This window comes from Leptosomus discolor, chromosome 2, assembly GCF_034619465.1.
Source record: "Leptosomus discolor isolate bLepDis1 chromosome 2, bLepDis1.hap2, whole genome shotgun sequence".
Lineage (NCBI taxonomy): Eukaryota > Metazoa > Chordata > Aves > Leptosomiformes > Leptosomidae > Leptosomus > Leptosomus discolor.
Window position 1 is genome coordinate 46,887,793 of NC_141392.1, and position 144,179 is coordinate 47,031,971.

General features: G+C 42.2%; 2 protein-coding genes across 3 annotated transcripts; one reads left to right on the forward strand and one right to left on the reverse strand.

Annotated features, from left to right (window-relative positions):
* Window positions 1-60,468: 60,468 nt before the first annotated feature.
* FAM120B (family with sequence similarity 120 member B) lies at window positions 60,469-108,777 on the reverse strand. Of its 2 annotated transcripts, none has more exons than XM_086461029.1 (9): window positions 107,758-108,777; window positions 104,338-104,518; window positions 98,553-98,648; window positions 92,283-92,455; window positions 88,090-88,182; window positions 70,287-70,493; window positions 66,118-66,226; window positions 64,722-64,835; window positions 60,469-60,524 (listed from the first exon to the last, which is right to left on the reverse strand). In XM_086461029.1, exons 1-9 carry the CDS (start codon window positions 108,775-108,777, stop codon window positions 60,469-60,471), a joined length of 2,049 nt encoding a protein of 682 aa, XP_086317155.1. The 2 variants fall into 2 exon arrangements, with proteins under 2 accessions (XP_086317155.1, XP_009947207.1); XM_009948905.1 differs by having other exon boundaries at window positions 60,469-60,530.
* An 11,827-nt stretch (window positions 108,778-120,604) lies between these two features.
* DLL1 (delta like canonical Notch ligand 1) lies at window positions 120,605-127,987 on the forward strand. The gene is made up of 11 exons (XM_086460405.1): window positions 120,605-120,664; window positions 120,900-121,211; window positions 121,455-121,515; window positions 121,778-122,035; window positions 124,510-124,570; window positions 125,051-125,181; window positions 125,323-125,492; window positions 125,635-125,851; window positions 126,566-127,358; window positions 127,461-127,575; window positions 127,982-127,987. The coding sequence occupies exons 1-11, from the start codon at window positions 120,605-120,607 to the stop codon at window positions 127,985-127,987; spliced, it is 2,184 nt and encodes a 727-aa protein (XP_086316531.1).
* The last annotated feature ends 16,192 nt before the right edge of the window (window positions 127,988-144,179 follow it).

Below are 144,179 nucleotides of genomic sequence, written 5' to 3' on the forward strand. Positions count from 1 at the left end.
GCGGATGGGTTTGGAACCAGTGACATGGGAAGATTTGTTTCCTGATTTAACTTCCAGGTTATGCCCTGCCCTGATGTCATCACCGCTCCTGCTCAGAGTTGGGAGAAGCGGGAGTGACAGAAGATGTGCGAGTACAAAAATGTTCACAGGCCACTCAGCTAGAAGTTACCTGCTTGTTCATTAGTGTTCTAACAGGTTTGAAAATTACAGATGTCAGATGTGTCTTACAGATAAAAGGCACCAAGACGGGTTTGTTTTTTTTTTTTTTAATCCACCAAGTTACTTTGCTTTGTTTGCAAAGGTCGTCATCACCTAGGGCTGCAAGGTAGGAATGCCCTGACGGTCTGCAGCTCTCCTTCGCTCTGTGCCTGTGCTTCCTAGGGATAAATCAGGTCAGCAGTCATCTCGCACCATGCCTACAATGTAAATTAATAGTTTATGAAGCACGTTGAGCGCTATCTGGTTACAGCACTGTCTAGGCAGGTAGGCTGCAGAGGTACAGCTAGGCAAGACAGGTGCGGCAATACCATTTAGTGTTGCTAGAAGCAGAGGTCTGGGTTTGGCAGATCTACTTTGCGAGGGATTAGATGTCTTTAATACAATTTTATGTGAGAGAAAGGAGGGGGAGGGAAAATGTTTATCTTGCAATGCATTTTCTTAAACACGTTACGCCAAAGAGGGCTGTACTGCAGGATTTGGCTGCTCTTGGAGCGAGCACGTCTCACGACCTTGTTCAAGAGCTTGCAAGTGACAGGCTGTATAACAAGGGCAGTGCGCAGCAGCAGCAACAGCCACGGCTAGCTCGACTTCGTCTGCAGCGATACTAAGGGCCACCTGAAGATGGCAATAGTTAGTTGCTGTCACAGGGTTCACCACAATTACACACCGTGTGGGTAAAAATAGTCGTACGCACTTTAACGGTTTCCCACTATAATGTGCTTTGCGGTACTGTTTATTGAGGAGATGAGAGGCTTTATTTTGGCCTCGGCCAAATAGCAGCATACTGTTGCTTATATAAGGGACTGTAGAAGGCCAGAATCGGCCTTAAAAACTAGCTTTGTCATAAAATAGACCTTGCTTTAATTTTTGACGTGTTTTCAGCAATATTGTTTACACATCAAATCCATTTTGTGTACAGGGGATGGGGATTGTTGCTATGGAAGGTGAAAGTGCTTGACAGGACATAAATATTGAATATATGCTTCTCAAAGTTTAGTTCACTATATGAGTCAAGGAGAAGTTTCATTTTCCTTTAAAAGCAAGACTTTCTTAAGGCTGAATCATAAAATGTTGTTTTATAAACCAAATACTGAACTTTCTCACTCTAGGATGACAGTTTTCCTTTTACAGTGGTATGTGTGTGTCACTACATGTGCCTCAGTGTGATGGGAGTCAGGAGCAGGTTGCTTCTATTTTATTGCCGTTTCCTAGAGAAAACCATTTAAATGGAAATTATAGAGCACTATTTGAAGTTACAGCAGTTCGGAGTGGTCCTACTGCAACTTCCTCCTTTACGTTAGTTATTTACTTAAGGGACAAAGTTGTAATTTCCCACACTTGAAAAACTTTTCTTTGATACCTCGGAATCATCCATCCTGGAAAGCAAGAGAAAGCCACCTTGGTGAGTGATCTCAATTTACTGATTCAGAATTTTACAAACCTAAGCTAGGGGACAAGTGGTGGGAGCAAGCGGGGAATGCTTAAAGCAGCATTCATGTGAATTTGAGCAAAATAAAGTAGTCCTGTTTCTGTCCAGTCCAGTAGAAGATAGTTTTAGGAGCGTAAAGTAATTGCTGCCTTGTTCAGGTTTCCCTATTCAGAGTCAGGAATCAACTTTTGAGTAGAAGGGATTTGGAAATGACAGCTTTCAAATTCCTCTTTCTTTCAGCCGTTGCTTTTGTTTAGTCTGAATGTCCTTTGCTTTTAGTCCATTTGGGGCAGTCGTAAACCAGACAATATGGCACATGGGCCTGAAGTTAACTTAAGATTTGTCTCCAGATCTGCATTCTCAAGCCAAATTCCTTTTGAGAAGGGGTTTTATCTGTGTGAGTGCAACAGAGTGAGTCCAGCCTTATAGTCTTTCAACTCTTAATATGTAGTTAGTTTAATTCTATGGACCATTTTATGAGCACTTCCTTTTCTAAGTAATTTCAACAAAGTATTCATAATTACAAAAACATGGTTTAGCAGAAACACAAACAAAAAAATCCTCAGTATCTTTCCTGTTAGGCTGTTCTTGGCCCTTTTCCTAACAGTTGCTGGCAAAGTTCAACTTCGCTGTTCATTTCAGAGGCTCAAGTGGGGGTAGGGATGGGCTTCACTGTAGCCTACAATAATTAATATTCTTTGGCACAAGACTGACATTAAGGGGTTACGGGCAAGAGAGTAGTCATGGTACCAAAAAGTCAAGCAGTCCTTTGCACTTTAGATCAAAGAACCGTAAAAGGAAAGTTAAGAAACAGGATTCCCATTTTTGCTGAGGAAGAGGAACAAGATGTGGAAGATTGCAAGTTGTACTGCAGTGTTACAGATGCTTCACGGTTGAGGTAAAGTGCTTCTGGCTTACCTGAGATCTGACTTCTCTGAATTTTAGATTATTTCTGTTGCATAGCTTGCTCCAGCCACAGAAGCTTGATGATGTCTGTGGTAGTTCTACAAGAAGTCACTGATGTGCTGATTCACCTAGGTGCCCACCCAGGTGTGGGTAGGTGACATCTGCAGTGCCTGGCCCACAGAGGTGGCTTGGCTGAACAGGATTACAACCCCTCTGGACCAATCCTCTGCTTAACCAGGCTTGGTGAAAACCAGCTGTAATCAGCTCGGCAGCCTGGCCTGGTGGATGATCAAGCTGTTTGTTGGTCTTTCAGCACTAGGCTCTCACACTGAAGACACTGGGTGGCTCAGCTCTTCTCCACAACCAACCTCGGCTGCTGATGGAGCCGTAGCCAGCTGGGGGTACCTGGGAGGTGAGAGATGCTGTAGAGTGCCTTGGGAGTCTGTCCCCTACCAGCAGCCCATCTTCAAATGTCCTGGTAGAAAACATACTTTGTAGCTTGCTTATGCAGCCTTTGCAAAGAAGCTCGTGCACTGAGATACCAGAAAGTTAAGAGGCCTGATGGGAGACAAAAAAAAAAAGAGAAGGGGGAGGCTTTTTCTCAGGTTTTATATAAGTGACCGTTTTGGAGAAAGCTGCATTCCAGTGTCACTGCCTTGTGCTTGATCTGAACTTTTCTTGACATGTACCCTTGAATGCAGAATGGTTAGCACAATCTCCATTAAGTCCCATGGCAAACAAACATTTTGGTGCGGCTGGTATTTGTTTGCTAGTTGCAGACAAGTCGATGTCATTAGAACTGCATTTACAACTTTTGCCAAGCGTTTTGAAACTGGTTGACACGCGCAACAGCTGCCTGAGCTGGAATGACATTCCATTCCCCGCCTCCATCTTATTAGCACAGGGGATGGCTTGATTAATGACAATTAGATGGGATTTTTAAAAATGAAAGATAATTTGTCTTTGGAAGAGCTGCGCAGTGTGTTTTCATTCTCTGATTTAAAATAACCACAAAGTCTGGGGTTTTATGGCTTTTCACAAAAGCCAAGAGAAGCGCTCACCCTGAGCTAACCCACAAAATTTGAAGTAAAAACATTTTAAAGGGTGATGCAAAGTGTTTTCAGCTGGTACTTAGCAGAGCTCTTACATTAAACTGCTCTTTAAAAAGCACAACCAAGGAAGAAGATTTCACTGGTGACACTTAGATTTTTCTCATACAACTCCAAAATGATGGATCGCTGTGTGAGGTGGGGGAAGGAAAACCTTGCTGTCCACACCCTATGGCACCTTGAGTGATGCTGAACAGAGTTCACACAAGCTCACGTGAAGACCAGTGTGAGTAGTGGCTCAGCTTGAGCTACGCATTTGTTAGACCGGTGCGTTACAGAGTTTATCTGTACTCCTTAACTCTCTGGAAGCATCGCTTGGGCAGCCAGTGTCTCCTGGCCAGCTGTCCTGTTTCAGCCAGAGGATGTGCTTGGTCACAGCCGAAAGCATTTCCGCAGGAACGTGAGGACATGTTTTCCCCCTCGTTTCTCCAGGCCCTCAGTGCAGAGCTGTTGAGTTTACAGCCTTGAATAGACAGGCTCTTGGTTCAGTGCAGGCTATTCCATCTAAACCATCAAATGTATTTTGTTTGGCTCTACAGCCTTTAAAGTCAGGGGCTGCAGTGCCCTTCACCTCTGTTAAAATGGTTCTCTATCAAAGGGACGCTCTCCATCAAACTCTGTGGAGCGCCAAACAGCCAAGATGCTCTTCTCTGAGCAGCTGCGGACTCACAGTGGCCAAGGCAGCATCTATATGCAGGCTTTCACATGCCTAATTTAACCCATAAAATGCCTGCACAAACATGTAAGAGAGGTTTCTGACAGTTTAGTTTAAACCCCATGTTTCGTTTAAGCATGGTGTTGGCAGAAAAGCTGCACCCATTTTCACTCTCTGCACAAACTCGGAGCTCTGAGCTCCAGTTTGGGCTCACAGATAAATTTGACTATGGTGCTAGAAGTCATCATTGCATTTAAAATAAAAAAGGTCAGTGAATCAGACTCCTGAAATAAGTGAGGTCCTTTTGCCTAGTTGGCTCGGATCAGAACAAAATAAAAAATGGACTTCTTATAAGAGAATGCACTTGCAGTGGTTTAACTAATATTTTGACCTGCACAGGTAGAGGGTTTTTTCATTAACTGTTTCCATTCAAAGCCAAAATGCATTTTGGAGCTACTCCAAGAATTTGATTTCTCTTAGAGACTACACAACTCTGCTCTTTTCTTGCACCACTTCCTTCTCACACTCTTGATAACAAAAAGAACAAGGTCAAGCCATCCAACAGAGACTAGTGGATGGTCCTTGAGCGTCCAGTTTGAGATCCCAGAAGTAGTCTTGGCTCTGAACTGAAGACTAAAAGCCACCTATTTGTTTATTTTAACTGAGTTGCTCCAGTTGGTCTCATTACAGAGGAGGTAAAGTTGGAGGTCGTCTGATACGTTCAAGCTTCATCTTAGAAGCTGCGGAATGAGTTCCCAGGAGACGCAGTTTCGCATTGACCTCTGCATCCACATCCCAACCCACGTGCAGGCGCTTGGTCAGCCACTGTGGCTCTAGCCTCAATGTTGGACTACAGGACTGCTGCCTTGTAAGCGCTGATTGTAAGTTTTAATGAGACAACCCAATTAGGTGGCTTGACAGACCATCACAACAGTGACGCAACCGCGCTCAAACCCCATTACAGAAGCAGCAGAATTTCAAAGAACTGCTTTAAAAGAAAAGTCACAGAATAGCTCGCACACAGCCCTGCAAACAACAACATCACCCACAGGCTGTGTGGAGCAAGGGGAAGGGCTGTGAGAGTAAAGGCAGAAACAAGACAAGTCAAAGGAATTAATCCAAATACTGATTTTCCCTTTCTAATGCTCAGCATGGGTGCAGCTTGGGTTTCAGGTTCCATCTATGGAATATAACTGCTTTACATAACTCCCAACATGTTGGTCTGACAGTGCCTGCAGAGAGTTATAACATGGTCTTTGCAAACATACGTGTGTACAAATATGCTTACGCCATGCGGTGCATTACGCTGTCCTGCAGACTGATGCGCAGGGCTGTATTCACTGATCCTCACACACACACAAGGCATCTCCTACCCAAGAGCCAGAGGAAGTTTTTATCACCCCCACTCCCTGACATCAGAGGATCAATGGATCTGGATTTTGGAGTTGTATCTCCTTTTCATCCTCCAGTCGGAAATCGTTCATACATCACCTCCTGCCCCCCCTGGTTTGAACTAGGAACCTGGCCATCCCCACAGCTTGCTATAGGCAAGATCTGTGAATGCTTAGCCCCAAACCGCTTGTTTTTAGCAGGTTGACCCCAGCACCTTAAATGTCACCAAGCCATAAGCCAGTTAATGGAGTGTTTGGGTGACACTCCCAGGACAAAATTCCCTTTGCAGAGTGTGCATTAAGCAATTCTCAGCAGTTACAGTCCACTTCTGTTGACCAAAAGGCAGGCCAAATAAATGGTCCAACAGGCTTGACAAGGCCCCACTTGTCAAACTAGAGAGCATTTTACAAAGATTCTCTCCTTTCCAAACAAGCCCCTTGTCCTCATTTTTACATATGTGTCAAGGAGGATCCAAGACTAACAGAGTAATGAAAGTTGCTGGCTACTGATACTGCTGTGGCTTGTCAGTGTAATTTTCCCTAAATTAAAGACCCATACGCACACCCCGCTTGAATTGCATGACGCGCGCATCAGAGAACGAAATCTCAAGACCTGAACTGGTGCTGAGAGGAACATTTGTTCATCTTACCCACGAGAGTGAAGGAGACCCCTACGGTGCTGCTGTAGTACACTGAGAGATGCAGGCAGCAGGGGCTCATGTGGCTGTGTGGAACATCTGCTCTGCCCTACAGATGCTGTCCAAGTCTCTCTTCCCAGGCTACTGCTAGTCATTATTCAAAGAAGTATTACACAGAGACACCTCCTTTGCCATCAGCTTTGACTGAGCCCTGTCCCAGTAAGCTGTTGGTGGGAAGCATCCACTGAGGACTGGGAGGCACCGTACTGTGGTTTCAGTTTCAGATCCAGCAACCATAACACAGCTGGAGCTGCAATGCAGGCCACCACAGGCTGCAAACTCCCTTCCTGCTTTTCATGTTAGTATGAATTACTTGACACCGTGTGAAGTATCGCTGCCAGCTCTGACAGCCTCTTGGGAAGATCCAACAGAGCACGACATGTCAGTGGGAGTTTTGCCTTAACAAGTCCAAACTGAGCTACCCCAACCCTTGCAATCAAAGAGCAACACTTCAGGGGGAGAACAGATGAACTCTGTAGCACTACAAACATGCCAGTATTTGTTTCTGCAGGGTAAAATATCCTGTCAAGCAACAGGTCATTAACACATAGCTAGCTAGTTTTCAACAAACTGGTACCCAGCTACTGTGGTATTGCATGACAACCTAGTGCCTAGTAGCATCAGTGAAATCAAAGGACATCCCACCCCTAGCCACCATGCAGTCATAGCTCTCGAGGCTCTGACATGCACAGCGATATATGATATGCTTTAGGGAGAGGAGAGATAAGGCAGGGCAACGTCATACAGAGCAGAAAAACTGGTCTGCAGACAGTGAGCTCGCTGTAGGTGCAAGGCATGTAACGGGTTGGCAGGGTGGAAGATGATACACACCCTGGAGCTGCCCTTCTAGCCCTTATCCCTATCCCAGCCCCAGAAAAAGGGCTGCACCTTGAGACTCTGTCTGCTTTGCACGTGCATTACAGACACGAGGGAAGAGCTGCCATCACAGGGGCAGTGGGCAACTACTGCTTTCTAGGGGCGTAGGCTTATGGAGGGTCGACAGCTGGGTGCGGTGAAACAACCGCCTCATTTTGCGCACTCCATCCAGAGTACTAGAGCCAGTGGTGGGTCAGACCTCTGCAGACATATGTCAGGGGTTAAATTAAAGCCGAACTGCTGTCAACAGCAAGGCGATCCTACAACTGTATACTAAAACATGGATGCAGGTCTGCAGCGTGCCTCCCTCACAGAGCACCCTGACACCTTTCTGCTGACAGTCTTTGCGCTGCTACCCAGGAGGCAGAAAATCAAGCCAAAACAAAAAACCAAGCGAGATGGAAGAAAAGCCTTACAAGTGGCTTACAAGGCCATTTAATTGCGAAATGAAAGTCTCCGATGCAGTGACTGTGTGGTTAGGGCAGTCGGTGAAACTCAGAGCAGTGGGCAGCAATGCCATGGAGGAGGAGCGGGGCAATAGCAAGTCCTGTGGTTTAAAAGGCTTTCACTGGCGACAGTGTTGATCCCTACGTCCATCAGTCAAGTGAGATATGAACTTGAGATAACACACAGGCACAGCATGAGGCTCTGAGGCCTTTCTGCCCACAGTGTCTCCCTTCCCGTTCACTCAGGCACCTGCATGACAGCGCGTCACGACATGTCCAAACTCAGCATTGCAGCTCGGCACTTGATGCGCATCTCCCCTCTGCCCCCCAAAACACGCCTGAATTTGTCACAACGGCTCAAGAGGGAGTGAGGCCGGCTCTCCTCCGCCGGCCCCCTCACAATAGAGGATCACCCTATTTGTGTGCAAAGGAGAAGGGCTGCCGCCCGGGCCGCAGCCCTCGCATCTGTAAGGGCTGGAGACAAGCCGCACAGATAGGCAGAAATCAATAAGCTGGCGGATCAGAGGGCCCGGCGGAGGAGCCGCTCCGTGCACACGCACAGGGGCTGAACATCTGTCAGGCAAACAAAAAGCAACCCAAGCGGAACAAAAGAGAGGATTATTTTCACTCAAGTTCTTCTTCAGTCTCAGCAGGCAACGTTCAAGCCGTCTTCGTATTCAGACACTGAGGCCTTATGGAGTACGGGCTGTCCGGGAAATGCCAAACGCTGTTACCAGAAGACAAAAGAGGGGGGAAAAGAAAAAAAAAGTAGATATGGAAAATTCAGACTGTCTTGTTGAGTGCGATCGAGCAGGGGGAAGGTGGAGGGGGCACCAATAAGGGGGTGGAGGGCAGGGAGGGGAGGACAGCGTGTCGACGTGACGAAGAAGTTGATGACAAATCTCCACAGCAGTACTTGAAAACGAAGCTGATCATATCAGATGTGCCACAGAAACACGAAATACTGCCACAGAGCTATGGATTCACAAGCACCGAGGCTGTGTCCCCAGCTCCCTCCCTTGTGTGGAAGGGCAGAGTCACTGCAGACCTTTTGCTCGTGCAGGCAAACACTGGGGAGTCAGCAGGGCTGGCCACACACCCCGACACCCTCCTCACCTGGGGGGAACCCAGCTTCACCCATGAGCCCCTGGCACTTCTCAGGGAGCAAAGCGTTGAGGATAAGCTCAGAAACAAGCTGCCATGCCTCTTGCTTGTGCTTGGTGTTAGACAGTGGACACGGTTACTTTGCAGCTTGGTTTCTCCAGCACAGCTGTCTTTTCTAATTGGCATGCCATACACATGCTAGAAATAGGTGCAAAAAAGTGAATTTGTGATGAAACTGATTAAGTAAATCAGATTTGGGCTTAAAATGTCAGAAAACTTCATCCTTTCTGAAAAAGAAGACTTGTCCCCCGAATCATTTCACAGTTGAGATCTCCCCGTATTGCATTGATGTGCTACAGCTCTATGCCCTTATGCCGCTGTTGGCTTGGTGTATTTTCAAACTTAAGTGTTATTAGGGAAAAAAACCCTCTAGCCTTCCCCATCCCTGGGAAGGGTCTGGGCTATCAGTCTCAGCTGGCCACATATGGCTTGCTGGACCTCTTGAACTCAGGCTCTACACGTCAGGGAGGAGTAAGCAAGGCTTCAAGGGACTTACGCCACCTGTGTATTTTGCTTACATGTACCACTCACCTGAGAGGACCCAGAGGCAGCAGATGAGAGGCTCTGTCAGCAGCCAGCGGCAGGCACAGCAGCCTGGTACCAGCAGCATTTTCCTCCGTCACTGGCAAATAAGGGCATCTGCCATAGACACAGCACCTCTTTTTCCCAGGAGCTTTGCTCAGGTGGACCATGAGCATTTCATAGCTCATAGGCAGGACAGTAACCTCCACCAGCCACTGTAGATGCTGCAGACCCAGATACCTTCACCACACATACCCCTGTAGACTCTCCAGTGTTTGCAGAGAAGACAAACAGAGGTTCAAGCAGCACAGACACAGCCTGTGTGCTACACTGCACATCTGTGCCTAGAGAGGATATCCAGCCCCCTGCCCATGTCCTACACAGATCACACACATGTACCCAGACTATCTCTTTGAATACTGAAAGGGCTCACGAGGCCAGAAACATCAAACTCCCTTCCAAAAACAAAGTAACTCGTATGCCAGCCTTTGGTGTCTCTTATCCAAGCTTCACCAGTCTTGATTTGCCACCTCTTCTGCAGGGCTACAGGGAGTCTAGCCCAGCTTCCCCTTGGGAAGAGACCCAAACCCAGGAGTAGAGACTGCTTCCCTCTGCTCTCTTGACCTACCTGAGTTGTTGTTGACTTTCCTTGGTCAGCAGTTACTCAACTCGCCTGCAGCCTTTCCTGGACATCTCAGCTCTGCCTGGGCTGGAGTGTTTTGCAAGAAGTATTTCTAACTAACTGCTTGGTCATCTCAGGAATTTCAGGGGTCCCCTATTTGCCTTTTGCAACCCAGTCTCATATAGACTATCAATAGCAAGTCAATGCCTTATTATTTCATGGTTAGGATATTACTAATATTTGTCCATAGTCAATATTTTTCCTTAAAGCCAAAGCACTTGAGTTTCTTTTGCTCTTTGTCATTATTTTTTGCGAGCCTCGAACCACATGCAAGTACTATCCTAAGACATACAATCAAATACTTCTCTAAAGCTGGGCTTTAAAGGGAGGGTGTTAAAACAAGGGGTTTGATGTTATTTTGATAAATAATTAAAAAATAATACAAAGCTGATCATTTATAAGAGAGACAACTGTTTCATATGAGGAACACATCCTCATAAAAAGTTATATGGTAAGGGAATAGTATAGTACCTTGTGGAATAAAACAGGGAAGATTTTGTCCTTTACCATCTACCACAGAAACCTGCTTTTGATTCTCCCTGCACAATGGCTCCTTCAGAAGCTGGATAAGGATCAAAGGAAAAGACAAGAAAGGAAGGTAGTAAGAGTAATGGACATATGTATATCTTTTGTGCGACATTTTGCAACTTTGCCTTTGGAAACTAGGCACATTTGATGTGTTTAATTTTGTCCTTTTCTGCCAGTAATGAAGGAGAAGCTGTCTCATCAGCAGGATCATTTTTGGAGGGACTGGTTTTGAGTCAATCTGGCCATGAGAGGCTCTTGGATTAGGAGTCTTTGGAGGAGTCTTTTTTGCGCACAAAGTCTGACACGGCCCGTTCCTCAGAAAAACAGGTTTCAGTGTTGCTTTGATCCTGTGAAGTTACTCCATAGGAAAAGGATGGATCTGGAAGATGCAAGCCAGGGACAGGGAGCCTGGCCAGCAGAAGGCACCGGTCACCTGAGAGTGGAGACTGGCAGAGACGTTCTGAGAGCAAACCTGACCTGTCATTTTGGTGGTCCCCATTTCCTCTGGGGCCAAGAATCACCCTTGTGTTTCCTGCAGCCTGTTATACTCCTCCACAGAGCGCTTTTAAGCAAGATATTAGAGGGACAATGCCAATGTGCGATGTTAGTACAGCTTTGCAGACTACTTGACGTGGTCCATTAGACTGTGCAGCTTGGGAACTCCTGCTCCAAGTGCTTAAAGGAAAGACAGGACTAACCAGTGACTCTCAGACAAGCAGCTGTGACACGTGCCACCACAGTAAATTAACGGTGGCCACAGTTTTGACAGCTTAAGTCAAAACACAAATGAAAAATCAGAGCAAGTTTTTGTCTTGTGTCTGCAATGAATTCCCTGGTGGCTGCACGTGGCCACTATTACTTTAAGAGTCACTGCCCTGAGAGATGAGTTCTTTAACAAGTGAACAAATAACTCAACTAGAAATGAAGACATTCCTGAGAGGAGCTCAGCAGCCTCTGCTCCCATGAGCAACAGTGGGACTTGCCATGTGCTGCACCTCACCAAGTGATACCTATTCTCCCTCCCTTCAGCAGATGACTCTGCTGTAACTGATTGTCTTTCCAGTTTGCCTCTTTTGGGTACCATTTGTTGATATGTGGGAATGTGCTGATTTTTGGTCAAGTTTCAGCCTAGAAAAAAATCCAATTACACAAAACAAAATGGAAAGTGCAGGGAAGAGGAGACCAGATTTATGAGTTGATGAGTGAACTTTTTGTTGAAAAGTGATTATTGAGTATCACTTGGTGGATTACTTTGCTCTGTCAAGGAGAGAGGAAGATCAGGCACCCTAGGACCTAAAAACAGTCAAGAAATCAAACTATGGTGATTTGAGGACGACAGATTGGCCCATCTGAATTATGTGAGGAGACAGATATAATAATTTTCCTCCAAGGTAGGAAAGAGAAAGAAAAGTATTTTATTAAAGGTATTGAGCGGGTATGGGAAAGAACAAAATGTCCTTTGAGTCTATGTCGGGGTAGTGTGGTACTGAAAAACAGAAGGGGTGAAGGAATTGTGAACAGCTGGTGAATGGCAGCCCTATGCCAAAAGAATGAAGTGTGGAGGAGGGGAGAAAGCGGTTTAAAAAAAAACCACCAACAAAAAAGATAAAATCCTAACTTCAACAGTAAGATACAAATCCAAACAGAAAAGCAAAACAGAAGTGTTGGGAGTGTACTGTCCAACACCAGCTTCCCATGGACAGTAAGAGCAACAGAAGCCATTGTCCTGTGTTGGGGATGGGAACCATAAAACATAACAAGCTGGGCTGGGAACAAATCTGCTGTGCGCTCTCACTCTCATTTCTCAACTGAACCCAACACAACTCCCTCTCTTTCTTGAATACGAGGAGTGCTCCACAGAGGATGAGTGCACCCCTGCCTAGCTGGGGAGATGATCTGTGAGCACTCACCTTCCTCAAAAAAAAAATCCCAACAGTTAGAACGTAATCAATTCATTAGGGCACTGGGGTGAGGAATACAGAATGGCCCCATAGCGGGGTGGTGGGCATGTGGGACAGGCACCTGAAGTCAAACACACAGTGCAGCCCGCTGGCTGCAGCTGGCTCCGGGGCAGAGGTTTGGGCCGGGGTGGTTGCAGGCAGGAGCACGCCTTGCTCCCAGGCACACAGCTGGCACAGAGCTCTGTGCTGGGTCTCCTGCCCTCTCACAGCTGTGCTCCTGCCAGGAGGAAGAGAGAGGTCTATACTCAGCCTCAGGCGAAGCACGCTGACTGTCCTGGCAAGCTGGCCCCACGGCACACCATTATACCAAATTTGTTCCTGCTCGCGTTCCCCTGGCATGGCAGTATTTCAGAGGTTTGGGCACTTCTGCAGTAGGGGCTGGAAGGAGCTGCCTGCTCCCTTCCAGATGCCAGGGACCTGCTCACAGCGGAGGCAAGCTCAGCACATGCTGGAGGCAAGCACAGTGCTTGCTCCACACTTGATTCCCTGGCTGTGCGGGAAATTGGGTGAAATACTGCACAAAGATACTTAAAAGCAGGATATTATTTTTGAGGAAGGAGACATTAAGCAGACGAAGTGTCTAACTGAGCAATAACAGTGATATATAACATTGTGACGGATATGGAGAGGCAACAGGGAACAGTTATTCACCATTTCTCACAATACATATATTAATGGGCTTCACCTGAAATGACGTGATGGCAAGGTCAAAACAAACAGAGGAAGTACGTCTTCCTATAAAGTATCAGTTATGAAACTTTGGATTGATCTACAGCAACAAAAAAAGACAAATCTAGATAAGACTAGTCCATAAATGCAATTCAACACAAAGACATGGCTACAACCTCAACTCAAAAGTCCTTAAATCACAGACTGCCAGATACCAGGAGGATACACAAACAGAATTGTCTGTCTTTGATAGCCCTGTTCTTACACAGCACTGTTGACCACCGTTGGGGGCTGGAAGGATCTTTACCAAACCCAAGAGTATAGTCTGGTTTTCGTCTATTATTCATTTGTCCTTTGAAACTTGGCATACTCAGTGATTAAAAATGAACCTGTCTTTGAAATTAATACATCCAAATCACAGGTATCCAAAGCTCTGTGTTAACCTGACTGCCACATGTTTTGACATTCAGAATATTTAAACTTTTAAAAAAGGATTTTTGCTCATGGATGGGCTCCTCTTTTTTCAGGGCATGATTGACAGGGATCTATTTCAAAATACCTCCCATTAAGAGGGGAAAAAAAAAAAAAAAAGGAAAATAAAACTACCTTAATGGTGAAGCAGGGAATGACAGCAGCAGACAAAAGGTCATTGCTTCTTTGTTCTTCAAATCTGAAGAAAATACACAGAACTCCATTGTATGACTTTTTCATGCACAACATTGTCTCCCTTGACCCCAAGCACATCTGCAGCCTGAAGTCTTCTGTTATCTCTGGATAACAGCTGTTCCGTCACTGATTATTCATCAGCTCCACTTTAGTCTGCCTAAGGTGCTGTGAAAAGCCCCCAGGTTGCTGAGTTTGTGAATATAAATTCAAGATAAAGCCTACCATTGCTGAAAAAATTGGATAAATAATGGATAACTCTTACTGGACATTTTGTGTGGTCATCTGTAGTACATAGGCCTATACTTTAACATATTGGAGTTGCAGGATCTTTTAAAAATCTCATAGAATCCCCTAGTTCTCTCATCTAACTCCATTATACTTTTTATTTGGCTTTGGACCGCAAAATGCAAGGGCAAGGAACACATGTTGTCAGCAACGGGGAAACAAGCAAGCCCTTCAGACGTATGATGTACAAGAGCAGAATTTGCAGATCAATTAATTAGTGAGGATTTCCAGTTAAAAGAAAGTGATTGAAGACATGAGATATGTGCAAAACCCAACCCTTTGAATGCAAATACTCCTTGATCTTTATTTGGGGCAGAGGAAGTAATTTCTCTTCTGTCTTCTCACACTTGCTATGAAGGCCACAATTCAGTATGCACCTCCTCCCCAGGTAATTAATCTTCTAGGCTCTTCCATGCTCCCCCCTGCCCCCCCCGCCATCATTTTCCACCTCTACCACTCCCCAATTACCAATGCTCATATTCCCACATGAGTGCTAAATCCCATCAGTCTCTGTCAGAAGGATAAGGATGGAAGAGGATTTCTTTGATCTCCAAGACTCTTTCATGGGTCATTTGAGAGGTGAGGATGGAAGAAGGTGAAGATTTCCAGTTTATCAGCAAGGTGTTGATGGCCACCAGATTGCTGGGAACATAATAGACCACATTCCTGGAAAAAAAAAAAAAAAAAAGGTGCTTTGCTGCCCAGCACTAAGTTTTTAATGAGCTCCTGGTGTAAATTCATAGGGTGCAGGGGCTATACCTAAGCAGGTGGCTCTGCTGTGACAAGCAGCCCCCAGTTATCTATTTACAAGTTGTACAGCTCCTGTCCCTGAAAGATCTGCATGCTTAGTATGTGAGTTTAGATTAGTGTTACAGAGTCCACAATGTGCTGGGCATATTTCCAGAAATACGAGTCCACCTTACAGACGGTAAATCAGAGAAAACAGTTTCTGTAGGAGCCCCAGAGGAGACACAAGGTATTTCATGGAGGGGCCCTGAGTCCTGGTACCAGTGGCTTGTTTGCCTTGTGGCCATCTGCAAAATGGGCTGCTCAGAAGTCACCACACTTTGATCTCTCCAAATGTGAAGGTGCTACACACGCACAAGTGTTGCAGGTAGCTGCAGTTTGCCTGTCATAGTTATTATTGCTCAGGTACAGGGTCCCAACACGTAAGTCTACTGAAATGATATAGAGGGACACAGTTAAAGGTACATATTCAAATTTTGTTCTAAATTTCGCAATTTGATTGCAAAACTGACTTTTTTTCATGCTCCCAAATTGCCTTTTGTCTCTTCCAGTCTATATACATCACATCCCTTGCAATTATATCACACTCCCTTTGTCTGTATGCCAAGAATTTGCCGAGGACTTGCAAAATCCTCATTCCCGATTGTTTACCTGTTTTGTACAGCATTTCTGCCTTTCTTCAGAAAGCAATTCTGCTATAGCCTCCTTCTGTTAGACAAAATTATGCAAATTGCATAGATTAAATTGCTGTATAATGGTTGATCAGCTTTTCCTTATTGTTTGCCATTTGTTACACAGGATTTGCGTGCATTTAAGAGTTTTATGTGTTTAATAGTTATTTAAGAGGCTTAGCATAGCTAATACCTTCAAGCAGTTCTGCCCCTGCAGACTACAGAGAAGTAAAGGCTACCTCTGCCATCAGTGGCTTTGACTCTAGGAGTTTTAAAAATTGTTTTAAAAATTGTTTTAAAAGCCTGAGAGGCAAAGTTGCCAGGGAGAAGATGCAGCGACTGTTGATGTTTGGAGTGTGCTGCTGTTTACCCAAACAGCCCCTGTCCCTCTGCTGATAAAAGAAGCTACAAAGCAGACCCAGCTCCCACTGGTGCAACAGGCCTGGCAGGATGCGGGTCTCCAAATTCCACATTGTTCTATTACAGCCTGTTTCCACTCATGTACATGCAAAAGCTTGGATTCACTTTGGCACGAGTGTAGGCTCCTATTCCAGCTCAAGGCTGGTTGCAAGCGAACACATTTCCTCTCAGCTGCCAGAACCCGTTCTCGTTAACGTGTTGCCAAAGCATTAATCATATCTCGAATCCCGCATGCCCCTGAGCAGGCTTTCCCTCCCAGCTGCCTCATACCCATTCCTTGATAGACAGACTTTCATCTCTCTCCCAGTCCTTACACATCCTTGATCTTTTCCAAGAGCTGCAGCCCCGCCAGAGTAAGGAGGCCAGGAACAATGAGCGATTTGCTGCCATCGAGCTGGCTTTTCCGCTTCCTTGCTGGTTGCATAGCGGAAACCACTCCAGTGCACTCAGCAAAGCACACAGAATCCATGCAATACCTACAGCTTTTCTGTAAGCAATTAACTGAAGAAGTCAGGTTTGGTTTTCTTAAACAAATTAGCCTTTTAGTATTGATTTATACACACCGTTGAGAAAACAGAGAGTAAAGTAAATACGTTCTTGAAAAGCAACCCTTCTCCCATGCAGCCCCAGAGAGTAGTACTCACACATTTGCCCACTGCAAACAGATGGGCCATTTTCTTCTGTCTCTATTAGGTAATAGGCTCAAGCTGTGAACAAATAAAGCAGAAAACACCCAATATGCCAATGTGTTAATTTTGTCTTCCTGTAGGTGTCCCTGTCGATTGCAAAAACGAGTCAGGCCCAACTTTTCAATTTTTTACTTTTTTGCTAACAGAGGAAAAGACAAGTTATAACTTTTTTCCTGGGCGGAATAAACTCTAACCGTTTTTCACAGTAACAGATATAGAAAAGGTGTTGATTAAGCCACATGTGAGAAACAAGAAAACTAACCCTAACAGCTTGATAGTCTGTTTGTATACGTGTTATCTTTTTAGACAGCTGGATTCTCCTTTAAAGTGTACATCATTATACATGTTTCTTATCAACCCTAAGTTTTAATTATATGCCCAGAACCATTCTCCCTTATTGATATGAATACACACAGTATATAAAATTATTTGCCATTTGCATGACCTTTCTTGCATGTGGTACTTGATATACTTCACTGGGATATAGCTCAGGACAGAATCTGGCTCAGGCTGCACAGACTCTATAAACTACTAACATGTATGAATGGTTCATCATCGCTTTTATAGACAAGACAGTTTCCATGCTTGCATTGGAACTGCCAGGAGGTTTCCATAGGGAATGAAATGGAAGATAACAACCTCTAACGAGGTCTAGATATTGGATAAACCCAACAAAGATTCAGTATTATTTTTCCAAGGTACTTGGTCCAAATCTGCTGTTTTACTTATTTTGCCTAGAAAGTCTTTATCTTTGCATGGATGTATGCATCAGCCCATGAAGGAGCAAGTGCTGAGGGCCACAGGGTTTTGTGTACTTCCCAACACAAAACCAACAGTTCTTAATGCACTCAGGCCTATACCCAAGGGATATAAAGGTGCTTCTCTTTCTTTAAAGTCTAACCTGATTAGAGTCACTCCTATGGCTCTTAATTTACCACTATCAAACTACCTCTCCTATTGTTATAACCTTTCTTTCTTTCATGAAGGCTCTTTGGAAGCTTTTCACATACTTGTTAAATGCTCTTGGTCACAAAGCCTGCTCAAAGTTCCCTTGATCATGTCATTGCTATGGTGTAAAATTGAATTACTTTTACAATGCATGCTGTACCCTGGCAAAGCGAAGCCTTTTCCCACAGTTAACAGAGATGGAAGGCCTCAACAATAAATGAATAAGGAGACAAAAAAAAGTGAATTTTCATTAAAAGGAGGAAAAAACCTTTTTCTTGAAATATGGGGAAGGCAAGCTCAAATGGCTGTCTAGTAAGTAGTATCCAGGCACACTATCTCACTGTTTCAGAAGAGAAATGGATTGACTTGCTGGGGAGGAGTTAATAATAGTGAAAAATAAAGCATTTTTTACAGTTTGCTTGATTTTTTTTTGTTGGTGGTTGTAGACAACATCTTGTCTCCTAAAAAGAATCAAGAACATGAACAGCTTCCTCATTGCTGAAAATGAAAAGGGTTGCAGATCACAAAGTTAGTTCTCATCCTTATTTGTGGCTTTTTTATAGGATTGGACAGCAAATGAATGAGGTTATCCAAACCAGAAATAAGTATTAAATGTGGAGAAGCATATACTCAAAGCATACTCCTCTTACTCCACAAAGAAACCCTCCTACACATCCCTTCCTGGAAAACAAGCGAGGCTTTGTTACTTGTATTGTGTCATCTAAATAAAGGACTTTGATTAGCCCTACTTATTCCAGATTCTTGTTAGACATTTGTGACACAGTACAATAATAAGGCTGCACTGGCAATCCACTGCTTCATGCTGGAGGTAGCAGAGTGCCTCTTGGAAGCCCAAGCCTCTGCTCAGGAGAGCTTTGTGGTGCTACACTGTCTACAAGGTATGATACACATGCAGCAAAGCACGTGGTCATGCCTAACATCTTTCTTGACTTCAGCATGGTCCTCCAGTGACCCTGTTGATCAACTATTTTATCTGGTGTCAAAAACTTGGCTTAATTTTCCTTTCCCCTCGGTTTCGGGTGCATGACCTGTTCATTGCTATTATACTTGTCTGTGAAGCTCCTGCTCCTTCTTGTCACAGCTACAGTGGCTTTCTTCAGCTTTGGGTCTTCATGTACTTGACAGCACATTCAGTCTGCAAGCCAGTGGGCTGGGATCAGCAGGAGCACACGGGCAGCGGTGCAACAGTCATCCCCAAGGTCCTAGATGGTGAGGGTTTAGGTGCACCCATTCTTAACTTTGGTAACTCAGACTCATCAGGTGCCCATAAAGTCCTTGTTCGGTTTTAAGATAGTCCCGTGTGGTTCTAGTCCTGTCTATTCTGTAAAAGGGACTGTGCTGCCATGTCACAGGGTAATCATCTTCCACTGGTAGTTGGGCTCACAGGTATACATTCTGCTAAAACCAGCTTGTGTCCTGCTTAGCAGGGTGATTTCATTGTACTATTACCACGAAAGGTGTTTGTGGGGACCTGCTTCCATTTGGCAGTGCTGCCCTGCCCTGGGACATGGGCAGAGCACAGCTGGGGAGATGGGACCCCTCTGTTGCTCAAAGGGATTCCCAGTAACCAAGAAGCAAGAAGAACAATGGGAGCAGCACCCTTTTGACTTGCATGGTTTTCATCTTTCTTTCGCTCCCCTTGGATTTTCTAAGGCAGGCTGTGAATACTGAAGTGTCACCACTTGCGCTTAAAGACTTTGCAGGTGATAGTGCGATGCTTGTTCACACCAATATGAGAGGAACCCCACAGCAGGAAGTCAGCTCTTTCAGACCTCTTTAGAAATGTGTGATAATCTTATAGTGCATCAACACTTTCTCCCTCCCCTCTCTCCCACCCTCTAATTTCTCTTAAACAAGGCTATGTTAGTCTCTACATTTTGATGCTGCTGCTGGCGTAGCTCTCCTTTCTCTAAATTTGCTCTGTTTCACACTTCACTATCCCATGTCATTGCACTATTCAGTGCTTTGGGGACAGGTTTATGTATTCAGTCTACACCTAGCCTGCTGTGCTGTGGTCTTCATCATGCTTTTTTCCACATGCTTTGGAAAAGACACGTTTGGTGATAGATATGCAGGTCTTTTTATATTCTCTTTCTTTTTTCTTCCCTCTCCCCCCTCATGCCTTGCCTTCTCTATAAGGATTGGTCCGTATTTAAATTTTTCACTTATGCATCACATTCCTCCTCTTCTTACTATGTTCAGAGCCAGTAAGATTCACTTTTTTTTTTTTTAAACACAAACAGCTTTTTCTTTTTTAAACCAAGCACTCCAATTCTGAACAGTTTTTCAGGAAAGAAAAGCACCAGGTTCAAGTCCTTCCATGAAACGAATTAATGGCAATTTGAATATGAGTCAACATCCCATAGGAGCATGCTTACCACCAAAATTACATTTTTTCTATGTATGTATTTGTTTCAATTATAAATCCACCAAACAACCTTTGAAAGATTGTTTTATCTTGAAGTACAATAAAGTTGAAGGATTTGAGAAGGGTTTCCTGGCCAGCTCTATTTAGATCACTGCAGTATCTGAGTATCTTTTAGAGACAGATTAATTTGCTCATGCAGTCCTGCAAAGAAGGCAGTAACTTATCAACCTGGGTTTAGAGTTGGTCAACAAAGACACAGAGGATCGGTTAAGCAATTTTCCCAAGATCACACTCAAAATGTGCTCCCCTACAAGACTCCCTCTCATACCAGACTAATACTTTTATCTCCAAACTCATAATTTTTAGTTAAGTACCTAGCAATATTTATGCCATCACCTGATATCAGAGCACTGAGAGTTACTGAATCTTTCATTACCAGAGTGTACAAACAGTAAATTCTCACAGTGTCTGTCTGGAGTTGTGGTCACTACTTTGTCTCCTCTGCAGATTGTGACACCGGAGGACATATGGGAAAGACAACATGACCAAAACTGCTGAGAATCAGAAGGGAAAGTCCTGTCATCATCCCCGTCTGCCCACATGCACACACTGGTTTCCCTGTAGAGGACACCAGGTTCCCAGGCTGCTTTTCATTTGGTTTAAACACTGGATGCTAATACTTTTGTGTATCTTATTAATCCTGGTGAAGATCAGCATTTCTCTTTTTAGTGCACCTGAGGTGTGTTAAAACCCACCAGGATTTACACACCACATGGGCCTCTCTTAAGAAGCTCAGCTGTAAAAATAATTCTCATCACACATTACAAATTTGACTGTGGTGTTAAACACAGCAGACATTTGGTGAAGTGTACTCCTGGACAGAACCAAGTAGTTTTTAAGCACACTAAGAAATGGTTCTCTCATTCAAACAGAAGCCAACAAAACGTTTTTTGAATAAGAGCTCGCTGGGTTTTCTTCACCCTTTCATCTTGTCAGGAAATCTCTGAGAACTTCCCTCCTCTCCATTTGCTTTCCTTCCCCTTTCTTTGCTGTCATTTACCAGCCGGGCTATTTTCTTCAAAGCACCCTCTAAATGTCACAACCACCAAACAACCACAGCAAATAATGGAAATGCCCTAGTAACCCTTCTCAAAGCACTTCTAGACCAACGCTGAATAATTTGACCTGCGCTCATTCTTGGGAGCATATTTCGTGGTACTAGCAGAGGAAAGAGAACGGTTTTAAGATTTTGTTCCCTTTTCTCTTGGTTCTCTTTTGATGTAAGATAGCTCTATGAACCAGAACTAGAAAAACCCTACAGCCCAAACCAGATACCCTCAGAAGGAGTATACCGGCTAATACAGAATGAGGAACATTCCCATTTCTAGTGCTATTGCACATGCTTCACCATGTACCCCTGATAATAAGAAAATTACTTAAAAGTCCTCAGGGACCTCTAAAACAAATAATTTGTAACAATAAAGTTCTCGGGTATAGTGAAGATTTGCATGCGTTTGAACACAAGGTTTCACCTAGGAGAGACAGTCTGTAATACAGGATTCCAGGCAGAAATCCAACCCTTTCTTCAGTTTTTAAAACCAGGAGTTTTTCAAAGAGCCATGAGAACTGTTCTTTTGCTGTTTCTTTTTAGTGTACTTAAAGACACTTGCTCGAAAGGCCCACACTAATAAGCATTTAACCATGTTAAAATACGTTAATATACCCTACTTGACTGTTCTTTGGATTTCTGTATAATTTCATTCAGCGTTGGTTAAAGTTCTGATCTTCCAAATGACTCATTTCTATCTGTTTCTTTGATCACTGATAAATATGAATTTAATGGTATTTTGTCTTCAAGATGTGCCCAAAGCAATATCCTCAAAACAGCTCCTACCCAAGATCAGAAAAAAAATATTTAAGTCAGTGCTTAAGCTTTGAAGATGATCTTATTGCAGTCCCAACAAGACCTCTGGATCTAATCTAGATCAGGGCTTTGGTTGCTGCCCCCTTTCTCTTTTACAAGGACAGAACAATACTGAATGTATTGTCTTTCTCACAATAGTTTTCCCTCCTTCCCTTCAGGCCTTTCACTGTACCTAATTTACCTTACCCTAAACAAGCAATCTTCTGACCTTATCTTCAGTCACTAGCGAGGCACTTCATACCTAACCCAAGTTACTCACTCTGGCTTACAGGTCAGGAGTGGACAGAAGTGTTCAATTCAGCTCTCAGAAGTGTGGGTTTAGTGACACACTTATCTGTTCACACATAAGCTGCTTCTGAACTGCTTCACATCTACAGAAAACAAAACAGTGGCACTGTCAGTGCAATTAAATCAAAGTCTATGTGCTTCCCTGGACATGGATGGAGTACACAAGTGAAGGAAATTCAAAAGAAAGATCCCCTCCACAAATTAAGCTACCTATGCAATTTAGTAATGAAGAGAAGAATTGTTTCTGGATCCCAGCTGTGAAACTTGAGGACTGACATAAACCTCCTGCCTGCAGATGCATTTTGAGGTCTGCACTGCACTGGGAACTCCTCTCAGACCAGCTATGGCAGCCAGGAGTTGGAGAATATTTCTTCTCTTACCACCATAATTTTGCCAGGAAAAGCCCCTGTCTAGGTACACCTAAACGAGCAGAAGGATTCATCACTAATTCTGCTCAGAAAATGAGCAGGATCAATACCAGACAGAGAGTGTGACAGCCAGTAGCTGGAGGGCTTGCCAATGTGGTTTGGGGAATAACTACTCCAAGATCCCCTCTAAAGCACAGATAAAGCCTTGTTTTCCTCACTGTGGAGCTATCTGCCTCCCTGACACCATGTGGTGGTATATTGCTCTGTTTAATTCAGGAGAGGTTTGTACACCTAGTCAGCCCCCTCTGTGTGTTACACAACTACCAAGGAGACAAATCGGTCTTGTGGTTGATGGTACTGGCCCATCTTGCCAGAACTGTGTTGCTGCAATACTCGTGCTACTGGTGAGCTGTAGCCCTTCGTCTCTTGTCTGTCAAGTTTGTGGCAAGGATGATCTGGGCATGTGTGGTGCCCAGTACGACATGGTTCTCCTATCAGCTGTTTTTTTCTGAACCCTTACACAAACAGTTGCTAATGATGTGAGATCCTTTGTCCTCAGTGTATAAAAATAAGCAGACCGATAAAAGTTTTGAATGCTCAGCTCTGGCTTTTGCTGAAACAATGGCAAAATGGTCAGTGAAGTTTGAAGTAAGGAGGCCCAAGCCCTTCGGCAGTGCCCTCACCCACCTACCAACCCTGCCTCCTCCATTTTCATTGCAGCCTCTTTGGCTGCACAGAGCTCTTCACTCAACCATTAATATACTGAAGGTCATGATTTCCTAACCTGCCCTGTTGGCTTCCCATAGGATTTACAAGCTCTTTCCTTCTGGTGATCTGATTTCCATGTGTATGAGATGAGGTGAGAGCATGGTCATTTCAAAGCCTCGGAAATGGACCTCCAGCACTGGGATGCTGAAGGAGGGCAGGGGAATCAGCATGAGAATGTTATCCTAACACCTTGGCCAGAATGGGAGCCCTCACACAAATGTTTATTCAGAGGCAGAGGGATGGACTAGCTGGGCAGCATTTTACTTTTCACTCCTAGGAGTGTGAAAGGAGAACACGTAAAGAAATTTACAACTTGTAATTCCCCTCCTGAGACCTAAAAGATGCTACAAAGTTGTGGAAAAACAAAAGGCTTTTAAGATGAGGGAGGGAACTTGTTGCCCATATTGGGCTTAAACCTGCAGATTGTTCTTGGGACTGTATTTGGACAAAATTCAGACAAAAAGTTGATGTCAGTAGAAGATGGATCAGAAAAGAGCAATGGGATTTCACCCAGGCTGTGGCTTTCAAAATCAAACAGGATCCTTCTTGTTTGTGGCTGGGAACGCTCAGCAGACTGATACGATACGGCCAAAGAGTTGTGCAAGGGGTGAGATATCTAACAGGAGATCACCAAATCTGGTCAAGTAATGAAAGTTACCATCTGCCTAGCAAAAGCTGTGAGTACTTATCTGGTGCTCTTGAAAGAGCACATGGCATATTAATTAGTGTCAGACACTAATGAAAGGCTAGCCCACTGATTACTGCTGAAGGAAAGCAGTGACTGCTCCTGCTGCTGCTCAGCATGCAGTGCAGGAGAATGCAGAGAAGGGTCTTGTGTCCGGGTCCAGCCTGACTTGGCCTGAGCTGTGCCCTAGGAGCTGCCTTCAGCTTCCAATAGCCCCTCTCATGTTTTACCTCTATAAGAAGAGCAGGGCATGTGGCTTTTCACCTTAACATATCACACATTTCTCCTGGGTGAGTACACACATGGAATATTTCCAAACATTTTGTCCAACTTCAGGAGAATTTGGAAAAAACCAAGTTTCTTCTGCCCCCACAACATCCCTTAGGAGACCATCCTGTAAGTATATTTGACATATGTAGAACAATGGCCAAATATAATAGAAATGAACTGTATCTAGACCAGCATATTTCAAACCCAGAAAGCCCATTAGATTTTTCTGACCTGAACACTTGTGTGTCCTAAGGGTCCTCAGCCATGGAACATCAGCCCATTCTTCTGTACTGAGCAGGGCTTTCACTCTGGAAAGATGATAAATTGCTGTGCCCTGGTGGAGATTAAAAGCAGGTAAACAGACAGCATGGCCTTGACCTCTCTCTCACACATTTCACACAGGTGAGTTCACCCAGTTTCTAAAGTTTACTAACCTGTCAGTGATAAGCAGTTTACATTAATTTCCTGTTTTAACCACCAGCCTCTGGCTACCTTGTGTTACAGGGTCACGCTTCTCTACTCAAGATCAGTGAGCCCATCCCACAAGCAGGCTTCTGACCAAAGCCGGACCAGCTGAGGAGGAACTGAAGTAACAGCCTAGCACAGCAGCTTAATCTTATTGCCCAGCCCTTTAGAACAATTGAATGAGATTAACACAATCATCTGTACATCAGAAGATGGTGGCACATACTTCTAACTCGTGTTAATGTGACTAGGACTAACACAAGCAAGGCCACTTTTAAGGAGCAATGTGTTGACAAATGACAATTTATTATTATAGTGCGTTTTCAAAATAAAAGAAGCCCACTTTATTAAGTCCACAAGCATAAGAGTCTGTGTCCTGATGTCAAAGCAGACTATTTTCTAATAAATATAGCATACATTTTCACTTTGTGAAGAAAACCAGCTTGGTAAATCAAAAGATTTGGGTAAGGCATTTGTGTCCCATAGACAGCAACACTTGCAGACTTCCTTATTTGGAAGAGCAACAGGTCCCAGAGAGAGATTTCCAGTGAACTAGCAGAGCTCCGGGTCTCTGCAACAAGTCCTTTCTCCCCCTCCTCCAGAATAAGACTGCAGGAAGACAGCCTGGTTTCATCCTAACACTATCTCTCTGAGCTGCCCATTTCTGACAGTCAAAGGAAAAACAGCACTTCCCAAGGGCAGATTTGAGATGTCTTTCCTCTATCTTGAGCAGAAGTGAAGAGAACAATGAGGCTAACAGGGGTATCACTCACTTCAGGTAACCAAGCCACCAAAAATCAGGCTTCTAGCTTCTGTTAGCACTTTAGGCTCCCTTTATGGTCAGACAGAAAACAGGCACCTGCAGGAGACAATTTTCCCACCTATTTCAGGAGGGGCTGAACTGCCCTCTGAAAATAACCTGTTGTGTCCTGACTGGCAAGCAAAGGAAGGCAGGTAATCAGTGTGGATCTGCAGCAGCCCAGCTTTCAGACAGCTAATGCTGGGTGAGCACCCTTAGGCATCATAGGTTAGATGCCTCCAGTTAGTTGATGGGAATCTGGGCCAAATACCTTTGTCAGCTTCAGAGAGGAGTTTCACATTTTCAACATTGAAACCCTTATAAAAAGAATTAGAAAAAAATAGCAGAAGATATTAGATCATATTGCGGGCTATTTATTGCATACTTAAATTTTAAAATTTAATCATCTTCGGTTATGTTACAGCACAACAAGAGCAATCAGAAACAGCTGCAACGATTTCAGTCGATGGACTAAATCTTCCAGCCTGGGCTAAGATCTTGCATACATGCTGGTCACTCTGGCTAGTGCTATACTCACCAGCATCTTGGAAGATCAGATGATAAGCTTGCACATCCACATGGAATTTTCCGCAACAGCTACAGGCAAAACTTATTTCAGTGATCCAACCTCAAACTTCCTATCAAGGCATTTCAACTCCTACTGAAGACAGAGCACAGCTGGCTACTGCTTTTGGGGGCAGTGAAACTGCATGGAAAACTCAGGCTGTAGATTTAAAATACTCAAATAATTACAATTAGAAGCACCAAGACATTCTGAGTTCCATGCCTGACTAGTGAGAATCATGTGCAAACAACTGATAGTGAATCTAAGAAGCATTATACTTTCTTCGCAATGTTATAAAGAAGCTTTCCTGATTTCTTTATAAATTAGCAAGCCTCAGCCCGTATTTGAAGATAGTGTCAGGCAACCTGAACTAATAGTCTGATCTGGTGCAGCAAATCCCACTTTGTTTTGATTTCAGCCTTTTTTTTTCCACCCCCAATAGTTAATGTTTGATATGCAGGGCACTGGGATAATTATCACTGCATCTGTTTTCTCTATTACAGAGTGCATTTTTAGCCATATAATCACTTACAATTGGATGGAGGATTCTCAGAGTGTGTTTACCAAAGAAGTGTATTGACAGGCATCTGTTTTATTTAGTCTGGAATGAAAAAAAAAAAATCAAAATTAAATATTTGCCCTGGAGCAATGATGAGATTATGCTACATGCTAAAGTCCAGGCTACTGCTCTATAAAATAAATTTTTGATACCTCCATGTTAAATTTACTAATATTTCTTGCACCAGACATACTCAGATTTCATGAGCATCCTTGCCAATACTATGAAGCAACTGATGCTAACCAAGAATAGAATGCAGCAAAATTTAATTCCCAAAGTAAAACCAGCTTGTATTTTGCACTGTTATAATAAGCAAACTCTAATTAAGTGTACCAAGCAAAGCCCTGGCTTGCAGAAGCTCTGCACAGACTGCAAAAGCTCTGAAGGGCAGAAGATGCTTTATTTGACAGCTTCTGCTAAAGAAAATAAAAATAAATACTCATACGGAACATTCACATAACCCCTTGCTCATTTCAGAGTCTGTGGTTTGCAGCTCACTGCAGACGAAATAAAACTGCAATACTTGGCTAAGTGAATTCCCACATATCTATCTCAAAGTCTTGTTGTTCTTTGAAGACAGAGGAAGTTTCAAGTATTAAAACCATCTTTAAAATCTTTATGAGACAGTGTGACAAGGTACTTTGTGCTTGTGGGGGGATGGAAAACCAAAGATCTGTAATTTTTTCCAGCTTTTGTTATGCTACTAGTAAAACACCCCTGTACATGGAGATACTCTTCTCTCACCCATGTATTCTCCTCTCACCTCTCATCTCCCTCCCAGTTCCTGGCAGAATAGGTAGTAGAGAAGGACCTTGGGCTGCAGAGCAGAGACATCCATTATTCGAGAGATGACACTTCACAGGTCTTGGGCATGTCTCAGCTGTGCCCCATGCTACACTGTTTAGCCTGCTTGTAGAGGTCTAGAGGTCTCTAGATCCAAAACCCAAAGGATCAGGTGGACTACATTAAAAACATCTCTTCCACTAGGGACATTCAGCCCTTACACACCTCTGTATGTCTTGTTACACTTCTTTGACGCTGTGGTAAATTACTTCTTTCCAAAGCTGCATTCCAGAAGCAAACTACCAAACAGGTTTCTGATTCCTAATGTTTAATTATCCAGTCCAGAGGTTGCTTTGCGTGGGTTTTGCATTTGCAGCAAAGCTCTGGCGTGTATGGTGACTTCCAACAGGATCTGGAACGATCGATCAATCGACCCAGAGCTACCAGTGTTAATTGCTGTTAATAAAACACTGTGTAATATTTCAATATTTAGAAAACCCAACAGCATGAGGTGAGATTTAAATATAAGCATGTGTTTCAAAGTCATAAAAATGACAATCAAAGATTGACTTCTCCTTACTCTCTCAGCTGGCCGCTTCAGCGTGAAGAACTAAGCAATTCCATTTTTTAATGCCATGTAAATTATACTGCTGTGTTGTGATACATCAATTAAGTTCTTTGAATAAATTAATCAGAAAATTCTGTAAGGATGCTTCTTTGCTTTCTAAGGGGAAAAAATAATAAACCCAAACACAAACCCAGGCTTTGTGTTTATCTGGTGGTTTGTTTTCCTCTGGAGTTAATTCATGGGTTGAAATCTTCATGCATATATATTCACACATGTAAATAAGGAATGAAAAGCTTCATGTTCTGTGTGAAAGGCCTCAAAACACTTCTCATAATTTAACTTAATAGATGTTAGCAACATGCCAACTAAATAAAGTGCCTTACACTAATTTAGATGAAGCATCAGTTTTGCAGCTGACTGACTACAGCTCCATTATTTCTACTAATTACATATTTATCTGCCTTAAGGAGCAGTTTTACTATTGATTCAACTAGAAACAGCTTGCACAAAGCCAAAAATAAAGCAGCATTATGAAGTCAGACTTTTACATGCAAATACAGGACCCACTTAGCAGGGTATAAAGAAGCAGAGTCATGTAACTTCACTAAGAACTGCACCACCTCACTGCATGACCAAAATTGTTTCATCTCAGGTTTTAACATGAAAGCAGACAAGTTGGTTAAAATCAGAGGGACTTATGAATAACATGGTACGTGTGAATGTCCTCTGGCTGGTATAAACACATCAGTGCTACACAAAAGAACAAAAGTCAGATTCACAAATGCAGAGTATCATCAAAACTCTCATCATGGCATGAAGAGCTTGGGTCCTTTGTAAGTGAGTGATGTTGTGTTTCGAATAGAACCTAATTTCTCAGAAACTAATAGATATACCTTTCTGCTTTAGTACACACAGAATGAGCTGAGATCAAATCTTGGTCATGCCTGAGTTTTGCTGTCACATGGCCTATGTTAAAACACTATAAGAGTCAGTTCCCTTCCTACCTAATCCTTGATTGCTGCATCAAACTTAAATCCTGATTTTTAATTTAAACCCTGGATTTTATTTATTTAAATTAAATAATGATTTTTAATGCTTACAGCTTCTCAGGAGTGGCTCTGGCTATCTGAGGAAATGAGTGCAATGTTTAGCTGTTGCACAGAACTCCCAGAGCCTGGTTTTGCTCAGCCATCTCCAGGTATAATGTGCTTTCATTATCTGATACAAGGTGCATCCTATCCCTTTTCTCCCCAACCAACCATACAAACAAACAAACAAAAAATTGGAAAAGGAAGCATCATTATATGTCATGGATACAAATCTCACCTGTCATGGGCCAAAACTAATGCTGAAAGTCTACGGAGTTGCACTAATTTATGCAAACAAAGAGTCTAGGTGCTGAACGGCTGCAATGGCACACCCATTCTCAAAAGAGGGCTCTGTAATGTTCTCCCAAACAAAAAGCGCACAAGAGAACATCACAGCCAGGTCAGGAAACAAAAGTCAAGGTCTTGATGGTGATGAGACAGTGGGAGGCTACCTTATAGTGTGGGGTTCTTTTTTCTTTCTTTTCTTTTTTCTTTTCTTTTCTTTTCTTTTCTTTTCTTTTCTTTTCTTTTCTTTTCTTTTCTTTTCTTTTCTTTTCTTTTCTTTTCTTTTCTTTTCTTTTCTTTTCTTTTCTTTTCTTTTCTTTTCTTTTCTTTTCTTTTCTTTTCTTTTCTTTTCTTTTCTTTTCTTTTCTTTTCTTTTCTTTTCTTTTCTTTTCTTTTCTTTTTCTTTTCTTTTTTCTTTTCTTTTCTTCAATTAATTTATGTGTTTAGGGATTTCAACATCTAGCATATCAAAGGTATGTATATGATTGCTGTATGCAAAAGGAGAAGAGGTATGTACTGTATATAGGTGCTGAAAGTGTATACATGCACATGTGAGTAAATGTCCATACACATTATATATTTTCGAGGGAACACAAGAGTGTTTCTTTTGGAATAATGAACAGAGCACGAGTTGATGTGGAGGGGGGAGGGCAGAAAACTGTGCCCATCCCCTTGCAAAACCAAGCATCGTCTGTACTGCATTCTGGCAAATAATAAGCATTAATGCCCTTAAACAATGTGTGCTTGAAGAGAAAGGATGGATGGATTGAGGGAGGGGAGGTTTGTAAATATTGCCCACAAATCATTCAGTATTTCTTTCACAGTGCAGTATCAAAGCCAGACTAAATTAGCAGTCCACTTCCCCCGCTCTCCTTCCCACTCAAGTCATGTCTGTTTACCCTCAGTAATGACAAAATGTAGACAACTGTCTGCTAGGACTGTGGTGACATTGGCACACACATACCAGACAAGCAGAATGTTGTGGGAAACAGAGACTGAAGCATCTTGATATACGAGAAACAATTATCATGGGAATTGTTGTTTCTCAATGCAACAGCTATAATAAATAGTTGCCATATGCTAAGCACAGATGCCTCCTTGAAAAGCAGCCCTGTGATGGCACAGCCCATGTTCTACAGAGTCTGGGGCTTTGATGAAATGATTGGCTTTTTGCAAGCAGAACTGCTGCCCCAAGGAAAGGTATCTCAGGCCACTGAAGAGCTTAGGGGGAAAAAAAGGCTCAGTAACAGCTTTGTGTTTTGCTGGTGGGTTTTGCAGGTGAATCTGAGGCTGACCCCTTCAATCAGGTGAGCGAAACTGGAATGCCTCTTGGTAACGTGGATTTCACCTCTGCTTGCTTCTCAAAAAACCCAGATAAACAGAGAGGCACAGAAAACCTTTTTAGGGAAGAAGTACTAGTTGCCTGCTTTATGCACGTACCAGAACTGCAAGAGGATTTGGTGCACTGCAGGGGTCTCGGGCTTTGTTTGATTTCAGGACTTATGGGTGGAATGCTTCATATACGTATATGCACGCACAGACATGCACATAAGCACATATGTGTGTATCTTCACCCGTATGTCACAAGATCATTCTGTCAACCTAGACAGGAAAAAGTTATTTTTGTAGAGGAGGAAGATAAAGAAGCAAATGGAAGACCATGAGGTTCTTCCACCTATTTCACTAACACAACACAGGAGGCTTGTGCTGTTCAACACAGAAAGCAAAACAAAACAAAAAACTAACATGTCAAAATAAACCAGGCAGACTGATTTATGCAGTATCCTGCTGAGGCTGGCAGGACTGATGCTATTTTATCACCACTCCTGTTTTTGCATCTGTCTAGCTCCCAAGTTCTTTAAAACCCTGTCTTCCTTGCATTCACAAAACCCTACCGGCACATCTCCAGCCTTTCTCCCTGCACAATGCAAACTTTGCAAGATTGTCAAAGTTAAGTGCTTAAAAAGATAGAGAGAGCCCAGACCCTAGACCATTACATGTCTGAGGGCACCTGACTACCAGATTTCAGTGAGAACTAGAAGAGTAGGTTCTTCTGGGTAGGAAAAAAGTAAAAAGAAAAAAAATCTTATCTCTATCATTAGGCATCAAAAACTTTAAAAAAAAACTCTGCTTATATATTCTTCAAAGTTTTATAACACTCAGTAGTCTCAACCTTTGCACTGTGATACAAGCAACTATTAATAATTTCTACTTCTTCACTTGTACTGAAATGAGATTACAGTCTCAATCTGGGCATCTAGGTGTTACTGTATCAGAAACATCTGTTAAACACTCAGGACTTCACTACCAGTTCACATGAGAACTGACACTCCAGCAGGCCCCACTGAGAAAACCGGATCACAGTCTAAACCTGCCAATAATCTGTGTGTGTGTGACTTTAAAAGCATGGCAGGGCATATATTTGGAAAGCCAGCTGTAAACCCCTTAGATAGGCTTTGGAAAAAGCCAACCCATCATGCACAGCAGATGCTGGCTTCATAAATGTCACAGAAGGCAATGATGTAACCTGCTGTACTGTTTGGCTGACATAATTTATGTGTGCTATCATACAGAATGCTAATGGTTTTTAAAACACATTTTTTAAAAGCATTAACCAAATTAATAAAACATGCTACAAAAATCTGGGCTAGTTTTTAATTTCTCATATGATTAACATATGACAGTGATTAACAACTACAAGAAATTTCCAGTAAGTTTTCAAAGTTTTCATTCATATAGTCCCTTTTAATCACATACTTTCTTTTATCTGAATTCAGTGGTATGCTTTGTTAAGAACTGTAGCATCAACAATACCAGGAACTTCCTTATTATTAACCTATTTATGCCAAGGATTCTGATTGCTACCCCCCACTCCCATCCCAAATTTAAAGGAAAATGGAAAACTGTTAAGGAAAATTAAACCCTGCCGAGTGGTTGCTATGCATTTTGAATAGCCCTTTTGTGCATGTATTATACATACATACATACTACATGAACCTTTTATTGGCTAAATTTGTATCTAGTGTATGTTTATTAAACAGCCGAAAAAAAAGCCACTGTTAAGAGGCTGCCTGTTTTCAGCTCTTGCTGCATTTCCCACAACACTTAGAAGATAGCTGAATAAAGGACAAATGCTCAAGTGTTAAAGATTCTTTTTTTAGCATATGAAGACTTTACAGCTTCACACTTGGAGTTCTCAGAAGTTCCCCTGTTTCCAGGATCTTTTCGGGCTCTTACTGACACCTTTGAAACTAATTTTTTTTTAAGCTGACCTATTGGTCATTAGAAGAAAAAAAAACCCAGGATTTTTCCAGCAGCCTTGCTGCTAACCTATTAAACATATTGTACAACACTGACAATATCAATATACAAGCTATTTTAACTCTGTGAATTCCACAGCCCTGTTTTATCTGAGAGATGTACAGACTCAGACTCCACTGCTGCACCTGGCTGCTGACAGAGCAGCCTTTTCAGTCTCTCAGAGCTGAAGAGACGGAATGAAATTCAATACTGGCACCAGAGTCTGCTTTAATTTAGACCCAGGATTTGAGGCATTTTGCAGCCCTTACTTAAGCTTTCTCCTCACAACACTTTTACTGAAATCAAGGGAAGCACCAGCCAGAGTAAGGACCCCTTTGGATTTAGCCTGTAGGTAACGCTGCGCAAAACAAACTCTTTGCTGAAATGAGGCTGCTCTTGGCTAGTGTGGCACAAGGAAGCAGTTTAGCCTAACAAGTGCTACCCAACAGTTTAGGTCAATACATACGGGAGAGAACATGCGAGGAAGACGAAGAAGTGAAGTCCAGTTACTCCAAACTGGAATTTAGCTGCAATGCGCACGTTGGCACTTGACAGCTGTGAAAAGTACCAGGGGACATTCAATAAGAAGAAAGAGTCATGGCCCTGGCTTTACAGTTTATTTGAACGAGAAGTTCAGGCACATCAAATAGTATCTATGATGGACCTGAACTGTGTTCGCAGAGGGCAGGAAGCTTTCCTTCTCTTTCAGCCCATGCTCATTAAGGAGGGCAATTTCCTTCTGCTTCCTCTGGATGAGAAGGCTTGTTCTGGAGATATTTGCAAGTGAAAAATCTGACACTCAGATGAAAGGAAACGTTAGAAAACTGGTAGCTGATGGAGTTAATGACAAGAGGTATATGCTCCTGAATGTCAAATCATGATGTGTCTAAGAGGAGTGACACTCTACAGAATAGGCCAAGTTGAACAGAATGTCATTAATCCCCTGAATTACACATTTTGCCAACCCCTTCGACCAGGAAGCCTGCCCTAGGCTCCCTGTATAGATCCTCTCAGCTGAACACACTGCTCAACTATCAATACATCAGAGCATGCTTCAGGAGCTGAGAGTTAAAGCTTTTAGAAAATATGCAGCTCCAAACAATTTCCTTATTTTTTCTTACAAGTTAAGGTTGAAGTGCTTTTACAAGAACTGTTATGACACGCTGCCTCCAAGGAGTTCTCGAGAAATCCCCTGAGCTTCAACTCTAAACATAAGACAGCATCTCCACCAGTTCCTCAACACCATCAATGACAGACGTGCTTGGAGCACACCCTGTCCCATCCACGTGTCCTCTGAGTTGCAGCAACTCTTGCTCCAGCTTTTGCAGTAGAGGCAAGACAGCCATCACACCCATGTCTCACCAGCCTTTAGGTGCCATGAAAGGAACAAGTAGTGTGGCATCAACATGTCCCACTATGATCTAAATGGAAATACTGAGGGATTGAAGGGCCAAAACAAAGGCAAGTGCAAAATTGCTAGGGATGTTACTCTTCACTGTTGCCATAGTGCTTCTCTACAACCCAGCAATTTTGATGTTTATTCCATCATCTGGAAGCACCTCAGACAATTTGTTTCAGGTGTAACATCTGTATTTTCTTGCAGCCACCAAGACCTTAGGTATTGTTGCACACCTTATTGGCAGCAGTTTCCTTACAGCACTGCTCTGCATGGGGGTTGTCATAGCCATCTGTAAGCAACACTTCCCACTCACGTCACTCACTCGGCTTGCGGGGCTCAAGAGGAGGATGGTGGTTGTTTCTGACCCTCCCTTTCTTTCACCTCTTCTGCCCCAATGACTAATTTCTGATGGACAGTGCAGCCTCCAGGGAGCATGGCTCAGCCTGCTGGGCCCAGCGGCTATTGTTAGCTCTGCTTTGTGATACGTCTAATTCAGGACAGTCTCTTAAGCTCGCGTCTGGAGTGTCAAGAGTTCCTGCAGAGGGATCTTCAGCTAATCTCCTCTGGGATAGTCTTAAGTGTCTTGTTTTTTCCCTTTCCTCTCACTTGGGCTTTGTCCTTTCTGGTTTGCATGCTGGCTAAATTCTCAAGTTGACAGCAGTTACTGAGAATCTGGAGGTAACTTCAAGTATCTCTTTCATAGGGAGAAATTACTCCTATTTTCCTCAGCTCTACTTTGCATAGACTGAGTAGTTGCCTTGGCTAATTGCCTTAACTGTTCTGCCCAAAGACAGATATGGTATCTGTGTTTGACTCTCAAGTTTTCCAAGGCATATCAAAAAAAAAAAGAAAAAGACAGTAATTACCAATGCTTTCAAGCATGCAGTGTATGTTTTAATAGGACAAAACCTCACCTTTGAAGAGGTATGTCCATATTCATTGTGCCTTACTACATTTCCAAAGGAGATAAGCCATTACAAAATGTGACCTTCACATCAGACTCCTAAATGCACACATCATCAGATAAGAAAGTGCCCAACGCATCAAGGATTCACAACTGCAATGAAGTCAGTAGGAGCTGATGGAACATTACTGCACAGAGATAAGAGCCTGATGTTCAAAACCAATTTTAAGCCAAGTTTACTGGAAAAAAAAGGTTTGTTCAATAATTTTCTGCACATTTGCCTATCGTCACGTACTCTCAGCTCTCTTAATGGCCTTTGAGTTAACTAGCCAATTTCCACCGAGTTTGATGGAGGTTGAAATTACACTCCAAGATATTGAATTCCTGCAAGTCTCATGAAAATGGACACCTGGGTTAAGGAAGGTGGTTCTATTTGTGCACCTATTGAAGACAAGTCTTTAGCAGAAGCTGAGGTTTACTAGGTGCAAGGAATCCATATGGGAGACATTATGAATGTCTCAGTCTTGGGGAAAACCCTCGACTACAGCCAACACTTTATTAAATACCAGAGTATACGAACACAAAGCAGAAATCCTGAGCAGATCATGCTCTTCCAGTTCCTCTACTCTTGCCATGGAGTTTTTGTCTTACATTTTTAACAAATTATCTTCTGTGGATGATTCTTAGGCTTCCCTGTCTCGGACGTTATGGGTCATTTAAAATATCCAAATCAAAGGAGAAACATGAAGTATTGTACAGGCAGACAATCTACTTTATTAATCAGATTATTTAGTCTGTTACCACTTGTACATTTGTCTGCTCCTTCCACTTACAGTGTAAAGGCAGGTAGTCAAAGAAAAGTGAGCGGGAGAACGGTGCTAACAGTGTTCTGCGTGGGCCGTTGCTTCCTGAAGGTAATATTTATTTCAATTATGGCACTAGCAAATACTGCTGGCTAGGGCTGATGGGGGCATTTGCTATCACATGAAATTTAGCCAAATATGTTGTTTTGCTAAGGATGAAATGCTTCCCAGGAACATATCCATTTCAACAGTCTTCTGGTCCAGATCTGTCTAGTCACTTCTTATTAACAGAGAGAGTGGAGAATAAACTGAAAGGTTTGAGTTTTCAAGGCTATATATATGAAAATCCAGTAACAAGGGAGTTATCCACTTGCTTCTGAAGGGGAGACAGAAAAATAATAGGAATATCAGAAATTTATGTGAGCTGAATAACACAAAACATTGAATTGAAACAATTTGTTCTGAGGAACAGATCTTTGCATTATATTGTTGCTGTATCTTACTGAGTTGTTGAATTCTACCCTTTTGCTAAAATTTCACACCCTCTGCTTGATTAAAGAAAGCCAGGGATAGTGTAAAGAATATTTGTATTCCTCCTCCTATTACTGCCTAGTGCTCACTGAGGTGGAAATACAGCACTTTTCCTCTGATGACTCTGTGTAGTGAAGTGGTATCATTCAAAGGCCAAATTTTGAGTTAGGATGGATTTATCTGTATGAATCAGCAGACTTTTCATTACCTCTGTGGTTTGGCTGTTGTTACAGAACTTATCTATGTGGCTTAGCAGTTTGATGACAAATTACTACTGTCAATCTGTTAGCTTTTCCAAGATGGTCACCAAATAAATGAAAACTGAATGCCACAACAATCAGTTTTCATTATACATATGCTCATTCTGTTTATGTTTACACAATGGTCAACTTTGCTGCTGCCTCCAATACATGTATCTTTTATTGCAGATTTGAAATATTAGCGTCACATCAATGAAAGTAAGCAATGAAGAGAGGAGGAGGGAACATCTTTGAAACAACACAGAAAATGCACTCACTTCACACAGTTTCAGAAGACCAAGCTTCAACATAAAGCCACATCTGAGCACACATTTGCAAATACGTTTTTGAAAACTGCCTAATCTGCAACCAGATTCTGTTTCAGGATATTGCCAAAAGCTTAAACAAAAACGAAGCATCACAGATTCAGGATTATGAGAAGGATGAATAACCATGGCCAAAAATAGGTCTTTTGGGATGTCTTTGGGTCAAAGGAGTAAGACAACAATGGCTAGAAGGGAGAAACTTCTAGGAAAACAAAGAAGGATCCAAGGAGTACCAATGTGTCTTCCACCAGAGAAACCCAGCCCCCAAAACATCTGCCCCCCCAAATACTTGGAAAGACAAAGGACTAGTAATTGCCTGTAAAATGTAATACGCCACATGCTGATGTGCAAGTAAGCAATATTGCAAAGAACCAGGATCCTTGCCATTTTCAGTACAGAAATTGTGGCAGCAAGAGTTCATTAATTACTGATGGTGTTGCTATTTGCACTTCAAAGCAAAGGCAGCAAAATAACAGTGCTGAAGAATACTAGATGGATAATCCAAATTCTGAATATTTGCAAGAAAAACCCCTTTGTATACCAAGTGATCTTTGTATTTATCATAGTGTCTTTGTTAATCCAGATATGATAGCAACTTTTATCTCAAAGCAACAGTGGTTCTAGTGAAAAAGAAAAAATGTAAACCAATAAATAATATTTCAACAGAGAAAGAAAACTTTCAGAGCCTGAAAGACCAGGTTTGAAGGACACACTAGGTACGTATCAGCCAGTGCGACAAAGGGAAAATAGATCATGTATCCAGACAACTTGTTGACGGATATGCTTGCCAAAGATAATTTAGTGCTGAACACAGAGCTGAAAGCAACCAAGTAAAAAATCAATAGGCATCCAAGTAGAGAGCAGTTTTACAGAGGACAACAGACATCAAAGTATGCAGTGAGAGTGAGCTGTGGCCTTTTCAGTCCTCAGAACTGAATTAAGTCAAACGCACATGGCTTCTTCATACAATGCTAACAGGATAGAAGGAAGACTTAAGCCCATCAGCAAGAACAGAGCAACGGATAAACCTCTTTGACTAAGACTTAGTTTATTTAGTCAGATGGGAAAAAAAAAAAAACGATCCACCAAAGCCCCCCTGAAACCATCACTATCCCATCTGTCTGTGTTATTAACAAAGACTTGTCCAAAGGCTGAGTGGTGTTAACAAGGCATCTCTGCTCATTCGAACCATATGAAGGTGCAGAAAGTCACAAAGTTAGTACATTGTTAAACATTTACCAGACAATAACAACAAAAGGTGGTGAGAAATCTAAGAGGATCCACTACCAACATTTATTTCAAGGACACAACTGCGGGCCACAAAATCAAAGTAAGAGACAAATTTTTCTCTTTTCTCGTCAGAAAGTCAAATCACATCAAATTCTTGTTTAAAAGATGGTGTGCATGTGAGTATAAATCACAAAGGTAAAGTACATCACATCTCTGTTCAACTGTGGTCCTCTCTCACTTGGTAACCAAAGACTGCCACAAGAAAACAACACTTCTCAAAGCACCATTAAAGAAGGCAGATATGTGTTATACTGCATGCTCAAACAATGGGTAAAATCCAGCAGTAATATAGATCTTGGCTAATGCCTGAGAAAGTCAGAAAACAGGCACAAAACATCACTCACTGACAGTAATATAATAGCGTGCTCCCCCGGGACTGACGCATGCAGAGTACTGATTGGCCTGCATGTCTTTTTGGGATGCAATGCTGTTAGTGTTTTTTTTTCAGACAAAGGAAAACTGGGAGCCCTAGAACTCATGCAAAGAAAATGCCATTATCAATATAACTTTTCAATGTTTGGACGACCCTGGGAGCTTTCATCAGCCTTCTTTCAGAAACTACAAGAATTCACATGCCATCTGTTTGTCCCTAAAAGTGCAACAACTGATGCCATTATCAACCCTTCTCTGCCAAAAGGGATGAAATTGACTCCAGCCAGCTCCCCCCATGCAAAGATTGCTTATTCCAGGATGAACTGCATGCAAACTATTAAGCAGGAATTTGGAGATGGTTCCTGCAATGTGAACCCACTCTGCTGGATCCAACAAGTTATGGCTGGACAACTGATGCCAAAGGGAATTTAGACATTCAGTGGATGCCTGAATCATCATCACCCAAAACTGTCTTGAAGCTTATGAATTACAGATGTATAATGTCCATTCCTGCCAAACGGATGAATGCTTATGCATTAGTAATGGATTCAAATGTACAAAGATATGCAAGTTCCAAGCCATACCAACCAAATGACTGATGGTGGAAAGGAACAGAGTTTGCAAGATCGCTTCAGTGAAGATTTGGCAGAGAAAGATGAAAAAGAGAATAATGACATTATACAAGACCTGTGAAGTAAATATCTGATGTGCTTCCACAGGGGTGAAATATCATGTTGTTTATTGGTGGTATATTTAAACTTATCAGTTCTCTACTTGTGTTAAGAGTCTCTTCTTCACCCAGAAACTATGTACTCAGATAAAGTGAGGATCATCATCAAAAACATGCTTAGCAGCACTGAACTACCTCACTGAGAAAGTTATCAAGTCTAGCGATAGCAACACTTGCAGGGAGCTGCGTAAGAATTTTGACCACAGGAACCATCAGCAAGAGCAATGGCAGTCAGGCTGACCTTGGCTCACCAGCTGTTGGCTGGATGAGATACTCACTGGTACTTAGTAAGATTTCCTCAAATGGCCTCTTTCAGCAGGTGATCCAACTGCTAAAAGTGGGCAAACTGTCCTTATTAAATGGGAAAATAGACTTCAATGGAGACAATAAGCTAGTGCTAACACAGGAAAAAAATGGTCCTGCTCTCTTCCTGCCCCGACTCCTTAGGAGGAGGAAGGTACCATGTACCATGTCCAGCCTACTGACAAAATTGCATAGTCATGCAATGAACTAGACTGGGGAAAATTGATCCAGATACACACCACCCCACTCTCCCAACTCTGTCTGAATCTGCTCCAGTTCACCATTAGGCTAGGAAAACAAAATATGGTGAAAGGAAGAGAATAGTACAAGGGCGAGAACAAGCAGCCAGAAGCAGAGGAAGTGTGGAGTTACTGCTTTTATCAACACTGACAACTTATTCTGGCTTAAAGTATTTGTCTGACTACAACCCTGGAATCTTCCGAATAGCATCTCATTTCAGCTTATATACTACCGCTCCATAATCCTGTCATCAGTGCCTGAAGCTGGTCAAAACACTGCAAGGGAAGAGTTTTTTGGAAATGAGAGTTTCTTTTTCAAAAACTAAACTCAAGCCTTTCTTCAGGTGTGAAAAGGCCCGAGTACCTGAAGGCTGCTCCTGCACATTTAGATCCAGTGTGATCCTCACCCCAAAATACATCTTGCCTCATTGCCCTTGACAAGCACTACTTCCCGATTACCAAGCACCAGAAGTCTAAATCGGAGAACATCCTACTGGGAAGATAACTGAAGAGACTGTGGAGGAAAACCCAGAATAAACTTAGGAAAGCCAAAACTGCATAACTCTACCACACTTAGTCAGAGACCAGCCTAGCCGACTTAGTTTCAGCACTCCTCTCCCACGTTATGGAAGCGACAGCCGTTACCAACTCCCCTCTCTTCTTGCATGCCACACACAGTTTGTTGTCCAGGTCTGATAGTGTGCAAAACCTGTACAGGTCTCTCACCTCTGGTGAGAAAAACAAGCAGTCTTCACACAGCTCTAGATCACTCATTTCTGCTCGCCAACGGTGTCAGCAACAAGTGCCAGCTTGAAAGCTTTAGGCCAGGATTTTAAAATAAATGTTTTTCTCTCCATCAGCCCCCATCCCCAGGATGCTTTGATTTTTATACTGTTACGAAAAAACACTTCATTTATCTTGTCCTTTTAATTTTGCTCATTTTGGCTCAATTTCTTAGCTTCAATTTACTTGTTATTGAATTGATTTTTGTCATTAAAATATTTTAAACACATTATACTAAATATTTTATTTTAAAAACTTACCATAATCTGCCATATTTTATCACAAATTAACATGCCTTTTAAGATTGCATTTTTGTGGGTTTTGATATAAAAAGTATAAAGAAACTGACATGACTGAAATAATAATTTCAGCCTTACTGATATAAAAATATTCAATCAATCTGAAGGAATAAAAAGTGGCATATCTTTTCTATGAACAAAATAAACGCTTTTGCCTTCCACACTGATTCTGAAAAGAAGCATCCATAACATTCATTTCCCACCCCTAAAGGCACTGACCGTGGAGCAGCTGCGGCAGGTACCCCTGACCTGTGTTTGCTGACTCAGTGGTACGGCTGCTGCTGCAGATCCTTTGGAGAAAGCGCACAGCCTGCAGTGCTCCCCCTGAGCTGCAGCTCACTAGTAACAATTCTGCTTGTACTTCTTTTGTGAAATTGATTGTCAGGTCAAAACTTTTACATACAGCACCAGTCCTCTGGCATCTGCATACTCATTTACTTCACCTGAAAGCAAAGTTTCTTTGAGATCTGGGTGTTTTCTACATGTGAGACAAAGTCAGGGCGATTCAGATGATGATGTTAACCTTCTCAGTGTTCCAGTGATGAAAGAGGTCTCATTGCCACCTAATGACTCAAACCTACATTTGTTGTAAAAGCCTCCTACCGCAGGCAGCCTATAAAACTCTCTGAAAAACTCCTGGAGCTCAGACAATCATTCTCTTTCCCTCATACCCCTCTCCAGGCACTTGTAGCAGTGCTGAAAATAATACCAGGAACAATAAGAAATTCCTACTTGAAGGAGGGACTGCATGTCCGGGAGGGAGGGAGGCAGGTAATGAAGTTCCCTCCTTCTGCCCAGCAGATCCTCCCCTCAATGGGAGCACCCACGAAAGGTTTTATGAAAGTGACATATGTCTAATTGGCTGAAAGGTAATATTCAAAGGCCCGCCGCTCCTCTCTGAGCTCAGGGACTGCAGCTGGCAGAGTGTTAAATCAGTTAACAGTTGGGCCCATTACTGCGCTGCACCACTGCTGCTGCTGCTGCTGTTACCGGGGCTGCTGCCCAGTTTGGCTCATTGAGCTCCCCAGTCAATGGAGAAGGCATCTCTATTGTGCACCTCAAAGCCTGCTCACAGCCCCTGAAAGAGAAACAGGCCCCAAACTACTGGGGCAGATCGTATGACAGGATTACTTGCTTGTTGTTCCTCTTTCTTTTTTTCGTCTTTAAAGGACTTCTATTGGACTACAGGAAGGAATTACGTGAGGGGGAGACCGTATTACATAGTGACAGCTGGAAAACTGGGGATTGCAGGCTAGTGACAGAGCTGGGTTCCTTCTGTGCCGGCTGGACACCTACCTAAGGCATCTTTTAATTAATTTGTGCGGAGAGTGATCTCCAGAACCCGGGCAGCACAGAGAAAATCCTCATGCAACTGATGTTAGTGGCAGCCTGCCCCCCACACTGCAGGGAGGACAGGATTTTTTCACAAAAGCACACACAACGGCCCCGCTTTGCAAACCTTAGAGTACAGCAGTGCAGGCAAGTTTTTATTGTTCTTACAGGATCCAACCATCCAGATTCAGGAAATGTGTTACAGCTGTGATTAAGGACAACTCTGAATGCCTAACACTCCAGCCATAGCAGAGATCAGGTTCTTGGCTGGTAAAAATCGGTATTAATGGTGTCAAAAATCAGTATTTAACGGTGTTGCTAGATATCAACTAGCTGAAGAACTTCCCTAGCAGCCCAACAGCACTTCTGTAACTGGTTCTGATACCCCTGTCTAAGCAACATCAAACAGGAAATTTATATCCACCCCTCTGCTTTTTGCAAGCCAAGGTTATGTGTACACATCTCAGAAGCCTGTATGTGTGCTTGCAATAAAACATCTACAGTTTGCCTTCCAGTGCTGCAGACAGGCACAGCATCACTTAAAATGAGGACAGTAACCATTACATAGCTATCCATGAAGGTCACAAGGGCATCACTATTTGAAATTTCAACATGACCCTTAGCTGCTACACTTTCCTAGACATGTGGAGACAGCACAAATTTCTGGTAGGGTACACGCATATGTTCCATTTCACCTTGTTAGTAGCATCTCAAAGCTTTGCAACTCTTTAATTTACCACTCTCATTGTTCAAATACCACTCAGTAAAGCCACACTGTAATCTATCTTCTCAGCCACATGCAGAAATCAATGCAACCATTTAATCTGAGTCTAAAAACTGCATAAAACTTGCAGTGCTGTCCTGCACAAAAATAGCACTTTCAGTTGGGAACCGCAAATCCTGCTGGAGGCTGGGCAGATGATGGCTCATGCTACCAGTTTTCCTTCACATTTTTTCGATTGAGGGAAAACCAAGTTGTTAAATCTTAAAGTGAAGTGTTAAATTCTGCATTGTTTTGATTCAAAATGCATAGTAGTCCAGGCCTGTAAAGCCAGCAAAACCCCCAAGCTCTATGACATTCTTGGAGGAGAGAAAATGTTGGCCCAATTTTCATCTACGTACTGGCACATTTGCACCATTCTGGCAACAAACAAGAACACCAAAGTGGATTTGAAAGCAGACTGGCACCAGACGAGTTGCCACAAGAGAGGGTATAAATTTAGAGTGCTCAGGCTCCATTGTGGTAATTGTGATAAACTGCAGATAAATGCTTTTATCATAACCACAATAAAGACAAGGTAAGAGACCTGGCTTGCCACTCGACAAAAGCACACTGCACTACCTCACACGTGCCATGGAATAAGACCCAACACTCAGGCACTCACCACAAAGCAGATGAGGCAATGCAAACCCCCACCCTTGCTGGCCTTGCAGTAATTTGTTCATGTACTTGTCCCTCGGGTGAATAAAACCAGCCTGTTGTGCCAGAACATCCTTAAATAGCAACATATGCTGAAGTTGTAGGTTATTATTAACACCTAGGATTATGTCAGTATATATCATATCTTGTCCAGCTCTACCACACACGTCATGTAGTCTCTGAGCACATAGCATTATTGTACTATTCAGTCATTTAATTAAAACAATAATTGATGTATAGGGTGAAAAATAAATAGGCCTTTTTCTGGAGAGCTTACAACTTAGCCTTATGAAAAGATGGTATAGATATTTGATAGGATGCATTATAAAATGAGAAGAGGATTTTGGGGCTAGGAACAGAAAAAGAGAGAATTTTAGAAACATGAGAAGCAAGGGGAGCTGGCAGAAAGGCCAGCCAGAGTATGACTGGCCAGCCAGGCTACAGGTATGATTGAGAGAAGACTGTGGTAGGAGACAGAAAGGATAGGCTGGAGGAGAGAAAGGCTAAAAAGGTTGCTTTTGCTACATAGGGACTGCAAAGGGACAACATATCTGAGAAAAGATTTTGGGAAAACAGGAAAGAGGCAAGGCTGGACAGAAGGGGATGGAAAGAAATGGAAGGACGATGGGAGAGTCTTTGGCCCTAAGGCTGGGGCTGAGACATCATGTAAATGACTGCTGTCATCCAGGGACCAAAACCCCAGGGTCAGCGGGGAAACCACTGAGGAATACCAACACAGAAAACGAGAGACCAAGACATTTCACAGCTTCAGCGCATTTAACACTTCCAAGCATCCAGAGTTTCTGCATCCTAAAGGCCATAACTTTTTACCCTAGCTATCACAGCCAGCTTGACCAACAAAGTTCATTTATCAGGCACTGCTCTATTCCCTTTGCATATAAGATGGAAGGAACTACAGGACGCAGTCTACTCAGCCCTCACGTCTGGTATGTAGCTCCTGTTGGCACCATGGCTGAGCTCAGGCTCTTGGTGTGTAGCGAAGGGCAATATGGTCTAGTGATCTCAGCAGGCGAGGGCTGGGAGGTGGGCATCACACGCTTCTTGTGCCAGCTCTGACACTTTGCTTCTCCCTCTTTAAAATGGGAATACCACCTGCCAGCCCCACAGGCTTGTCATGAGGATTGATTAATGTTTGTAGACATTTTTAAAAGAGGGGGAAATCTCACCAGACAGAGCTGCAAAAAGGCTGCATGCAGGCAAACAGTTTTATTATCATTGCTATGGCTCAACATTGTTTTCACTGCACAAGCTGAGGCCTACACCGTAAGGGAATGGTTACATTTGGGTTCGGTTATGTCTGAAAGATTTGTGGCTGTCAGGCATGATTACAACATACAGCAATTACAGAAGAAGTGACAACCAAGGGAATAGCTGCCCATCTCTTGCCTTTTGCTTAGCTCCAAAAAACCCTCTGTAGCCTTGCATGTCTTGAGGGCTATAGGTGCTTCTGTGGGATGCCACTCACTGTCTCATCACACAAACTTCCTAACCACCACCAGACGTGCTCCCTCGACCCTGAGCTCCCATCAGAAAATGTGCCTGCCCCTGCCTCTGAGCCTGTAATGCCAACGGTTTATCACGGGGACGTCAGCTCTGAGGCAGCCTTTTACGTTTGCCCTAAAACTCGTAACGTGAATTTTGACTGCGCTTCCCCTGCAAGTCGAGGGAAAAGGCAGGGATGGGGTAACCGTACCACGGCGGGGCTGCCATTCCAGAGCACAGATAAAAGTGAAACCTGAGTGGAAAATGTTTGCGGTGCCACTGGCAATCAAGGGCTGGGTTGTCCCAGCAACGGGAACACTTCATCAGCTCAGCTAACAGATGGTCAGTGAGCAACAGGCAGCATATGTTCCAATAAGCACTGACATCAGCACAGATGGAGGGTGGGCAGGAGGCTGGCCCTGAAACATAACCTGACATTTCCTTCTCATTTGGTGCTGCATTGTTATAACTCACACAGGAAGATTAGCAGGGAAAAGTGAATAGCATTAGGGAATCTGCTCAGGAACCGATTACTAACACTTCACTGCAGTTTTAGATTTTTACTTAGCCAGAGTGCAACATTGTTAACAACATTCAGGGGCAGAAGAGGAAAATGCAGTGGGTTTTAACGACGGGGCTTTATTTTCATCACAGCCAGGTTTTCCCAAGAACACTAATTAACAGATTGCCACCTTCTAGGACTCTAGATCTCCAGTTCCACTGATTTCTACAGCTTTTTCTTTTACTCCTTCCACCCCTCCCCCAACAGAATGCACCCAAATACCCCACAGGATTACATAAAGCCCCACAACACATTGTCACAAAGGGTATAACTTTCCTCAGCCCACAAATAAACTTCAATGGTTGCTACAAAAGACAGAAAAACAGCCACAGAAGGAAAAGAAAAAATCAAGCATATATCCCTGCTGACAAGCATTCAGTAAAAACTAGGAATCAAAGGAGACTATAGTCCTTGGAAATCAACCACAGATTCATCTGGGACGTAGGGAATCAGTAGGCACACAGGTTACACCTAAGTTGTATATTTATAGACTTGCATTAAGGATAATGGGAAAGCATGCTGGATGGCTCCAAAATGCCTCTTTGTGTTGGACAGCAAGATGTCAAGTAGATACACCCAAATGGTGTAAGCATACAGCTGTATCACAGGCAAATATTAAAGAAATGCAACATGTGCAGCAACAATCTTCTATTACCTCGTGAGACACCTTTAGAATTCTTTTCCTCTTCTAACGCGTGGGAAAGTTTAGCAGGCACCTCCCTTCAATGCTAATGGGACTTGTATGTACATCCATCTCTTGTGTCAGCAGAAGAACAGACCCTCCAGTGAAACCAGTCTACAGTCCTGGGGGACTGTTAAGCTCTTTTGGGAATGGCAAACCCTTCTATCTCTGCTCCTTGTGCCTTTCTTTGGAGAGCAAAGATCAGAGATTTGCAGTCTGGGTAGCCCCCTGTACATCCCCCCTATTTATTCATAGTTTCTTCTCTGAAGCTTTACCCATATACTGTGCAGTCCTATAGCCCATTCACATAAGGATCTCCTGCCCTTGTTCAAGCAATAATCTCTCTGAGCAGTATCATCTGGTCTCTTTTAGCAGAAAGCAGCACAGGGAGTCAATTGCTATTTTCAAGTGGCTTCTAGTTTTGCACACCTTGGTATCTGGCCTCAGCATTATAGAGTTATTAGGGGTAATATTCCACACATTTAGTGACCATCCTCTACAGCAATCAATGCCCAATGGATCTAAGCTTCTTAGAGACTTCTAAAGATGGCAGGCTGTGCTCCAGGAGATGACAATGGGCATCAGAAGATATTAGTATGTCTTGACCAAGGTCACAGAGTTAGAAAATGACATGTGGGAATTAACCAGGTTTCCTAACTCTGTCCCATATCCTACTGATTAGACAGAATCCTCTCACAGCAGACCAAATTAAGATACTCAACTCTGAAAACATGCGTTGAGAACTCCCTAACGAACAAGGTATGTCAATGAGTGGATAGACAATCGCACACAAACTGCAGATTTCTGCATAAGTACCAAGGTGTCCCAAGCACACGCTCCTGTTGCCACTTCCAGAAGCAAGCACTGTAACTCTAGGAAAGCCATTTAAAAACATTTTTAACCTGAAAAGACCAAGTGACTGAACCATTTTTCAGTCGTTTCAAGCACAAGGATGCCAGACTGCTGAGAGGTGCCCATTTTATGCTCTGGGCTGCTTTATGCCATCAGTGACCTGTTGTGTATCTAAAAGGCAATCTGCAACTCTGGGATTGTGCTGTGGAAAGCCCACCTCTTTCAGTGCTGTTTAGGAGATGCTCTTCCAGCCATAGGGGATGTTCTGTTCCCTTCCTCCACCACACACAAGCAAAGTTTGTACATACTTACTAGTTTGACGCAGCCTCACTGTCCTAATTACACCAAAGACTTTGTATTTCAAACATCGCCGTTTAGTTCTTTGGCAAAACTTCACCGAGGTTAAAGCAGCACAGATTCTTTATGATCAACGATCTTCTTACACGGAAGTTCAAGATGGTCAAAGATACACAAAGTCAAAATGAAAAATTCAAAGCATGTGTTTTAATTGCGACAGTAATGCTGACTGTTTACAAAACAACTGCTAGGTGAGCACATACAGCCAGTGTCTGCCAGTTTGGAATGACATTTAACAAACAGAGCCTTTCAGGATCCAGAAGGATTGGTCTGGTTTTGTATAATGTGCTCTTTATCAGAAAAAAAAATCTTCTGTATCTCTATTTGCACTACATATGTTCCAAAATATGAGGCAAGTAGGGCATTGGGACTAGTTATCCAACAAGACAGGCACTGAGCGTGCCATTTCTCCCCATGTGTGTATCTATAAGAGACAGAGTCTGAACAGAGGTACTTTGTTTAGTAAAACCATCAGCCTAAGGCCATTAACATTACTGAACCCAGAAGATTCCTGCCTCCATGTACATCCTTTAAAGAATCAACCTAGCCAAGGTACCTGAGCACTGCCTTCCAGTGATTCACTCAGTTCTCTGGAGCAGTCCAGGGCTTGGACAGGTGGCTAATCTAAGCAAGGAGCAGAAAGAGAGAACATTGCTTCTACCTTCACTCTCCAATTTCCTGACGCTCAGAATGAGCAGAACATTCATGTTTACTGAAATAAAGGTTCTCTCTCTCTCTCCTTTTCACTGCCTTTGTTCTGACTCACTGCAGCCATCATTCATAATGTAAGGCACCCACTTGTCAAAGGTTAATCTGTATTGCTGATGAGACTAAACTGGGTGGAGAGATGGACATGGCAGGAAGGAGAGACATAGGATCACAGAATGGTTTGGGTTGGAAGGGATCTTACAGATCACTTAGATCCAACCCCCTGCCATGGGCAGGGACACCTTCCACCAGACCAGGTTGCTCAAAGCCCCATCCAACCTGGCCTTGGACACTGCCAGGGAGGGGGCAGCCACAGCTTCTCTGGGAAACCTCTGCCAGTGTCTCACCACCCTCACAGTGAAGAATTTCTTCCTAATATCTAACCTAAATCCCCCCTCTTTCAGTTTGAAACCGTTTACCCCTCGTCCTATCACTACCCTCCCTGATACAGAGTCCCTCCCCACCTTTCCTGTAGGCTCCCTTTAAGCACTGGAAGGCCGCTGTAAGGTGACCCTGGAGCCTTCTCTTCTCCAGGCTGAACAACCCCAACTCTCTCAGCCTGTCCTCATAGGGGAGGTGCTCCAGCCCCCTGGTCATCTTCGTGGCCCTCCTCTGGACCTGCTCGAGCAGGTCCATGTCTTTCTTATGCCGGGGGTGCTAGAAATGAATGCAGTACTCCAGGTGGGGTCTCACGAAGGTGGAGTAGAGGGGGAGAATCACCTCCCTCGACTGGCTGGCCACAGTTGTCTTGATGCAGCCCGGGATGCAATTGGCTTTCTGGGCTGTGAGTGCACACTGCTGGCTCACATGTTGCAAAGCAAGTCTGCGGACAGTAGTTTTCAATTTGCTACATAACAGTCCACTGGAAATTTTCAGAACGGACTAAAGAAGTATGAATTGACTTCAACTTCTGTGGACATATAGCCACAGAGGTGTCCAAGAACTAAGTGGTAGATGCCAGGCAATGTGGGGTTTTGTCTTGAATTTTAACCATCAAAGCTGCAAAATACTAGCACAGGCAGGACCTATAGTGGATGTGCTATACCTACAAGTAAAATCTCTGACAGAGCAGAGAAACAAACCCAGGGCTTTAAAAGTCAGTTCACTGGAGTCTTCCTGAACATTTGCCTTTGGGACACAGACAGCAAGGGCCATAAAGTAGAGAAGAATCCCTTCTGAAAGCAGATCCTGGAGCCTATGAAAGAGCATGGCAAATGGTGTAGCTGCTTCGCATAACGTACCCCCGATCTGAGGGCAACGTTAAAGTGTTGCAAATAGAGAGACCCCAGCAAAATTTCCTCTGAGGAAGCATGAACAGAGCAGTTCTAACGAGGCTCATGCAATGTTAGGAGCATATTTGTGCATGGACTGGCAGTGTTTTACAAGCAATTGCAGGTGCCTGATCTTAATGCTAGCAACCACTTCTTTTTGTCTGTACTGTAGCCAGGACTTGTGAGCGTGAGAGAGATTGAATGCTTTGTAATGAAGGTATATTGTAACATTTCTCTCCAGGTGGCACTTTGTTAACAACAATTAGATCCTGATTGATCTTTGAAGGGCTAATTCTTATGTGGTTTGCAAGGGTCCTACAAGGAGCAAGTGTTGAGTGGGGGCACTTTAAAAGTATTAGTGAGAAAAAAAAGAAGAATAGTGCCATAAGAAATTTGCAATACAATGCCCAAGCCTCCTTTGCACCCCATAGTAATTTGTTCTTATTCCTGTTATTATCCCCTCGGGCACTAATGGTCACTTTATTAATTAGTTGAAAATTGCATTCTAGGTCAAATGGCAGCTTTTTTCCTTCCCATTGTTGCAAATTGCTAGTGGTATGGCCCAGTAAATGGCACCGTTACGGCAAAATGGGAAAGATCCTTTGCTTTTCAAGATAAAGCCCATGGACCAGCTGCACTTTCCATGACATTTCTAAGCAGAGCATTTCCCCAGGCCTGCTTTTAAGCAGTTAGAAATTAAACAGAGCTCACTGTCATTGTTAAGATTTCTAATCATAGGCTGTTACTGTATTTGCTCTCACTCTCCTCACTCCCCCCCCCCCCCCCCCCCCCCCCCCCCCCGCCATTTTAATTCTAGCCAAACCCGTTTTTCTAAGGTGCATCTCTGCAGTGCTTAGCTCTATTTTTCAGGAAAGTAGGCAGTGTGTTTAGGTGCTTTCGTTTCTGGTGCTCTAATGGAAATACTTCAGAGACATCTGCTTTAGCAGAAGAGGCCAGATGCTTAGCAATTTCTGATAAATAAGGTCCTGTCTGTGGCATCTGAAGTTAAGAGACTTGAAAATTACAAATCACTCTTGAAAATATTTGCTGGCTACTAAGTGTAGAAATGGAGCAAACCACAGTCTCAGAAAACAAAATGGGAAATTACAGATTTTGTGAAAGTTTTTTGTAAAGAAAACTCCTACCGAGGACAATAGATGTTTAGCCTTTAAACCAGGGGATCAGCCCACCAGAAGTGAACATCAAAGCAGTCTATTTTCCATTAACTACTTTCTGCAGCCTACTGTGCTGGATGCAATCTGTCATGTGAGTTTGTAGTCCAGCAGTCAGAAAAGCTACCAGAAGTCAGAGGGCCTGGGTTAATTTCCCAGCACTGTCAGCCTAACACATCTGAAAGGGTGCAGTTAAGTCTGAAGTCAGTTGCACAAAACATCTAAAACAAAACATAGCCCTTAATTTCTATTTTTCAAGCAATTCTGGCCTCATATCCTCTTAATCTTCTTCTGTAAAGTTACCTTTAAATTGATTTATCTCCTCTTCTAGTGGGCCCAATTTAAAACCAACATAATTCAGGGGAAGAATCTCTCCCTCTGGCCCTTCACAGATTTAACTGAAGTCATAAAAGGAGTGAGGAAACTTTTTGTACAGGAGAAAAATCACACATGCTCCCCTCATATACCTAGAAGTACAATAGTTTTGGGGTTGAAACTATTCCCTCTTCAAAGACAGATCATATCCAGCACACGTAAGGGCAAATGAATCTTATCCTTCAGCAGGCTGGACAGTCATCCTCTCAAAATTTAACTGCTGTGCAGGTTGGCACCAGCTGTAGCCCCTAGTGAGCATTACAGGGGGCAGCTAACAAGCCCCTGAATCACTGAACTCCTGGAGCTCAAGCAAGAGAAGTTCCCCCCCTTCTCCCCAGTTCTAATTTCTAAAACAACAAGCTATCATCAGCCTTGCTAGGTTGGGCTCTCTCTACAGAGGGATGGGGGTGTTTATCAGGGGAAGGGATGGTGGACTAAGCAATAACACATTAGTGTAAACAAATGCACAATGACAAATTTGGGATTTCTTTCCTATTCCCAAGTCAGTGTTGGACACACAAATTGGCTCCTATTAGCACTTAATATTTTTTTCTTTGATGTTATTTTTTAACTTGCTTGGAGCAAAAGTTTCTTACAGCACTGTTTGTTGCCAAGAATTAATACAGTAATCAGTAATGCAAAGAAGTAAAGGAATTCCCTCCTCAAAATAAAAGGAGAGTGAATTTGCAGGTTATTAATTACTTCTTTTATTTGACCACTTCAGGAAATCATTCAAAATGTAACCTTTATGTAAAGCATAAACGACAATCACTGTCTAGACTTGCAGAGGCATCACACATAGTTGAAAAATGAGCCTGGATATGCAGATAGTCAATTAAAAAAACCTCTAAAACCTGCGCTAAGTGTGTTGCAACCATGATGGAAGTACAGTATGCCCTAGGTTTCTAAACTGTTTTTAAAACCTAGATCTTTTGGTCTAGATGCACTAGCCACCTTCTCAGTGCTCTGTGCTGCTGCACATCAACTGTGTAGCTGCTCTCCGTCTTTTGTCTGGAAACGCAACGTCGCTAGTGGATTTTCTTGAACCTCTCCTATTTGCTCCTTTGTGGAGTCTCCCCTCCGCATAGGGAAGGCAGAGTAGAAATTAAATCACACCTACAAAATGAAGGTTTTGTTAAAGACAGAATTATTGCAATTTGCCCAAAGATGGTTAAGCCTGTGACTCAGCCTCATCCCCATATTTAAACGCGGTGCTCTTTCATATGCGTATTACATAAGAAGGGATCTAGCTTTATCACCAGCATGCCTCAAACCTGGATAAACTTTAGGCAAATTGAAAACCCTCCATCAGAATGTAGATCAGAAGGACTAAAGGATCCGATGGGTAATTAAACCAGAGGGCAAAGATGACTATCAAAAGGCAGCACATTATACACTTACACCCATTTAGGCGAGCTGCATCAAATGAAAATTAAAGCATTGTCAGAAAGTAAATACAGAGCGTGCTAGGCCTCTGGTATTAACAAACAGACCCTTGACTAAAATAAAGCTGGATCAGATAAAGCTAACTCCTCAATGGTTTACCTTGACTTAAATTTTCCAAATGCCATAAAGGACATGCAAGTTTCTCACCACTTTTCCAAAAATTACGATTGCTTTCACTGAACAATGACTTTTTGAGCTACCTACAGCATATTTAGAAATCACACCTGAGATCAGAACAGCTCTTACAGCACAGTTTCAGTAACAGTCCAAAGGCCAACTACATACTTGGCTACCTAGTTTTTGAGACAGGGGGCACCATTCTCTATTAAAAAGCCTTCAGTTACCAAGCACTTTCAGAGGGCTTACATCCAGGACTGGTTTCTGTGCCTAGAATTCCTTGTGTCTTGTGGCATGAGAAAGAGAAGATTAATACATTTAAAATACCAACATATTTCATATCAAAATTCATTCCTAGATTAAGTATATTAACATTGAATATATCCCTTTTTATCTACATGTCCACTACTAATAATAGGTCATTCAATAAGTGATCTAACAACTAACTGTGGAAGAACAAAAAGGGCCAACATAAAGATAAAAGCCTAAAAATATTAAATGTTGTATGCATCCTTCATATTCTATAACAAACAAATATTCAAGACTGTAGGGTTGGGGTTTTTTAAATACAAAAAAAGATGTATTTTTCCAGTTGGCACAAGCAAAACCCAAACATTAGTCCTTAATTTTGTAGTAAGATTCAATAACATATTTAGGTTGGTGAGTACTGACACAATACCCTGCCAGCTGTCCCTTTTGTCTTTTACGGACAACTCTTCAACCCCTGTGTTGTCTCACCTACTACCTAGTTTCAGAGAACTACATACCTCCAGGTAAAAAATCCTAGCCTGTAGGTTAAACTTAACAGCTATGTCCTACCTAGGACTTCAAAAGCAGTGGAACTCTAGGAGTATCAGTTGCAAGAACATATTTTTTAACAAATGAGCTTCCACTTTCTGAACCAGCTTCACATTTGTGGTGTGTAACATTGAAACGTGGTGTACTCAGTAGCCTGGTTATGGGTGAGAAAGGTCGAGATGTCAGCTGCAAGGTCCTAATTGTAGAGAGATATACAAAGACACTTTGCTGACTGTAGCTGTTTTCAGTTTTTTAAGCTGTTTTTCAGCAGCAAATAATCCCACAGGCCACGTCTATTGCTTTGACACTGTCCAATCACTATGGCAGTTACAGTCAAAACTTCTGAATACCCGTGCTGTCAAGGCCCCAAAGCCTGCTGCCATGGAGCAGCCAGGGTGGGCTGCTCCACAAGGGAAGGCAAGCCAGCAGCTGCGTGGCAACGCAGGCAGGGCAGGAACCTCACTGGTGAGGGTACAGTACCTGAACAAGGGCAGAGCAGGTCTGATGATGCTAACCAGGTTCACGCAACAGTCCTGTGATCACTGAACAAGTCCATGGGGATGAGGGATGTCCCAGGTCAAACCAGGAAGTCAAACCAGTAAGGCAAGGGCAGAATCATCAAGGTGCCAGGCTGGACACAGGCATACCGGCACAGCAGATTAGGCAAGGGCCTGGGCTTAAATGCAGCTCTTGAGCCAAGGAGCAGAGGTCTCCCAGGAGACCTTTCACAGCTCTCTCACACAGGTCTTTCTCACACATCAGCTGGATCCAAGGTCACCCAGCTGCAGGCAGCCAAACCCCTCAGGGAGCCTGGTAGAGCACTCGGGGTGCAGCCAGCTGCATGACTGTTGGGCACCTCTGCAGCTGGGACTCCGGGAAGCACTGCAGCTTGTACTGTTGCCGTCACCGAGCCCTGTCCTGAGCAACCTCAGAAAGTCTGAATGACCAACATTCAGGAGCAACCTCACCAGGCCATCAAAATGTACCTAAGAGGGCAGCCTCACCAGACTCACAAAATGCCATGGTATCCCTACACTCTCAAGCATGATATGCCTATGTGGCCCAAACAGGACAAGGTTTCTGCTTATTTACTGGGCTGACCATACTTCTGTATCACCAAAAGATACTCTCTAAGAAGGAGGCTCTGCATCACAGAGGAATCTCTCACCAACCTTCCTAGGGAAGAAGCATATCCTAGCCTGCCTCCCAGCTTAGCTGACAAGAGGGAGTCAGTTCTAAACAGGAACACAAAAACTTTTGATTTTCGCCCCCAACATTTAATTAAAGACCACCTTTGCGAAATAATACCACGTGTTTGATTATCCTGTAACTTTGCCCAGACAGCATGGCACAAAAAGATTTGTAGAGCTTTAGCACTGCTGTCCCCCTCCGCCTCAGCACAGCGCTTGCTAAAGTAGCAAAGCAATTAAACTTGCAGCTTCCTGTTTAATAAAACAGGCATACTCTATATATGTTTTGGTACTTACAGTGTTTCAGTGTTCTCTGCAGTCCAGATTCAAATTCCCAGTGTGATGGTGTCACAAATGAGCAAAGTAATGCAAGATGAAGGATACCTCATAGATAAAAGGAGGAAAAAGTTGACAAATGTCTTCCTGTCAGTCACTCTTTCTCTCACAATGGCCATGTCATGATTTCTGTTGAGTCACAGTTGCCTAAGTTATTGATGTTAATGAATATTCTCTGAATCCCCTTTCAGAAGGGAAATAAATAAAGCTAATAAATAAATCCACAATTTCAGTGAACTTTTGATGAAAGGCAGCTCCCCAGTGCACAGGCTAGAGAAGACAGTAAGCAATACAGCCAAATGAAACAAGAATGCTTTTCTTCACAAACACAGCTTCCTTCACTTCTATCCACATGTCTCTTTCCTCTGTCCTACACCCATTCAAAGTAATCCTGTACTCCATGTATTAAGGAAACCCTATTAGACTGGAATCTTTAAGGTCATGTTCTTCTATATGATTTCCTTCTACAGTCCATAAGCTTTATGGTACTCTGACCAATTTAAAGTTCAGTGGGACAGGAAAGTAGCACCTCTATGTTTTGACTTCATGCTTCTGCTTTCACTCTGTGATTCCTGGTGGGAAAAAAAGTATCTTTTGGCTTGGAAATAATAATAAGCAGTTTTTGCTTATGGTCTAACATTAGGAGAAAAAAACCAAACCTCACAGAAAAGCTAACAATTCTTCAGTGGTCAGGGTAACTATTACCAACAATTCATAACACACCACAACTAGCACCACAAAATTCCCACTCTAACTGTATTTAACTTTGTTTATTGAGGCCGACAGAAATCTTTTCTCATATCAAAGTACGAAGGGGGAATTACCAACAAATTCTGGCACACAGTTAAATTCTTTTCAAATATACTATTATACATCACGAGATTCCTGAAACCAGAGAACTTTCCATAAAACTCAGACCACATGATTCCAAAAGGTTTGGGGGTAAAACAAAAAAGTGGTAGTACAATTACAGTCAGTGATAAATCAATAGAAAAAGGAAGCAGGAATGCCCCATCATCACAGGATGCCTGGAACGTAAATCAGACACGGTGTTGTGTAAAATTGTGTCTCTTCAAACTTTTAATAGAACTACAAATCTTGTATTGCTGCCAATTTATTTGTTTATCTGGATTGTTGCTATATGCAGAGTATGAAAGAACATATTTATTGGCTTAAAACCAGAAAAATACACGCAAGAAAATTACAGTATTGAGTTACGTACATCTGACAACACTATTCACTTTGACACAACGTGTGTACTAAATAGGAACTAAGTTCCACTAACAGTTGACTCAAAGGAGTTACCTGCACAAGGCCTAAAGAACAACATTAACTAAACAATAATGGACTAAAACCAACAGTTTAAATCGGTAATCATTGTACCATGAAGATAAATGCAAGTTGTGCAATTGCTATAGTACTTGTTCTGAAAATAGATTTCAAAATTAGAGCTAAGTTTTCTCTTTGGAATACAAAAATAATGCTTTTTCCTCATGCTAAACAGTTCTAAAGACATTCAATTCCAAGTGTACTTATGAACTATTCTAAAAATACACCTATCTCCAAGGTAGCAATAAAGTCTGTGTGATGAATAACAGACCAGTGAAAATTAACACAGGAGATTTACTGTCCATTTACTTCGATCTCCTGGGACCACCTTATCAGTATGGAGTGAAATCATGGTACCATTAACATCTGCAAAAGATGCACCAAGGATGTCAACAGGGGAAAAAAATGTACCCTGTGTGCTTCAAACAACTGCTACTTAGGGAAAAAAGAAAAAAAAAAAAAGAATGCATTAAAAATGTCTGTTCATTTCCCCTTGACTTAGAATTTCCTCCAAAATTATACTGGCCAGAGGTTCACACTGACACCTTTACTTTGAGGCTAAAGATAGATGTAAGGTCTGGCAGAATCTTACATGTTTCACAAATGACTCACTGCATACGGAGGAGAATTCTAGGTATTCCAGAAGAGGACTATGCATTTGACCCAGCTCTGAAAGGTCACAAATATATAGGACATTAAGCTGTAGCAGTTTTGTACATAAAAAATAATTTTAAAACTTGTCTGCAATGTTTTAGCTACCCTTTTCTCACTCTCTGAGACTAACGAACTACAAAAGCCACATGACAGAAAAGTAACATTTTTTAACCATTATATGATTGTAAACACTTTAGAAGTACCCTTTTTTTAAAGTGCCCAAGACTGAGCACTTTCAGCTTCATACAGCACAAAGGTTTAACAGAAGAGACATAACAGTTTTCACAACAGAACCAGATGAATTAATTATATTTTTGCAGCCTTCTTCAACACCTAGGACTTGCCTCTACTTTTTAGACATATTTTTAATAACCATTTTTCATAACTGTGTCAACAAGGTTTTTGTAAAAAAAAGCAGAGAAAGTAAAATGGAACTGAAAATGAGGCATGATAAATTTCTGATTAGAGCCTGCCCACGACCATTTTTTAAATACTGATGCAGCTTTTATGATCCTCAGCAGACGGCATTTCATAAAAATGTATCTGGTCCTCATCCATTTTCATCCGCTTCCAGCAATGAGCAGGGTCACCTGGGTGATCTAAAAGACAAACGGAGGAGTCAAAGACACATGAAGATCAGCACTGAAAACAACTTTAGAAGTTACGGCCTGTTGCAGGGTGATCTGTATTACGCAGGTGATTAAACTACTTTATAGTATATAATGCGTTCTGGGCTTAGTGATCTACGTACTAATTATCCAGATCAGCACTTACGTTTTGACCCTTAAGTTCTGCAAGTCTAAATGCAACCATTAAGTTTTACAGCATCTGCTGCTCTCTGTTAGTATAGGTCATGAGATAGTTTTCAGATACAAATTTAATTTTCAAATGTTTATGAAAATAAATAATCCTGGCAGTAATACCATAAGAAGCCTAAGACTGATACAGTTTCCGTATCAGTAAAACCTAGCATGATGGTTATGAAACTACATTAACAAGATACTAATCAATATAATTCAAAACAAAAAAGAAAAATAATCCAAAAGAGTGGATTTTCCAACATGATAAACATTAAAGCCACAGTTCTCTGTCTAAATACGAAGTTTTGTCCATGTGCAATACCACTGACTTCTCTGTTTGGAATAGTCATCATCCTCAGCAACTAAACATGCTCTTATGAAAATCTGCGAATTGTATCAGATTTCAAAACTTGCTCTTAACATTTTGCCTTTATCTTTGGATATCCTCTTTTTCTGCTGCTTAGTCTATTTTGAGAGCAGGAGCAGGACATCAGGCTTTCATTTTTCTTTCATCATATACCTCCCATATGAGAAGAAAAGAGGTTATTATATAACTTCATGTACTGAAAATGGTGACGTACAAAACTAAGGTACTGTGATTCCAAAGCACATAAACAGATGAAAACCCATGTCATCATTTAACCCCAGCCAGAAGCAGCACTGCACAGCCGCTCGCTCACTCCTCTCCGCTCCCAACTCATGGGTTGAGATAAGAACAGTTTAGTAATGAAAATGAAATTAAATATAATAACAATAATAAAACATAACAATAATAACAATAATAGGAATGAAAAGGAATCTAAGACAAAGACAGAGAAATCAAACCCAAGACAAGACAAATGATACACAATGCAGTTGCTCACCACCCACTGATTGATGCCTAGCCAGTTCCCCAGCAGTGATTCACCCCTCCTGGCCAACTCCCCCAGTTTATATACTGGGCATGACGTCCTGTGGTATGGAATATCCCTTTGGATAGTTTGGGTCGGCTGTCCTGGCCAGGCTACTCCCCAGCTTCTTGTGCACCTCTTTGCTGGCAGAGCATAGGAACTGAAAAATCCTTGATTTAGGACGAGCGCTGCTTAGCAACAGCTAAAACATCAGTGTGTTATCAGCGTTATTCTCACACTAAATCCAAAACACAGCGCTGTACCAGCTACTAGGAAGAAAATTAACTCTGTCCCAGCCGAAACTAGGACAACCCATCAGTTCCATAAACACCCACTTGAGCCAGCTCCATTCAAAGACTGCTAGAAACAAAAGAAAAGCATGAAGTTGTTGAAGATTACATAAATGGAGACTTTCAATTAAGTTGAGATGCAGACCAGTGAAGAGATAAACATGGTTCTAAGTGTGTTGCCCACTTTCTATGTGACATAAGCGTTGTTGACACTTTTTTCCTCTGGTACACTTTTTACATTTCATGATTTAAAATGGGATTTCTACATACTGCCTGATTTTTTTTACTTGAAGACAGTAATTAAGTTAAGTCCCTCTGATTATTTTTAACTGAATGGGTATGCAAATGGAAGACATAAGAAAGTTGTAATCTCTAAAACAGTTTCTTAAAAACCACAGGTAATGACTTGAAGAGGGGCTTTTGTGGTACCAGTTTACCAATATATGATCCTATGGTGCCGGTAAAAATTGCATGTGCTCTGTTATTTTACATTTCTTTAGTATTATTTATATTAACTCTATTTAAATTATTTTATAATTAAATACATACATCACTGAAATGGAATCACAAGGTGAAATATATACATTTTAAAGAAATAATTCTGAAGATAAGTGTTGAAACTACAATTCTGGACAAGAAAAAAACACTTAGTTCTCGTAAGTATTATTTATTACAGAAGTAAAGCATGACAGATTCTTTCTCTCCTCATCAGCGATGTGGTTCACTCCACACAGTCAGATGACAGACAGAAAAAGTTGCTTCACTAGAAATGCCAAAAGTAACAGCAATTTTTGGCTCTTGTAAGAAAGTGCTGCATTTTACAGGAAAGTATTTTTTTTTCCACTGGCAGCTGATGTTTACATCAGTGACATCATGTTTCACATTTTTCAACAGGTTTCAGTAACAATGGTATAACCCTTAAGATAAAGGTATTACCCACAATTAAGACACAAACCACAATTCATCAAGGATATGCCACATTATTCATGGTAAGCAAACTCTTGTAATGTACACTATAAAAAAATATGCAAAACTTGCAGTTTAAGTCTTAAAAATTATAGTCAGGAATATCTAATGATGTTGTAAAAGTACTTCAGACTTTCCAGTGTCAAACGGAGAAAACAATGTAGTTTTACTGGGATGCTATTGTGCTTCAGCTGGTACCTTTAGTTTAAGTTTTAGTGATTCCAGTTTCATAGCAAGCTTAGACCTAACATGGCAAGTGATTAACAAGCTGACCAGCCTCAGCTTTGAGGGATTTCCTCTGCAGTGACATGGTTCAGTTGCTCTATAAAGTTCACAAAAAGAGGCTCTTGTAGACTAAAATTATCTCAATGGTAACTACCCCATCATCTCAGTTTGCTACCTGTACACACGTTCTTTACTGAGGAGGAAGGTGGAATCTTCTTCTCCAGTCTGGATGTCCCAATCGATGTCCTCTACCTGGAGGGAACAGAAAAGGAATAAATCATTAAAGCAGGAAAACAAGAGCTTAACCGGATAGTCTCCAAGAGAAATTAAATTTATACAAATTTTGAAAAAATAACATGTCCCTCCCCACTTGCTCCATAATTATGGCTCATATTTTGAGATGTTGGAGGACAAAGTCCATGGTGGCGTTGCTCTTCTTAAAGCACTTGGGCCACTGTAACTTGGGCCAATGAACGTGTTAGGATAGCGAATCATACAGGTCATACACTGTGGCTGGTAGATCAGACTGTGTGAATTCAGGAAAGTAAAATACGCTGTTTAAAACCAGACATAAGCCATATTAATAAACATTTTCATACTGGTTTAAGTGTGTCTGTGTAAAATGCTGCTTTAGTTACAGATTCCTATAAGCAAAGCAGTACTCAAACTGTAAATGAAATCTTTTTTTCAGCATCAAATTTCTACCAAGTCCCACCCACATTACCATTTTATCAGAATCCTATTAATCAGAAACATGCTTGAACACAGACTATGCAACATGAGTGTGGAAGCCTTAACTGAATAACTAGCAAATGAAAACTTGCTACAAACACAGATCCTTCCGTACAGTTGTATTATGTTCAGCTACATGGTTTACAGTGTGCCAAGACTGAAGTGAATGTACCCTTTTGATGCAATTACATTCCAGGAAGAAATGAAACTCTGGATAATTCCCTTTTGTCTGGCATAAAGGAGTCTTTCTTGAGTGAGACATACCTCCAACAATTCTACTTTTTCCATATCTTTCCATGACATTCATCTTTCCTCTCCCCTGGAAAACTGCTTTCAATTTTCCATAAAAGCTTTTCTCTAAGACCTTGTTTTTAAAGAAAAATAAATCATTTCTGAAAAAGTGATATTTTCCTAAGTTTAATTCTTTAAAAAGCAAAATCTGCCCAGTTCCCTTTATCTCTTCTTTTCCAATAAAGAGATAGAAGAAAAACAAGGCACAGGTGGATGGAAACAAAGAAAGCAAAACTGTTTTTTTGGAGAGAACATAATTTTCTTAGGCAGAATGTAGCTGACCCCCAAATCCAACAACTTTTAAATACAAGTATGAAATTGTCAAAATGCTTCACTATTTCCCCATCTCGCTGTTTATGATGACTGGTGGCAGATGACTGGTAGCTGAAATTATCATCCATCACTTCTAACTCTCTGACAGCTCTTACTCATTCTGTCCTCATCCCTCCCCTGGGTCCATCATACAGACAGTTCTGACGTTTACCTTATCACCATCAGAAATGCTATAACCTTGTCAATACTTTTCACTGTTTCTAATGTATTACGGTATCCTTGATTTCAACCATTCATGTAGCCGTTACTGCCAGTCCCACAGACACTATCCCATATCTCCTCATATCTTCAGCTCACTTTTCAGACAGATTTTCAAATACTAGTTTGAGAACCATTGCCCAAATCACTGAAATATAGCTATAAAGTACATAAGACAATACACACATAAGGTTAGACTTACTTTTTTATTTTCTTTTTTTTTTTGCTATCTTTTGTCTATCGATTTAGATCTAGGTGGTAATTTGCATGCTATGACAAACAATCTCAGTGTTTATCAGTTGGTCTGCTGAAGACAGTGACAAAGACACATGATACTCAATAGTGATTTCCACAGTTCTTAGTGCTCAGTTTAATTTTAGCTATTTGTAGACTGATGCAACAACATGATTCAAAACAACGTATTAGTGGTGTTAACTGTTAATTAACGAAGTTTTGTCTACAAATGCGCTATGTAGTATGTAGTGTTTCAGCCACGAACCTGGAATCCTTAAAGTCATGCTTTATTACAGACATCTATGCTACCTCAGGCAAGACTTTTAAACACAGAGTACGAAGTGCTGCAATGAAAAATTTTGTATCTCAGTAACAGCAGCCTAACCTTAGCTTTAAATTAGATACCTACGATCTGTTTAACAAGCATCAGAACAGACAGACACTCAGAACGGGATACACAAAAGTCAGCATGGTAATTAGGAAGTCTTCTAAATTAACAAAGAAGAAACACTATGGGAAAATCTACCTCCCTGTGAGGCTTGGATGTCCTGCTCTGAGTTACATGGATGCACTCTCCATTTGTAACACACAGCCAAGAAATTTATGAAGATAACTTAAAATAAATACATCAAATCAAACCAATCAATCAACCAAAAACTCACCCCCCCCCCCAAAACCACCAAAAACCCACAGCTGAATTCCCTTCTCTCTGAATACAGCTAGAGGATGAGATGTTAATTACAACAGATCGGGGGTGGTGGTGGGGTGGTGGTGTTAGTATTCACCACAAAATGGGGGATGCCTAAATTCAATTCTTGTTCTGCCTGAGGGGTTTCAAACCATCACCTCAGAGAAATACCAGTGCTTCTTAGGTTTGTGCTTTCTGGGTGGAGACACTCCTTCCTCCACTGTTGAGACATTGTCATGGGATTCTTAGACATTAACTGATAAGAGAGAGAAAAGGCTGCCTAATCATTAGGTACACTCCTGTCACAGAAGGTATGGGTCCCATGGTTACTGTTTAATGCATTTAATCCAATGATTTATATACAATACGCAACGGCAGGAAGCATAACAGTATACCATGGGAAGGTACATAAAGGATGAGATAGATAAATACCAGTGATATTACTAGGAAGTTTTATCACATAAGCTACCATGGAACACAAAATTGCTACTTTTTTGTTCTTCTTTTTCCTCTGTCTTTGGTGAGACACACACATACAGCAGAGCCAACAGCTACACAATGAGGCAACCCAAAAACCTGTCTTAATATTAGCAAACTTAGGAAAAAGAAACTTTGTCAAAATGAGTCATCTTGGTGGATCAGTTTAAAAGGAGCTCTAAACCACTGCAGGGCTCTTTTATAAGGACAGATATATTTTTCCAGCAAATCTATTTGACTTATAACAGAGGCAATTTAACTGCACTTACAGGATCACATTTTAAGAGTGTCCTTAGGGTAGTAAATAGGGCTAGTGTACAAGAAGCCAAGATGTTTTAATAAAGGTACCAAAACACATTCATAACACAGTCCAGCACAGTTACTGTGGAACATACTTTGTGGAATACATCTAGTCGTAAGATCTCTGGAGCTGGTCAGAGATGACCTGACCCCTGAACAGCAGGTTTCTTGAGATCGTCACAGTAACAATGACCAATTTTGGTTCTGTTCACGCTCAGCACACACACTCTATATTTTAGCTTTACATTTTACATACGCAATCAAATAGTCTTATCTGTCAATCAAATCATAGAATCACAGAATACCAGGTTGGAAGAGACCTCAAGGATCTGGTCCAACCTTTCTTGGCAAAAGCACGGTCTAGACAAGATGGCCGAGCACCTAGTATCTTGCTCTCATGCATACAACAGTGGCAGCTGAAACACATTAAAAGACTTATTATTTAACCTCCCTAATCACATCATCAATCTTCTTTGAAAACCTCACCTGGAAACATGGAAGAAATTTAGGCTCTGCAGACTTAGTTCTTAGAAACTTCTCTTCCTTTTGCTTATTTTCTTTAATCTACGTGTACATGCTTTAATTCCTCATAAGGAGGAAGTAAACCGGAATTATGTCAGCTCCGCAGTGTTATCCATCGTTTTGCTTCACTGAAATGTCTGTCCTGTTCAAGAAGTGCGGTTGGTGAATGACTTAAGATCAATGCCAAGACAAGGCAGAACTTGCATTTGTATCACTTAGGCAACGATCTGGAAGCGGAGACCCTGATCTAGAAAACTACTTAAGAATGTGTTTAACTTTACGCATATGCTTAAGTGTTTTGCTGAAGTACGAACTAAGATCTGCAGCAAAAGACTTCAGACAGACATTTCTGTGCAGCTGTGCCAACTTGTTTTAGAACTATTACAATTTTAAACACAGTTCAGCTGTGACCAAGCATGCAAAGTTTAAACGCCACATGAAAGCTTTCTTCCCAGAACACTGTGAGTAAAAGACAACCCCAGATTATAATGCTACACTCTACCTCACCTTGTAGACTTAGTTTTTGCTAATGGTAGTATGCAACTACAACTGATACAAGTTTTGTTAGTGACTGCTGTGGCCACAGGGTAACTGCCCATCGACATGGAGCTGTTATATTGTTGATAGAGACGATTTCAAATATACACATGCGCACACACATTTTTTACCTTGTGGTTGAGGATTTCTCCCGAGGAACCCCCTCGTCTGGGTATGATATGGAGGAACAAAATAACTTCTGTGTGTTTGTTGGAACCTGGGATTAAATTCCCTTTGTTGTGTTCCTGAAAAACAGTATTTACTAAGCAACTCTGACTATATATAAGATTAAATGAGGAAAAAGAGAGACAGCATAGTCTTTTATGGGAAACATTTCTTAGTTTTATGCCAAAATGCTGATGCACAATTACTATTTTTCCAAACTAAAGTCAGCCTAATAAGCATGGTTCTTGTCCTCATTTCCATCTATGCACATCATGATTACAAGCTGTTAACAAGCTATTTAGAAACCAGATCAAAATTCTATGACATAGATTTTGAGACTGCAGTCATTAAAACAAAACAGAAATCTCTATCGAAATTTGAATCACAAATCATAATTAAAAGGTTTAAGTACAGCTCTCGAGCAATAGCAGATGCTAACAAGGTCTGGTATCACAAATCACCAACAGATACTCTTAGTTTTGAATGTCCAGCATTTTGAATGTCCAGTATGGTGTAGTACTACATCAGAAGTATTGCTGTCACTTAATGCAAAATACCCAACTAGCAGAAAATCGTACTGTCTGTTGTAATTTGCCCAAGGAATTTTGAAGGGGTAATTTTTATCCTCACAGACATTGTAATTGATTAGGTATTAAGTAGGTAATAAACATAATACCAGCATAAACACTGAGATTCTCTGCGAATTATTTCAAAGCCTCAAAAGCCTCAACATTCAGGCTGATCTGTGAATGACGCTGAAAACCTTTTAGACTTTTTTTTTTCCCTGGAGGTCAGACAGATCAGGTGGGGAAAATAAATGTCTTTAGTAAATCAAGCCACAAAGTTGGGGGAAAAAAGCACAAGGTCTTAGGCAAAAAAAAAGTAATTCTCCAGGTTGCCCCAAAGCTTTCTTGTATTTTGAACTGTATCTGTCAGCCCAATAAGGAGTATTCTCTCTTCAATGCCTTACTCAGACCTTCAGCTACCAATGTTAAAATAGCTCCCCTGAGGGAAAGGAAGAAAAAACCTCTGAGTCATCTAATTCCTCCTAAAAAAATAACTTTAGTCACTGAGTAAATAGCAGTGATGTTTCTGTCAGTAAATGATACTTTATTTACTGCATGAATCTCACTAACTGTGTAGCTAGATGGAAATACTATTTTATCCAAAGTTGGGTAATCAAATTCACATGAATTCCTAAACCCAGGAAACATTTTCTTAGATCTCTTCTTTGGTTTCTTGAAGAAAGACCTGACAATTTACTTAGCTCAATGGGCTGCCTATGTAAATGCTGCTGCTGTTGAAGCATAATTGAGCTCATCAATATATTGACTTTATTGAGAAAATTAACGCAATGCCAACCTGTGATAAATCCATTCCCTCTTGGTCTGCTCTGTATTGTTCTTTTCTTCACCATGCAAGCCTTGCAAATGAAAGACTTCAGATTCTGGAAGGTTGTGTACAAAGACTCCTGCAGACAATAAAAATTGATGACCTGTACTGCTTTTCTCTCTTTGGGTGTAGCACCAATCAATCACACATACAACAACTAAAAGACTTGTCTTTGCCACGCTCATGCATATACAAAGATGGTAGATTTGGTTGGCATTTTTTCAGGAAACAAAGTTCAAACGTTTCATATTAGAAGTGGATGCTTGGAGGGAGGAGTAGGGATGCAGAAGGAATGTTTTCTCCTTTCTCAGTGAAGTTTGTTCTTTGTCTCTGCTCACAACTGTAAATCACTTGCTTTTCTATTCTATTACCTTGCACCTGTAGATACACTTAACCAGACTTTTATCAGCAACACCTCGGGCAGAGATGGTTAAAGCCTCCAGATAGGGACTGATGAACTCATGGAAAACACAACAGTGAAAATCAAAGTATTTTAATACCACACATTAGAAACAAAATTTAACACAATAGTAATATATCAGCCCCAACTCCTGACCAACAAAATATAACTAAGTTTAAAGAGAAATGGGGGAATTAAATAAAAATGTGTACTTTGTGGTGTGATGAAAAGTTCTACTGTCAAAAGGACAAGCTGAAGCTATTTAAAGATGCAACAGTAAAAGATGTGGTCTATCCTTAACTTTCACCGATTTCAGTGAGCTTTGAAGAAGTGTCAGATCTTAGAATCTTTTTCTTTTTTATTGATTTGTACCGGACATGTGGGCAGTAGTGCACATTGAAGAGAATTATGAAAAGACAGATTTTAGAGCAACAGCATAATTTGTGATTTTCATAAAACTGAACTGATTTTTACAAGATGATAATTCCTTTTTGTAACCACCAAGGTGGAGGGTGGGGGGGAGCAGGAAGGAGGGGAGGGGATTACAGGATAAGATAAAAATCCAATAGGTGGCAAGACTGCAGCAACTAGAGAGGTTCCTTAAATTTGAGGTAGAGTGTGAATCCCTGAACCCTCCCGTGAACTTTCCTAGCACATTTTTTGAGTTAACAAACCTCTTTATGGAGCCTTAAGCAAAATCCACAAATTTTTCTTTTCCCCTACAAACTGAGTACAGTCTGTGAACAACATCCACTAATAGGAAAAATCTTTCATTGTATTCTTGGGAGAATAAATTCAGAATGTGTTTATGAAGGTTGGATGAAAGGCATGGTCAGAAAGGGACAAAACATATTACTTATGATGACCTCATTAGGTAATTTGGGTTTAATTTAAAAAAACTGATCATGAACATACTCACTAGTGAGAAGCACAATAAAAAGGCTAATACAGTGATAGTATCATTGCCTCACTGCTTTATGAGACTATTACATCCAATTTTCTGTGTGGATAAACAAACTAATATGATTACTGTTATGAAAAACAGAGAACTAGCATAATATGAGCTTAGCATATTTTTTTTTTAAAAAGCAAGATTGCTCTATTTTTGATTCTTATCAGAAGCTTTCCATTTTTTACCTTTAACAGCTGCTAGGCTACAAAGAGCTGAGCTACACAAAAACTTGCCCACAAATATATCAACTGCATTTAACTTATACATTTTCTTCTTTTGGTACAAGAATCTGTAGGAAGCAAACCCTAAAATGTTCAGAATTTCTACTATATATATGTAAATATTTAAGCAAGATTGCATTTCTACTGTAATTTTCATAAAGCTATTAACTGTACTTAAGCCCATCATAATCAAAACAACGCTGATTCTGAGATCTCCTGAACTCCCTTTAGTAATGTAACTGTCCAGATCACAGAGAAGGGAACTTTGGTGTTAGGAGACAAGCACCGACCACCAAAAAGAGTAACTTTTTCCTATTACTTCTCTTTTCTATAGCGCAACATCCCATGTAGAAAATTATTTTCTGAATACAATGCTGTCGCTATCATCAGATTAGATTTATGGTGCTCAAGGGCAGATTGTTAACAAACAAGTGCTGAAAGATCTTGGCTTCCAGCGGTACATTAAGCTCTGCCAGGAACTAAGTACCAGTTTTATTTATTAAAGTTGAACTTATAATAATAGGAGAAACCAATCACATATGCTTGTTGCCTTGCCAGTGTCCCCAGCTAAACTGGCATCTCTTGGCAATTCTCCCCAAAACAGATTCTTGCCTCAAACTGATAAGCTGGAAAGTTATTTTATTAGTCTGGGAGCTATCTCTGCCATATATGTACCATAAAATTGTACCTAAAAAAGAAAAAGATATTTAAACTACTCTAAAAATTCACAGGGCTAGACTATTTTTTTGCCCACAACAGAACAGTTTATCTGGGATTTGTTTAAACTAGAGTATCAGGCTTTTAAAAATCCTAACCTACATATTTTAGTTGATCAAGCCAATTTTCAACTCTATTTTAGGGATCTAAGGATCTCCTTTCATCTTCCTTTCAAGACAGGTTAAAATATAGCTTTAAATTGACCCCATCGAGATTTTCAAATGTTAGCTAGACCATAATACTGAAGACATTTAAAAATCCCTCTCAGCCAATATAAATTTTGTACAGATTTAGATATATATCAGAAAAGTTATTCACTAACCTGAGTTCTACCCAAATGGAAATAGAAGTATCAGTTTCACATAGATCCGTATATTTTTACATTTTCCCATTTATTCTTTAGACCCTCTATCTGCAAAAGCCCTAAATGAAAAACTGGATGAACCACTGGCCCAATCCAAAATCTACTGAAATCAACGGACTAATTAATGAGACCACAGGATTTGGACAGAGGCTATAGTCCTCATCATATGATTGATTCCATATGGAAAGGATTATCCTCCTCCTCCACGCTGAAAACACATACATTCCACCCACCCACACGCGTTCCATGCACCACTCCAGATCAGGACGGTATGTAATTGGACACAAAATTAGAAAAGAAAACCAATTATACAACAGCTGATATTGAATGCATGAGATTAAAATCATTCAAAACTGAAAACTTTTTTCTCTGTAATCACTTTTACTTATTTTAACCTCAAGTGACATATGTAACAGCAGGTAAAACCATTTCAAAGGTAAAATTTTTTAATGTAATTAAACAATACAGGATTTTAAGTTCCCCGTTGAAAACAGACATGTTAAATGAAGGTCTTAAGAGCTGTCTACACAGATGAGTACAGATCTACCCAAGCATCTCTCCACATATTCTGTGCTGGTGGGGCATGAGCCAGGTCGGGTCCAAGGCTTCACTAATGCATTAATACAGCCTTGCACCCAGTCTAGCAGCCCCTAACTCTGAGCCTGGACATGATGCCACCCTAATGCACCAGATGTGGCGTAGACCCAGCAAGACTCTGCTGATATCTCCCAGCCCGTGCCTGGGCAGGCATGTTTTGAGTCATACTGGGTTTTTTGGTAACATAGCATACACATTGTACAAATCCCCATCTGTACAAATCTGAAAAGTGGGACTGAGAACTAAATAAGTATTTAGAGATACAGAAAGGTACTTGGTGAGATTCTAAAAAAATACCCAGATATTCACCTTTCTCTGATTTCCAGTTCCTCTTTGAATTTACCAAGGCTTCATCTCAAACTTTAAGTTCCTTAATATCTTAAAAAATATCACTCCTAAACACTTCAAAAATTATACCCAGTATGCTTATTTAAAGACATTCTGAATCTTACAGGGAAAAGATCTCATTAGTCGAGTTCGTCAAGCGCCGCTAGACTGATGGTGCAGGGACGCTGTAATCGTGCTGATAGTTCAATTATCTATCTAGCCGTGTGAGCTGTTAAGTGCTGCCAGACTGCTATCAGGCACGACCGGACTCCTAGAGCCAAACTGGGCATCACTCAGAATCTAAGCCCAGATGCCCCCAGCCCCTCTGATATCTGAGGACAAGCTGAAAAGCAAGGGGGTTTATTGTCTGCCAAATTCCTTTGCCTTTTAACATGACAACAGTCTCAGTATTTCTACCTTCTTAGCTTTTTTTGGCAGAGAGGATGAAAAAGGAGGAAGGAAGAGAGGAAAAATACAAAGAAAGGGGACCAGTGTAAACTTGAATATTAAAACAACAAACACACACAGACAGGTACATTTTTCAAAGAATACAGAACTCACATTGCCTTCCAAAAGCTCTTCCAAAGAGCAACCTCGGTGCGACTGCTGGTATTTTTCTTGAAAAAGTTTTCCATCAAACACTTCCCAAGGCATCAAATCATCCATTCGGAATGGAAAGCCACAGGCACTATTGGCCATGAGCAAAGTTGTAAGGCCACGAACAAAGACAGCACCAAGATGTACAGCTCTGGAGTCCACTTGTGCAAGCTGTTAACACACAGAAAAAAAAAGAAAAAAAAAGAAAAAAAAAGAAAAAAAAAGAAAAAAAAAGAAAAAAAAAAGGTAGGCCTCACAAATCAGGAAATATAAGCAATATTACCACTGCACCTAATCAAGTGAACAGCAGGGCAAATGATAAACAGTCCCAAAGCTGTGACAACAATGGCCCTCTATTGCACAGTAGAATTCATCAAAGGATTCTGTACCTAGTTTTATTCAATAAAGTGAAAGAAGTGAAGTTTGTTTTAACAAATACAGCATCTCACTCAAGTTTTTAAGACAGATATATTCAAAATGAAAATGGAAAGACAAAATAAATGGCTATTCTCCATCGCATTTCTCAAGCATCAGTAGTTCCCCAGAAAGAATGCTGTTAGTGGAATGCAAAACATGAACTGGGAGTAGAAAATGATGTGTACAGTAACCCATTGACCTTCCACAGTTTGATCAACTGGGAAATGTTACAGGACTTAGGGATCATTTAAATTATAAGATCTGACAGAATAAAGTTTATTGTGCCCAGGCTTTTACTTTAAACACTCTAAAATTTCCTCTGAGTAGACTGAAAGTCAAATTATTTCACTTCAACATGGATGTCTCTAGAAGAAATACTGGAATGGTATGACAACATCCAGAAAATGCAAAATGAGAAACTCAACAAGACAATTAAAACTTGTGGCCAAAATAAACTTGATGGGCGAATTTAACATCCTGCTGCGGCAGCGCATAGCAAACTATAAAAGCCTTGAATCCAATATGGGGAAAACTATGATTTTAAGTATTGTGTAAACAGTACAAAGCTCCTCAGTGGGGAATGCCTTTTCCACAGTCTGTACCGAAGCAGCCTGTCAGGACCAGGATGGATTCAGAACAGTGTGGCCACCAATACTGTAATCCATGGCAGCTGTTGTACCCTTACAGTACAGTTTTCCTTAGAGTGTAAGTTATACCAGGAATGGAATAGCATCCAAAATAGTCCAGAACAGAAAGGACAAATATGTGGCTCAAATTTGTCTTAGCTCTAGCTCCTGGAGAGCTGTGACTTCTTTGTTTGAAATGCAACAGAAAGGGTTGGCTCATTATTACTAACAATGACAACATCTTACATCTTGAAAGATCCCCAAAAGACTTACAGGTATGCACATACACCATCAGTACCGTATTTAAAAAAATGACCACTAGTAGCAGACAACATTAAATGTACTAACAAATCAGAACTTTTTCCCCCCTAAGGTGCACATAAGAAAACCAGGAAACTTTTGCTAGCAACATGGAGCTACAAAGCTTCTTACAAAAGAGACAAACACAATAAATCATTTGAAGAATATAGCTAGAACCTGGCCAAGGACTTAGGTTTTCCGTATTATGCAATGAGCTGAAGTGGCCAAGGACTTAGGTCTTCCTATTATTATGCAATGAGCTGCAATCTGTTGCGTAATTTGACTACATGAAATGGCTTCTGTGATAGGGTTCCCCCTAAGCGCATCCAAGGGGCAGTAGGATTCTGTTAAGCTGACTTGAAGATATGAGGTGTACCTCCACTGGCTGTTTTTTCTACAGTGCAAAAGCAAAAGAGGACCTAAAGATAACGATGCAGGCAAGAGATACCAGGCAGGGCAGTCCACAGCCCTCTGGGAAAAACTTCTTTGGCCTCTAGTGATTCCCGCAAAGGCATCAAGCTGGTCACCAGGGCACTGACTCAACACGACACTCAGTACTTGAAATTCACCCAGTGCAGAAAACTGAAGACAATCACAACCGAAGACAATCATTCAGAGAGATGCAGACAACACAAGCTAATTTGCATCATTTAGAAAATGAAAGGTCCATCCTTTTCTAACTGTGACACTTCATACTTGAGTAAGGGAGACCTTCTTCTCCCCTGTCTTTAAAATGAAAGTATTTTCAGTATGAGATCAGGCTATTGAGTTTCAAGAAGTTATTGCCTCCAGATGTAAGCCATCATTTTGCCAGCTAAGACTAGTAACTACATGCACACCCATAACTCTCTTGCTCTGGCAAGTAAAGCAGGATTTTGCAAACCATTTAGCAATGCTGAAAGGTACCTGAAAGAGGAATGTGGCTTAAGTGAATCAGTATCATTTGTACTAAAGCAGACTGTAGGAGTGCGCACAGCCAGTTATCATGTTGTAGCCAAGAGATTTTTACATTGCACTAACCAGACTGCCTCTGATCACCTGATCAAATCTTAAGACCTGCTAAGGAAATGAGTCCACATCATTACAAGCTTTAAAATGGAACCTGCTTGGTTTGTGATCACAACGCAAGACTTTATAAGCGGGAAGTACAATGAGTAAGAACTGCTGGGAATGCTCAGAACTCCCTTTTTTTTTGTAAACTAATCCAGCTAAGTAATTCTTTCAGACTTTATGCACCCTGGTCTTGTTCTCAACGCCACAATAAACTGAACTTTAAATAACTTCAATAAAATGCTTTTGAGCACTTTGACAAATGGTAAAGTTTTGCTCTTAAGCTATAAGGAAAATGGACATGTGAAGCTACAATTAGCACTAGAGGCCAAGAGTGACAGTAGCACACCAACTAGCTGAACCAAAGTTAGCCAAATTTGTATCAGTATGGTTTATACCACCAACAGACTCTTTATTATAGATCAGTACAAAATCAGACTGAAATTCTTTGTCATACAAATGAGTACCTTCTCTTACTGAGTCATCAGTAAGTACTGATAATGTCAAAAGATTTAATTGCTGAAAACAAAGTTTCATGAAGAGTAATGAAAACAAGTATTTAACATGACGAAAAGACTAAATGCTGTCATTTGCAGCAAGCAATTTTCCATTTTCTAATTTAACAGCTGTGTACTATATGACTATTAATTCATACCTTTTTGTCACTTATTGACAAAGATGCTTTTACTGTCCTTTTTAATCCCACTGGTACCAAGGATGTAAGACAGCTGTTAGAACAGATCACTAATACTGTATGTGGATGCCCAATGCCACCTGGGCCACAAATCTTAAAATAAAGCTTTTGTATCTTTATTTTATTCTGAAAACTCTAAGCAAATACCCAACACAAACACGTGATTAATGCAACTTTCTTCAGTGATGTTCTTCAGTTAGTGCAAAACCAATGCATACATATTTGCAGAACAATTGTCTAAATGAGAATTTGAAAAATTTTGCTTTTTGCACAAAATAGTAAAATGTCGACAACTTTGAGTGCTGTATCAATCTGGAGATCAGTGTAGTACTGTCATTGGTGCTAATTGCGACTTCTGCCTAAGTGAGTATGAACTCTGAGCCACCAATGCAACCCTAGCTGTGCTCTTTCCAACTACACTTTAAACATACTGGTTAAAAAGATAAAATACTGTTGCTGGTGACAGGTTTCATAGGTAGAAGACTTCATTGCCTAGGGATATCAATCCAGAACTTTCCTAAAGCACTATAGTATCGGGGCGGGGAGCAGGGTGTGGGTGTGTGCGGATATCAGGTAAGGCTTGCTTTTTTAAACGGAAATCAATATTGGCAAGATCAAGGCAAGAGCTATCAACAGTGACTTCTTTATTTTAATAAGACAGGAAATACATTCACTAAAGGGTAGTTTCTATTTTCCATGTCTGGCAATGAAAAACAAAGAAAATGAAAGCACAGAGAGTCTATAACAATGAGCCTGTGCACATGGCAAACCACAGACTTGCTTTGCCATGGGAATGCTCACAACTGCTTGGTGTCTGCAATGGACAGACGTCACGACGAGGAGAAGTGGAAAATTCCAAAAGAAAAGAAGGCTTGCCTTCCAGGGCATTACACCCTAGAGATTACTTCTTATTGGAAATTGTGTCTGTTCTTTTTACTGTTTTTATAAACTCAGGACCCGAGTGAATCATGTGAGATACACCCCTGTGATCCCGCTGCTGCTACTCCTACCACCAGCTGATGACATTTGTGTGAGAGAGACAGGGAGTGCGTGAGAACTGCTCCTCCTGCACCAGCTGCCTGCGCTGCGCTCCTGCTGCTGCTCCTAGCAGGAGCAGCTCCCCACCCTCTTCAGTGTTTGGGGAAAAAGATTACTTTCCCTATTTGCCAGCTTTAACTGAAGACTGAGAACTCAAAATTCATGGTCCTCTAGTATCATTGCAGCAGAGGTCTTAGGAGGCTTGAGCTGAACTAGGTAAGCCCACTTGAAAAAAGTGAGAGAAGTGCTACAGCACCCACATCAGTAATGTATAATGTTTTTGAGAAATGCCTTTGCTAGAAGAGCCATCATCATAGACTTATCTCATGCCTTCTTCTTCTCTAGAAACACAGGGCTTCAGCCTGTGGACCAAAAGTTCAAGCTGATCTCTGTGTTTGTGTGCATCCTCATTGGCCACAGAAAGAGGCTTCACATGAGGGAAGTGTTTGCTCACAGGAGCAGTTTGCAAATCTAGACCCAGAAACTATATATCCTGCTGAAGAGTTTTTACTCACAGGAAGAAAAATACATGGGTTTTGTATATGAAATGCAAACTTCCAGTTCAAATTACATCTAATTAAATAATAATTTAAAAAATTAGGATGTAAAAATATCTTTATGCTTTAAGGAAATACTACTAGCCCTCTGAGTCTTCTTTGTGGATTCACAAGTGATTTTTTTGATCCTATTTTCAAGAATGTACTAAAAAAACCCACAACTCCTTCACCACTCTACTCTATGGAGTTTGAAGGTTTAAATTCTGTTAAAAGAATGAATAGGTTCTACTGCATTTGAAATGCAGGGCAAGTATCTGAATATGGCAGATGTCACCAGACACAAATTAAGGCCAGAACCATACCCACCAGCAAAGCTGCCTCACTATCTTTATTTCTAGAAACCAAGGAGAAAGGTAAAGATATTATAATAATTTTGCAATTCTTTACTTGCTCTACTTGTCACCTGTATCTCAATGCACTGAATACTACATTTCATTTAAGAACTGGTTCTTTTAGTAGGAGTTCCAACAACATTCTGGGGACGCACTTTTTAAAAAAAAAACGATTTGTATTAATAATTGTTACTTAGGTTAAAGTTGTTCTTATGCATTTAGGTTTTTTTCTAATCTGTTGCCTTCTTCCTGAGCCGAATACAGAATATATGGCTACAGCTAACATTTTGAACTATAAATTTGAAAAGAAATAACTTAAAAATTACATAATGCATTCCCCCCCTTCTCCCCCCAAGAACATACCTGTTTCTGCTACAAAAAGGAAAACATGACACTCAAGGACAGCTTAGTATTTGCTAATTTCTAGTTAAAATAAATCCATTGAAAAACAATAATTAAAGATCAATGAAATTTGACCCAAGCAATAAACTGCTGGAATTCAAGTGATGGTGATCAAAATCTGAGCACTCTACTAGTTTAACCGGTTCTTTTTAGATCCATTTGAACTCAAATCAGTATATTATCAGTATACTAATTCTTACCTTACCTCCCCCAAACCCACCTGTATCTTAAATGATCAAATACTTAACCATAGGCAATTTATGCTAGAGCAATAAAGGCAGCAGGTAGATCCTATCTCAGAAACTTGACATTAAAACTGTAAGGCTTAGCTTTGCCTGGAAGAGGTAAAGCACACTGTGTTCCAAATACAGAGAGATGAACTGTCAAGCAATGACAACTTCACTGAAGTTAAATTCTCTGCAATGGAAACTATCACTAAACAAACTATTTCAACCAAAAGACAGAGTCCTTTCTTGAATGCCAGATCTTCCTCCCTTCAGCCATTAGTATAAATTCCCAGTGGGAGTTGTCAAAAGATGCTAAAACCCCTGTGCACTGAAGCTATACGCTCTGTTCTTGAGCAAAGGTAACCTAAACGGGTGCAATGGTGGCAAATTTAAGCAGTATTATCCTACAGAGATGGGCTGGTGCAACAGTACATTTACTTGGCACCAGTCAGCTTTAAGCAATAGGCTGCTGGGAGTGCAGCATATCAGTTGCTTCCTTGACCTGTCAAATTGAGGGGGGAGAGGAGCACCAGTATTTTGAAAACATGACTAAGGTTTAGTCTGATAAAAGATTATGGCTTAAATTAAGCTCTTCCTGCTTAAACAAGGTGTGCAAGCAAAGGAAAATGGGGATTGAAAAAAGATCCTATGAGGGCATCTGCTTTAACAGAAACTAGAAAAACCAGTTTTTAAACACTTCTAAGGCTTCACAGTAAATATTTAGCAGTAAATAACCCAATTGTTTAGTGTTTATATGTTGAGGAAAGTTTATTTACTGGGTTCTATCAGGAGTTTAATGTAAAATGATACCTCTCTGTGGAACAACACTGTTATTTACATTAAGCCAAAAACGTCAATGAAGTCAACCTAAAAAAAAAGCTTCAAAATTGCTTTTACCTTTAAGCACCCTACAAAATAACAGCACAAAAGTACTACTGCTAACCAGTCTGCAACCAGATAAAAACTTTCTTCAGTTCCAAAAAGATTGCTTTTTACTTCTCGTTTCATTTCAAAAAATATCAGCCTTTATCAGAGCTCTTAATCATATCTACAACAAAACCCAGTATAAATGACATTTCTGTGATGATGAATGTCACCAGTTAAAGTTTAACCCCTCAACTTATTTGTACAGAGCTATGTAATGGACAGCACACCAGCACCTGCAAAAAAGATTAAAAGAACATTATTGTTATTATTTTAGCAACAACTGCTTGACTCTGATCTAAATGATTATTGGGCTAATGACAGTCCATAATACGTGACATTTCCAGAACATTTTCATAGATTTTGAATTACAGTCATCAGGCTAACCATCTGACTGTAGCCCAGCCAGCAGCCACATCCTTTCCATAAAAGTGAAAGGACTGCTTAGGATTTGAATTGTTACTGTCTTAAATACATGCTCGTGTTTTTAGTGACATACTTATCTTTGAACCTCCTCATGTTTCCCTCATATAGATAATACTGGATTTATTTGTTAGCAAAATATATTTTATTTGTTTGGGACTCTGAAAACTCTTATGATCACATTTTCTTTCTTTCTTTTTTTTTTTTTTTAATAAATTAGTTAAATGTTGTGGAATTATGAGAAGGGGAAGTATCAGTAGCTCCATCTGCCTTGCCACTAATAAAATTTGTCCCTGAGGGGGGACAAGCTGCTGACAGGCTCCTGGTACATCTGCACCAGGAACTGATGGGTTCCTGTATGTGCTATGTCACTGGCATCTGAAATGGTTCAGTAATTATTTGAAATTTTTTCCCATGCCTGTAGCAATGTCTCCCTCTCACATGGATGCCCTAATGGCGCATTAAAGCTTCCTCCTGTTAGGCAATTTAGAGTGCCTTCCCCTTCTCCCCAGCTGTCCATTTAAAACAATCAGCAGTAACTGATTTCTCTCAGAGACTCCTACATCTCTGTCAAACATGGCTGAAATTAGCCAACACATTCAGAAGTTATTAGGGGACAGAGAGAAAAATTTAAAAAAACATACAAAAGGTCACTTCCCTCTTAGTTCAAGTAACTTTCCACTGTAAGCCTTCAAAAACCATACTTCTTTCACTCACTTACTGTCTGACACTCACTATATACTTCCGCACTCCCTACACTAACTACTGAAATCTTTAAAATGAGAGGCTTCATTTGCCGCTACCTGCACCTTGACCATACTCCCAATCCACAGTCCTTACCTACACCTTACCCCAGCCCTTTCTCTTTCTTTAATCACAGGACTGGTCCATAGAACAAAGTTCTGGGAGTAGAAGTCCTGCCAACGCAACTAATCATCAGAGTGTGCTCAGCTACCTTTGCCAACGCAGTGCCCTTTCGCAGCTGCAGACTGTATAGGCAAATGACAGCTGGTTTGGCATGCAACTGCTCAGGGTGCCGCTGTCTGGCGGCCTGTCTTGTGGACATTTTTCCCAGCGTTCTGTGAAACCACTGCTGTGGATTAAGACATTGCTGTGACTACAAAGAAATTTTGATAGGTGCGAGTTCACTGTCCAAGGCTTAATTAGTCAGGCTTAAAAATTAGTTTTGTTTTGTTTTTTCTCCCCAGAGTCAGAGTAGGTGTTCAAGATCTATTCAATTGTCCTAATGTATGCCCATTCCCCTCTCTTAAGCTGTTTTGAGTACATACTTCCAGAAACATTATGAGAACTGTTACTAATATCATGTCTGGTGTATAAGCTCTTCAAATAAACCTGTCATTGAACCAAGATGGTTAGTACAGAGAGTTCCTGAGAACAACTACTGTTTCCCAGTGCAATATAGGTTTTGTTGTTAATTTTTCTCCTAAGGTTTCTTTGTATTGCAAAGCAGCTGCACAGTAAGATTGCTGATGCTACGGTTCACCTTTTGAAGTGATATGGTCCAAGGTAAACAGCTCTGGCTAAGAAATTTTGCAGGTGTTAGGTCCACAGGTTGAGGAAGAAACAAAGAACTGTCCACTTCTATTTCATGACAATCCTGAGATCCAAGACAAATCAAACCATGAATCAATGCAGCAGTATATCAGGCGATCTATGAAAGGAACTGCCAACCTGCAACCTGTGATCAGGTATGTTCAAGATACTAGGAACTGATTTGTAATTAAGTTGCAATACAGTATCCACCTCCCGAACACCTATTTCTTTTGGAATGGAAAATTGCCATACACAGCTTAAAAGTTGCTACCCTTTGGCACGAAAACATCAACCCCATGCTGTAGTTTAGATGCATATGTACAGCGAAATTATAAAATCCTTGTTTGGTTCACACAACCATTACATAAAGATGGTCTTATGAGCTATTCAAGAACTGACTACAAACAAAAGTTTTAAAGAAAATAACATTACTTAGATGTAATATTCTCATTTGCTTGTATCAGCACTATGTCAGAGCAAATTGAATATAAATACGGAAAGAGTAACTTGGCCATTTTTAAAGATGTACTTAACACGGAGAAGAATGCTGTTTAAAAGAAAATGCATGTCCTGTAACATGCCTAACTTTGGGATCTCAGCACTTCAGCCACCACTGGACTCTGCAGGCGCTTTGCTGATGAAATAAGTATTCACTGACATCCCAGCCTCAAGAACTCATCCACAGTCATTTTAAAACAAAGGATACCTATTTCCTTGCCACAAGCTGCTGTGCCAAAATAAACTTCCTGCACAACCACTATGCCTTCAGCCTCCTATAATTGAAAAATACAACTTGCCATTATTGCTAGACTGAAGTATGTCTCTGTTGTACTGAAGCCTCAGTGTACAAATTCAACATACAATTGTATAATTTTGCTAAAAAGCAAGTAACACTGAGCAGACTGAGGGATAGTTTTTCAAAAGTGTATTGGCATAGCTCTGCTTTTATTAAACTCAGTAGTAAAGCTCTCATTGACTTTAGTAGGAACTTATGGCACTTCAGTCCTAGCATAGAAATGTTTTATGCCAAGATGTATTTCTGTATCCTATACACAGAAAGTAAATAGAATTTTATTTAATTGCTAAATAGGAAACGATACTTAGGTATGCATTAACTGTCCTTCCTAAAACAAATACATATATAATTTCGTATTTGACAAAGAACTGAATGTCTCACCTTTCAAATTTATCACGGGAATATATAGCAGCCTAGCTGAATGTAATATACCTTTTTAGCTAATGTGCATATGCTTCCTACTAGTACTGGTGTGACATTAGACATGCTGATTAGATTCCTAAACAATTAACTAAAACTCCCCACCCATAAATCACCAATTTTGTTTGGAGGTAACCACAACCACCTTTACACATCTGGCGTTTACTGTCCCTGTGTGTTGTTTCCTCACTTAAAACACTGGGATAAAATTGTCTTAACAAGTGATGATGTCTGGAGGTGCTAAGATATAACGCTGCTAAGGGATATTATAATGTACGTGTATCACTTTTAACACAGCTCCATGTCTTCACAAAAAGCTTCTTTAACCACATCTCAGCTATTGTTCAGTGAACATCAAATGAAATAATCCCAAAACAAAGGTGAAGGGGGGGAAGAATGTATATGTGCGACATCCATGTTAGTGTTAAGAATAATTACAAATTCACATTTATACAGCACTTTTGGCTAACCATCTTCTATCACTGAGACTCCTGGTGCATGAGTGATAGAAGTAAGAACTAAAATACGAGAAAGAATTGAACGACTTGACCAAAGTCATAGAGGAAGCAACAGACAGGAACTGGGCACCATCTTGACTTTTAACCCCTGGACAATGATAACGTCAATCAAGAATACACTTGCAAAGAAAGGGAACAAATCAGTTCTTGGTTAGCCTGGCTGTTTCTGCTATCTTCAAGATGAACATTGCTACTATAGTAATTTGAAAAATTCCAGTGCATCCTACAAAGCTCTGTAACCATATGCCTAAGGGCTTGTTTTATCTTCTTTCTCCATCCACCTATAAATGGCTCACTAGGTCATTTCAAAAACCATTTTTGTTTTTCCGAAGTTACACATAGCTGTCTGCTTCTCCAGGGAACGCCCAGACAGATGTGCAGCTTGAGCTCCTGCTCAGGCGTGACAGGGGCATGCAGGCAGGTGCAGGCAGCCCCGAGCAGATGACAGGCAGGTGCCACCACTTCCTGATGGCACACTCCCTTCCCTCTCTGGCTCCAGCCCCTGCACATCACCTGCCCTGTGGGGACACAGGCCAGCCCTTAAAAGCAATGGAGAGCAACCCCACCTATGCCACGCAAACACTACCTCCAACCCACACATACTGCTCGTTCCTTCTAACACATAATATTCAAGGAAGTGAGAACTATTTATCTCATGAGTAAACGTACACTTTGACCAACACAAACTTGGCAGGAAAATGTCAGTTGTTAACAGAAATCATTTTCCCTCTCTGTAATAAGTTATCTCCAACTTTTTCAAAGCTGTCAGTTTGCTTAATATTTTGGGAGAGCTTTATTTACCCCCACTACCAATAACTACATTTCACTTTCTGCAATATTACTAGGCATGGATTAAAAATGAACACTAATTTTGTTATCTGAAATTCCAGATTTAAAAATCCTGAAAAAAACTTTATGCTATATAAAGCCTAAAAGCAATGTATAACTAAAACATTGCTGCTATTTCCTCGCTGTTGAAACCTTGCTAATAAGGAGTTACAGGGCAGTAAAGGGGAAAACTCACAGAGAAGCAGAGTAAACTTACACAGTTAGGGGGAAAAATGCAAGATCATCTTCCACAAAGGAATACAAATTCTCTCTTTTAAGGCACTTGCTCAAAATCTTGCTCAAGATTTTCTCCATAAGCAAACTGAATCCAACTAAATGAATGCATTTTTCTTAGAAGGTAGAAGAGCTGATCTGGTCGTGTTGGGGTTTGTATTTGTGCCAGTGACACATAACAGAATTCACACAGTTATGTGAATTCTGATACTACAGCTGATGTCAAATGTAAAAAATGTTCAGGGAAATAGACTCTAATAATACTAATAAATATACCAAATTTGGTAAAAAAGAAAATGGGGGAGAGTGCAGCAGAACAGCAATCTTGTCTGGAAGTTGAATATGTTAGCCTAAGAAATTTTTGTATATGTTTATGAACCAACAGCTGCAAAGAAAGGGAGAGCCAGTTGTTCATGCAACAGGACCAAAAAAACCTTGAATCTCTTCAGAACTCCAAAAGATGCTTACGAAAATAGCAACAGATTTCGAGAGGGGACTTTCAAAAAACTGCTGTAAGCAGTGAGTAACTTCAGCTCTTGAGATACAATTGTATTTGCACTTATGCCTGATCAGTGCAAGTGCACTACTTCACTCTCAGTAACAGACAGGTTCTGCAGTACAAAGGCAGCACACTGAACCAGGCATGCAGGCCCAAGAGGCCAAAACACAGTTATTAAGATAAAAGCAGAGTATAGACACCTGAAAATATACAGATTTAAGATAAACTGGCTCATTTAATGCAACTTTTAATTGATTAATAATGTAAATTTTATTTCTTTTTTTTTTTTTTTAATGTTTAAGACCAAAACTAATTTAACTACTTGGAGATTTGAACCGTTTCTATTTGGACTAGTTAATTTAAGACTATCTTGAGGACATGATAAAAAAAAGTTGTATTTCTGAGGTTGAACAGGGACTGAACCAATCTCAGCTGGCATTCACATCCCATACTGCTGACTTTTGTTCCAGATTAGCCCAGAACACTGAGAAAACCTGAAGACTGCAGACGACAGCATGGGCTGGAAAGCAATGCCAAGATCAGTAAATCACCTCAATCCCCCTGTTCCCCACTCCCCTGCCAGTTACAATCTCACCTATCATTTTAAGAACACATTTGACAGATGCAAATTTTGTGGGATTACAAATCCCCAATTCAGTAAAGCATTTGGGAACGCACTCAAATTCCACTTCAGTTCATACCAATGTACATCGCAGAAGCAGGTTCTAAGTGTGTAAGAAAGGATTATCTTTCAGACCTTTACAATATTCTTACTTGTATTTTATGTTTTCCTCAGTCCAATTAGACTTCAAGAAAATATTTATTAGGAAACATTCACATAGGCACAATAAACATATACTCCCTCGGGGAGAAAGGATTTGTTTTTAACAATTACATTTTGAAGAATATAGATAGCTGTTTGGAGTCTGTCTGAAAAGTATCACGACTAATGGTGTTGTTAAACATAGCTTGGCTTGCCAAATAGATCAGAAGATTGAAATTCTGGAATGCTCAGAATCTGGCTATTATTTATGCTTTTCTGTCTGTATGGCAAGGGAGAAAGAATACCGAGTTTAAAAATACAGAAGAGATTTAGCAACATCCTTCTGAAATTTGAGGGACCCTAACCAAGATATGCACACACTACTCTAAAACATGCTGCTTTTTAGCATGAATGTGGCTAAGTATCCCTCAGGAAAACATTCAGAGAAGAATATCTTGTGTAATATTGGTCTAATACTATTACCAAGCTAATTTTGCTTCCGTGACACTGAACAATGGAAAATATTTGAAGGTTCTATGCAACTACAATTCTTGCTAAAGCTATTTCTGCCTGTCAAACTAGTCAACTAGTTTGCTGAGTATTTTTTTTTATTATTCCAAAAGCTAATTAAGTAATACTTAAATCATATTTTGTGGAAGTTCATTTGCAATCAAATTGCAAAGACTCTCTGGAGCTTATAATTTAAGATCTAAAATGACTGTCCTCATTTCATATCAGTAATACTTTTTAAATAACTGAAAGCACTTGAAAAACGGAAGGAACATACTTCAGCGCTTGACTTTCTTATACGTCATACACAGACAAACTGTTCCTTTTACAAGTGGCACAAAAGATATAATTACCTCAAAGCAGATATTCTGACATAACCGGCTATTTTGTGACAAAGCTATAAAGAGCTTGCAAATGCCATAAATTCCAGCAGTGTTGTGTCTGTCCACCCATGCATCTGCTACTAAGTTTGAGTTCATATGTTCTGACATACATTTCACTTCTAAAACATTTAACAGGGCCCAAATTTCATTTCCAGGTATATTTCCCTTTTAATCAAATTTTCCCATCTCATCTTTAGCCACAGCTTTCAGAAAAGATGTGATTCACAACTTGACACCTCCAATAAAAATTTTTCATATATTCACATATTTAGAGAAATCTTAGAAAAAACATATTTGTATTCATAAATCATTACAGTCTCTCCTGTTTAGGCAGCATTTTACATGTGTTATAGGTGAAAGATGATCTATAACTGCACTTGCAAACCAACCAGGGCCAGCACAATACAAGAAACAAGACTGCAAGCATGACTGCTGGTGCCTCTTTTTTGCTACAATCGCCTCAAAGTTAGACTGATGGCTCTCTGGGCTTTTTGCCAAAACCGCACATCAGATTAAAATAGAAAGAAGGGAAATAGGCAACCTGGGGTCCAAAATTTAATTCTGACCTTATGTATAAGCTCTATGGGAGGCTTGGGCAAAGTAGAATGTTAATCTACCATATAAGGGGGGCACAAGGAAACTAGAAAAAAAATTATGAGAAAAAGAATGTATAAAATCTCTTCTGTATTGTGTGCACATTTTGGTATTTTGAAACCATTGGTCTTGAAAAATAATCAAATCTTTATGTATAAACATTATGTTATTCTCAGAACCTAATATTTAATGTCCATTTCACTTATATGTCCACAGCCCACTTTCTTTCAGCATGAGATAAACTGTATTTTTCATGGCTTTAACCCACTTTATTCAAACCACGGACATTTCTGTTTCATAAATTTGTGGGGTTTATGGGTCTCATCAACTATGAAATACGGATAGCATATCAAAAAGCAGATTTGAAAGTGAAGGCTGAAAGGCTCTCTTCATCCTATCAGAAGAATAGGCTCTATTTACACTTTCTCTTATACTTTGCAGTGGAAATTAAGTTTTCTTCTGCTAAAACATATTACTAATGGATGCCTTTGTAGAAACAGAGCATTTTTTTTTAAATCAAATCCGTATTCTTCACAGAACTGTTTACAAGGAGTAAACATTTTTTCAACATAAAAAATAATAATCCACTGTTAAGCCCAAAATTGCAAATGAGCAAACATTTTCAGAAAATTTTGCAGATGCTGACCAAGTTTAACATAACTTCCTTGAAAGCTCTGTTATTAAGTTGCTTCTAGGGATGACGTTTTACTTCTCAGTGGAGAATAAAAAATATGGTAAACAGATTAAATTCTATTCCTCTGTTTTCCTACTATAAAAACCACATATTAATTAGCTATGTACTAATGTAATTCATTGCACTTGGATCCTTTGATTTTAAACACAAATACAAGAAAATCAAGCTGTTAAATACCTACTGACACCCTATTAGCTATCAAAATACCAGCATAACTCAACTTTGTAAAATTACTAAATAAACGTAGTAATGGGTAAAAACTGTTTAAGCTATTCTGAGATTAAATCTTGAAAATGAGAGGCTTGAATTACAATGCTTAGAAGCCTTGCTTTATTGATGGTTATTTTTAGAATATTTATATAAGATATTCTGTTAGTTTAGTCTCCTGCCCTTCCAAGAGAAAAATCACAGGGTATTATTAAGTTCATCTACACACCACATTTCAGAAGCACAGAAATGAGAAACAGACCATTTTTTACTCTTCCTGTGAAGTAAGATTCACCTCAGATGAATCTTCAAGCTGATCCTGGTGCTACCACAAAATTACAGGTACCTTATATATAAAAAAAAAAAAAAGTATTTTTATATATAAACTTGATATAGCTTAAGAAGTCAGAGACAGACAACAAATTGAGAAACAGCAACTATTTTCCACTGGGAGATCCAGGTCATCAAAACACAGGAAAAGAGGTCAATTTGAAGACAACAGGGGAAAGTTTTGAAACTGTTATTCACCTACTCACAAGCTCAGAAGGGAAAGAGGCCAAAAACTTTCCTCACTATTCTCTTTAGAGGGATTTATTCTGGCTCAAACTACTATGAAAGCCACTATCGTGAATTTCAATAGAATAAGAGAAGGAAGTGCTCTACAAAATAGCTTGATACAAAAATTCCAACTGCATTACACGACTCCTTTGTTGGTTTTTAGCACAGCAGAAGGCATTATGCGTCAGTGCATGAAGTGCTTACATAAGCAGAGTGATGTAACTTTGCAAAGTACCTGCCAATAGCATGTGTAAGTCAATTCCAACAACATATTCTCCACTTCATAAAGTGATACATAATATTACGTAAGACCAGCTTCATGTTTCATGGACATTTATGTGAACAATGGAGGAGCAGACAATATCTGCTCTGTCACAAGCTTTGTGGGAAAGTTACAAAATTTTGTGAGCAACTTTTTGAATTGGTAAAATGACTGCTGATAAGTAGCCTGGAAAAGAGACGAGTGAGAGGGAACCTTATTAACTCTTGTAAATATCTAAAGGGTGGGTGTCAAGAGGATGGGGCGAGGCTCTTTTCAGTGGTGCCCAGCGACAGGACAAGGGGCAACGGGCACAAACTGCAGCACAGGGAGTTCTGCTTGAATGTGAGGAAAAACTTCTTTACCCTGAGGGTGGCAGAGCCCTGGAACAGGCTGCCCAGGGAGGTTGTGGAGTCTGCTTCCCTGGAGATATTCAAAATCCGCCTGGATGCAGTCCTGTGCGACCTGCTCTACGTGATCCTGCTTCAGCAGGGGGGTTGGACTCCAGAAATCCCTTCCAACCCCGACCATTCTGTGATTCTGTGATATTATTTGTTTGGATGCAACACTCAGATTTATAATTTCACAAAACCACAACACAAATGAATCACACAAAGACATCTAATTCAAATAGAATAAACTTCCAAGCACTTTAGAAACTTACATAATAGTACCTGTAAGTGCACCGATAAACAGATTGTTTTAACACTTTCTGCTTATTCTTGGCTTCCTTTATGCTTTTACTGAATGACTGCCCCAACAGACTTAATAAAATAATGATACACTCAATGTTAAGCGCAACACTATGTGGAATAATGTGTTTGACATAAATAAATCCTGTATTTTTGCTGTTTTCCATATTGCCTTCATCTCATTGCTTCCCTTTTGCTACACAGATCTAACACTTGATCAGCTGCAAAACAAATTTGTGATGAATTTGGAGAAAAACTGATAGGTGGCTGGACTTTACGTGTTACAATGAATCAAATAATGAAACTGGAATCACACTGGTTTTGTTATTTTGGTCCCTGTGCACTAGAAATGAATAGATAGTAACAGGAATGGTTGGTTTACCTTGCTATCAGCAAAAAGTACTATTAAAACTCCAAGATGTTCAAAGTAACAGAGAATTTATTGGAAATATAAGCAAGATTTTCAGAGTGAAGACGTGTTAAGGTTCCAACCATTTCTAACCCTTTCCCCTTAAAGTAAACCCACAACTCAAATAGCCATTGACATGTACAGTCTGTGCTGTACACTGTAATACTGTGAACACAATCTCAAGCTCTGAGATTGAAAATACTCTTGTATAATTAGATATGAAAGAAAAACTATTTAGATGGTTCTACTGCAACAACCATCTAGGAACCTGCTTTTCCCCATGTAGATTCAAGGCGATAGGAAAGGAAAAACCAGATTTGCACAAGTATAAAAAATTTTAAAAAGAACTCTTGAATAACTACAGAATAGGTGATCCAAAAGGTCTTCACTACAATGGTCAACATAAGGTAACAAGGTATTTTTTCTGGTTAGGTTTATGTTATGTTTATGTTCTCCCACAACTAGTAATACTAACTTTATTTAATGTAGTGATTTTCATACAACTTAAATCCCAAAACACTACCCTCCTCAGGAAAAAAGAATGAAGCCATGTTGCAAGACAGGATTCGCCATTACAAATTTTTCGTCAGCTGGAGTCTGGAGGCCAAGTCAATCCGAGACTAATTCACCCACCCTAGGACTGCAACAACTAGAACATGTCCTTTCTGTTTTATTTTTTTAATGTGATTAACAAATATAAGTATTCACATGAACTGTAGCATACTTAAAGCCTATATATTTACCATGACCCTCAGCTCTCATATCTGAAAAAACTTAATGTAGAATAATTTTCCCCAAAAAATATTTCTCCTAACGTTACCATAAAAATGTTATGTTACTCAGTTATTCCAGTCCATACCTGCAAACCTGCCAGTTGAGCAGCTGACTTCCCTTTGAGGCAAAGAATGAGTGCCACAAATGCATTTAAGTCCTCCAGAGAGAGGCTACTGACCTAAAACAGATGAAAAAAATAACACATTATCTGAAGGCTCTGAAGATGAACTTCCTGAAAATCGACTGCTCTTGCTCAAGCATATCAAACTTCAACCAATGACCTTGGGAAGTTAAGATCACTATGAATGTGCTGTCCAGTAAAGGACACTTAAAGGGAACAAAATACTTACTTTCACAACTTGAATGAAGTGCATACCCCAATACCTGTGTACAGTGTACATATCTGTATTTCCACACACCAAACAAAATGCCCACCCTTCATGTATTCCCTTCTCCTCTTCCCTTGGAGTTTCTTAATAACAGGAAATTTCTTCATCTCTATACCACTAAGCTTGGTAAAAAAATGAGATCTAAAAAAACCCATAGATAAATTGCTTTATAATCAAGACAGAGAATAAAAACCACCTCAATGAGCTACAGATGTGATGACCATTAGGATTTCTTTCAAATGCTTACATAGTTATCTGTTGGAAACTTTAAAAATAATCTAAAATATTTCAATCACCTATTTAAGCCAAATTTCAGGATTTAACAAAACATATTTGGATTCTTTTTGGTTTTTAGGCTACATATTGAAGTGGGAAGAACTCAAACTTTAAGAAACCCAAACCTTAAACATTCAAGTGGAAAAACATAAAGAAAAATTCTAAATTCATGTAACAGTTCACTTTAATACTTCTACCTGAAAAGGGAGAATGGGGGCATTTACTGTTGTGAAAAAGTATTCTGAGATTCTATAGAGGCACACGGTCACCTGATGAGAAAGACAGCACCTCTAGACCAGCTGGGCTGATTCCCTGACAGTATCAGTCCAGTTCTGATCACTTGCTTCCTCTTATAAGAACACTACAGATTATACATGTGCACCAAGACCAAGTGTCAGTTACAAATGTTGAGGCTATAAAGAAGGCTGTAAGTGAGACCCATAAAGCGTTACAATTCTTTATCAGCTGGAACTTGAGGGAAGGTTTCTCTTGCAAAGTGTGGAAATGTGCATTGTGGGCATACAGGAGAGTTAAAAGGCTGCCTAAAGCTGGGCACTGCCTTCCTTTTAACAGCTTGATTTTGGGGGAATGTTGTGTACATCCCATTTCAATCCATTAAGAATTTCTATTAAAGCTATTAAAAATCAAAAAGTGACAGAAAAAATGAAGGAGAAAAATTAACAAAAAAGTCGATGCAAATCAATAGAAAAAATAAAAGAACTTCACACTAAGAAGCCATCTATAATTACTGCCTTCATTTATTTGCTTAGAAGGAGTAACTCATTCTTTCCATCTCAAGATAAAAATTATTCAACTGCTACTGAGAATTTTTTTTTTTAAATCAGGCCTTGCTGCTTGTCCCACTGTAAAATACCTTCCCCTCTACAGTGCTGTTAAGACTTGCATAGAGCACAAGAATGTGAGTGATATCAAAAGTTTTAAGCTTTCAAAATGCTCCTTGGTATTCATTAACTCCACCTGGCTGCTAAGATCTGATAATGGCCCTACTTTATTCTGTATTTCAAGTCAGGTGTCACCTTTGTGTAGATGGCAACAAGAGAGGTTTACTAAACTTGCACATTTTATACATTGCAGTAACAGAAAAAGTGACTTTCACCTACAAAACAACTCTTAATACTTGCACAGTTTTGTCCTAAGAAAAGTAAGTCAAAGATTGCTTGCAAGTATAACAGCAAGGAAATGCCCCGAACAGAGCAGATCAGCTGAAATGCTTATCAATATCAAAACACTTGTTCAGAGAAACACTTTATTCAGTAACCGAACGTGGTGAGTTATCACACTTCCATTGTCAGATTTCTTCCAAAACTGTAAGAGCTTGAAAGAGAAATTTCCCCTTCTTTGGAGGCTCCACAGTTTGATATTTGAACTCATTCACTCCTTTCCCCAGCTTTAAAGACAGACCTATTATTTTCTAGTTTTTTCCTCTATTCTTGTTCTTAATTTGGAGGATAGCTGAAAACTACCCTCACTGAAAAGATTACTTTTCAAACCGACACTTTGTTTACACAGTTTAGATTCAGTTATTGGAAATTTTTTCTTACTTGAAAAAAAAAAATTCATTTGAAGTTTTTATTAAATACTTGCACACAAATTTTGAGGAAGCCAGATGGGTTGGTCAGTATGCTGGTTCCTGCAAAAACCTAAGTTTTTATGTTAGATTAGATGGTAAGTAATGAGATTTTAAAGAAGTTTTATTTCTCCCTCATATGAGCTGAAGGAAATTATGTTAGTCTGCTTCAAGGCAAACTACAATTGCTCCACTTAAATCACCTTTGGGGTAACAATCCACCTTCTCTCTCTAATACAAACGTTAAGACTAAAGTGTAAAATAAAGACAAGAATTAGGTCAGTCAGACAAGCATTGTTTTCTCAGCTATAAAACAAATGGAAGCAGTATGGTCAGCTCAAAGCATGCCTGCTGACACTCTTACTCTCCTGTTCCCTCTCAAACACTCCAAGAAAACAAACGGACAATATCAGAGAACTAACTGAAATTTAAAACAACTCAGCAAAGAAAAACACTTTAATCCAAAACGATTCCCCAGTCTGGTTCACAGGGTAGTTTGTATCAGTGCGACTCAGAGAGCAGAAGAGAATCTGGATAACAGGACAGGTGTTGAGAAACTGGCTCTGCCATGAAAAACCTTCCACCAAACTAAGCCCTTCACATGATCTCTCTGCTGTTATTCTTGTTAAAAACGAGCTGGAAAACTGTTTTCATCTCTGTTTTTAACATTAGCCATTGGATAATAAGTTCTGAAAACCATATCCCTAACAAGCATTTTTTTTTCCATTTTATCAATATGCTGTGATCAAGGCTCAGTAAATCCACATTTCTGTAGATGTTTTGTCCTGGTACTCTTCTTTTTAATCCCACTAAAGAAACCCTTCTCAAATAATTTAGTAATCATGCTATGAAAGGGTGTACAGGATAGCATGATAAATAAATGAAACAGTGAAAACTGACAAATAAATGAAACTGTGATTTCATATCCAAATACGAAAAACACTTAAAGTATGTTAAAAGCTAAATACATGATATGTATCTTGTGAATTGAAACCACAAGGCTTAAAATTATTTTTAATGAGTTTCATCTTCAAAAAACTTTCCATTTATATTCTGCTATGCAAAAATTAAAGAAAAAAAAAGCTACACGTATCATTCGTATAATTCCCTTATATACTTCCACAATGTATCATCTAAGTTTGAGCAAACACATATGAAATAAAAAGAAAGGAAAAGTCAGGGAGAACTTGTTCTCATGTATCACACATCAGTATGTGTTACTGAGGCAAGTGAAGTCTCAAAAAGCAAAACAAAAGAAAAAACCCAGTAAGTAGAAGTGCAACAGAGTTTAATAGATTAAAGGCATTATAATTTTCTCATCCTCAGAGAGGAAAATCTGCTTGTGAGATCAGCATCTGAAAGGTGGCAAGTACAGACAATCTATTAAATAACTAAAAGAAATGTAAATAACGAAGCGATATTGTATTTAACCTTGTGTTCCTTTTTATTACAATTAAGGTAGTCTGCAGGCTGACAAATGTTTGGAATTATAACAGAACTGCTACCTAATGATCCCCTATTACTCAGAATTTAATGAGAAGAGCCATATCCTCAATTCTGGCTTGAAACTGAGTAGATTGACAAGATGGTGTGAACAAAGTAGTAAGAGCTGACTAAATATTTATATTGCCTGTTTGTGCAGCATGCATAGTCACCTGAGAGAATGTCCTATTTTGACAGCGCAAAGAAAACACAAAAAGAAAAGCTTTAATTTGCAAACAGGTCCCCAAAGTGGGGGAAATCCCTTAGTTTATACTCTCTCTACTAAACTACCCAAGAGGCTTTGTCATGGGCATGTAAGAATTATTATTAACTACTAAAAAACCCCAAGAGTTTCTTGAACAGGATGATGCATGTTAAATACAGTAATTAAAAATACCGTAATGCAGTACTACTATATTGGATCAACTACGCCTACAGTAAAGATTAAGAGAAAAAGCCAGCACAGGCTAGCAAGAAACAGTTTATTAGTCAATCACATCTAGCAGGGCTGACAACCAAAGAAAAAGCAACTGTCCCAGTTACCTGCATCATAAGATAGGCCAGCAAGCAGCAAAATGCTGCAACAGGTGCTTCTAAAGCTTGGAGCTCTTCCAGCCCATCCTGAAGATGAAAGCATGCCAGAAACGTACTATACCGTTGCTTTTCCACATCAGGTCCTTTGGCAAACCACAGTGTTTTCAAATTAGGTGTTCCACCTACAAAAGAAATGCATTCTTTTATCTTGGCAGCAACAAGATAAAACATGCCTACCTCATTACAATCTGAAAGGAAACAACTGATCTGCTCTTGGCACTTGCAAGGACCACAGAGTAGAAAATAAAACGTATTTGACAAAACTTGGCATTTGGAACAAAAATTAATAAAAAAAAATTAAGGCCTGTAATTTAAACAAATTATATTGAATACAGGCATGTTTAAGCAGAGTGGACTGAATTCAATTGTTACAACAATATAGAGAACTTCGAGACAGTAGACCTTTACCCTTTGCAAGAACAAAGTTTGCCTACAAGTGGGTCCTTTCTGTTGGGGATCCACAGCATTAAATGAGGTTAGCTTCATCATGAAATAGTGATTCAGCAGAAAACAACCATATCTGTTTCTTCCGTCTCTCTCCTAGGGCTAGTCTTTCAGGGGTCCCTGAAGGATCCTTGCATTGTCTCCTTTATAATCATCTGCTTTAATGAACAAACTGGTCACCTATGCCTTTTGCTGGCAAACATGCATTCTCCACAAAACACTGTGCTGGTATGAGCCCTCCGCAGTAGGTTCCCGTTTGGGAACAAAACCCAAGGCTATCTGCTATTTATGCACTCCCTAGGCTACTGTATGAAATGCTGTTGTAAACACACACAAAAGAACTGTCATCAGTTATGTATAATGTATCTTTCCAGACTTTCTATAGTATCATTCACCCTCCTCTCTGAATCTTTAATATTTACCCCATGTTGCCATCTCCCAACTTGTGACACGTGTGTAAAATTTGCTCCCCATTTAATCCATTATCAAAATAAACACCAATGCATGTGAAATAACAGAACAGCTAACTAGTTATGCCTAAGAATCCCAATTAAAGACAGAATCCTCCCATAAAGTACTGCTGCTTCTGTAGTTAAATAAAACGAGGTGTGAATTTTAACTGTGGACTAATGAAGCTACATTTGGTAACACCTTTTCCTTTTTTTGTGTGACACGCAGCAGTAGTCCAGTTAGGAACACCTGGTGATAATAAATGGTTAAAGTGACAAGGTGCTGAAATCTACATAGATGATGTTTATTTAGCCAAGAAAGGGCATTAACCAAATGGTACTAATTCTTTGGAGAGGGGGAAATGAGAAGTTAGTATTTTCTTTCTTCATCTCCCTGATGGATGTTTCTTTTGCTATTTTTAAGACTAACTCTCCTGTCAAAAGCTTTTAACCATGTAAAGAACTACCATCACACAACCTGTAACTTTCTAACCTTATTTTGTAGGGAAATATATATTAAGAAAAAATATGAGTTACTTCACTGGAAATGCAGGTTAGTGATAACACAAATACTGGCAGTGAGTGGGCCAGTACAGACAGCACAGTGAGACTCAGATTACTGGTTTTGATAGTGGTAATTGCTGCCTTAAGAAAAAAAAAAAAAGAAAAAAATAGCAGACTGACTTCCAGGAAGAAAAGCAAATATAACATGCATAAAACCAAAACAAAGCCAACTTTTCCTACCAAGGCTAAGCAACCTTAACACAAGACAATTTTTACATGGGTAAATTCAAACAGTTTTGATGGTTTCTGCTTTCCAGACAGTTCCCAATGAGCTGCGTATGAAGAGATATGGCAAGAATCAGTTAAATCACTCTTTCCATCTATACAGTTATTTTTAAAATTAATTGCATCCAGGGGTATACCTAATAATAGAAACCCGTCTTTCTTCAGAGTAAAACCATGAACTACATCAATAATCAAAATTGCATATCTATATTGAGAGAGCTCACCAAAAAATTCAAGACATCTCTTCCATAAACAGTTTCTTACACTTTCAGAAACATCTACTTGCGCCTGGGAAAAAGAGGTACTGATGAATTACGAGTTATCTACTCTGGGAAAGAAAACTTGACGCTATCTCCTTTTGGAATATATCAACTAAAAGTGTTATTTTTCTGAAAGGATCTCTTCTACAAGTAATTAAATTCTATGTAATACCCAAGAGCAATCCATTATATCAACCCTTAAATGAAAGATAAGTAAAACAATGAAACAAATACACTGAAGTTTAGTGACTCTCCCATCATGCACACAGTCAACAACAGACCTAAGATTCATACACAGTAGATCCCCAAAACTGCTCTAGTTATAGCCTCACTACATACTTCACAGCAATTAGAACACATTCCTGAGAGAAATTCACTTGGGATAGGGAGCAGAAATATTTTACTTTTTGAACACATCTAAATGTTTACTAAAATAACCTTAAAAAACCCCCAAAACTAGTAACAAAAGGGAAACAGAACAAAACATACTTAGATATAATTGATATATCTTTACTATACAGATTAGTTAGGAGAAAATTGTTTGTCCTACTGGGGTCAAAGGAACCACAAGTTTGTATGAATTACAGAGAGATACTCAAACAATGCATATGCTTACGGTCATTCTCAACATACACAAAACTGTGAAAACCATATTCAGGACTATGTAAACTCTTGTCCTTGGGAACTCCAAGAAGAAGAGCAGCACAAAGACCTCCATGGAGGTCAAGAGGTACTACTTGCCCAAATACAAAAATGGACAACCAACAAGTTAAGAGAAAAGGCATCGATTGAATTATTTTTTTCCTTTTCCTTTTCACTCACACATTTAAAGACATTGTCATACAGAAAGCAACACAATAAACAACAGCACTTCAAAGGAATACATAAATATTTATTTCAATTGTTTGAACTTCAATAACCGATTTATGAATACGCAATGCATGTAATTAACACTATTAATATTGTTGAACTCAAGGCTTATACAAAGGTGATCCTCACACTCATACCAACTTAAAACATGTCATCACTGTGTATATAGATATAAATGTATAATATTAACTCTTCATGTATATTTGAAGTAAAGACTATTGAAATTTCATTTTATAACACCAGTAACAGAACTTTAATACTTCATTGTTTTCCAAGCTCATGTAAATACTGAGCAATAAAAATAAGTTTATGAAAATATCCTTGCTAGGAACACTCAATATTAACTTGTCAACAACTGTGGCCAATTTTAAATATGCCATACACCCAAACGCCAATTAAATCTGACCATTAAAGAAGCACTCCAGAGACAGCATTTTGAACATAAGCGTATTCATGACATGCGCCTGTAAGATGCAATGATTAGAACACTGAAAGTACATCCAAATTCCTGTTGTATGAAGCTACAATATCCTACATATTTTCAGAAATAAAATGAAAAGCAGAATCCGTACATTTCCAGTGAAGACTTTAGAACTTCCTCTGCTCCATACAAACTGCACACACATCAAATAGATCCTCTATGTTCACAAGATACGGATGTTAAACAGTATTTTCTTGGATCACAGATATTCTAACAAAATTCATTTCTCGGAGACATTTTTTATCAATTTAAGTGCTGCTCTGTCAATGTGTGGGAAACATCATGATCACATTCATTCAACTGAAAGGAAACATTCCAGAAGGAAGAAGGAGAGGCATGAGAATGCAAGCAAGCACAGATGCTAATTCAGAAGACTGCCTCTCAAGAAAAATACATAAACATAATACACACTGTATTTTAAATATATTTGAAGCTATCACCTTAAAGCCTTTAGGATTCGGTATTTTAAAAAAAAATAATCTAACATTCAATCTATCACCTGCAAGCTTTTCAGATGTAAGACAGTTCTGTTGTTTTATACACACACACAGAATCAGTGGGAATTCTACATTTTTTTTTCCAAGATCAATGCGAAATTTAAAGTATTTATGGTTACACGCACTAGAGTTTAAAGTTCATATCAAATATTCTTTCTTCAGACTTTTTTATCTAAATCAAACTCAACAGTCAGTATTTCGCATACATTCTCAGTACACTTCTAAAGTAGTTGTGATGATTTTCCAAAAAACATAAAACAAAGAACCTTCCCAGATTAATTGCACCTGTGATTTTTCAAATAGGGTCTGTTAAGGTTTTTCTCTTTTTGAGTAACCAGATCTTGACTGACAGCTTTGAATTCTAACTTCCTATAACAACTTCTTTAAATTTAGCTCTAAATATGATCCCTGTCTGAAAAATGTGATGCGCTGTTGAGAACCTTATTTGGTGAATTAGAAAGCCATGCTGTGGAAAATAAAAGATGCATGAGCGAATGTAAGGCATACAAATATGGACTGCAAAAATTTTAGAAAAATATTTGTTCGCTGAAGGAATGACAACAGAGCACTAAAAATAAACACTAGAAGTCCTCCTCCCCTTTTTTAATAGTCTGCTTGAACAGCCTTTCAGTACTGAGTTAGTAAAGATTACGGCTGAGAAGATGCTGTTTTTATAAACTCATCTTATGTTATTGCTATAAACAAACAAACACAGTGATTTTAAATCCCGTTTATTGTCAACAAGAAGGTGGATTCTATGTGTAGCATGTTTGCAGAGCAGTAGAATCAGAGTACATGAGATTAAGTGGATTCCTCTCCAGAAAGGGAGGAAGGTACTATACTACCTGGGAAGGGAAATTTCACAACAATAAATACAGTATATTTGCCATGCAAACTGAAATGTAACTACATATATATACATATATATGTACTTTATTGAGTTTTGTTTGCCTGTTTTACAAATGCATGTTCCCAGATCATTGTATGCTGAAATAAAAAAGTGGTACAGGACAGCCCCATAAATATCTACCCTGCATATTCATATCCATCTGGAAAATTTCACAGCCATTTCATGCTATCATCAAGTCAATTAGATAATCACTCTCCTAATATTGTATCGGGGTATCGGACAGTGAAACTATTGTGTATCAAATGAAACTTTGTTTATACTTTGTTTATATAACTCATTTCTTTCCAAAGGATTTTGAAAAAGCTGTTATCTAAAGAGCAACTGTTTTTACCTCATCCTTGAATTTGAAGACTCTCATTAAATATATAAGTTTCAAACAGGAAGATAAATGTTTGTTCTTAGAATACCTTAAAATAAAATTAACTATAACCCTAGAAAATTAGAAACAAGTAGGTTCTAAAGCAATCCCTAAACAGCCAAACAAACAAAAAAAAGTGCGTGCAGTTCAACAATTTCTGCATCTGAATTTAGACCAGATCCAAACAAGGACTGCTACAGAAAGCTCTGGGTACTGAGGGAAGCAGTGCTGGTAATTACTCTCGAAGAGTTGAGTAAATTTTCCTTAACAACAGGTATCAACGGTATTGTATATCAATAGAACTAACTTATTTCATATGAGACTAAAAAAACCTCTGAGCTCCTGATCCACATGACAGCAGATTAGCCAGAGAAAGCTGTGAGAGTAAAGATAGAGGGGTTACCACTACAACAGCATGCACGAATGAACAATTAGAACAGTCTTCCCTCTGAAATAAGAAAATTGATACAGGACTGTCTACTTCCTATCCTAAACTTGTATTGCATGATATAACCTAGTGATAAAGAGATGAGTGACATATACAGTGCCCAACCTTTTCACTAAAGTGTATGATACTTCCTCATCAATGTAAGACATCCATCATAACATTAATTTCACCAAGAGTGTTCATGTGTCCTTTACCAAAGGAAAGAAGAAAAGAACACACAAAACACTTGATGCTTAAGACAGAAGAAACAGCTTCACGGAAACAGATAGCCTAATTTTTTTTTTTATTGAAAGCTGGATTCTTTTTATGGGTTGTCACAGGCAACCTAAAAAGTGCTTTTTTATATTCTCCACCAGTCTCGTTAACACATTCTCTCAAACAGCTTAACAGAAGAATTTTAATATGGCCCTACACACCACTTGTCCTGGCCTCGGAGCACCATTTAAAACCCCTAAGAAACTGTTTACATTTTAGAACTGATGTTTGAATTAGCACTGGGTTTAACAAGACATAGTAATAACATGTAGCTCAAAGCTGAAACCTATTATGATTATACAGGGTAATTAAAAGCAATTACAGGCATGCAGCACTTCTACTTTAGCTCCTTGTTCTCCACAGTCGTTTTAGATTCCATATCAAACATGAGATGATGGATTGCCTAACCTTAGTGATGTCATTATTTCAGTTCAGATTTAAACACGACTTTATTCTACCTGGAATAGAAGGTTGTACAGGTTCTATCAGCTCCGGCTGCCGGAGAGGATTTCCAAAATAGACAAACCACTCTTTTACCAAAGGATAGGCTCCACCTAAAAAAGACAAAACTGGATTGGTAAGTCAAACACAAGCATTGACACTAGTGTAAACGTGGAAGCAGTTGTGATCAGAATTCTAAAGCAATAGAAGGCACTTCATAATGACTTGTTTGCTCAGCTCTTTAAAAACAAACCAAGAAAAATTAGTTTTAGTATTTTTATGACAAATCGTCAGAACAAATGAAGAGCGTTTGAATCATGCACTATAAACCTAAGTTTGGTGTTGGAAACTGCAGGCAAAAATGTAAGTACAAGAGTCTGTGGAAAGCATTCGAAAACAGCTTTCAGCTGATTTTAGGCCTTCCCATTCCAAGGCAGTTCAGAAAGCTGTGGAGGTATCTGGCATAGCTTAGGGACCTACATGAGCTACCTCAGTCTCTCAGAGCTGTCACACTACCACAGATGCAGGCAGTCCTTAATATGATTCTCCTCCCAACTTGCCCTGACATTTCCTGTGTCAGGGTTTGAGACAAAATCTTTACAAGGAGGCCTTGATGGCTATTTGAAAGCTGACAGCAATGGAGTCATCCCACCATCAGATGCAGAGCTTTTACAGCCCATTGTTCCAGACCTTTTATCTAGTATAAAGGGACTGTTTATGCATAATAGCTCAAGTGGCTTCCTACCCTCTAACCCCAACTCTACCCCATCTCCCAGTAAAGAGTAGGAGCCTCTTCAATTAAAAATTTCACTACTTGAGTCGTGCATATAACTACTCGATGCTTTTAAAAAAAACCAACCAAACAAAAAAAACAACAAATGAAAATACCCTCAGAAAAAACTCCAGCATTTTAGAATTTTTGAAAGGCAGGCTACTCAATTTCTAATAGTTAGCTCATAATCATTCCAATGCAAGTCGTCATTAAAAAAGCTAGAATCATTATCGTTGTTATAAACGGTTCTTCTGCATTCTGTCCAGATTTTGCTCATGGTGACCATGTCATAGCACCCTAAATGCCCCTGCTCACTGCAGGGTGGTTGGACTAGATGACCTTTAAAGGTTCCTTCCAGCCCAAACTATTCTATGATATGATTCTATGATTCTATGATTCTATGATAAGAGAGGGGGAAAAGAATATGACAAGATCTGCTTTAAGCCCTGCTTCTTCTTCCTTCCTTCCTTACCCATGGACCTGCAGCACAAACTCCCAGTAAAGGTGAGAGGCTGAAGAACCAACTGCTGGACTATAAGCAACACCCGGCTTGACACGCTTCACTGTTCAAAAACTGATGACTTTAAGAATAAAATGAAAAATGCCTGCACTGGGGAAACAAAAAAGCCTTAAATTGCACATTCCAGTAGCTGAATAGTCTCACATCTTGATTACATATCATTGCCTATGATAATGCTATTTCATGAACAAACCCCTCCAATTTAGCATCCCAAAGTCACTTTCAGAAACATTCTGATGTTTTAGCATTCTGTTTTAAGACTTATTATGTAAATTACCCTGCTTTATTCACTCTATTCAGCTCACTCAGCCTCTCAAATTTTAGCCTGGCTTCTTAAGAAAGCAAGCCTAATACAATTAGGACATCTGTCTTATAATTAATTCATGGCTACAGTGCTCTGTTTCAACTAAATCTGATGGAGGAGAAGATATTAGTGTATTCAATTCCTAAACATTTTGTGAAACCGGTGATTCAGCTGGCAGAGGGATCCTATTAGGGCATCAGGTGAAAGAAAGGTGGGAAAGTTACCTGTTGCATCCGAATGCACTAGATGGCAAATCAATAAATAAGTAGCTATGGAAGAGCCAGAGCTGAAGAAAAAGGTAGCAGGAGGCAATAGGGAACATACTTCAGAACACCATATATTGCAGGAGGGAGTTGCCAAGGACATGGGGAGAAGTTAAGAGGATGCTAGGAAGAAGTATGGAAATATAAAAGCTTTGCTGAGGGGAAGCTCGTGGAGAGAGCCACTCTTTATGAGTTCCACAACTCACAGAACAACTTATCAAAATGCCTCTCAATTCCAAATGCCAGTGAAATATTATTTTTACATTGAGCTCAAGCACAATAAAAAGAGAAATAGGAGACCCCTATTTTTGTTCTTTTACCGTATGTGAATGTTGGTACAGGATGTAGCACCACATCAGCTGAGTGCTTTTCATTATTATAGTCCATTAGTAACAAAAGTATATTACTGTTTACATAAATAGCCAAATAAATATAGCTGAAAGCAAGGTCCTGCAAACTGACAGCACATTAACATACCAAGAACAAAATGGAGACAGGATTACTAAATGCCAACCCTCCCTGCATGGAAATATCTCGGGGAAAAAAACCAGTAATTTTTCAAAGTTCTTTTCCCCACCACTGAAATTCAAAAAATAGCAGTTTCTTTGTTTAAATAGATCCCGAATGACCTGTGGAAGCACTGCTTGGGCAGCCTAAGGAAAATTACAACTATGTCCAAAACACAAGACAGTTGGAAATGCTGTTATGTGTGCTCCTCTACACCTGCAGCAATGCCAGCCCTCCTGAGTGGTCGCTGGTGATAACTGGCAAAAATTCTAACAGACTGTTTTTGACAGTGTCAAAAGTGAGGGTCAGTCTGGCCTGCTAATGTTAGAACTGGGAGTGATGCCACGACTTCCAGGAGCTGGCCACAGGCTTAGGCTCCATTACATAACCTCCTAATTGTCAACAGTCACGCAGGTTGAGGTATTTCCATGGACCGCGGTAGTGCCAAAACCTGCCAGCTTTGTTCTGAACTCTTCACACACAAAAGAGCTTGGCTGGCCTATCAAGGTGTATTATTTATTCTTATTTTCCTCTCCTTCTTGAATTTTTCCAGTAGTACTGTTTGTCTAGGAAAGATGCTGAAAGTTGACAATTTATATATCACTACACGCAATATTCCACATAATGATCAGAAATAGCTCAATTAATTATAAAGATACTTTTAAAATATGCAGGCAACAAATGCCATGTTATCAGGATCACCATCAACCACCTATTTATTTTCGTAGGGTCAAAAATAAGGCTGTGATTCTAGCAATATTTCCGTGAGGAAAGGTATGCACATGCTTACCACATACCAAACTATACCAAAGGCATAGCTACATGAGAAATCCTTTCAGCACCACTGTTATCTTTTACAGGCAACCCTGATCTGCTCATTCCCACTCCCTGACATTCCCTCGGGCTGTTTCGTCACAGCTGTTTGTGGCTACACACAAAGAGTCAGATGGGGAAACAGAACCAGGTTAGCTACCTGACTGCAAGAAAGGACAGAAGAGAGAGAGGAGCTATTTTCAGTTTCTCAAACTAGGCCACCATGCAGCTGCACAAACAGCTGCACCAGCACAACTGAGAGGTTGCACAGAGGTTGAATGGGTGGCCATGCAAGAAAATTACTTAAACTGGCACTGACAGAAAAAAAACCCAACACTTATCACACTATGGCTTCAGGCAAAGTGGCATGGTCTAGGCGGGTAATTTCAAAGGATATGACAATCCAGCTCTTATGGACTCTTGGGTCTCTTAGGCACCCTTGGAAATCTCAGCCTAGACATTCAAAACGAACAGTTTCTTATCTCAGGGTAGAGGAAACAGTTTACATTATTTTTAACCTGTTCTTACTAAAACTGTAACCGCTGCTTTTACTAAATGTTGCCTGCTTTGCTATCCCTATTTAACAGAAAATAAGCAGACTTGCAAACTGCAAAGAGGTCAGTTTCCAACACAGGAACCTTGTAATTGAGGGATCTCAAAAAAGAGGATCACTAACACATAGATCTCCGCTGCAAACTGGAACATTGTGTAGACTTAGCCAAGTTAGCTTCAAATGAGCTACATCAGCAACTGTATCACAGTGGCAGCAGACTCCACATGGAGTAATTTAATTGGTTGACTCCTTCCAATAAGCTCCTTTTTAATGCTAATCTAAAGTAATTCTACATTATACTACAACCTATATACACTGTAGGTTGCTTCTTCCCATCCTACCCCTCACTGAATTACAAAAAAAATAGTCAACCCAACCTCATCTGAAGGAAACTGGCAAAGGATTCTACTTACTTTGTGAAGAACAAAACTTCCTTGTAGGTCTAGCAGAAAATTCATAAAAAGTTATGCTTACATTTACTTATGAATTCCCATACAGACTCTGATTAATGATCTACACTCTTGATTTATAAGCAACTATACACTGGAAGAAAAAAACAACCCACGAACAACTAGGAAGTGACATAGTTAAAGCAGTTAGAGGTAGATACATGCACTAAAAATACAGATTTAATAGGGTGCCCATGCAGACACACTCTACCTACCTTTCTGGAAGGGTTAAGGATTGAGGGTGTACTATAATTTACTTTAGAAAATTATCTCTGGAATTTGAAGCATGAACTGAGAACAAATAACACATTATCTGTGATTTTATTCTCAAAAGACCTCTTTTCATATTCAAATTTCATTTTCAGTAAGATTCTAAATTAACGTTTCTGTGTTTCTACTCAAATCTTCTTCATCTGAGTACTACAAACACTATAACACAAATGCAAATCTGCCTACTACCCTGCCATCTCACAGCAGCAACTGTTAATTAGAAGTTTTGGTCTGGGTGTTTCTGAAAACACGAATGAATATCCTGCTGCTTAGAGGAATAAACAAAACCCAACCAAGTTATAATTGTCTACAAAATTTAGAGGCAGCAGGCTGAAAAATTAAAAATGACAGATGTGCATGATTACTGCTGAGATTTTTGTTACTCTCTCCAAATGACTATGTAAACTGTGATTCAGTTTTTCCTATTTTTTTTTCCTGTTATGGCACAACTTCAACCTCTAGTTGCTGAAGGAAGTCAGGTACTTAATCACCATCCTGTGCCTTTCTAAGCACATAGTTTGAACATCAGGTTTGCTGGCAGTGCACTTCCACCAATAAAATGTAAAATGATTACCAAAGAGAAATCAACATGTTAAGAAGAACAGAAGTTCAGTACATTTTTAATTTTCAACTCACTGCCCAAAAGACACTGTAAAGATAACATTTAACTAATGTAAGTCTTAAGAACATAAAATTTATCCAAGGATGTGAATAAAGAATTGTCTCTCTTAAAGCAGGAGAACAGAAGCACATATATATATAGCTGCTACAGAATCTGTTTATACCACTGGATAAAGAAGTCTTATTTTCTTGCACTTTGATGAAAAAGCTAATAATCACTGGCATGACTATTTGCATTTGTATTACTACAGTAACTATATTTGACTATCTGCTGTTCTTAAAATTGAGACTTAAAATCAACAGAAGATAAAACCGTAACAGTGCATTACTGTTTTGCAGAAGTGTATTACAACTCACTAATTCATCAGGAACTACGCTTATCAAAGCAACGTTAGGTTTCATAACCTCTCAAACTTTTAAAATCTTCTAAATGTCATTGTTTTGCTCAATCTTTTGATGATTAAAAACTTTCACAACTTACCATTTAACAAAGAAAAAAACCCCAATTTTTAAAAACCTCTTTAAAGGCACTGAAATTGAACAGCATGTGGAAAAACTGCAATTTCATTGTCACATTTTTCTCTTGATTACTTAAGAAGTACACTTCAGCTGCCCACAGCTTTTATCCTAAATGCCATGCTGATGCAGACACTGAAACAACAAATTCAAGATTTCTTATTTCAAAATTGAAAGTATACTTGAATAATGGTGTAAACAGTTTAATCCTTACCTTTTCTAGATTCCAACAAGACAGAATAAATATGCTGACGAGCAGGGCGGTAGATAAGTGCCTGTCCAGGTATCTCTGTATCACATTCATCTTCCAAAGAGTTGCTGCACTCAATCTCTCCATTACTCAGGATATTGAAGATTGTGTAATTTTCAGATTGGATATGCTGTTCTTTAGCTAACTGTTTGTTCAAAGAAGGAAAAAGGCATTATTTCCAAAATTTAAGAAGGATCAAAAAGTACTGTTTAAGGAAACAGCACTTTCTTTATAAGTAGAAATGGAGGGAACAGCCAGGGAAGCAACAAGTGCTTTTTCAAATAATACCAATATAGTATATCTTCAGACATTTATCTTTTTGTGGACAGGAATTCCCAGGAAACCTATCATTGCCTTTCTTAGCCCCTCCTTGAATTCTTAAAACTTGGGGCTTCTAATGACAGGTTTTTAGAGAGTAATTCTTCTTAAAATGAATTCTGAATTCAGACACAGAAAAATGAGCTGCCCTCCTTTAGTCACCTGAAAATGTATCTTCCCTCTTTAAATAGTGAACGAAGGCACGACAAAACCCAAACTTTTAATTTTATTGCAAGATGAACTATGTAAGACAGCTCCATTTGTTTCCTGAGCTAACTTTGTGTAGTTTACACTGTGGTGAAATTAGAATACTTAACTTCACCACACTTTTACTTTGCAATAGCTCTTCCCCAAGAAAGAAATACAATCTACACTAGTGAGGAAAACCAGGTCTGCAGGACGTTGCTGAAAAGCAAAAAAAGTGCAGATACCTCTGGCTACAGCAGCTGGCTACAAGCAGCCTCAGTACCAACAGTGACCGCTGGTCTGGAGGAGCTTAGATGCAGAAGCAACAAACCTGCTCTCAGGCAGCACAGAATTTCAACCAGCAAGACTTGTAACCTGGAATGGCCAAGTGCAGAGCCAGACAGACTTTCTACTTCACAACCTCAGACCAAAACTATGGGGGTGTTCAACAGCTGAGCAGAGCCAATTATTTCCATGGGGTGCCACTAAAAAAATTCTCCAGGACCCATGCTGTATGGTGAACAGGCACCGAAGTTTCTCTGCTCCGCTTTCCCTGTATGTGTCATGCTATCTATATTATTTGGGTTGTGCCATCTACGCAGTGATCTCAGCCTCTTTCACTGGGAATTGGCAGACCACTGGTCAGAGCCAAATTCACCTTTTCTGCAGAATTCTGGTATCTGCAAACCTGCGAAGTCAGGAGGTCAAAGCTGCAGTCAACCACTGGGCCACTACTGATTAAAACTAATTCTACTGAAATGTCATACTTTCAGAAGAAATTCTCACATAAGCATAAAATCAATGATAGGCTTCTGCGTCCAATGCCAATCAACAGAGCATTTTCTTACAGCAATAAATTAACGGTTGCCCTGGAAGAAATACTTCAGTATTCCTAATACATGTAAACAATGTAATCCCCTAAATCTACTTTTGTATAAAACGAAAACAAATAATTAAGCATTTCTAAGCATTATTTGAATGAAGCCTTGAACTATTTCATACAACACACTGTCATAGATATGAGAACATTTGAAAGCACTAGTTTCTTGCTATTTGCCAATAATTTACACATCCTTGTGCACTGAAAAAGATACAAGCTGATTTCACAAGTATTGCTGTATTCAATGTTGTATCTTGAAAAGCATTTCTGATTTACACCTACAGTCAGCTAGAAAGTTACGCCCTTCTTTTCTGAGAGAAACAGCAACATGAGGCTATGTCCTCAAAGTTTGAACTGAGCTCTGTATGTCATTTACATGCAGTTCAGATTATGTGCAAGGTAAGCAGAACTACATATGTGTTTCAAAATACGAAGCAAAGCACACACATTACATATACTAATCTTTAAACACCTGTAACAAAAGCAAAAGACAAGTTAACATGCCTACAACCTTAACTGTAATTTCCTTGGCCCAGTGACTGGCTTAACATAGGCAGTAAGAGTTAGGCATTCCTCAATGGAGTTTCTAAACATTGTTATTTTATTACAGCAGTGGCTCACCATGACGCTAGAGAACTGCAACCCTTCAAATGAAAGATCAAGCCAAGAAATAATGACCACTTGTCATAAAGACCGCATGGTACATTCTCTTAAGGACCAAGGATATTACCACTATTGTCCTGACATTAATCCAACCTAAATAATTACATTCTGGCTAATTTTTCCTTGCACTTCAAGCACAAACAGCATTTTTCAACACTTTATTAGGATGTAGGGTTGTTGGGGTTTTTAAATAATGTCTTCTATTTAACTACTACAGTCAAAAGTGACATGTATCATATCTATGTGTGGTTAATAAAAAAAACTCAAATATATCTGCTGTTTAGCTGGAATAAGCATTGCATAAGTTACAATGCAGTTTTTAGATGTTTTAGAGTCTTTTTAGAAAAGGAAAATGTAAATTATAGGATTACTTTAGAGTAATATGAGGAAAGAGAAAAACAGTTTTAAAGAAAATGCTCAAGATAAGTAAGAAACAGACAAAAAAAGTCTCTCTGAAGTCTATAGGTACCTAACAAAATAGGGAGTCACAGATGGCTACTATAGGGTCTAAAATACTCTACTTCGTCTAGACTTTTTTTTTTCATTAAATGTCTATATGTTATCTTAAGTGCCATGAATTTACAGAATTGTACTCCAGACTTACTACTATTGCATAAACTCTGATGCAAGGTAGTTCAGTTTCTATTAGTCAGGTAGGCTGCTGTAGCTAAGGTATCCAGCCTCTCAGAGTGACCCAATCCGATGTACTGTCTCACACAATACCAGCGCATCCCTGCCCATGTGGGAAGCCGTAAGTGAAACTTGCTAGTTTAGGGATCAACTTGCCCTTTAGGGATTAACAAGCCACTCGAAGTGCCCTTGGTTCATTCAGGGACAATCAATCTGAAGGATGATTAACCTGACCCAAAAATCACAAAATACAGATTTATAGAAAGTTTCCTCATCTCCACAAGAGCAATTTCAACTGTGCATTCTTAGCACAGCTCCCTTTGGTACTTGATTGCACGTGCCAGGCACAGCCAAGCAGACCACTAACCAGATGTAGCTGACCTGTGGTTTCTCAAAACAAAAAGCAAGTCATTACATCGTGCAGTTACATGGGAGGAAGCACACCTCTACGCCCAGCTATAGGCCCATAAGGAGCTATTCCCCATTATTTGGCATCCTCCTTCAAAAAGCGAGGAACCACTTTTAATTAAATGTGCTGCATCTGCCCTCATCACGACACATGTAATAGTCCTAACCATGGCTATACTTCACAGGTGAAAGATTTTGCTCAAGCAAATTTAAATCAGTACGTTCAGGGTACTCCTTACCAACTTTCACTAAGTAGTCATGGCAATAAAGTGACTGTTAAGCTTTAAAAAACAAGGTACCTGAAAGATTTCTTTATCTTGACACATGGCTGTTTGTTGTTGAAGGGAGAACACTTGGCAATTTGTTATGTTGGGAGGAATCCATGGAGACCACTGCCCGGGCAAAAGATAGGACTCCACTCCTCTGTGAAGTAATGTCTTGTCTGATCCCAAAGGTAGCATCTCTTCCAAGTGTTTCAGGCTACTGTACGAGCATGGAACTTTTGAGATGTAATCTGCTACAGCTAGAAGTACGCTTGTTCTTCTGTTGTAGCTGTTATTCTTGTGGGGACTGGTGACTAAACATTTACGCCAAAAGCCTTCCAACAAGCTTTCTGGAACAACATCATTGCCAAGCAAGCAAGCATAAAGAGGGAGGTGGGTCAAACTAAGACCCAACGCACGGCAAAGATCTTCTCGAGAGTACATAATAGTGACCAGTCTGTCCAAACGGAGCTTCTCAATGGAAAAGTAGGGGCACGTGTTGTAGATGAGGTAGTCACTATCTTGCCCGAGAATTCCTATGCAGTTATGTTGCAAACCATATGCAGCTACCTCAAAGTCTGCCTCTTGCAATGTGCACACTGTTTTTTGACCAAGCGACTTCAGGGCAAAACGTGTAAAAGTAGGCAAAGCTGAAGGAAGAACAAACATTTCTCTCCCTGGTTGTTTCCTGTGAGTCTTGATAAACTGAAATATTCTGGCTATTTCCTTGTTATTCCGCAACCTCCGCTTGATCCACTCATCTCTCTTTTTCTCTTCTACCACCCCGTCAAAGTAAAACACCAGCTTGATACCAGCTGCCGTAAAAGCTTTAATAAAATCCTCTAAACTGGCAAGGTACTCCCGCCACTGGCCACCGCACACCCAGGATGCTGGTGTGTACCAGTATCTAACACAACTCATGGCATCTACTACAATAACAGGCGGGAAATCAGGATGATCGATGCGATGTTTTTCTGCCATCTCTCTCAGATCTACCATTCTGCACGCATCAGGGCAAACACTTGCCACAAATCCCTGCAAACCTTTAATGCCCATGGCCGATCTCCGAAATTCACAGCAGTCTGAAAGAAGAAAAATAAAAACATTCTAAAGTGCAACACTGAGAAACGTAATGAGATTCTGCAATCAAAAAAAGTGCAGCTTGGAAACGGAACTGTTATTTTTCCACTTTTGCTGATAGCTTGTTGTGCTGTCCTGGCCTTTAAACAGTTTGAACCAGCTTTCTTCCCATCAACAAACCAGACATAAGTGCCTATTCACTTCTCTTTCCAGTTCTGCTTTTTCTATCAGTAAAAACTGTAAATGTCCAAAGGTTTTCATAAATATGACTTAAAAAATTTCACATTAACAGCATAAAATATAGAAAAGTATGCTTTGCTACAAAAATGAGTATAGACATAATTAAAAGCTTTACAACACCTTAGCTGACAGTGTACCACACAGGAATTAATGGCTTGGTTTTCACACTAAAAGTATATGAACGTCTTCAACTGAAGTCAGTGGAAAAAATACTGAGTAACTTTGGAAATCAGTCGTGTACCTTGATTGTGCAAATGGCTCAGTTGTCATCTGAGTTTCCAGACAGCAGTCCACCAATATGGCACCAGTTGCAATACACTACTTCTGCAACAGTTTTGGTAGTATCAGTTCTACTTTGAATCAGAAATTCAACCCATTTTACCATCCTGTCATTTGAAGACATAATCCGACTACCATTAATAGTGAAGTTATCAAATTAAATGGGATTCCTAACACGCACAGCAATTTTGAACAGATCTATTTTAAAAGACACACATGCAAACATTAGCTAGAAATTAAGTAATTAAAAATACAACAAGGTAATTTTCAGTTTAGGAAATAGCAACAGATAGGAGAGTCTCCAAATTCTGCAGCAGAACTTAACAGCATGCCAAATGAAGCAACTCACACGTTGCATAGACAGTGAGTTGTGGGACAAAATTAAAACCATTGATGACCTCCATTTTTATTTCTAGAAGTCTCAGTGCAAAGAAGTTTGGCACAGCTTCTACATTCTATGTGCTCTTTCCTCTACTACATCAATTTCCTCTACCCCAGCACCATTTTATTTTAAAGGACCTCGAAAAATGGAAGTAACAAGGTCCATCAAGCTTTGTTTTCCTTTTTATTCTCAGAAAATCTGTTTTGATTTTACTTGAAAGTCAAATCCCTTCCCAGCTGAACAGTGAAGAAATTCACTATGCTTTAATTAAATGGGTACTATTTTTCCTGTTTTTCACACTGCTGATTTCTGACATTTCAATTACAGACTGTCTCAGGAGTGTCACATTACAATATACATGCTTATGGTATACAAAAAAGAAAAAAAGGAAGTTGAATTCACAAAAGTATTGTGAACTGACAGCTTTTAAAGGTATTCCTGAGTCCTCAGAGTTTAAATATCTAACACAGTTATCTGTATTAGATATAAATAGATGTATCCAGATACAGTTTTTGAATACCATCCTCTTTAATCATAGAATGGTTTGGTTTGGAAGGAACCTTTAAAGGTCACCTAGTCCGACCCCCCTAGATCAGGCTGCTCAGAGCCCCGTCCAACCTGACCTTGAATGTTTCCAGGGATGGGGCTTCTACCACTTATGGGCAAACTGTTCCAGTGTTTCACCCCCCTCATCATAAAACATTTCCTCCTTATATAATGCAACATGAAACACATAAGAAAGCAAGCTGAGAGCACACAGTAGACCTCATTGTTATAAAATCAGAAATTACTGAGTATGAATCTGCTTCGTTGCTGCACATGGATACAAAGTAGGGCACGGCTCTCTCTACGATGCTACTTCCAGCATTACCTGGGTGCCCTTAAGACTCTACCCATCTGCTTTTTGAGGGACGCTGCACCTCTGATGGCAAATGGTTTGAACACTGGTAGGTTACCAGCTTTTATTACTTGCCAGGGAGACCTTGCAATGGGTGTGAAGGTCATCTTTCAATCACTAACACATGCGGTCAGACTAAATGATCTGAGGTCACCACACAGACACAGTATGCATTGGCAGGTCCTACTTCTGCAAAAACACGTGCCCAAGCAGGTGTCACCTGTGATTCAGTACAGATTCTGTCCACAGTGGATATGCACCTAGAGCAAGAAGTGCGGTAAACAACTTACTAGCTGTACTGTACCGTAATAAATGTAAATGGGATTGGAACAGGATTGAGTGCACCCCCAGCAAGTTTGCCGATGACACCAAGCTGTGCGGTGTGGTCGACACACTGGAGGGAAGGGAGGCCATCCAGAGGGACCTTTACAGGCTGGAGAGGTGGGCTTGTGCGAACCTCACGAAGTTCAACAAGGTCCAAGTGCAAGGTCCTGCATCTGGGTCAGGGCAATCCCAAGCACAGATATAGGCTGGGGGATGAGTGGATTGAGAGCAGCCCTGAGGAGAAGGATTTGAGGGTGCTGTTGGATGAAAAGCTGAATATGAGCCAGCGATGTGTGCACTCTCAGCCCAGAAAGGAACTTGCATCCTGGGCTGCATCAAAAGATGTGTGGCCAGCAGGTTGAGGGAGGGGATTCTGCCCTTCTCCTCTTTCACAAGACCCCAACTGGAGTATTGTGTCCACCTCTGGGGCATTCAGTGTAAGAAATATGTGGACCTGCTTGAGTGAGTCCAGAGGAGGGACATGACTATGATCAGGGGGCTGGAGCACCTCCCCTATGGGGATAGGCTGAGAGAGTTGAGGTGTTCAGCCTGGAGAACAGAAGGCTCTGGGGAGACCTTACAGAGGCCTTTCAGTGCTTAAAGGGGGCCTGCAGGAAAGGTGGGGAGGGACTCTGTATCAGGGAGGGTAGCGACAGGACGAGGGGTAACGGTTTCAAACTGAAACAGGAGAAACTTAAGTTAGCTATTAGGAAGAAATTCTTCACTGTGAAGGTGGTGAGACACTGGCACAGGTTGCCCAGAGAAGCTGTGGCTGCCCCCTCCCTGCCAGTGTCCAAGGCCAGGTTGGATGGGGCTTTGAGCAACCTGGTCTGGTGGAAAGTGTCCCTGCCCATGGCAGGGGGTTGGAACTGGGTGATCTTTAAGGTCCCTTCCAACCCAAACCATTCTATGATAGAAACATTTTCCCACCTCCTCCCACCTGTATTTGAAGCACCGTCCTTGCCTAATAACTTAGGCAAGTCCATGATACAGAGACAATAAAAAAATTTCCATTATCAGTACTAGTTTAGCTTAATTAACAGCAAGTTCACACCCAAACACATAAACAAGCATTTTGGCCACTACTAGCATTTTAATATTACTATCAAACACATTCACTGAAAGCATAATAAAAAATGGCTCTATATTCTGATAACCATCCTGTTTCACTACTAAACAGTAATAGCCATGTTAAGGAAATCAGTCTCTAATCCATCACAGTAGCAGAAAAGAGAACAAGTAAAATCTATTGACTTGAGAAGTACTTTCATCAGAGGCACCTCAATAAACTTGGCAGAATCAGGATGAAAATGTTTCCCACGAATAGACAACAAGCATGTTCTATGCAACAGATGAATAGTTTAATGCTGGATGCTTATTTCTAATGTTACTACTTGTGTGAAATGGAGATCTCAAGTTACTATAGGATCTCAACTGTGCTACTATCAAGTGTATGCACCTGCAAGGGGAAGGAAACAAGTTTTCTCCACAAACTGAAATGAAAATCGGTTTCCCCGCTCAGTTTTATAGACACCAAAACTCAGAAAGATGACCCCTGCAACAGCGGACGGTATCACTAAACTTGTCAGCAAGCAACTACCACAATACAAATTTTATTATGCCCACGCTAACGCGCAGCACTGCAGAGTATTGTTTGCAGACATGCTCACAATAACCGCTCCAGCCCTCACATGAGCCCTCTAGTCGAGGCCCACAGCACAAGGGACGAGGAGCAAAGTCCTTGACTCCTGACGCGCTGCAGCCCACAGACGGGCCCGCAGCCCCGCTCTGCCCTGAGGGGCCGAAGCCTGACCGAGCGGCACGGGAGTGGGAGGCCGCAGGCAGCCGAAGGGCCGGCGGCACCTGCCCGCCGCCGAGGAAAGGGCCGAGGCCTGCACCGGGCGAGGTGTGAGGGCCGCGGCGTCCAGCCCCGGCAGGGCCAAGTCCCTCCCCTCGTGACGCCTGGCGGCGCCCGGGCCACGCTGCGAGCGAGAACGGCGGCCCCGCTCACTCGCCCCCACGACAGCTCCCCCTTTTCCCGCCGCCCCCGCGCAGCGTGACCGTTAAACGGCCGCTCGCCCCCTCCTAACGGCACCCCGTCACTGACCCGAGCCTGCGCTTCCGCTTCCCCCGGGGGCGGGGCTGCGCATGCGCCCGGCGGCCGGGGCGGGCAGGGACTGAGGGGACGGGGCAGCCGCCGTCCGTGTCCCCGTCGCTGCCCGCCCCCCGCCCTGCCCGCTGGTAGCGCCGTCCCTGCCGGGGCCAGCCGGCTGCAGCAGGCCCCTTCGCATGACAGCGGCGGGGGGCGAGGGGGGGCCCGGGCTGGTTTGAACCGCGGCTGTCCCCGCCCGCGGCCTGGTGTCCCTCGGCTTTGTACGGCCACAATGGGGCCGGAGGGGCCATTGTGCCCCCGAACAAACCCAGCGGGGACGGGGTGGGGGAACGTGGGGAGATGAAAGCGTCGCGCACCGAGATTGCTTGAAAACCCCCGGGTCGTACACCGGAGATTTATGTCGCCCCTTGGCTGCGCGGCCTGCTGAGAGGCGCTGGCCTCGGGCGAACAAAGCGGCCCACGGCAGCCCGGCGGGCGGCTCCAGCAGGACCCGGCCCGGAGCGCGGAGGCGACCGAGTTCGCTCGGCTTTGCTGGGCAATTCCCAGGGGAGAGGGGGGAGGGCTCCCGTTTCCCCGGGGCGCACCCGGGATGAGGGCCTGCCTGCAGGCGTGCCGGAGCGCGACCCGCTTCCACCCTGCCGGCAACAGGTGGGGACCTGAATAACTTCACATCTTTTCGGGGTGGGGGGTGGGGAGCGGGAGAGGGACATGGGGGAGCCGATGGGAGGATTAGATCAGATGTTATTGCCGGTGAAAAATTAAACAGAGCGGTGCTCTGGGGAGCACAGATTAATATATTTGGTGACTCCGCGTGCACAAAGGCTCGCCATTGTAGCCGGGTCTGAATGCCTGTGAATAGGATGGAGCATATGTGGCCTGTCACCGCAGGTGCCCACATCTGTTCGTCTCCGGGCAGATGCTCTCAGAAAAGGGGAGAGCATTTCCAAAAGCTCAGGCCCGCCCCATCCATACCCATCCTCTTTCTCATAATCACCTTCTGCATAGGAGTTTCTGCCCCCTCCTTCTCCCTCCTCCCCCCCTGCCTTCCCTGCGCATGGAGAGATGCAAAAAGAAAAACGCCGCAAATTGGAGGTGGCTCGGAAAGCCCTGGAAACACACAGTCAAACTGCTCCCCCCCACCAAGGAAAAAAAGAAGTTTATTAGCAGCAGGTTTTGCGCTGCGGCCACCGCACAGTGCACAAGATGTGCACACCGCCACAGGGGCTGCAGGCCATGCAGAAGCCCTTCGCGCAGGGAAGGCAGGCCAGGGCAGGGCAGCAGCACGCTGTGCTGGCTGTCACAGGTGGGAATTTGCAGCTACTCTAGAGTTCTGGCTTAAGATGATGATTAATAAAACACGGGGAAAAAAGAAGAGGCACTTTCCCTACAAGAACTGGAGAACGCAGTGAATATTGCTGCTGAAGTTGGTAGCAGAAGGGAATCTTTCCAGCCATCCGGCGAAATCTCATAGCCAGAATGCAAAACATTTTTCTGAGAAATGCTGTCATGGTTTTTTTTTATCCCGTGTGCATGATCTGAGCCAAATTGCTCACCCTCTCTGCTCTGTGACAACCCCGCCTAGACAAGCCAGGCCTCAGCACTGCACGGGGTTGCGGAGCGGATGGGGTGCTGAGGTGCAGGGTAAATCTCAGGATCACGGGATATTTTGGGTTGGAAGTGACCTCAGAAGGTCGTCTGGTACGAATGCGATCCATGGTTTCTAGTGTGGTGAAGATCGTGAGCATCCGTGGCGTTCAAGGGGGACAAAGAGGCCAATTCTCCAAGCGTGAGGCCGAGCTGCTCCCCAGAGGGGTGTGGGCAGTGAGAGCGTTGGAACCGCCGTGTCCCGGAGCAGAGACCGGGGGAGGCAGTGGGGCCTGCCTGGGCCGGGGCACCCACGGAAAGTTTTGGGGAAAGGTGCTGCCCTGGACCGGGGGGGGAGACCGAGGGCCCCGGGGAGAGCAGGGCAGGGGGAAGCCTTCTTTCCCCAAGCCCCTGATGTCCCCTCGTCCCCCGGAGGCCCCGCGGCAGGGGTACGCAGCCCTTCACCCATTCCCGCTTTGGGAGCATCGACAGCTCATGTACACGAATGACCGATTTTATCCTTCGTAGTTTCCCACAAGCAAAATCCCGTCGGAAGCAAGCCAAGGGAGCAAACCCAAACAAACAAGTAGCGCAGGGGAGCGGGGCGGGGGGGTCGTTCTCCCCTCGTGTGCAATCAGTAAAACACATATAGGGGCCACTTTGGGATTTGCCCAGGGAAGGGTTGGAGAGCAGCTGGCTGCGGTAATCTCCTCGGGAGACAAAGGAATGCCCCGTCCCCGGATCACAGGTAAACACACAACCATTGTCATGAAAATGAGGGGCTAGGATAGGGCCGGAGCAGATGATTTGCGATTTGAAAAAGGAGGCTGGGGGGGAGGGAAGGCCCAGAGCTGCTTATCTATCATCTGGCCTCGCTGTGTGCCAGCTGAGCCACGCGACTGCCCTTTCTTATTCTAATCAGCACATGCCTTTGCAACTTTGGGCTAACCTACACGCTAAACTTCTTAATCCGCCTCCCCGCACACGGCAAGGGCGGCGGAGCGACCCTCCGGCACCGCGGCACCTCCGCGCCCCCCGCCCACCCGCCTCGGCCCCGGCGGCGGGTCCCCGGACAGAGCCAGCATCCCGGGCACGCCGCCGAGCCCGGGACCGGCAGGGGAGCCAGAGCCCCGGCCCGGCGGCGCCCCGTTTGCCCTCCCCTCCGGCACGGCCCAGCCCGGCCCGCCCGGCCCGGCCCGGGGGACAGGTGAAGGGGACGTGCGGGGAGGGCTGCGGCGGAGGGGCGGCCGCGCACACATACCTCCGTAGGGACTATAGACCTAATTAAAATATTATGCACACTCGGCTACACATAGCTCCACACGTACACGTCCCTCCGCCGACGCACCGTTCGCCATATGCCCGGAGCCCTCCGTCCTGGGAAAAATGAGGGTTGCGCGCCAGCGACGGCAGCGCGTCGCCCTCATTAACACTGTGTGTCCCCTCCTTTTCCAAGTGACTTTTCCCATCATCTGGCTCGCTCGGGAATAAAAGCCGCGGTTGATGGGGAGCTCTCGGCACCGCTGCTGCGCGGCGGGCCCGTAAATCCTCGCCGGGGCAGGGAAGGGGGGGCTGGCGTTGCGGGAAGGGTATCAATTAGGGGCAGGGACGCAGCGCACAATACCCCACCAGCCCCAGCGAGCCGCTGGCAGGCGGGGCCGGGCCCGCCGCGTCCCGGCCGTGCGGGGTCATCGCGCCCCGGCGGAGCCCCGGGCACCGCGCCCGCCCTCGGTGGGGGGGGGTCCCGCTGCCGGCTCAGCCCGCCGGGGCGGGCGCGGCCGAGCAGGGCGTCGGGCGGGACCGGCCGCCCGTCCGTCCCCGGCAGCGGGGGGCGGCGGCGGTGCGCGGGCGCGGTTAACACCGCGGGGGTGGCGCGGGGGGCGGCGGGAGGCGGCGGGCGAGCGCGGTGCGGAGACACGCGGTTGGGAGCGAAAAAGCGCCATTTGGTTGGGAGCAGATGGCTGGCTGGGGGGCTGATCGCGTCTAAAGGCGTGTCATCCCCCTTCAGCGAGAATCCCTAAGGGCTCCCCTTGTCTTCGAAATCAATGAAAATTAAAGTGCAGAGAATGGATGAATAGTTAGACCTCGAGTCCCTCCTTTGTTCGCCTCAGCTACTGGTGGGCAGGAGTTAAACTACAACAGCCTCCTATAGAAACACTTAAGTTAAACAGTCTCCCCGTTAGCCCAGCATCTGAAAGAGAGAGGGAGAGGGGGGGAAAAAAAGCAGAAAAAGGAGCTTTCTGCTTGATTTCCCCAATACAGAATCGCGTGGCATAAATTAAGCTGGAGAAGAATGAGCGCCGTGGGCAGGATCCTGCCGGCTCTCACGGCGCCTTTCAGTCACGCTCAGCAGCGGTAATCGAGAAATCTGTGCCACGTCAATTTAACAAATACCCGGTACCGAAGGGGGGTTGTTAAGGATTTGGGGGCAAGTTTTTTCGGGTCTTTTTTTTTTTTTCCCTATCGCTAGGTTAAAACCCTTGCGCGTGTAACTTTTTATTTCCAGTGTTTTAAGCAAGGGGATGCTAATGGACCAACTTTCTATCTCTCGTAGATTAAAAGATCCGCTGTGATATATCACTTCTTGGCTCCGCCGACGAGCTACCCCCAAATTTCAAGGCAGATATTGTGTCCCCCCCCCCGCCGCACTCGCTTAATAAACCCGATACGAAGTGATCCCCCCCCGCCCCTTTCCAGGGGATAACGCCGCAGCAAAGTTTTGCGAAGCAGCGGCAAGCCACTTGAAAAGATGCTGACGCTAGGTGGCAAAAGCAATGTACGACTAAAGCCGGCGCTGCTGCTGAGCGCCCCCCCCCGCCCCGCTCCCCGCTGCAGAGGCCGAGCCCCGCGAGGGCGGGCAGCCCATCCTCCGTGGACCCGCCGCCCGCTCCTCTCCCTCCCTGGCCGCCTTCCCTGTACGGTGCCTGCAGGATCGCTGCTCCCCTCTTTGCCCAGATATAACTCCGGGGTAAAAAAATCAAAACCAAACAACACCCCCCCCCCCCAAAAAAAAAAAAACCACCAACAAACCAAACCAAACCCAAACATTCCTGTACATTTAAGCTTTCGCTTAAATGGAGAGGAGAGGGGGGAAGAGTACCTGGATGTAGATGACTCATTCGACCAAAATTAAATGTAAAGGACACACAGGTTGTGTGGCGAATCGTTGCAAAATCTGGATGCTTGTTTTGGTGCCGAGGGTACCTGCCTGGGTTTGGGATAGGAGACACTGTAAATGAAAGTGGGCAGCTACAGCCCTGGAACAGTCAAGAAGAGCTGGGCTGAATGAACTCGTTAGTGATTTTCTTTTAATTGGTATTACCCAATGCTTTTACTTCAAGAAGTCTTTAAGAATTTCTTTTTTTTTTTTTTTTTTTTTTTTCCCTAGCGCATTGTAAGATAATTTGTGATCAAGACATCTGCTTCAATGAAAGTCACATTTTGCCATGCAAATGCACGTTTCAACCCAATAAAGTCGCCATAATAAGGCTTTTAGCACGGCATACCTACAGTGAGGTTATTGTAGCCAAATCCTTTCCTTTCGCACACAAGCTTAATCTGTGCTGAAATGATCTGTTACAATTAAAATGACATTTACAGAGACAGTTACACCTTGCATCCTAATGAATCCGCCTGCGCCTACCGAAGGTGTTTAAACAGAGGGCCCGAACAAAGTGGAAAACCCCTCTTCTAGTGACATGCCAGAGTCGCCCTCCAACTTTTATCCCTCGCTTCCATCCATCATTAAGAAACTGCTCAAATGATAATCATCTCTATCCCTCTTTCACCGCACCAGTAAACTCCTTTCCATGTTTTTAAGATCAAAACAAAAGTTCTAGTGTCTGATGGATATGTAAAAAAATAATAAGGTGACGGTTAGTGTAAAGTTGGGTTGAATTTTTTTTTTTTTTTTTTTTTTTTTTTCTTTTTACGGAAGGGGGGAAGTGCTGGAAGGGATTTCTTTAAAAAATGTGCGGACATTGTTGTAGAGGCAGTAGCGTGCGCCGAGGGGAGCTCTTTCTCTCCCTCGCATTGTGCAGGGAGCAGGTGCTGTCTACATTACCATACAGCTGAGAGCACAAAGAGCTAACTGATTCAGCCCTCACACAATAACAAACGGCCTTAATGACAGCCACGCGAACGACACACACCAAACTCACTTTTTACTAAGCTGAAGGAGCAAAAAAAGAGAGAGAGAGAGAGAGAGAGGGAGAGGGAGAGGTTGCTGGTGATGATGATAATAATCATAGAGGGGTGCGGGACCCGGGCGGAGCGGGTGGCTCTCTCCGGCAGCGGCGGTGGCGGGGACAGGACCCGCGGAACCCCGCAGTCGGGTCCCCTCCGCGGATCCTCCGCGAACCCGCCCGCGCCCTCCCCCGCCGCCGGCACCCCCGGGGACCTCCCGGGACCCCCCTTCCCTCCGCCGGCGGGATGAGCTCTGTGAGCGGAGCCGAGCCACGGCTCGGTTCGCGCAAATTCATCCCCCGCCACGTCCTCCCCAATTATCCCGGTTATGCCAGGGGAAATGTGGTGTGAATTTCAAGGGATCGGCTTCTCCTTGTTGCGGCTCGCTGGCTCCCACCTCCCTCGTCCCTTTAAAGCCGAAGATGCCCCTTGGAAGTGGTCATGGTCACCGAGTTACTTTTTGGGGGCACGGCGGGTGCTTTGCACGTTTCAGGAGGTAATCACAGCCCCGCTGTCCCCGGGCTTGTTTTCTCGCCGGAGCGTGTTGCGCTGCCTCTCTCCGGTGCAGAGGGGGTGTTACCCGCTCCCCGGAGCAGAAGGGGGATTCTTGCGGTTACCAAATTTGCAGGAATGTAAATGAGCACGTTTTGTGAGCGCGGAGGGGAGGGGGAGGAGGGTTGCACATTTTACAGCTCACTGACCATTTGGCGATCCATTGAGAGGAGGGTTTGGAAAAGTGGCTCCTTTGTGACAGCTCTAGCCAGATTGGGGGGCTGCTTATTTGCATCTCATTAGGCATGCAGGCGGCCGGCGGGATATAAGGGAGGCAGGCGCCCAAGGAGAGGCAGATCCTTAGCGCTTCACCCTCGGAGAGAGCCGCCGAGCCGCGGCGCAGAGCAGAGCAGAGCAGAGCAGAGCAGAGCGGAGCGGAGCAGAGCAGAGCAGAGCAGGCACGCACCCCCCCCCTCCCCCGTAGGAGCACACCCGGACACGCTCAGTGCGCCGCTATTGAGACACGAGCTTATTTTTGTTGGCTGGGATTCCTCTAAAAACAAAAGTAAGCCCACAACAAGGAAAGAGAACTTCGCTTCTTTTGAAAAAAAAAAAAAAAAGAAAAAAGAAAAAAAAAAGAAAAAAGAAAAGAAGAAGGAAAAAGGGGGACCCGACGTGACCTGCTGCCCGCCGCCGCTGCCGTTTGACACCCACCAGCCCCGACGTGCGCAGGGTGAGCGCAGCCGCGCAGAGCCGCGCAGAGCCGCTCCCGCATCTCACTGCACCGGGAATTATCGCCGCTGCCACCGCGTCCGCCGCTGCCTCTGCAGGGATTTCCAGATCGCCGATTTTTAATCTTCCTTGGGAAGCCTTTTCTCTGCCTCTGTTGGGAATTAAGTTGCTTTTACTTTTTTATTTTTATTTTTTTTCTTCCTGGAGAAAAGGAGGAGCACCGTGGATTGGGAAAGAAAAAGAGTTTAGCAGATTAATCTTAACGCCCCCCCCCACCTTTTTTTTTTCCCCCTCTTTTTTTTTTTTTTTTTTTTTTTTTCCCCTTTTCTTTTTCTTTTGCCATCCGAAAGAGCTGTCAGTCGCCGACAGGCTACACCTAGAGGTATCGACAGCGGGAAAAAAAGGTCAGAGACACTCCTGAAAGGAGACCGTGACACTAACTCTTCCAGCTCTGCTGGGGCGAGCGGTTTTGGCCGCTGTGTTTTTCCCTTCCCCCGAGAGACACTTTCCCCTTTCCCCTCTGACGAGAAGACAAGGGGGAGGAAAGCGAGGGCACCAGCGCTGCCCCTCCAAAATGGGAGGTCGGTTCCTGCTGACGCTCGCCCTCCTCTCGGTGCTGCTGAGCCGCTGCCAGGTAAGTCCCCGCGGGGTGGGGGGGCAGCAGCACCTGCGGCCGTCCCTGCACCGGGGGGGGGGGTCCCGCGGGGGTGCCGAGAACTGTTGCTGCTGCCTGTTGCAGCCGGGAGTAAGCGGGGACGGACGTCGAGGAGGGAGGGGGGTGTCAGCCCCGCTGGTGCCCGGCGGGGCTGGTGTCGGGCCGGGGGAGCGGGCTGCTTGGCGGGCTGACGGCCGCTGTCCCCGCCCCACAGGTCGGCTGCTCCGGGGTCTTCGAGCTGAAGCTGCAGGAGTTTGTCAATAAGAAGGGGCTGCTCAGCAACCGCAACTGCTGCCGCGGGGGCGGCCCCGGCGGCGGCGGGCTGCAGCAGTGCGACTGCAAGACCTTCTTCCGCGTCTGCCTCAAGCACTACCAGGCCAGCGTCTCCCCCGAGCCGCCCTGCACCTACGGCAGCGCCATCACCCCCGTCCTCGGCGCCAACTCCTTCAGCGTCCCCGACGGCGCGGGCGGCGCTGACCCCGCCTTCAGCAACCCCATCCGCTTCCCCTTCGGCTTCACCTGGCCCGTAAGTGGGGGCGGGCGGGGGGGGGGCGCCGCGGGAGGGGCTGGCCCCCATCCCGTCCCGTCCCGTCCCATCCCACGCACCCGGGCTACCCCAGCTTGGCGAGCGCCTTTCCAATGGGCCACCAATCCCCCGGGGTGTCTGGGGAGAACTGATAACTCCTGGGGGGGGGCTGGGGGGGCTGCCCCTTGGCCCTACCTGCACTCACGCTCCCCGGTGGGTTGTCTCTGCTCCTTCTTTCCCCAGGGCACCTTCTCGCTCATCATTGAAGCTCTGCATACGGACTCTCCTGACGACCTCACCACAGGTAACTGTGCCGAAACAGGCTCTTCCCCAGAATAGCTGCAGCCCCGCAACCCCACTCTCCATGGTGTGCAGCACAATCCACCCATCCCATCCCTGCTCCTCTTTGGGAGACCATGGGAAGAGAGGCCAACCTGTTGGCACACAGCCCTATCATCTTGCCTCTGAGGTTCCCCTCCCACCAGAGACCCCCAGTTGAGCATCCTCCTATGCCCCTGCCTCTTTTGGGCTCCCTAATCATGCCTGTCATCTTCACTTTCACACAGAAAACCCCGAGCGCCTCATCAGCCGCCTGGCCACCCAGAGGCACTTGGCGGTGGGTGAAGAGTGGTCCCAGGACCTACACAGCAGCGGCCGCACTGACCTCAAGTACTCCTATCGCTTCGTGTGTGATGAGCACTACTACGGAGAAGGCTGCTCTGTCTTCTGCCGCCCCCGGGATGATGCCTTTGGTCACTTCACTTGTGGAGAGCGTGGCGAGAAAGTCTGCAACCCAGGCTGGAAAGGCCAGTACTGCACCGAGCGTGAGTGTCCACCTTCTTGTCTCCCCGGGTGTCGGTTGCAGCAGTGTCTCCTGAGCTCTTGTGGGGGGCGTTTCTCTGACATCAGGCACCATGGGAGACGGGGAACCAAGCTACAGTGGGTGGAGGCCTGGAGCTGTGTACAGGCTTTACTGGTGCAGGGGACAGGAGGTCCTCAGCATTGCCACAGAAAGTTAATGCAGACAGCCCCTTCTCAAGCTAATAAAATGTCAGTGCCAGCATTACACTCTTGCTCATTTGCTGTAGACATCGAATCTGATAGCAAAATGTTCAGCAGTTACTTGAGGATTTATTAAAATACATCAGGACTACTCTTTATACATAGCCACCCCTTCAACCATGGTACACTGATAACATCATCTACAGGGTACATGGCTTCAGGAGAGGGAGCTAGGCTTTGGCAATATCCACGTGGCAGGCCTGTTGGTAGGCTTGCTATGGTCTGATGTCTTGCCACTCTGTATTGAAAAAAGTATTGGGAGGTCCAAGATGTTCTCTGTGGCCTCCAGACCATACATTTCTCATTCGGGGTACTCATAAACAGCCACTAACAGAGATTTTTGCACCTGGAGCCACAAGAACATTTGACTTCTTCCTCACCTCTCTTCTGTGCCATTGCCATGATCATTGCTACTAATAAAGCGGTGAGGGACATGAGTTTTAAAGTATGCCTGAGCTTGAAGTTGTTGAGGAATGTGGTGTGTTGATACAGCAGGAAAAGCCGGGACAGTAAGCAGATCACAGAGAGGGCAGTCAGGGATGTCAGATACCTGCAGCTTTGTATGAGATTACCGCCCTTTGTAGGTACATAGCGGTGTGCACCCAAATGTGCACATAGGGCTCCTGCTGCAGCATGTGATGGCATTCTCTGTTTGTGTGCATACACGGATCTGAAGCACACTGGCAGATGACGTACTGGGCGAGTGCTCCTCTCCAGTCATCAAAGGGCCAGGCAGGCAGGGAGAAAACAGTTACGGGCTGTAAAGCAGCCTCTCGGGTTTTCTTCTTCTTGTGTTTTTGTTTTTCTTAAAGCCCACCTACTCTGTGGTCTCAGCTGAGCTGCTATCAAACGAGCCCAGATTGATTATTCACACTGTTAGTGACTGCTAGGATGCTTTCAGCAGTTCACGGTACAATGTTGCACAATAAACATCAGGCAGAGGGGATTGCATTTCCTTTGACAGTGTTTTAAATAGGAACTACAACCTTTCCCATGACCAAAAGTGCCTAGCCCAGTTGTGTCAAGGGGTGGGGAAAAAGGAAGCATTTTGATAATGAGCTCTTTTAGGGATGTCAGCACTTTCGGATGCCTGTACATCACTGCTCTTCCCGTAGGAAAGTAGAAGGCTGTCTGCCTTTCTTCACTCCTTACATACGCTCTTCACTCTGCTTTCCCTCTCCGAAAAACCCAGCTTGTAACAACGACACAAACCTACTAGGCAGGGGAGATGTGTTTATGTGTGCATGCAAAAAGAATGTTTTGCCGTTAGCGAGTGGAGCTGCCAGTCGCAGATTGCTTCCCGTCGCCTTGCCCCCAGCTCCATTCTTTCCAACTTGGAGGCGATCTGATTATCAGCGCTGATTCTTTCTTTCTTTTTCAACCCCCCCCCCCCCCCCTCCCTTCCCCTTGCATGCCATTGTCTCCGGCTGGCTTTGTTGAATTAAAACTTTGCAGTGCCTGCTTAATGAGTTCCATAACCAGGCGAAGTAATGAGCAGAAGTCCCTTTTTTCCCTTCCCTCATCCTCCCTCCTGCTGGCCCGCTTACCTCTTTTACCAGGGTTGCACCCACCCACCCGCCCCTTTTTGGCGCAGGGCGGAGGGGGGGAAGGAGGGAGGAAGAACTTTAGACTTATTTATTTGAATAAGAAAAAAAAAAAAAAAAGAAAAAGTTTTTTTTGCAGCGAAATCACGCGCGTGCCATAGATTAGCTGTGGGCAGGGATAGGCTGCCCGGCCGCCGGCCGCCGGCCCCATTGGCTCCGGGGCCGGGGTATTGTTGCAGTGGGGCAGCTGCTGGGAGAGAATAGACAATAGAGCAGCTGTCTTGCACTGGCACCCTGCACACCAGCTGTCCACTCTTATCTGCACACACACTTTCGGGGGATATTAAGAGGTGGAGCTGTGTGCATAGAATTGGAAAAAAGGACTTCTGACCCTCACTGGGAAGGGAAGGGGGGTGAGGGGCTGTGGGGAAGGGAGCAATTGTGAGCCCTCTTTTGTCTGTGTGCAACTGTATTAAGAAGAATGCTCATCCCCGGTGATAAGTAAAGTGCCCAGTTACGGGGCGAGATCAATACTCCTGCAGACTCCAGAGATTAACTCAGCTGCGCTTAACTGCCCCGACCTAGTAAAAGGGGCTCACTTCCCACCTGCAAGGTGCTCTTGGGATCAGGCTTGTAAAAGAGAGGTGTTCGGCCCCAGTGCTGATGTCTCTCCCTGCTTGGTTTGTTTACAGCGATCTGTTTGCCTGGATGCGATGAGCAACATGGCTTTTGCGACAAACCTGGGGAGTGCAAGTAAGTTTTCCACTCCCCTCCTGCTCCCTCCTTTGTCTTTAACATTATGCTCTGGTGTTAAGAGAGCCATTGGTCGTTTGAAGGGTCGGTTTAAATGCCTTTCTTCATATTAGATGGTAATTTGAGAAATCCAGGTGATGCCAGATCAAAGTATTAATCTAAAAGTCAAACATCAGTACCATTAATAGTAACCTAATGAGTTTACAGTGCTGTGTGTAAGGTTTAGCTGTTTGTTATTAGAGTAAACAAATTAACTACCTGGAACCATGACTCTATCTAAGGAAGTGGAAGAAATATCTGGGACCGATGAAAGCTGATGCTACGGCTGGACTCGGTGACTTTCTCACATGAAGGATCACTGAGGGCTTTTAGGAAACTTGATCCCTGACATCAGTGTGTTTGCAGAGTTTGCAGCAGGGCTTCCAACTGTGAGAAGTCTAAATCTGACAAGACTTTGTTGTTGTTTTTTTTTTTTTCCAGATGCAGAGTGGGTTGGCAGGGGCGATATTGTGATGAGTGCATCCGATACCCAGGCTGCCTTCATGGTACCTGTCAGCAGCCGTGGCAGTGCAACTGCCAGGAAGGCTGGGGTGGCCTTTTCTGCAACCAGGGTGAGTTCTCAGTCCTTGCCTGAGCGTCTGTTTTAAAACACAGAAAGCAAGCAGCTATTTCCAGCTCACCTACCCTGTGCTAGCCTTGCAAAGTAGCAAGTCTCTTGACTGCCCTCTTTTAAAAAAAAAAATCTTTTACAGACCTGAACTACTGCACCCACCACAAGCCCTGCAAGAACGGTGCCACATGCACCAACACTGGTCAGGGGAGCTACACTTGTTCTTGCCGACCGGGGTACACAGGCTCCAACTGTGAGATTGAAATCAATGAATGTGACGCCAACCCTTGCAAGAATGGTGGAAGCTGCACTGTAAGTTTGAGTTGCTTGTGCCATCTGAAACCCCAAGGGAGGAGTTAATAATGTCAGTTTTACTGATTTTCAAGATCCCTTTTTGGATTTCAAAGCAACTTCAAGTAAATATTTTGACCACTTCTCATTTCTTCCCCCCCAGGATCTCGAGAACAGTTATTCCTGTACATGCCCCCCGGGCTTCTATGGTAAAAACTGTGAGCTGAGTGCAATGACTTGTGCTGATGGACCATGCTTCAATGGTGGGCGATGCACTGACAACCCTGATGGGGGATACAGCTGCCGCTGCCCACTGGGTTATTCTGGGTTCAACTGTGAAAAGAAAATCGATTACTGCAGTTCCAGCCCTTGTGCTAATGGTAAGGCCAAACATGCTACAGTGACCTTCTAAAAGGAGACCATCCAGTTAGTTTGGGTTCTGGTCTGGTGTTCATAACAAGGCCCACTGGTCAATCAGGGTCCATGTCTTGTCAATAGTTGACTTGATGGAGGAACTGTACTTAAAAAGTAATGGTGTGGTTTGGCCCACTATTGCAGACTGCATTTTCTTGAGGGGTGACTGTGGCCAGTTAACTTATCCTGAAGCTTCATGCATAAAAATGTGGAGGGTTATACCTGCATATGTTTTGCAAAGACTCTGAGGTCTGTGGATGCAAAAATGCCATACAAGTGCTAAATATTATTACTTGTAGTCTGGTAACTAATCTTCCTGTTTTGATTAAACTAGTGAAGACTTTCTTTATTGCAGTCCTCCTCTGTTCATTGCCACCCAAACTCTGTAACATGAGATTGTGGTGTTAACCTGATCTGAACTAGCTTTGTTGTCCAAGCTGAGTGAAACATTAAAAAGGGAATAGGATGGAGAATGAAACCCAGATCTGATTAACAAATAACGTCCTTAAAAACCCACTATTTTTTATGGTAAATCAGATTTGGCAAAGGTTGAGCTAACCTCCCCAAAAGAAAGCTTTTCTCAGCTACCAGTTGTGACGGTCGCCCCGAGAGCAGCAGGTGGGAAGCTGTCAGGTCTGCCTGTCCACCACTCAGCGCTCCTTCCCCTTGATGTCTTGCAGGAGCACAGTGCGTTGATCTGGGGAACTCTTACATATGCCAGTGCCAGGCTGGCTTCACTGGGAGACACTGTGACGACAACGTGGACGACTGTGCCTCCTTTCCCTGCGTCAACGGAGGGACCTGCCAGGATGGCATCAACGACTATTCCTGCACCTGCCCCCCGGGATACAACGGGAAGAACTGCAGCACCCCGGTGAGCAGATGCGAACACAGCCCCTGCCACAACGGGGCCACCTGCCACGAAAGAAACAACCGCTACGTCTGTGAGTGCGCCCGGGGGTACGGCGGGCTCAACTGCCAGTTTTTGCTCCCTGAGCCGCCTCAGGGACCGGTCATCGTCGACTTCACTGAGAAGTACACGGAAGGCCAGAATGCCCAGTTCCCCTGGATCGCTGTCTGCGCCGGGATTATTCTGGTCCTCATGCTGCTGCTGGGGTGTGCTGCTGTGGTCGTCTGCGTCAGGCTCAGAGTGCAGAAGAGGCACCACCAGCCTGATGCCTGCAGGAGCGAGACGGAGACCATGAACAACCTAGCGAACTGCCAGCGCGAGAAGGACATTTCCATAAGTGTCATTGGTGCCACTCAGATTAAAAACACAAATAAGAAAGTAGACTTTCACAGTGATAACTCCGATAAAAATGGCTACAAAGTCAGATACCCATCAGTGGATTACAATTTGGTGCATGAACTCAAGAACGAGGACTCTGTTAAAGAGGAGCACAGCAAATGTGAAGCCAAGTGTGAAACATATGATTCAGAGGCAGAGGAGAAAAGTGCAGTACAACTAAAGAGGTATCTCTCACATCTGAGTGCGGGGGGCAGCTTGACTCTGAAGGGGGTGTGTGTTAAGCAACAGCCATCTGACATGTGTTGTCTTTTTTTTGTCTTCAATAGTGATACTTCTGAAAGAAAACGACCAGATTCAGTATATTCCACTTCAAAGGACACAAAGTACCAGTCGGTGTATGTCATATCGGAAGAGAAAGATGAGTGCATCATAGCAACTGAGGTTAGTATACTGCCTGGCAGTTAGAACAGCAGAGAAAAGTCTCGGTGATCAACCCTCATCTAACACACCTCGGTGCAGCTAAACTCTTTTCCATGGTGCCACAGCGATTTGTACGTGTTGAAAACTAGCTAGCTTGGGTTTGCCATGCTGTGGATGTTGTAAAGACAAGTTCAGTGACTTGCTGCTGTGGGTGTTATGGGTACGACAAGTTTTGCAGACAAGGGTACAGTGATAGTGTGGTTGTGATAGTGTGGTTGTGGTCTGCTGACCTACCCTTTAGTGTGCTTCATGGAGAGTCCATTCTTGCCCGATATAAAGACAGAGTCCCAACCCTTTGCAGCCTTACAGCCTTCTTCTTACTTTCCATTAACCTCTCATGATCTCTGCTCTTGTTTTCTCTCACCAGGTGTAAACCAGAGGCGATATGGCAAGGTGGTTGTTCAGAACAATTTCAGAGGAGATGTGCCCCAATGAATGCTGCTGAAAGAGGAATGGGAGATAGATTCCTTCACTGACTGCTGCTGAGAAACTAAATTCAGGCTTGAGCTGGTTCTCTACTGAAGTTAGCAAGTGACTGCAAAATAAAGAAACAAGATGGACACCAGGCAACGGTCTGTGTTCAAGGATTACTGTTGCACTGCCTTTTATGAATTTTATCATTGCACTATGGTCAGTTGCTTTTCTATATATATTTAAATGAATGGACTTAATTACTACATAAGAAGCATGCACTGCCTGAAGTGTGTATTTTGGATTCTTATGAGCCAGTCTTTTCTTGAATTAGAGACACAAACACTGCCTTTATTGTCTTTTTTGATACTAAAATGTGTTTTTACTAGGTGAGAAAAAGTGTGTTATTTTTTTGAATCTGTAAAAATATTTTCATGATAATTGTAAAGCTTGAGTATTTTGTGATGTTCATTTTTTTATAATTTAAATTTTTTGGTAAATATGTACAAAGGCACTTCGGGTCTATGTGACTATATTTTTTGTATATAAATGTATTTATGGAATATTGTGCAAATGTTATTTGAGGTTTTTTTTACCGTTTTGTTAATGAAGAAATTCATTTTTAAAATATTTTTCCAAAATAAATATTATTAATGATAACCAGAGTGCTATGTTTATTCCATAACCAACGATGGACTGACTGAACCTTGCAACCAGGCACCTGACAGGCTTCTGTGGACTCATGGGTGGATGGGGTACGACTGACACCTATCACAAAGACTGGGGAACAACTTGTTCTGTGTAGACCCCGCTCCTTCCCCTCCTAACCTGAACTGTTGACCCTATGGTTGTGCTCATTCTTACCCCAAAGGAGAATGTGTGTCAAAACCTTGAGTAATGTTTGCTCTGTCATGTTGGGCTGTGTATGTATAAACACATATGGCATTACTTCCCAAGGAAGAGCAATGTCAGTGCACTCTGTTGCAATCCAGACACGGGGCTCATCATGACTCAGCTCTGAATTTCTTGCAACCTCAAACACTTGCCTGTAGTCCAGGGGAGTCTGGGACACCCAGGGCATGCTGGCAGGGACCCCCTGCTCAGGTCCTCGATGTGCATCCATGGGATGTGAGCTCCTCCCAGTCACACCTGCCTGGGGGTTGGCACTTGCCTCTCCAGGAAAGGGCAACACTGAATTGACCGGTGGCCACAGCTTTCCTGGCTATGATACTTGTCGGAAGTATTAATTGTATCTTTGGTTTCCACTCTGCCTCTGGTGCCTGCTGCCTTCGTATTGCGGCGGGGTGTGATCGCACTCCCTGGCTTGGCCCTGAACGCTCAGGCAATTTCCCCAATTTATCTTGCCCTAACTTGCTCTCCTTCAGGATGTGCTGCATGCTAATTAGCGAAGGCCCTTCAGAAACAGGCAAAGGGTTCTTCTACTTCATGAAAGAAAGGAAAATCTAGGAAATAATTTCTTTTTTGCTCCATTAAAGCTGAACCCAAATCATTGTGGGCCACCTCCCACAACTTCGGGGAGCTGATGAAAATCCTTTGTTCCCATTCACTTCGGGGGAGAGGGATGCTATCCTGAACACTGAGTGGGATAGCAGATATAATCAACCAATTATTGCAGCTGGTGATCTGTAACTGTAAAGTATATACGTGCTGCCCTTGTTTTGGTGTACATAAGTACACAAATCACTAGAACTGTACTTTGGTGTGAGGTCAATGGAAAACTCACACTGACTGCAGGGCCTTCTCACTAAGTCAAGGTCTACCCACTCCTCGAGAAGTGACCCAACAGAGTCATCCTCTTAATTTATCCCAAAGTGTCTTTTTAGAGAAAGTTTTCATGAAGAGAGCGATGCGAAGTATTAAAAACCAGCCTGCCAGTGATGGTCGAACAGCATTTTCAATCTGAGTAGTAACATAACAACCTGTCAATAACCAGTCAACGCATCATATATTAAATGAGGCACGATGGTGTGTATGGCAGCAGGTGTTCAGAGCAACATAATCTCACAGATTGGACAAACAAGGGAGCCTTGGTAAATTTTATTGCCATCTCTGATTTGCTCTTCAACCTTGGGCAAATCACTTTATTTCTGTTTCCTCTTCTTCCCAAGCTTTTCGGAGCAGGCTTTTCTCTTATGGTGTAGTGCACTTTGCACAATCAGTGCCATGGTCTCAGCTGGGCCCTCCTAGTGCTGTTTCTGTAGAAATAGCAGTAACGAATGGAAGGTCATTGATGGCTGAGTGCCTCTATAACGTCAGGTCTTTAGTGCTACAGCAAGTACTACTTTAATGTGGTGTCGGGTAAAGGTCTTGAAAAGCACATAGCTCCTTGCTCTTGCAAAGAGGCACAGCATTGGCGTCTACCTAACTTCACTTAAAAATAAAACAAGTTCAGAAAGCTCAGTTTGTCCAACTGTGCTAATTACCAGAGGTGCTGATCTTGGTGACGGAAGGAAAACGTACTGTGGGCAAAGAGAAGGTCACCCTCTTGTCCTGCCGGAGCAACTTCTGGAATGATGGCTATGCAGATGAGCCCAAGGGCTTCTCCCATTCTGTCTTGAGCAGGGTTGGGGCTACTGCTGTGGGCAGGATTTATTTCTTGCACAGGATTACTAAGTCCCCCAAACCTAAGTGTGTGCATATATAGTGGCTCTGAGTGACCAGAGCAGATTGAGCTGTGCAGTGTGAAGCACTAGGTCCATGCTCCTCACCTTTAGTACCTGGGCCTTTCTGGGGAAAATAGTGGGTGATCTGGGCAAGGGATGGAAGTCGTGGGTGTGTTTGCATGAGGAGAGTAGGTGGCACAGGCAGGTGCTGAGCCGTGTGTGCAGGTGGTGCACACTGAGGGCAAGGGGCAGCAAAGGTGCCTGCCTGCCTAGACGCTGCTGCCAAAAAGTGTCAGGAACCTCCCTGTCAGCAGGGTCTCCGAAAGGCCTCCTCATTCTAAAACGAGAGGAGAGCCTGCCTGGGGAGGCCGTTTAGCTGGGACAGCTGAGAATTCAGGGCCTGATCCAAAGCCCATTAAAATTAATGGAAAGGCTCCAATGAGCCGCAGGGACACATGGCACTGTGCCCTCCTGACACAGCACCTCTCCAGCTCTCCCCAGGGAAGTTGGACATACTGATGCAGCGCGTGTCCCCATGGGTGTGGGACGTGAATGCCCACAGCTGGTCTAGGCAGGTCTGCTGCTTGTCCCCCTGGTGCCAGCCTGTGCGCTGTGCCAGGACCTTGGGGGCCTGGGGTCCCTCCTCAGGCTGTCAATGCAGCACCCTCCCTTCATGCCCCTACCTCAACTTGCAACATCTCTTCTCCTCTGCCCTGCAGCGGCTAGAGAGGGCTCGGCCTTGTTCGGTGCCAGATCTCAACAGGGTGGCTGGAGAGGGCAACCCTCGGCCCTGCAAACCTGTTTCTCTGTGGCAAGCGGCATTTGCAGGGTTGGCAAGGACAGGACTTGTCAGGAGCCTAGAGGTGCTGAAACAGCAGGAGACATTAGCTGCAGAGACTTATTAGCTGCCTTGTTTGTGGAAGAGGACTTTTAAAGTGAGGTTTGTCACAGCTTTTGAAACATGGGAAGCTTTGTGTTCAGACAGCATGTCTTCGGTTTAATTGCAAGACATGGGTTTATAAATTGCTTTAAATTGATATTTGTGCTTACTTTCTACACAGTGCAGAAGGCCAGCTTGGGTGTCAGGAAACTTGGATGCTATTCCTGGCTCCACCACAGACCTGATGTGTAACCTTGGGAGGGGAAGGATGGTCTTGTGGTCAAGGCACCGCGGAGGGACTCAGGAGGGCCCCCTTCTATTTCCAGTGCTCCATCCAGACTTCCTGTGCAACCTTGGACCTATGTCACTTAATCTTTCCAGGACCTTAGGAAAGTGGGGGCCTCCTGGTTGAGCTAACAGGGAGAAGGTCATTTGTGCTTGTGAGAGGATACTGCAGTGGTGGCGAATGCTAAAATACCCTCCAAGGCGACTCAGGCTGTTTCCTATCTCTGCATGTCAGATTGCTTGTCTGCAAGGTGCAGAGCTATTTTTGCAAAGCGCTTTCAGATGCTTGCATGGAATAAAGACCCCTATCACAATTGAAACATCCATCATCTCAGAGAGGATATGCAAACCCTGCACTGGCAGCAAGGAGACAAACTGGAGGGGGGGGAGGGAGGCAGCGGTGGTGGTAGAAGTGTGTGCAGGGGAGGATGTGATGCAGCTGTGTACCCATGTGCCCGTGGCCCAGAAAGGATGCCACATGCAGCACTGTTAGCATGGCGTCCACAGTGCCATCAGCCTCCTCTCACAGGTCAGCACCTGCAATCAAGGTCTGTAGCTGGCTTTCTGCTGTAGCAGGCTCTCTTCTAGCAAAAGCATTTTGCAGGTAGAGAAACAGATTAAACTTGGTTTGGGACTATCACGGACAAGGAGGAAAGCTGCAGAAATGATACAGATGGGAAAGCTGCAGAAATGATACAGATGGGAATGTTTTTGACCCCCGCTGACAGACCCTGAGAAACCTTACTGCTATGGCCTAACATCCAAAGTCATGTATTTCAAAGAAAATGACCTGAGAACTAGGCCAAATCCCAAACTGAGTAGCAATCTCTCATGATACCTGACATCTACTTGTGTCAGACAAATGGGGAGCCTCTCCATTCCTTTCCCTCCCTGGGAGCCACTTTTTTCACCTGGCTGTTAAGACCCGGCTTTCTGCCTGTGTCTCTGCCACCTGCTATGCAAGTCAGAGAAATCAAGAGCCTGGCCCGAAAAGGCCCAATGTGCTATACAAGGCAGATTTTTCAGATTAAACATGGGGCTTACTGTTGTGAAAACATGACAGTTGATCCTGCTGCTTGCAGCAGGCAAGAGGCAGAGGTGGACAACAGACCCGCTGCTGTGCAGGGGCTGCTGCCTGGTCAGCGGGGCAGGGAGACGGGGAGATGGGGCTGGAGCTCACAGCATCCTTGTGACAGGTTGGCTTTTTTTCTTAGGAAGAAACATTCCTGGTCTTTTCCCCCACTGCTGTGGCCTCATCTCCTGCACCAATAAATTCAGCGCTGCTGGGGCTGCTCTCTGGCCCTGTAGCCAGTCGGTATGGATCGGTCTGCGTCCATAGCGTTAAACTGCCTTGCTCTCCTAAACTGCCTGCTCACATCCACACTGCCTGTGGGGATGGCTCCTACTTTGTGCCTAGGAATGGCCTGGGTTGCTGTTAAGTGTGGGGTCAACAGCATGTCAGCGACCACTGTTAGCAATGCAACGATACAGATGAATGCACTCCAGAGACCAGGAGCTACTTAATTTGCCAGCACAGGTGTATCTGGAGCATCTTAGTGCTGTGTTCAGGAATGCCTTACTCCTTGGCATAGACAAGGAATACTGTGTGTCAGCTGCGGGCGTAACTGTGAGGGTCAGTGCAGACTCATGTCACCTGCTAGGGGCAACTATATAAACTGTCATTGCTTACTTTAAAGCATGCTCTATGTGTGGTTTATGTAAGATCAGGGTGATTTTTTTCGTGGTATAAAATTATACCAGCTGAACGGCCAGCGTGGATGCAGCTACACTGAAAGAAAGGTAACGTACACCAGTTCAGATATCTTCTCTTCCCTTGTTCGTTTATCTAAATCACACTATTAAAAGCATCTTTATACCACTGTGTTCTCCAGAGCATGGCTGTGTGGCTGTAAAGACGCAGGTATAATTCAGAAAATACGTGGCAGTTCGGACAAGGCTCGAGCGCTTACAGCTGCATGGGCTCAGGTCTGCTAGTTAGTGTGTGTATCTCCACAGCCCTGATTTCCCAGGGTGCTGAAGGCTGAGCAGGAGAAAGGATCAGGATGGGGGTGTCCTGTGTTCTGTTTTGTAGTATAAAACCGGAACTTTTTGAGGACAGCACTTTATGTGGGAAAGGACAGAGCAGATAGATAGGTAGACAATTCTGACCATCCTTTAGTGCAGGGGAGGACACATGCTTCAGAGCCACCTCTGCACACAGCTCCCACCACTGCCAGCATGTTCACACTGGAGGCAGTTGATCATTTCTAATCAGAATTTTTACTTAGCAGGAAATTATGTTTTTCTACAGCACTTCAAAGTAAATATTTTTACGAAGGAGATTTTCAGTGACGAAACTGGTTTTCAGCTATGGTAAATTGAAATATCCTCTTGAAAAGCTCTTAGGAGTTTCACTTTCTTTGTGAAGCAAGACAGCAAAATGACAGTAAGTGCTTTCTAGAAGCAGCAAATTAGCTGAAAACCTCCTTACCCCGCCCCTCCCCCCCAATAGAATTGATATGGGAATTTTATATCATTAAAAATTTGTATTTTCCTTTATAATGTGAACACCTTTAAAGATAAGTTCTCCCTCTCACCCCCTTTTTCTGGCCCTAAGTAGCACTTTAGTGGCCTGAGGAAGGTTGTGTTTAACTGGAGCAAACTGCAGGATTTGGCCATATGTCACAAAATAGTTTTAAAGGTAACCTGCACAGGGGAAAACTGGTATTCTCAAGAACAACTAATTACATGAAGCACAAAGAATTATGTGATATGAACTCCTAGCATAAAAGGCTAATACTTTACCATTAATATAAGTAAATTAAACCTCTTCAGGACGTTTTCAACAGGCATAGAATGAAAATATCTCATCTACATTTAAAATAAAAATTGTAAGGGGGAGAATCAGGCCTCCAGCACTTGGATCCAAGTTCCGCATCCAAGATAATTTGGCTATTACTTTCCTTTTCAAGGCACTAAGAGATTTTCCTTTACAAGATTTTACATACAATCTCGGGTGTTTACAAAGGCCACCTGCCTGAAAAATGTAAGCCCCTCACTTCGGTCTGCTTTTACCTTGGTTTGAATCAAAGCGCCTGTGGAATCTCCATTGCCCTGCAGCGGTGATCGTTCGGCACAGCTGCTGCTGCTGCCACCATTGTGGGTGTCTTTGGAAAAGTCAGGTGCCCAGCTTTCTTGTTCAGAGCAAAAAACTAACATGGAACGACTACATGTAGTGCTTGTTGTAGCCTGTATCTTAATTTCTTTTCTTTTCTTTTCTTTTCTTTTCTTTTCTTTTCTTTTCTTTTCTTTTCTTTTCTTTTCTTTTCTTTTCTTTTCTTTTCTTTTCTTTTCTTTTCTTTTCTTTTCTTTTTTCTTTTCTTTCTTCTGTATCAGTTTAAAAAAAGGAACTGTGAAAAATGTATGATGTTGTGTAAGTTCTTCTAATTGACTTCAGGAAGTGTTATCTGGAATGGCAGTTGTGAGCACACAAACTCAGCAGACTTATCTGCGTTATCTAATTACCAGACTATAAAGTTCTGCTGACATTTCCTTTTGATAAACACAGTACACCGCTTTCTTTATCTATTTGTATTAAAGAAACAATGTTCTCCTAAATCCAAACCATGCATGCTTTTTACTAAAACAACGTTAGAAACCCCAAGACTAACAGAAATGTTGCCACAACTTCAACAGTCCTAAATGAAAACAGTGGCTTTCAGATGAAATTACCTAATGGTGGTAGGAAACCACTCCAAATCTCAATGTTTAAACTGTGAATAAGTAAGAAACAGATTTGACAGATATTTGTTAAGCAAAACGAGAGACCTGGAAAAAGAAAAAGGAAATAAAGAGCAGCAATATTACATGTATGCTTGCATTTCTTCACTGCTGCTGATGTGTTTAACTGTGTGTAGAAATACAGAATCATAGAATCATAGAATCATTTAGGTTGGAAAAGACCCTTAAGATCATCGAGTCCAGCTGTAAACCTAACACTACCAAGTCCGTCACTGAACCATGTCCCTGAGCACCACACCTACATGTCTTTTATATTAGATATTATTTTATATTAGTGTTCACCATAAGGTTTTCAAACGAGGATTGCCAGAGCCAGCTGGACTTTCAGAGCTCACTTCCGCATGCGTACAGGAGGGTTTTGGATGATTGTGGAAAGCAGGACTTCCCACACCGGGCTTTGGTGCTGGAAGCCAAGCAGGTAATGGATATAAAGGAAAGGTGCCTTTAAAGAATGTTTGTTGCTGTTTTACCTCCTCTCTTTTCTTCTGCTACATGAGAAGAGGTTTGGATGCCTCCTGCACTGGGAAGGGAAGGGGCAAGAGGCAGCTGGCGGCTGTTGCTAAAAGACCTAAGGGAGGGTGTTGCTTTGACTGGGGAACCCCACTCCTTTGGGTGGTGGTAGGGAGCTGGGGGCGTCAGAGAGTCATGCTGGTTGGGGAAGGCGGGTGAGGAACCTCCTTGCCAACTCCATGGGGGACTCTGTCTGGGCTTCACCTGAGCAGGGAGACAGAGGCTCCAACAGAAGACAAAACTGACACAGAAACATGACAACACCTGTAGCACTGAAATCCCAGCTTGTAAGCCCTCTGAGTTTCCATTTGCCTCAGTGAGAATTAGGCACGGGGGGTGGGGGGGGTGGGGGGGTGGGGGGGGGGTGGGGGGTGGGGGGTGGTGGTGGTTGTGAATCATTTGGCACCTGTACACACCCCATGGTCCCTGTGTGCCCCTGCCCCTGTGACCAATTAACCAGGGCATAGTGAAGTTAGAGGCCGCACAAGTATTCAGTAAAAGATACAGGATGCTCAGTGCTTTTTAAACCTACATTTAGAATAAAGGAAGAACCCACAAGTGAAAAAGAAAAGCTGTGATACCATGCTGGGGTAAGCTGTAAACACACATTGTAGATCAAACGTAGCCACTAAATTCTGGGGATGTTCCAAAGAGCACTTTTCTATCAGATAGAAATGATACTCATTTCTGTCAGAAATGCTAAAGGAAGTGTTAATGACTGGAATAAATAACAGGTGCTGGGAGCAGCTGTTACTGATTAATGACTTGTCTTTTTTTAAATAGGTTTTCTGTTGGGAGAAGCAGAAGTTTTCAGTACTGCTCCATTGTCAGACATTCGAGGAATGTTTTTTCCTTTTTCTAATAAAGTGCTCCCCCATTATTTGTAAGGCAAAAGAGATTCAAGAATCAAGTTAAATTAATATTTGCAATTCAGGCCATCGATAGTTGAAGAAAATCCAAACTATAATGCTTCTCCATTGCACAAATGACATGCTTTCTTTCCTTTCTTTCTTTCTGCCCATTTCCATCATGTGTTTTCTCACTCCTGTTTTTTTTCCTCTCTTTAGTTCTCCATCTCCCTCTTGCTGTTTACCTGAGGTATCTAGAGATGGTGGTTCCAATGCTGTGTATGTTTAGTTCTGAAGTTGTCGTTTTGTAACTACACGAGGAATGATGAGATTGAATGTTACAAGAAAGATTAGAACTGTTGCCATTTTTCAATGATGGAGTAATTTAAAAGTCATTGAGGACAGCTCAGTGAAAACATCTGCTCTGTGCCTTGGGGCCATCAGAGAAGCAAACAAAATAGTGTGATGGAAAACAAAATGGAAAATACATTCATAATTATAATTAATTTTTATTTAATTTAAGTTTTATATGCATCTAAACCCACTTCAGAAACAATGGCAAATACCATAATATTCCATTTTTCAGCACAAAAATGAAGGCATGAGTGGCTGCTATCCTGTTCCCTTTGAAGTCAATGGCAATGCTGGTATTGACTTGGATGGAGCTAGAATTTCTTACAGAAGTCTAGGTCACCCAAGACTGCCTTTCCAGTAGTCTAGAGCCCCATCTCCCTGCATCCTAGAATAGACAGAAGGCCATAGTCAGTTCCCGTCTCTGCATTTCAAAATAGGTAGGCTCAAAACTGAATGGACTGCGGAGATTGACAGTGGAGGTAATGAGGCACATGGAAAGGCTTCCATGTCATCATAAAATACTAGGATTTCCTTACTAAAGGGTAAATAAAGATGGAACATGACAATACATGGAACAGTGAATTGGCTTATCCTACTTGCTTGCTGAAAAAGGCCAAAATAAAAGGACTTGAAACCTCAGCATGCAATTCATCAGTGGAATTTAGTGCCTATGAACAACTCTGATGTAATTCCAAGAGTTTAGCGTGCTTTAGAAAAGCATTGTTGTTCATACCATAGTGAGGATCTCTACGGCTACTTTAGAGATGGTAAGTAATAGAATACAAACCTTAATACGATGAAGAATAACATTACCGTATCTGAAACATGTATGGAAGCGTGTTACATACGCTTCCAAGACTAGTTACTGTCCTTACTGTTCTTTAGAAATCTTTGCCTCTTTCTTCTAAAGTGGCTATTTAAAACCATCACCAAAGACAAGATGCGGTATTATGTTAAATACAGTGATTTGTTCTGGTTTAGATACAGGCTGTTAAGAGTTGAGATTTGCTTCTCCTCTGTCTGGGAGTTTTCAGAAACTCCGAGTTATCTTCATCTGATCTTGGTTTTTCATTCATCTGCAGATAATGTTAAAAATAATGCTATCATGCTACGACTTCCGTGTACCGAGCTCCTTAATTATCCTTGTTCATATAAGGAAAACACACTTACTTTTCAGCGGAGCCATAGCTAGTGAAGAACACAGCACTATTCTGTACAACACCACTTATCCATGACAGTTTTGAAGAGAAAAGCAGATACAACTGTAAATATGAGGGGAAGAGGAGAAGGTCATTGTTATGCAGAAGGTAATGGTCCTCACTGACACGGGTGACAAAGTCCATTATTTTATGGTCTGTGAGGATAAATCAACCCCTGTTCTGTGCTGTGCACAGCAGTACCAATCAAGTGTGGTTCCAGGTGAAGCAGTGCCACTCGTCACATCACCACTGCCACCTCCTGTGTCCTGTGGCACCAGGGCTGTGTGTGGAGCGGTCCCAGTGCAAACCTAGCACTCTCTTGTGCCCTCAGCCCATTTGAAAGTTGTAGAGATTACAGTTCAAGTAGCATAGACGCATGACTATAGTCCCAAGCAATCCTGGAGCATCCATGCACAGCAGTCTCTTTTTATCATCCACCCACTGTATTTCTCAGTGTAACCACATCTAGGATATTTTTTTTTCTGTTGATATGACCAAAACAAAAAGTGTCTCTGCATTTAGATCTGCTTATTATTATGAACAAGCCACTTCACAGTGGTTCCAAGAAAACATCCTGGGTTAAAAGTTTCTGAAAAGATGAAGTGCCAACCCTAATGGATCTCTTTGGTTTTGTACGCTACTCATGACCATCCCTGAGTTGTTTAAAGATCTTCAAGAAGTATTCCCTCTGCTCAAAGAAATCCATTCCACAGTTTTCAGCATCCCTCTCTGACAACCAGGATTTCAAATCCCTTTATCTGGAGACAAACAGAAAGAGTGTGCTTGTGGTGAATAATTTGAGCTGATATTCTTGCCAGCTGTTAAGGGACATATGCAAGAAAAAAAAAAAGTCAGTGACATCTGGTCAGCACTGATATTTCCTAACAGAAGTATTTCTTTCGGGGTGGGGAAGGGGCGGTGGGGGTAAAGAGAAATACCATCTCTGTGCACCCCTTTGCCCCCTTTTGAAAAGTGAAAGCGATAACATTGACCACAGCAACTGGAACAAAAATTGCAACTTACATCATGGGGAAACAGTGACATTACATTAGCCCATATTACACAATGGTTGAGCAGTTGCTTTCACACACTAAGCTTTCAACTTTAACTTTTTTTTTTTCCCCTTAAGCTACACAATGGATTTTTTTGCTGAGTTGGAAAATATCAGGAGACAGGCAGAAAGCCTTCCTTTTGTTCCTTCATCCTGCCAAGCACCTCACCATAAAGATTTTTTCCCTTCTGTTTTGCTTTCCCAACTTCCTTTCCCCTTTTCAACCTCACCCACTTTTTTTTTTGTCAAATAAATGTGACTAATTAACAGCATAAATTCTTCCCACTAAATTGTAAAACCATCTCTTTTAACTTCATGAAGGTGGTAACACTGCATCCTGGTTTGTTCTTGGGAAGCAGACTTGTAAACTACCTTCTAAGTGCTTTGCTTCAAGTGATGGTTTTCTTGGGCCTCAGACTGGAAGAGAAGTTGACTTTAGTTCAAGAGTAACTTCAGCTCTCTCCTTCTCTTTTGGGCCTTTTCACGGAAGTACACCCAGCTCAAGTCAGTAGATAATAGAAATCCCAGAATGGAAACATATAAAAAAGTTGCTTCCTGGGGTCAACAAAGGACAGGAAAAGAGCCAACAATTACTTAAATAAACAGTATTCAGAGAAACAAAAAAAACCAAAACCACAACATGCCTGTACAAACTGAGCTACATATGAGGGAAGCAATGGTTTAAAGCAGCCCAGTGCTCCTTCTGCTGAAGTTCAATACTGCTATGAAAAGGAAATCAAAACCAAATAAAGTTCGGAGGGTACTCACTCTCAGAAAACCATCTTTTTTTCCCCCACCTTGTCACCTAGTAATAATACTCTGCTCTTATATAACACTTTCCGTCCTAAGAGTAGTAATGACTGCAGGGTGGACATTTCCGGGGCATTAATGACTAGCTGAAGGTTAATGATTTTCTGCTGCACCTCAAACCAACAGCTCCTCCTGACTTGTCAGTAAATCTTCAAAAGTAATCCCTACACCTCAGCTGTTACTGTTATTACAATTAGGAATAAAAGAATAATTGTGAATTTTGTACCATATAGCTATCTTAGAAGAAGCATGGCAGGAAAGAAAGTAGGGAGAAGAAAAAAGTCTTTAAGGTGCAAAAGAAAGATGCAACATGGGGAATCTGGTATTTGCTTACTAACGACTACTACTTACTGTCAACACGGCAAAAATAAACCGTACTAGTTATTGCTCTAGGCATTCTGGCTTCTCAGAGAAACCATAGGAGAACTGCAAGGGGGGAACAGGCAAGCGAATTTGCCCCGCTGAGAGAAAACGCTTTGCCTTCATGTCCAGAATGCTCAAGTTAAAATCCAGGCTTGACCATAGGCAGATGATCTGTGAATTCAAATTGTGGGAAGCCATTTGCTCCCTAGGACTGGCTTAGCTGGCAGAAGCAGCCATTCACTGAGAGTTTCCTGGCTAGTAAAAATTAATGTTCTTTTGCAGAAATCGGTGTGAAGGTAGGAGATGGGAGTCGAAACTCTGAGAAATCTGTGAGAACAGTGGGTCTGGCCCTTCTCGAGTCCCTGTGTAAGGAAGGACATGTGAGGACATGCTATTTATTTTCTTCATTCCTTTGGGCTGTACCTCCTGCATTTCCCTCTGTGCTTTGGTGTTAGAGACTGGCTCTCTGCCAACAAGGTGGGTGAGGTGCTCTGAGACAACCCATCTGATACGATAGACCTAGAGTCTCCATTAAAGGAAGGAGCCTAACTCTTTTGAATAGCTGCTTGCAGAAACACAAAACCTATCAGAATACATGTCAGGATCAGCTGAGCCACTCAATTCTATCTAATCTGCTTCTTCCTAATTGTAATCTCTTTTCAGAAATGTGAGTTCAAATGGGTAAGACGTCTAAGGCCAAGTGAGAAGAGGTGTACTTGTGCCTCCAGTTTGCTATGGTGCCTTTTTTTACTTTGTGAAGCCTTGTGAATGAAATTCATGTCTTGCAGAAGATCAGTTAAAAAAAAATAGGTCTTTAGCATTTAAATCCTCAAAACAAAACTTCGCTGGCACAGTGGTTTGTTCTGGCTGTCGGTGCGGAGGCTGTCTTTGCTGTATTAGAAAAACCCAGTGCATTCTGAATCAACATAAAAATGTCCAAGAAAAAGTTCCCCTTGACTCTAGCATTTAGAATGACCTCTTTCTTTTTTTTTTTTTTTTAAAATTTATTTATTAAAACACTTAGAAATAAAGAAATGAAGAGATAAAACTAATGAGAATACTTCTGTTAGGAAGAGACTATATTTAAAAATATTTATCTACATCTATATCTGTATCTATATTCATATCTGTACCTCTCTATCTCCAGACATGCACACATACACCACACACATCACCATATTCTATTTCTTTCTATTAACTTGCCTAAGATTTTTTTTTATTTAATGAAACTGATTTATTCCTTCAAATATATTTGAGACTGTCATATCTCTAGCAAATAAATTCCTGAGGCTGTCAGTGGCAGCTATTATCTTCCCCTGGGCTCCCCTGCCTAGCATTTATTTTCGGAGAAGCATGCTCTCACAGTCAGGACAGGGGTCTGGCACTCTTGTGTTATAGTTTTCACCCTACCAAGAAATAAGGATGAGATTTTGGGCTAACTGCTTTGTTTCAATGTCCTCATCTCCAAAAACGGAATTGTTGCACTTCTACATCTTGCGGTGTTGCAAATGCATCCCTGAACAATACCACTTTAATTCTTGCCTCCAAAACAAAGTAGAAATAGCAATGGTATCAATTCTATCAGGAACCAAGAAGCCACCTCACAGAGACTGCAAACACTTCAGAGAGCACACAGCACTCCAAGTACAGTATAATCAGCACTTCAGGTGCAATGGCTTGGGAAGAAAATTGTTGCATAATGAGGCGAGTATAAGTGGTGAGGTTCAATGGTGAGTGGAAGTGAAAGCCTTTTGGATTTCTTTTTCTTTTGGTATTCTTTGAGAGCAGTCAGAACTATTTATTTAAATTGTTGATCTTGTGTGGTTAAATTTCAATGTTATTGTCACTGAAGCTGCATTGCATTATAGAGTGTCACAACATGAGAGCAGAATTAGCAGGTAATCTGAAGGACAAGAAACACTTCTGCAGTAGAGTAGTGAAAATTAAGCTAGTCACATCAAGAGGATTGCTCAGAACCGAACTTTATGAGGGTCAGCCTGAAATGTGTGCTAACAACTAACCAAATATTAATCTTATTTACATGACTTGTTCAGCTATAACACCTTGAGTCGCCAGTGAAGGATGAGGTACTAACACACAATAAAGGCATAGGGCAGGATTGAAATGACCTCTTCCAGAACCTTACGCAAGAGCTAAACAAGACTGAGGCACAAAAAGATTAATTTAGAAATCCAGTTCCTCATAGCTGGGGGGCCACCTAGCATCATTCAGCTTCTGAGCTTTGGAATCCAAAGTTTCCTGAAATTCCCCAGTTGCCCCAGCAGCTTTACGATCCTGGAGGCAGGCACTTGCCTCTAAGCCAAGCTCACAGAACTTTGAGACATCTATGCTTTGCCTGAGTACCCTGACAGGGCCGACCTCTTGGTGTGTCTGGATCATGCTTAATGCACCCCAAGAGCATCGAGGCTCTTATGAAGGATGCTAGGTGTGGTGGAGCAGGTGGCTGCTTACCTCACTGAGTGCAAAAAAGTGGACAAAAATAGTGAGCGTAGAAGGATGAAACATACGGTTTGCAGCCATAATAGTTTGCTGATCAGCTGGCAGCAGTAAAAGTGATGTAAAATATCCTCTCAGCTGGGGAGTTAGGAAATTTGTGGGGGAGGAAGGTAAACATACTCCTACACTGTTCCTCCAGAAGAGAGTCCAGTTGAAGATGATGGCATTCGTGCAAGCAGTACATCACCCATAATCTGTGACGGTCAAGCTGACAGCCAAAATTAAGTTGAAAAAGAATCTAGTTTAAGGACCGAGAAAACAAACCCTGCTTTGATGCAAGTAATGCCTGGCCTATATAAACTAGCAAGAGAAACAAACTCAGATGACTTCTGTGAAGTTCAGATGGCAAATTCTGAAGAATGAGAATGTGCTGATAAAAAGACTGCTGGGGGCAGTTTGCCAGTAATCTCTGACTATACTATTGCCGTGAAAGCTCAGAAACAAAACAGTTTTGCATAAGGAGCAAATTAGGCCTGACCTTGCAGAACCTCACAAGCAATTGAGGATTAGCACTAACAGAGGCTATTTTGGGTCACGGAGAGTGTTCAACTGTGAGGTATTTCCCATTTTTCTATTCCTCTTTTCCTCTTGATGCTTTCTGATCCTCAGCTGCAATGCAGAGAGCCTGACATGGCAATGAGGTCAGCTTCAGCAGGTAAGATCAAAGTCCGAAGGCAGACGCAGCCCCACACTGTGCTCTCTGGCCAACCCTTTTTCATTAATGGAGGCACAATCCAAAGATTGCTGCAATTCTTGGCACATATGCAGTTGTGGGACTAAATCCTTCCACACCGATTTTTGCAGAAACACAATGGGGATCTCTGCTCCTTGCTCTGGCCTGTCATCTTTTTGGTGATTGTAAATAACAAAAAAGAAAAGTGTGTGTGTGTGAGAGAGAATACCATATTTTAC

Excerpts from the sequence above, each read along its gene's own strand:
- DLL1 (XM_086460405.1), top strand. The coding sequence starts at position 120,605 with ATGGGAGGTCGGTTCCTGCTGACGCTCGCCCTCCTCTCGGTGCTGCTG. Across the intron at positions 121,212-121,454 it reads CCTTCGGCTTCACCTGGCCC|GGCACCTTCTCGCTCATCAT; the intron begins GTAAGTGGGGGC and ends TTCTTTCCCCAG. Across the intron at positions 125,852-126,565 it reads TTCCAGCCCTTGTGCTAATG|GAGCACAGTGCGTTGATCTG; the intron begins GTAAGGCCAAAC and ends GATGTCTTGCAG.
- FAM120B (XM_009948905.1), bottom strand. The coding sequence starts at position 108,777 with ATGGGCATTAAAGGTTTGCAGGGATTTGTGGCAAGTGTTTGCCCTGAT. Across the intron at positions 98,649-104,337 it reads CTTGTTGGAATCTAGAAAAG|GTGGAGCCTATCCTTTGGTA; the intron begins GTAAGGATTAAA and ends TGTCTTTTTTAG. Across the intron at positions 70,494-88,089 it reads CTCAACTGGCAGGTTTGCAG|CTTGCACAAGTGGACTCCAG; the intron begins GTATGGACTGGA and ends GTGTGTTAACAG.